The 111,166-nt window shown below is 32.1% G+C and overlaps 15 protein-coding genes, 1 non-coding gene and 1 pseudogene across 24 annotated transcripts; 9 read left to right on the top strand and 8 right to left on the bottom strand.

Moving 5' to 3' along the window:
- The first annotated feature begins 3,263 nt into the window (after positions 1–3,263).
- Positions 3,264–4,859, top strand: LOC105129659 (uncharacterized). The gene is made up of 2 exons (XM_011031814.1): positions 3,264–3,484; positions 4,631–4,859. The coding sequence occupies exons 1-2, from the start codon at positions 3,332–3,334 to the stop codon at positions 4,823–4,825; spliced, it is 348 nt and encodes a 115-aa protein (XP_011030116.1). The 5' UTR covers positions 3,264–3,331; the 3' UTR covers positions 4,826–4,859.
- Positions 4,860–15,450: 10,591 nt separating this feature from the next.
- On the top strand, positions 15,451–16,730 carry LOC105129658 (uncharacterized). The gene is made up of 3 exons (XM_011031812.1): positions 15,451–15,623; positions 15,746–16,072; positions 16,185–16,730. The coding sequence occupies exons 1-3, from the start codon at positions 15,554–15,556 to the stop codon at positions 16,361–16,363; spliced, it is 576 nt and encodes a 191-aa protein (XP_011030114.1). The 5' UTR covers positions 15,451–15,553; the 3' UTR covers positions 16,364–16,730.
- Positions 16,731–19,679: 2,949 nt separating this feature from the next.
- Positions 19,680–25,262, top strand: LOC105129717 (uncharacterized). Its single transcript, XM_011031899.1, has 5 exons — positions 19,680–20,120; positions 20,515–20,656; positions 21,155–21,201; positions 24,545–24,804; positions 24,995–25,262. Exons 1-5 carry the CDS (start codon positions 19,830–19,832, stop codon positions 25,143–25,145), a joined length of 891 nt encoding a protein of 296 aa, XP_011030201.1. The 5' UTR covers positions 19,680–19,829; the 3' UTR covers positions 25,146–25,262.
- Positions 25,263–29,760: 4,498 nt separating this feature from the next.
- LOC105129657 (Copper transport protein family) lies at positions 29,761–30,758 on the top strand. 2 transcript variants are annotated; one of them, XM_011031810.1, is made up of 3 exons: positions 29,761–29,890; positions 29,983–30,064; positions 30,163–30,758. In XM_011031810.1, exons 1-3 carry the CDS (start codon positions 29,882–29,884, stop codon positions 30,366–30,368), a joined length of 297 nt encoding a protein of 98 aa, XP_011030112.1. In that variant the 5' UTR covers positions 29,761–29,881; the 3' UTR covers positions 30,369–30,758. The 2 variants fall into 2 exon arrangements, with proteins under 2 accessions (XP_011030112.1, XP_011030113.1); XM_011031811.1 differs by having other exon boundaries at positions 29,762–29,890; positions 29,986–30,064.
- Positions 30,759–32,728: 1,970 nt separating this feature from the next.
- Positions 32,729–34,968, bottom strand: LOC105129656 (pentatricopeptide repeat-containing protein At1g55630-like; annotated as a pseudogene).
- A 5,041-nt stretch (positions 34,969–40,009) lies between these two features.
- Positions 40,010–42,449, bottom strand: LOC105129655 (low-temperature-induced 65 kDa protein-like). The gene is made up of 5 exons (XM_011031809.1): positions 42,333–42,449; positions 41,992–42,207; positions 41,445–41,861; positions 40,392–41,345; positions 40,010–40,272 (listed from the first exon to the last, which is right to left on the bottom strand). The coding sequence occupies exons 1-5, from the start codon at positions 42,406–42,408 to the stop codon at positions 40,196–40,198; spliced, it is 1,740 nt and encodes a 579-aa protein (XP_011030111.1). The 5' UTR covers positions 42,409–42,449; the 3' UTR covers positions 40,010–40,195.
- Positions 42,450–43,282: 833 nt separating this feature from the next.
- TRNAD-GUC (transfer RNA aspartic acid (anticodon GUC)) lies at positions 43,283–43,354 on the bottom strand. Its single transcript has one exon. It is a non-coding gene; the product is annotated as a tRNA-Asp (tRNA).
- Positions 43,355–44,243: 889 nt separating this feature from the next.
- LOC105129654 (uncharacterized) lies at positions 44,244–51,146 on the top strand. The gene is made up of 9 exons (XM_011031808.1): positions 44,244–44,559; positions 45,082–45,129; positions 45,247–45,324; positions 45,438–45,506; positions 46,248–47,477; positions 47,803–47,906; positions 48,075–48,489; positions 49,145–50,818; positions 50,899–51,146. Exons 1-9 carry the CDS (start codon positions 44,278–44,280, stop codon positions 50,992–50,994), a joined length of 3,996 nt encoding a protein of 1,331 aa, XP_011030110.1. The 5' UTR covers positions 44,244–44,277; the 3' UTR covers positions 50,995–51,146.
- A 322-nt stretch (positions 51,147–51,468) lies between these two features.
- On the bottom strand, positions 51,469–56,282 carry LOC105129653 (Myosin heavy chain-related protein). The gene is given in 10 exon segments (XM_011031807.1): positions 51,469–52,021; positions 52,206–53,958; positions 54,076–54,240; positions 54,297–54,330; positions 54,332–54,466; positions 54,605–54,707; positions 54,839–54,876; positions 55,106–55,228; positions 55,327–55,527; positions 55,710–56,282. Coding segments are annotated over 10 exon segments (2,871 nt in total). The 5' UTR covers positions 55,782–56,282; the 3' UTR covers positions 51,469–51,774.
- A 3,936-nt stretch (positions 56,283–60,218) lies between these two features.
- Positions 60,219–67,270, top strand: LOC105129652 (transmembrane ascorbate ferrireductase 1-like). Of its 3 annotated transcripts, XM_011031803.1 has the most exons (9): positions 60,219–60,233; positions 61,702–61,710; positions 62,500–62,663; positions 64,104–64,152; positions 64,277–64,476; positions 66,146–66,218; positions 66,682–66,763; positions 66,855–66,936; positions 67,059–67,270. In XM_011031803.1, exons 3-9 carry the CDS (start codon positions 62,520–62,522, stop codon positions 67,257–67,259), a joined length of 831 nt encoding a protein of 276 aa, XP_011030105.1. In that variant the 5' UTR covers positions 60,219–60,233; positions 61,702–61,710; positions 62,500–62,519; the 3' UTR covers positions 67,260–67,270. The 3 variants fall into 3 exon arrangements, with proteins under 3 accessions (XP_011030105.1, XP_011030107.1, XP_011030106.1); XM_011031805.1 differs by lacking the exons at positions 60,219–60,233; positions 61,702–61,710; positions 66,146–66,218; positions 66,682–66,763; positions 66,855–66,936 and having other exon boundaries at positions 62,447–62,663; XM_011031804.1 differs by lacking the exons at positions 60,219–60,233; positions 61,702–61,710; positions 66,146–66,218; ... (1 more) ...; positions 66,855–66,936; positions 67,059–67,270 and adding an exon at positions 64,754–65,189 and having other exon boundaries at positions 62,447–62,663.
- Positions 67,271–73,662: 6,392 nt separating this feature from the next.
- LOC105129650 (remorin-like) lies at positions 73,663–75,506 on the top strand. 2 transcript variants are annotated; one of them, XM_011031801.1, is made up of 5 exons: positions 73,663–74,036; positions 74,330–74,374; positions 74,485–74,572; positions 74,807–74,888; positions 75,105–75,506. In XM_011031801.1, exons 1-5 carry the CDS (start codon positions 73,838–73,840, stop codon positions 75,303–75,305), a joined length of 615 nt encoding a protein of 204 aa, XP_011030103.1. In that variant the 5' UTR covers positions 73,663–73,837; the 3' UTR covers positions 75,306–75,506. The 2 variants fall into 2 exon arrangements, with proteins under 2 accessions (XP_011030103.1, XP_011030102.1); XM_011031800.1 differs by having other exon boundaries at positions 73,668–74,036; positions 74,327–74,374.
- Positions 75,428–79,080, bottom strand: LOC105129651 (transcription repressor MYB6-like). The gene is made up of 4 exons (XM_011031802.1): positions 78,982–79,080; positions 78,364–78,505; positions 77,587–77,716; positions 75,428–76,951 (listed from the first exon to the last, which is right to left on the bottom strand). The coding sequence occupies exons 2-4, from the start codon at positions 78,494–78,496 to the stop codon at positions 76,318–76,320; spliced, it is 897 nt and encodes a 298-aa protein (XP_011030104.1). The 5' UTR covers positions 78,497–78,505; positions 78,982–79,080; the 3' UTR covers positions 75,428–76,317.
- A 4,343-nt stretch (positions 79,081–83,423) lies between these two features.
- Positions 83,424–85,667, top strand: LOC105129645 (SNARE-like superfamily protein). Of its 3 annotated transcripts, none has more exons than XM_011031791.1 (5): positions 83,424–83,780; positions 84,012–84,172; positions 84,323–84,466; positions 84,551–84,621; positions 85,597–85,667. In XM_011031791.1, the coding sequence occupies exons 1-5, from the start codon at positions 83,590–83,592 to the stop codon at positions 85,648–85,650; spliced, it is 621 nt and encodes a 206-aa protein (XP_011030093.1). In that variant the 5' UTR covers positions 83,424–83,589; the 3' UTR covers positions 85,651–85,667. The 3 variants fall into 3 exon arrangements, with proteins under 3 accessions (XP_011030093.1, XP_011030094.1, XP_011030092.1); XM_011031792.1 differs by lacking the exon at positions 85,597–85,667 and adding an exon at positions 84,753–84,842 and having other exon boundaries at positions 83,425–83,780; XM_011031790.1 differs by lacking the exon at positions 85,597–85,667 and adding an exon at positions 84,784–85,102 and having other exon boundaries at positions 83,427–83,780.
- A 140-nt stretch (positions 85,668–85,807) lies between these two features.
- Positions 85,808–88,036, bottom strand: LOC105129646 (transcription factor LAF1-like). Its single transcript, XM_011031793.1, has 3 exons — positions 87,808–88,036; positions 86,908–87,037; positions 85,808–86,435 (listed from the first exon to the last, which is right to left on the bottom strand). Exons 1-3 carry the CDS (start codon positions 87,947–87,949, stop codon positions 85,826–85,828), a joined length of 882 nt encoding a protein of 293 aa, XP_011030095.1. The 5' UTR covers positions 87,950–88,036; the 3' UTR covers positions 85,808–85,825.
- Positions 88,037–97,552: 9,516 nt separating this feature from the next.
- LOC105129647 (pentatricopeptide repeat-containing protein At3g29230-like) lies at positions 97,553–99,391 on the top strand. Its single transcript, XM_011031794.1, has one exon. The coding sequence runs from the start codon at positions 97,652–97,654 to the stop codon at positions 99,311–99,313; it is 1,662 nt and encodes a 553-aa protein (XP_011030096.1). The 5' UTR covers positions 97,553–97,651; the 3' UTR covers positions 99,314–99,391.
- Positions 99,154–102,669, bottom strand: LOC105129648 (pre-mRNA cleavage factor Im 25 kDa subunit 2-like). Of its 3 annotated transcripts, none has more exons than XM_011031798.1 (9): positions 102,369–102,669; positions 102,156–102,201; positions 101,249–101,342; positions 101,033–101,106; positions 100,492–100,578; positions 100,278–100,388; positions 99,767–99,805; positions 99,450–99,496; positions 99,154–99,245 (listed from the first exon to the last, which is right to left on the bottom strand). In XM_011031798.1, the coding sequence occupies exons 1-8, from the start codon at positions 102,491–102,493 to the stop codon at positions 99,461–99,463; spliced, it is 612 nt and encodes a 203-aa protein (XP_011030100.1). In that variant the 5' UTR covers positions 102,494–102,669; the 3' UTR covers positions 99,154–99,245; positions 99,450–99,460. The 3 variants fall into 3 exon arrangements, with proteins under 3 accessions (XP_011030100.1, XP_011030098.1, XP_011030097.1); XM_011031796.1 differs by having other exon boundaries at positions 99,450–99,500; positions 99,771–99,805; XM_011031795.1 differs by lacking the exons at positions 99,154–99,245; positions 99,450–99,496 and having other exon boundaries at positions 99,536–99,805; positions 102,369–102,668.
- Positions 102,670–104,534: 1,865 nt separating this feature from the next.
- LOC105129649 (WD repeat-containing protein RUP2) lies at positions 104,535–106,257 on the bottom strand. The gene has a single exon (XM_011031799.1). The coding sequence runs from the start codon at positions 106,117–106,119 to the stop codon at positions 104,947–104,949; it is 1,173 nt and encodes a 390-aa protein (XP_011030101.1). The 5' UTR covers positions 106,120–106,257; the 3' UTR covers positions 104,535–104,946.
- Between the last annotated feature and the right edge of the window lie 4,909 nt (positions 106,258–111,166).

The raw sequence follows: 111,166 nt of genomic DNA, 5'->3' as shown, positions 1-111,166 counted from the left end.
ATACTAACCCCTTTAGCTGTGTGATTGCAACTTATTTTCTTATTTGAAAATGTAATACATGATATATTTTAAAATGTATAAAATAATTTTTTTTAATTTTTAATATTAGTATATTAAAATCATTTTAAAATATTAAAAAATAAATTTTATATTTTTTAAATTAAAACTACTTTTAAAAAACACATAAAACCAAAAACAGAAAGTATGACAGACACTTTTTTATTTGCCTTAAAGCCATGTATACTTTTTTGATTTTATTGATTAAATTGAACAGTTTATATTCATTATCTCATTGTTTCAATCATTAAAGCAGATCAAATATCCAAAGTTACAGAAGAAAAAGTTTTTACTTTTTTTATATTACAATATTTGCAACCTTTACTTGTCACTCTCTTCTTTTTTTGGTTAGTGTGTGTTTGTGTACGTTGCCAACCGTGTTTTAAACTATGATAAGTTAAAAAAACATCAAATATATAGTTGACCGTCATGGATGGATAAAGAGGCTCTAAAAACTTTAATATTATTATCCAAATAAATTTGTTTTCTTAAATAAAGATTGATTCCATGTGTGCATAAAGAATATCTTTTACCATGAAGTGTGTCATAATGCATTTTTAGGTTATTCCCCCATTTACATATTTTCTCTCTTCAAAAAAATATAAGAAAATAAAAAATATTATCACAAAATATAACAGTAAAAAAAAAATCAGAGTGCCTAAAAAATAACTAAAAATTAGTTGAGAAGGTTCAAAAATATAAAAACTAAAATTTAATAGTATTTTATGGACTGATGAGAGTCATGTTAACAAATAAAATTCAATTAAAGAAAGAAAAGTCTAAAATTAGATATTTATGAGCTTAATTAAATTTTATTAAAGATTTAATTAAATTGATGGAGGGTTTGATTACAAGAAAAATTAATTTTTGAAGTCAATTTAGGCTTTAATTAAAAGAAATTAAAGTTCTGGAGTCAAATTATAATTTTTGAGAGTTAATTTGATCAAATCAAGGGCTTAATTGCATAAATATTAAAGTTTTATGACTAATTAGAAATTTAATTAAAGAAATCCAAAATCAAGAATCAAAATAAAAAACATATGTAAATAGAAAGGTTGTAATTAAAACTGAATCAGGGGCTAAATTGAAGAAATTAGAAATTTATTCTTAATTGAGGGTCAGATTGTATAAATTCAAGAGTAAGAATCAAAGTGAAAAAAAGAACCAACTTCAAAGCCATTGTTTTTTTTACAGGGATGCAATTTCTTTGATTTTTAAATCAAAATTGCAATTTAAAACTTGATTCGAAAAATTAGAAATTAAAGACTGATTTGGATTTTGACATAAGTTTTTGTTGTCTTTTCCTTTTAAATGGTATCGTTTCATCCACTGTTTAAAAAAAAAAATTCAAATGGTACTGTTTGAACAACATTGTGGGTCTTCTTCTTTCCTTGGACGTGCAGGGTAAGGGAAGAAAAATATTTTTCCTTCCCTGCTTTTCTCCTCTCCTTCTCTCTCCTAAATCTCAAAAAGACGCTGACACAACATCTCAACTTGCTTACCACATGGTGGAAGAAAGAAGGGGACGTACCCCTTGGGCAGTTTGGTGTGAATGTACGGTGGTTGCCCTTGCCATGTACCCCTTGGACAGGGGTAGTAAGGTGTCTTCCCCCCTCTGTTTTACTTATAACTATAAAGGGGGTCAGCAAAAAACGGGGGCCTTAGAACAAAAAAAAAAAGGAAAAAAAGAGAGAGAGAAGAAGAAAAACAGAGTAGAAAAGAAAGAGAAAAACAAAGAAAGAAAAGGAAAGGAAAACACAAAAAGAGAAGAAAAAAGAGACGAAGAAGGGAGAGAATAGGGGCAGAATAGAAGAGAGAGGATAGAAGAGAAACGAGAGAAAAGAGAAGGAGAAAAGGAAAGAGAAAACAAAGGAAGGAGAGGGACAAGAGAGAAGCACCACCAGCCATCGTACCCCCAGCCACCACTAGCAGCACCATTGCAACCACCATTGCTAGTAGTCGTTAGCTTCACCACCGTTCCAAGTAACTGCACCTCCTTCTTCCCTGTTTGTTGCCTCGCCTATATTTACTTGCAGAACATGAATAAATCATACACTGTAGCAAATGCAATAACGGTTGGTTACTATGCTCATGCACAGTAACTAGCTTATTCAATTGGGTCGGATTTGGTCCAGCCCATGTATTTAAGTCGGCTCCGGTCCATTTCAAAAAAAATAAAAAAATATTTTTCAATATTTATAATTTCCCCATGTTTTGATTTATGCTTCTTTTTTTACTAGTATCAGAATATATTTTTATATCATAAAAATATAAATCTAGCATTAAAATAACTGGTTTTTATCAAAAACTTCCAAAAATACAAAAAAAAAATAGAAAACAAAAAAATATATTTTTTGTGCATACATCTAAGTGTTTCAAAGCTAAAAATCATATTGTGTTTTTTCATACACTAAAAAATAATATTTTTAGCATATATTTTAACTTTAATAACTAGTTTTTAAAATCAAGAGAACATTGGTTAAAATTTCAAAAACGACAAAAAATTTATTTTATTTTATTTTAGTATCAGGAACTATGAATTTATACGTAAAATGTATTCTCAATATTAAAATGGTATTTTTTTGTTGACAACATAGAACAATTAGGTTTTTACCTATTAAGATAAGAACTTCCTTACAGATGAAGGCTTTTCTTAAATTTTAGGTAGACGAGACCAACAATTAAAAACCACAACAAGATCTTAGATTTTATCAGACAATAAAATAATATAATTTACCTTAAGTATGACGTATTTGGGGTCCTAATATATTTTTTTTATGCAACCAGTCTCCGTACCCAATTTTTTAGATCAGTTAAAGTTTCTAATGACTAGAATACTAGGTGGTGTCTCTCATTCTATTTTACTAATAAGAGACAAGAATTCTTTATCTCTCCACATTTATCAGATAGACCCTTATATTATATTTTATTTTTTTTAAAGAATAAATGATCATTGTGATGCCATATACATACGACAAAATGAATTCATATGTGAATATGACACACAGGCACCAGGAAGCCTAATTTTCATTTCATTGCTAGGTTAAACTGTAAAATCCAATTAAAAAAATGTATGATTGGATAGAGATATTTTAGTAATTTAACATATCAAGAGTCATAGTTCATGAAACTGTGAGGTAGCAGAAGAGGACAATATTTCTTATCTCTTTCTATAAAACAAGAACTAACCCAACCCTAGTTTTTTGTATTTCCGTGTGCTGCTCCAAGAGCTATTTACATTGAAAACCTACAACAGCTCTTCAATTGTTATCAAATGCTTAGTGCAGTTGGAGTGTTCCAAAGGGATCGCATTGATCTAATGACTTTTGATGTCTATAAGGTGTTAATGTTCAGTCATTTCATTGGATCATGCGATCCCTTAGGAATTTTCCAGCATACAGCTCTAAATTTTCACCACCCTTCAAAGGTAAGCTAACACGAGATCTTATATGGACATGTTTTTCTTCTGAATTGCATGAACTTTTTAGGATTACACTGCTTTATAGTACCGTACTCTTGTGGCTTTGGTTTTTTTTCTATCTAAATATGTTTGAGCCCAGTGTCAATTCTTCATCAGTCTTTTTGCAAAACTCAGGTAACTGGTCCCCTGTAAAGTAGGTGATCTCTTTAGAGGCGGTAATGTGTAGCTGGACCCTTTAAGAGAAAATAGTAATTAACACAGTAGAATAGAGACTCCCCTCTTTCCATCAATGATTTCTTGGCTGTTAACTGTGTTTGCCAATGATTTCTTCCCTGCTGAACTCCATAGCTAGCAGTACTACTTATCCATGATCATAGCTATGATCACTTGTAAGGGTACTAGCTAGCTAGTTGCGTCCCTTGATGAAATAAAAGATGGGTTTATGATATCTCTGTGATCATTTTCGTTTAACCATGATATACAGCACTAGCTGGGATAGATTAAATTAGTAGAATTAATTAGTAAAATATCACTGTAATTAGCAGAAAGTTTAGTATTTGATTTTCCTCCTTTTACTTTTCTCCCGCTCCATGATCAATTTCCTAAAACAAAGTTAATCTGAAGTAAATTTTTTTAATCCTGCTTTCCTAATTAACAGATTACAGAATTCAATTAGTCATATAAAATCATTTAAATTCTCCTGGCTTAATTAAAGGCTCAACATTAACTTATAAATTCCAGTAATGATTTTGGTTCAGACTTTTTGTGCTCATTCCCTGCTAGGAAGATATTGGATTGAGATTTTCTTGCACCCCGTCAGACAAGAACCAAGCATCAATGTCCTCACGGACAAACAATGGCCTACCATGTCTTAGATTCATGTCGGATTTTCGTTTCCTATGGGCCTATGGTTGTGCAATTGATTTGTTGCTGGTCCTGTCTTTATTGATGCTTGCACGAGCAAGCATTGTCAGTATATAATGCAAACCCAATGCTTGAATGACTCATAAAGAATCATCTGCAGTCATTATAGAATTTAGCTTATTGAAAGCCGTACCAGGGAATTAAACTGTCCTTGCTTCATCTTTTACAGAATATACACATGATGTAAATGTCCGTGCCTTTGATTGTTGATGGATTTTTCTTCTTCAGAATATGTACGTTCTCATCGACAGCTTTGGCCGTCGGCAATCAGTTGATTCAGTTTCTATGCAACAAATGGATAAGTTTGCTTCCCTTCTTCCAGTCAATGTGAAAGTATTTCACACACCAGCAATTAAGGTCCTTATCTTTCAATTGCAGTATATAGTTTATTTCTCAAGGGAAATTATGAATGTCAACTGTTAAGTTCTCCATGTTAAGCTTGTATATTTGACAGAAATGTTATTTTCTAGGTTTAATGAATCCTTTTCTTCTGTTTATGTTTATTTTCTTTTCAACTGTATTTGATGTACACCTATATCCACTATGATAAATAGATAGAGATTTGAAATTCATGAGTACTAAAATCTGAAATGTTAATGAATAAAGTTGATATATTGAATAATTATCTTATATCTTAGTTTAAATCATCTGATTTATTCTCCTAATTAAGGTGTACGGTGGCTTAATATAGAAAACTCAAGGGGTTGGTAACTAGTAAGGGGCAATGCTTGGTAAGCTAGATGACCGGTAGTTATGGTTGTAGTAGGTGTTATCTAGCAAGTCAGGTAATCTAGTAAAGTCAATAACTTTATAGAGAGAGAAAGTGCAATGATATTTTAAAGAAATGGACTCTAAGAATATTATGTTGAAAATGTTAAGAATGAAAAGATTATGAACATTTAGTTGGAAGGATTATTTATAACTCATGAATCTTTTTTTTTATATATATAGAGAGGAGAGACTGAAGTATAATTTTATATTTGTGATATTTTGAGTTGTATTTTGCTTAAAATAATATGGATGAAAACACTATAAATTATTGAGGGAATTGTATGGGGTCCTAGAAAAATTTCATAGTAAGTGTTAGGCTTGAGGCACATGCTCGAACACATGAGGGTGTTGGGCTCGAGATGCATGGCAAAGCCCATGTGGTTTTTCGTGTCTATTTTATTTGGATCCCTCAATAGACCTCTAAGTCTTTGTAGTATTAATATGAAAATACTTGTAAAAATGTCTGATTACCATGACGATTTTGTTAAAAAAATTTCGTATAAGAAAACATGTTGAAACCTTGGGTAATAAACCGAAGAGACCATATGTAAAGGGTGTGCATCATGTTTGAAAAAATTTCTAAATATGTAAAGGGTGAGGTGAGATATAAAAGATTTCATACTTAGAAATTTTTTTAAAAGATTAGAGGAAACTTATGAAGAAGAAGCTCTTTCTTAGAAAAAAAATTCTAAATGGCTGGTAGAAATCCATAAAAGGTGAGCCAGTACTTAGAAAATATTCTAAAAGGCTAAAGAAAACCCAATGACGGTGATCAATGACGCTTATATGTAAAAAAATTTAAAGGGCGAAGGAGATAGATCCATAGAGAGTGGTTTTATTACACTAGAGAAACCAAATCCATTCCTTGAAAAGTGGTTGCACTGAAGTGTGGGGGGATATGTGACCTCCCTAAGATGAAATGGAGGCTCGGGAGCCCTGAGAGGTCGGTAGCCTTACTGATGATGGCATGGGGGCTTAGGAGCCCCCAATTAAAGAATGGTATTAATCTAATACTATATTGAATAAGCAGAATATCGAAGATAAACTCCTAATAAATTGGTGAGGGGCCTTTAGGCATCACCTAGATAATGAGGGGTCTTAGATTAACCTATGGTGAATTGATGATGGGTCTTTTGACATCACCTATAGAATGTGGTATCTAAGGTTAACTCCTAGCGAATTGATAAGAGACCCCTATACATCACCCGGAGAATAGAGGATCTCATATTAACCCCTAACGAATTAGTGAGAGGCCTTTAGGCATGATATAGAGAATGTGTCAGTCTATAATTGTACTATGAAATAAGGGATTTGAGATCAATCCCTAACGAATTGGTGAAAGGCCTTTTGACATCACCTAAAGAATGTGTTAGTCCAAAACTGCATTGGAAAGTAGGGGATTTGAGATCAATCCCTAATAATTATAGGGATAATGCTCTAAGAATACCAAGTAAATTCTCTTCAAGAAAAGTGGCCGGAAGACCCTTACTTGAGATTTGTAGTTAGGAAATGTGTATCAGAAATACATTATTATTATTATTATTATTATAAAAATAAACTTTCATTCCCATTAAAGAACATGCATCACGAGGTGATTTATTAGGCTTCAGGAAGCCTAGAGATTTAGTGTGAAATAACAAGATTAGTAACTAAGGTCCATCCCATGGTAGATAGAGGAAGCATGTGTAGAGTAACAATTATATGCAAGCTGGGTATTAGAATGGTGTGAGTGACCCCTAAAAGGATTTGACAAATATGGAGGCAAGATACTTTTCTGGATGTCATTTTGTTCAAGCTCTTCTTGGTAATGCAATGAGCTATTGACTGTTGGCGGTGATGGTGATGAAGTCAAGCATGCTACCATAACTACTAGGACTTTCTTGGATGGCAATGTTTGATTTTGACCTTGGGTTGCCAATATAATTTGAGTGAGGAATTGCATCTGACTGGTAAGTTGTTGAAGGTCTGGTTGGGTGGAAGTGTTTGTGGTAACGAGTAGATTTGTCTTGCATCTTGTCCTATATATATCTTGGTTGTGTGTCATTTATAGTATGGAAATGTCAAAAATAAGTTTTATAAACTGATGGATTTTTTATGGGTTTTTTATAGACAACATTAATTGATGAGTTATAAAATCAAATATGCTTAGGAATAAGGTTAATGTGTTAGATAATTGGTTGATCTTTTAGTTCAAGCAATCTTGTCAGGCCTGGCCCACTCCTCCTTGCATAATATTGTCTACTTTGGCTCAGCCTAATCTGGCTTCAACGCCTCACGATTTTGTTTCTTGCAGCCCACAGGCCCTAAAACGCGTTTTATAAGGTTAGATACGACTTGTCTTATATATCCTGGTTCTGGACACTCTTCTCTCGATATGGGATGTTACAATCCCCCCATCTTAAGAATGAGTTGTCCTTAGCTCTGATACCATATGTAAGCCCAACCTACTCTCCTTTGTAAAATATTGTTCGCTTTAGCTCAGCTTAACCCGGCTTCCATGTCTCATGGTTTTGTTTCTTGTAGCCTACAAACCATAAAATGCATTCTATAAAGTTAGGTACCACTTGTCTTATATGTCTTGGCTCTAGACACTCTTCTCTCAATGTGGGATGTTACAAATCTAATCAATTATCACTAGTCAAGGTGTTTGGTGGCTTGATATAAAAAGTCTAAAGGGTCGGTAACTAGTAGCAGGTAATGCCTAAAAAGTCAAGTGACCAATAGTTACGGTTGTAGTAGGCAGTGGTTGGTAAGCCAGGTAACCGATAGTTATGATAAAAGCAAGTGGTGGTTAATGCTTGAAAAATATTCTTTTGAATAAACGTGAGGACTTTTCGATAGTAAAGTCTGTAATTTTATAGAGAGAGAAAATACAATGATATTTTAAAGAGATAGACTCTAAAAATATATATGCTGAAAATATTAAGAATGAAGAGATTGTGAACATTGGACTTGAAAGATTCATGATGTATTATGAATCTTTTTATTTTTTTTATGGAGAGTACGAGCTAAAGTATAATTTAATTTTTATGCTATTTTGAGTTATATTCTACTTAAAATAATACATATTGGACTAATATAAAATACAAAAAGACTCGAGTAGGGTCCCAGAAAAATTCTATAGTGAGTTGGGCTCGAGATGTGTGCCCGAGCCCATTAAGGTGTTTGGCTTGAGATGTGTGGTCGAGCCTATGGGGTTTTTTTGGAGCCATTTTGGGTTTTTTTGTCCTTTTTATGCCGATAAACAAGCAATATTTCTTTTCTATTCAGGATTTACTCACAACTAGTTTCACCTTCATGAAGTTATTTAGCTTTAGATTTCAAACAATGAAATCTAACACCATTATATCCAAAATGGCTAACTGCTATAAGAATTAATCCATCCAAGTGATCCAAGCTTAGATCTTGCATGGGATGATGATCATATTTTTGATAAAACAACAAACCATGATGCACTTAAAACTTAAGATTTGAGTTAAATTTAAAAAGGTTGTCATGGCAAGTTTTTGGGTCGCCGCATAAAAAGAAAAAAATTGAAAAGAAAAATAAATACAAAAAATAAAAAAATATTATCAAAAAAATAAGTTAAAAAAAGATGCCAAAGCGCCCTAAAATAGTTAAAAATTAGTTGAGGAGGTTTAAAAATATAAAGATTAAAATTTAACAATATTTTATTGACTGATAAGAGCCCTGTTGATAAAAAAAAAATCAATTTAAGAAAGAAAAGTCCAAAATTAAATGGTCTTAATTAAATTTTATTAAAAGTTTAATTGAATTTATGGAGGGTTTGATTAAAAGAAAAAATAATTTTTAAAGTCAAGTTGGGTTTTAATTGGAAGAAATTAAAATTCTGTGGTCAAATTATAATTTTTAAAAGTTAATTTGATCAAATCAATGACTTGATTGTACAAATTAAAAATGAGGACTAATGTAAACTTTGACACGTTTTTTCCATCTTTTTTTTTTAAATGAAACGATGTGTTTTGTCCAAAACGACGTCATTTCATGCATTGTTCACCTAAAACAAAAGGAAGAAGGCTTGAAATTGTGCTGTTTTGAATGGCACTGTAGCCTTTCTTCTTTGCCTCTACATGTAAAAAATAGGGGAAGAAGAAATTTTTGTTCCCCTGTTTTTATCAACCTCCCCTTAAAAAAAGCACGAAAAAGACACCAAAAAGACACCCCACTTGCCTGGATACTAACCAATGGCCTACCACGGATGAAAAATAGAAGGGATAAGCCCCTAGGTGGCACCATCGTCCACCTTGCCCTATCTCTTGACCGGATAAAGGCAGGACATTTTCACCGCCCTTCTCTGCCTATAAATATAGAGGTAGAGAATAGGCATAAGGGAGAGGCTCTAGAGATCGAAGGAAAAAAAAAAAGTATTAAAGACTAAAAGGAAAGGAAAGGGGAAGAGGGTAGTAAAGAAAAAAAAAAAAACAAAGAAGAAGAGAAGGAAAATAGAGGAGAGAAGAGAGAAAGACCGTCATCTGGAGCCACCACCATTTCGCAGCCAGCATCACTGCCACCAGCTAGCACCACCATGGGCCTTCACAACAACCACTGCGAGCCTCCACAACAACCACCGTGTTCCCCCGCCTCTCTCTTCTTCCTTCTTCCCCTTCTCTACTCTGTCTCCCTTAGCTTTCATTTGCATACAAAACGTGAGCAATTCACATTTTGCAACAAATGAAAATAATTAGTTGTTTATTGTGTTGTGCATAGTAACCAGTTAATTATAACTTTTAGGCTGGTCTAGCCCATTTCTTTATATTGAGTCGATGTTGGCCCATTCCAATTATAAAAATTATTTTCTTATATTTTTTTATTTTATCCATTTTGGTTAATATCAATTTATATTTTTACACTGTAAAAATACAATTTTGGTATTAAAAATACTTGGTTTTCGTCGAAACTTTTAAAAATAAAAAAAAATATTTTTATGCATACGGTCAAGTATCTCAAATCCAGACAATCATATTGTATTTTTTCATATACCAAAAAACAATATTTTAGCATGCATTTTAACTTTAATAACCAGTTTATTACAGTTAATTGAATATTGACCAAAATTTCAAAAAAAATAAAAATTTTATTTTGTTTGTCTTTTAGTACCTTGGGTATGACATTACATGTAATACGTATTCTGAATATTAAATTTTTTTTATGCTAGAACAGTTAGTTTTACCTCATTAAGATAAAAACCCCCTTACAAAGGAAAGTTTTTCTTAAACTATAGACAAACTGACAATTAGAAACCACAACCATACCTTATATTTTATCAGAAAATAAAATAATATAACTTACCTTAAGTAAGGTATAGTTGGGGTAATAGTATATTTTCTTTACGCAACCAGTCTTCGTACTCCATCTTTGAGATCAGTTAGGGTTCCTAGTAACCAGAATACTAGGTGGCAACTCCTATTTAAATTTTCTACTTTTTTCTTGAGGGTGAACGATCACCGCAACGCTGCACAAGTGTGATAAAGATAAAAGTTAAGATTTCACATCTCTTGTTATACAAAGTAGGAGTACCAAATTAATGATTGGGTAAGTGTGAGTTTATTTATAAGAATAAATTGAAAAAAAATATTGATTGAGATGATAAACTAATGCATGTTGATTTGGAGTACAAAATTAAATGCTTTTTATGAGGGAGTTTATTATATATTTATTTTATCATGAAGAAATATCCATATAATTTCCATGATGATACATGAGAAAAATGCCTCAATGCTCAACATATTCATTGTTTGAAGTTTTATTTAACTATTAAAATTTTTAGATTAAATTGGTTATTTAATATGATATTAGAATCTTAATAACCATAATAAAATTATTCTTAGAATTTCATCTAATAGTTAGGATTGACTTTTGTGTTTAGTATTTATAATTTTTAATTTATGTGTAACTTAATTTCTTTCATCACTTTGGTGTTTTTTTAATTTATTTTGATTTTTTATTTTACAGAATATAAAAAGATAAAAAAAAGTTAGTTAGGATTGAATGATTGACTTGATAAAAAAAATATGGAAATTTGATAAGAAAAAAAAATATTTTTTGAAATAATATACTACTATTTTAAACATGATAAAAAGAGAGAGAGGAAGAGAGAGACAGGTACAAGTAGGAGAGAAATCTTAGGTCGAAATATTTTATCACTTTTGATTAGGGGTGAGGGAAAAATCTAAAAAATTGATTAAATAGAGAAAAATAGAAAAAAAAAACTGAAAAAACCAAACTGTAAAAAATAAAATAAATAAACCTAGTCTTATTTTAATAAAAAGCACCATAATAAAATACCATCACTTATTTTCTATATATCCACCATAAATAGTTTTCTGTTTTGATACAAAGGGAAGAATAAATTATAATCAATCCTAGCCTGATTCAGGCTTGCATGCTTTTAAGCATCCATAATTAATTCTTCTATTCATCGCTTAGCCTGATTCCTAAGCGCTCGGATGCTTCTAAGCTTCCTTTTATTGGTTTTGCTAATGGTAGTATTGAAAAACAAGAACAAAGACAAGAGTTCCTTTAAGTTTGATGAAATTTAGTTTAGTTGATCATCTGTAGATCGATTGGTGAAAATTAAGAAAATAAAAAAATTGAACACCTCTCGCGCACGGTAAAATGCACAAAATTACCGTAACTGTTATTTTTTTTTAATGATCTATATAGCTACTTTTATCTACCTGAAAGAAGATTTGAATTCGTGGTAACAAAGAGAGAATAAGAGGCATCTGTTTGTCTATTCTTGCCATGAGTGCATTGCTGATTCTTCTTCAAAAACCATCAAGAAGAAAGAAATTCAAAGCAGTAGAAAAAACTTTGCCATGGTAAAGCAAGAAGTCTCTAGAATGAGAAAGTTCAACTATATTATGTAATATAACGAGACCCAGCAAGCCAGCAAGCCCTCAATCAACTAATAAAACAAAACCCAGAAATCTTCCATAGGAGCATTCTCTGTCGTAGTTCAAACATCTTAGCTACCTAATCATGACTTGTATCTTCTCTTTTGAGTTGCGTGGAAAAATCCCACCAAACATAAGAATCAAAAGGCCAAAACGTTAGTCATAAGCTAGCCTGCTAGCAGGAGAAGTGCATTTGACAAGTTTTATCACACTCGCACGTAACATTGGATACTTGCAGCATAGGGAGGGGAGAAATAAATATAAAGAGGAGGGAAATTAAAACAAGAGAAAGGAAATTAATATATTTAATATGTGAGGGAATTCTTATGATTTTTTGTGAGATGGTATGCAATTTAACTTCCCTGCTTCTTCTTCTTCTTCTTCTTTTAATGTATTCTTACATCTTATATTAGTTATAAGATTTATCGAGTTAATTTGCATCTCTTTCAATGATCTCATCCTAGAAAAGGTAAGCATGTAATGATATCAACAGCATAAATCGAGCAATAATGAGCATGACTTACCATTCTTGGCTTTAATTTTTTTCTTACAAGACAAATCAAGAGAAGTAAAGCTGTCTTCTCTCTCTTACCAGGACGTTGAACGGGACCACGTCATTTCCAAAAGTTTAGGCCCAGAAAAAGAAAGTAAGTTATTAAATTACGAACATAAACCCAAGATTTTCTCCCTAATCATGGGAGCTGCCCATCTTGACCAGTAACTACCCCTCCGTGAGTGACGGGGAAGACAGGTCAACGTCTTGTTTAATCTTCCGACGAAAATGTTCTCTTTCACATTGTTATTAGCATTTATATATATATATATATATATAGTAATCGGCCACAGTGTGAAAAGTCAAGTAAATTGCACTCATGGCGTTGAATCCACGAGCAAGGCTTGTGTTGTTTTTCTCCTCATTTTTGGTATTTCTTCTTTTAACTGAAACGTGGGTTTTATTCATGAGGTTGAATCACAATCAAATTAAGAGAATCAGCTCCACGTGTATTTGTCACAATCTTAATTTTAAATTTAATTAATGGTTGAAATACACAAGCATAACGTACGTAATAATTAACTCAAAACTTCAGATGTTAATTTGGTCCGTGATTAATTAATAAAGGTGGTAACTTAATTGTTATTCCTTCAACCCTAATTCCGAGAAGTTATTATGATGGTTGAACATTTTAAAAAATAAAATAAAATTAGATTTAAATCTTGGATACAACATTCAGAGAAATTTCAGATGAATGAAAAAAAAAAAACTTAGCCTTAATTCATACACAAATTAACTGGAATCTATTAAGTTTTTTTAAAAAAAAAACTCACTGGAAGATTTTACAAACTTGATTCATTAAGATATTATAATTTTTTTTATTTCTTTCTCTCTCCCTATCCTATTAAAATATGCTCATTTAACTATAATTAGTTAGTTATTAAGTTTGTTGTATAATAATTATGAATTTGAGTTCTTTTAAAATTATTAAAGATTTATATTATCATTAATTTTAGGATTATTAAAAAAAATTATAATTATTAATTTTAAAATATATAAAATTAATTAAAATATATACAAGCTAATTTTATTTATTAAAAAAATGTAAGCTAATTTAATTTTGCTCTATAAAATTATGGAGAGAAATGGATCGGCAGTCAGTCAACTCATCGTGAAGAACCTCCATTCAAAGAAAAGATTAAAAAAAATGATTTGATAACTCATCAGCCACCTAGCTAGCTGGTCCATTCTTTATGCGTTCTCTTGAATGTTTTTGTCCTCAGCTAGCTGGTCCATTCTTTATGCGTTCTCGATGAAAGTTCTTGCCCTCTTTCCATGCAGCTCACAATCGGAGGAGCTATGAAAGTTCTTGCCCTCTTTCCCTGCAGCTCACAATCGGAGGAGCTATGGAAGTTCTTGCCCTCTTTCCATGCAACTCATAACTCTAGCTGTGACACCTGACATGCTCTTTCCACGGTGTAAAACATCACAGCGTACCTTACGGGTCACGAAGAAAATCCAAGAGAATGGTGTTTTTCTTAAAAAGAGTTTTTGAAAAGAATAAAAAAATATATTTTATTTTAAATTAAATTTTTATATTTTAATGTATTGATAATAAAAATAAATTTTAAAAATAAAAAATTTATTACTTTAATATATTTCTAAAAAAATACTATAAAAATAATAATTATTATAATATCAAATAAGCTAAATTTGTTTTCACTAATCATAAGACATAAATTGAAACCCTTATATAGTTAGGAGAATCATTTTATTGTTATTAGTTGTGTTTAATTAATGTTTTATGGTAAAAAAATATAAAATAGATAAAAACATGAAGATATAAATATAAAATAGAAACAATTTTACAATGAATTCGTTTTTTTTTAATAAAAAGAAAAGGAAACATGCTCATTCTGATTGGATTTTTGCAATGTCAAAATAGTAATCTAACACTACTTTACGAGTACGATGTGAATCTCAAGTACAAATTTTAAATTTGAACTGTTTAAGCTAATTAATCAGCTGCTTTGATCAAGTTTTTAGCATCATGATAGTATACTGATATCTATACATCGAGAAAGAACAAATTGGACTTTATATATATATATATATATATATATATTGCTTTGGTTTTTAATTAGTCAAATCGGTAATTAACCCTTACGTCAGATCGTTAACATACCATACCAAAGATTTTTATGCAATCAACCGGACCAGCACCCCTAAAAGTTTGACAAATTTGTAATTATAGTCCTAAGAATTTTAATATCCTTCAAATATACCCTTAAATTTAATTAAGGTTTCCTTCATTAAAAAAAAATGCATTATTTTATTCCCTCCAAAGCTTAATTTAATACATTATTCTATAATCACTTTATATTCATTGTATTTTCCAATGTATACCAATCCTAATATATCTTCTATTAATTAGCACATAGCAGCCCCCCATGCATAAAATCATAATTCCGTCCCTGCAGCAGCCCTCAGCTCTCACTATCTCGACAGTTAGCAGCATGATCAGCAGTTCTCGAACCGGCGGCTACCACTGATACAGCCAAAGTTAGAACTTATACTTCCAAAATCATCGATCATGTTCATGGTAAGAGTCACACACCCGCCTTTGATTTCGGCCATCTTTGACTGGTAAATACAACTTCTTTTCGGAACAGTGAAATTAACGACCTTTGCGGCACGAAACCCCATTATTGTGGGGTCAACACCAATGACCAAAATCTTCATTAACACATTCTTTAACAGTGACAGTACCGTTACAGCAACATTCCTGACACTGCTTTCCAATATTCCACAGTGCCCTTGAGCAAGTATAAATGCCCCCACATCCATCTCTTCATTCCTTACAACTGACTCCTCCTTGGACAAACACAAAAGTTCTCGCCAACTTTTTGAAGCCTTATTAACAAATATCGGGCACCAGCTTCCTGTTTTTAACCAAAACTGTGCTTAAATATGGCTTCTAGCTTCGGAATTCTGTCAGTCCTGGCTATTGTCCTTGCCATCTGTGTGCAAGGTACTCTAGGTAAGCAAGGTTTCGTTCTCTCTTTCTCTGGCAATATTGCTAGAAGCTAGCTAGCAGCCCTTCTTGATGTTCTTGGATTTTCTTTAGCAAATTACTTGATCATAATGGTGTTATTGTTGCAGGAGAAATAGCATGTGAACATCTTGACCAAGACACATGTGCCTATGCAATCTCATCGGCCGGCAAGCGTTGCGTGCTCGAGAAACGCGTGAAAAGGACCGGGGAAGAAGCATACACTTGTCGCACATCTGAAATTGAGGCTGATAGATTAAGGAACTGGATTGAGACAGACCAATGCATCAAAGCATGTGGTCTTGACAGAAAATCCCTTGGAATCTCAACAGATTCTCTCCTCGAGTCTAGCTTTGCACAACAACTTTGCTCCCCTCAGTGCTACGATAGCTGCCCTAACGTTATCGATCTTTACTTCAACCTTGCTGCTGCTGAAGGTAAATAACAAACATGTCCATCGTCCGTCATATTTCAATAAACTAATCGTAACGGAGCACAGGTAATCAGGACTGCATGCCACTTACACCATTCTTTTCTCTGTTTTGTCAGGAGTGTTTCTCCCCAAATTATGCGAGGCACAAGAAGGAAATGCAAGAAGAGGATTGATGGCTGATATCAAAAGTTCTGGTTTTGTTGCACCAGGACCAGTGAAGTACTCAGTTGCCCCAGCACCAGTGGAACCTGTAAAGTACACAGTTGCCCCAGCAATGTCACCTTCTTATAATTAAACCTTTTGAAAGGGAAGTTAGGAAAGGAATCAAGAGTATACATGTTGTGTGTGGCCCTAGATATATACTAGCTAGGCAGCAAACAAGTACAATAAGGGAGTGCACCAATTCAGTAGCCGGCCGGCCTGAGTAGTCCACCATTTGTAGTATTTCGTGTGCATATATATATATATATACACTAGTGTGTGCTGTGCCAGTTATTTGAATCACATCAAGGTGCTGCCCAGATGTTCTTAATTATAGGTAGATTTGGGTGTGTTTTTTGTATTATTTTTATATGATTGAATTTGCCTATGAGCAACGCATACAGATATAAGAATATTGTATCCAATATATAATTAATAAACTTGTTTTGATTATACATCCATTTTCCAATTGAATTATTAATTAATTTATTATTAATTAGTTCAAGCCAACCTCTTGCTTCTAGTTAATTATATTGAAATGTCTGACTACAAATTAAATATATGAAGTCAAAACAAATCATAATTAGACTAGATATTGATATTATTCAGTTTGCACATATCTATCTACCAAACGCAACCAGTCGCCCATATCAACAGAGTTTTGCATGGCTAGCTTCTGACAAGTGACGGCCGTGGTTGTCATCAGCATGTCATGGCTCTTTAAACCGTGAATGGAGCCGGTGATGGCTCTTGGAGCCATGACGCATGTCTTGGGATCTCCTGATGAACACTGATGCCTGATGCTATCATGCTATATTCGATCATACAAGGTTAAGCCTAACAGGTTGTTTGTAGACTTGCTAACTTGAAATCCAGATGAGACTGGGTTAGTGAAAGAAATTTCAATTTTCTTTAAAATAATAATGTTATTTCAAGTTTTTTAGTTTGAGTTGACTTAAATTAACGTATTTTACCCACAATTCATACTCAAAATCTTAAAATGACATCTTTTAGTTTTTTTTTTTAAATCTAAATTAATTATGTTAACTCGATAATTACAATGAAACTGACAGTATTGTTGTATGCTGATCAGATGGGGTCGTCACCACAAATGGGCTTGTAGTTGTATAGGTGTTCATTAACCTTTTTGATTGTTTTTAAAATCACGCACAATTTCTTCGGGTTTTGTTTTTATTTTTATTAATGTAGGTGTGTGGATTAGTTTATGTATATTTAGACTAATATTATAGGTTGTAAAATTAATAATTATATAAATCTTTAATGATTCTTAAATTTATAAGACTTAAATTTATAATGATTAGAAAATAAATCTAAAACCTAAAAGGTAAACTAATTATGATTCACAATTTCTTTAGTGTGTATTTAGACTAATATTATAAGTTTTAAAATTAATAATTATATAAATCTTTAATGATTCTTAAATTTATAAGACTTAAATTTATAATGATTAGAAAATAAATCTAAAACCTAAAAGGTAAACTAATTAATTACGATACACAATTTCTTTAGTGTCACCAGGAAAGCTTAGCAAGCATTATTGAGCATTGCATGAAGACAAAGTAGCATGGATCGTGTTTTTTAAAAGGGTTTAAATGGGAAATTGTTTTTATATTTGGATGTATCCACAAGAATTATTTTTCTATAATCTACTTTAAATTGAAAATCGAATAATAACTATAGCAAGACTATATACAATCGACCAACGGTTTTATAAACAAGAAAGCTCAAGATGATCAAGAGGCATTTGATAATGACACTCTCGTTTAATAGAGTATTTTATCAGCCCCATAAAATTTATAATATTAAGGATAACTGACACTACAACCAAAAGATTAGCGTTGTCAATATATACCCCATATATATATATATATATATTAGTGCTTTCCATATAACAAGCTATGAATTGCAGTACCTGATGATACATTGAATTTTTGTCTCAATAATATGTATATTTACAGGTCCTTAAGAATATTAAAATCACTCTTCATTGGTTTCAGTTATGCTCAAAATTTAAAATAAATTTCCATAAGAATATACTAACTCAAGTACTATAGCTGATGCTTTGAGATGCAAATACAGTGGTTTGCTGGCTTCACTTGGAAACTAGTTGTAGAGAAGATCAAGTCAAAGGAAGGATGCTATATGTAGGTATATAGAAGACTTTGTTTACTAAAATTAATATTGTGTAATCTTCCTCTCTGTTATATATCCAATTTTGTTGCAAAGAAAATTGTCTATTTGCAAAGATAATTCCAAAAAATTCTATGAGATGAGTTGGGATTTTCTATCTAGCAGGCTGAAAGCTAGAGGAGGTCTGGGAATGAGTTTTATTATGGCAAAAAATAGTCACGTTGTTTGGTTATAAAGATATGTCAATGAGAATTCAATTACTCGGAGTTCCTTCATGAATGTGAAATATCAGTCTTGTAATAATCCAATTTTTAAACTTGTGAAATATCAAATGGTAATTAATGGTGGCCTGTTGCTTCAATGCAAAAATATAGCTTGTACAAAAATACAGCTTGTACGTACCTTAAACTTAGAAAAATATAGAAAATAATATAAATTTTATTTTAAAATTTTATTTAATAATTTAAATTTTTAGGTTAAAATGGTTATTTGACATGGTATTAGGGCTTTAATGATCAAATGATCAAATGGTTATTTATTTAATAAAAATTAAATATAAAATAATGTAGATTTATATAAGTTTCAAGTTTAAAGAGCTTTTATTTGAGAGATTATATTAAAGAATAATATAAATTATATTATAAAATCTTACTTAATAGTTTAAGTTTTTAAATTAAAATGGTTATCAGAAAATTTAAAAGTTATAATTGGGTAATTTTTATTTTGTGGTAAAATAATAAGAAGGTTCATAGTTTCGTGGCATTGGTATCCTTATTTTATTATCAGGGATGGCAATGAATATTTATTAAATAAGTTTTTTTATTTCATGAAAGTCTCGGAATCTCTCTACATGTCTCAATTCATATAAGACTAGAAAAAAAATACTAAGATAATAAAATTATAAATATAAGAAATTATTTATATATATATATTAGGATATTAAGGTCTATTGAATCGAAATATTTTACCTCCAGTACCCCATGAATAAATCTTGATATTTTTATCTTGTTTTTAAATGATAAAACATCATAGTTTAATAGTTCACTGACTTATATATCTACGTTTATATACGGAAAAATACAAACCTAATTTGGATGTAAGCAATTCTAGACTTTGGGCCATTTTCTGCACCGAAGGAATTTTGATTCAATCTTGTGAGTTGTGACCCATAATCTGGGCCCAACAATTGACTGATCCATTGGACTTGGGAGCTAGAACAAAATAAATAAAAATAAAATCTGCTGCAAAGCGCAAAAGCCCCTCCTCCATCTCCCACCAGTCACCAGCAAAAAAGAACACGTAGCCACTGTAAAACCCTGCACGAAGACGCAGCACAGCTTCCTCGTAGTTCAAGTTCCTCTGAAAACATCCTCTTTGGTTCTGCTTAAAATCTACACTTTGAAGACAAGATGGTGAGCAAAATACAGAAACTAGCACGAAAGAGATTCAAAGGGGAACATCCTGATTTGTATCCAAAACCAGAACCAACACTACTCAAGGATCCCAACAAGAAGAAGAAGAAGAAAAAGAGCTTGCTCAAGAGAAAAAATTCTGACCCAAAGGAGCCTTATAAAAAAGGGTTTAGACGACACCCACTTAGAGTTCCTGGTATGAAGCCTGGTGATAGTTGTTTTATTTGTAAAGCTAAAGACCATATTGCCAAACTTTTCCCTAAAAAATCTGAGTGGGAAAGGAATAAGGTTTGTTCTTTTTATTGCTTTTGGTTTATAGTTCTCTGAAAGTTTGAGTCTTGTGAATTTTTTTAGAGAAAAAAACATTACCTCTTTTTTTTTACTGGGCTTGATAGATAATTCTTATAAAGTTTTGAGTCTTTGTTACCTGGTAGGTATTGGATTGGTTAGAGAAAAGTGCTTTTTTATTGAGTTTGATATGGGTTCTTGCTCTTAATAGTGATATAGGTGTGGGTTTTAAAGAAAAGTAGGTTTGGAATTGGATATTGGGTGTGGAATATGTTTATAATTGAAGATTTTTTGCTTATTGAAATTTTGATTTTGTGGTTGAATGTGAGGTGTTGTTTATTTAAATGAAGAAAATGATGGTGGTGTTTTTGTGTGTTAATGATGATTGCTGCAGATATGTTTGCTTTGTCGGCACCGTGGGCATAGCCTCAAGCATTGTCCTAACAAGAATGACGAGACTATGGATCAGAAATTGTGTTACAGTTGTGGGGAAAAAGGGCATTCGCTTTCTCAATGTCCTCAGCCAAGAGAAGATGGTACATCATCTTTCAATGGATTTTAAATAGCTCTAGCTTGGCTGACTTGTTGAATGATTTCTTTATGCGATTAATTTCAATGGAAATAAGACATTTCTTGGTGTAAGATATTGTGTTATCAGTTTGTTTAGTTCCTACATTTTTTTTATTGTTTGTTTGTCGGTGAGGGCAACATGACTGCTGGTAAATCAGAACCATTCTTTCTGGTCTATGGAAAAGTGGTGGTCCATTTATTTATTTTTATTGCATAATGAAAATGACTCTGAATTGGAATTATTATATAAATATTTTTAGGTTTTGGAATCAGCTGTTTCATAGATTAATTATGTACAGACCTTTTCAATTACTAGTGGTAGGACTTGTTAAGTGGGGGTGAATTCAAAATTGAGCACGGGAATCACTGATTTTGTTAAGAGAATTGGACCTTCATGGTAACTCATTTGTTGTTGACAATGCTGTTGTTATTACGGAAGTGATTTATTTCTTTTTATAATGCAGGGGGGACAAATTTGCCAATTGCTTTATTTGTAATGAACGTGGACATTTGAGCAAGGACTGCCCTAAAAATACTCGTGGTATATACCCGAAGCTATGTGGAAATTCACTATTTTAATGTTTGCTGTTGCCATAATGCAGTCTGCTATGCTCTTTTTTTTGTTTTTTTTATGGTGGTGCTACTTGCCTGGTACCTAGATGCTCAATCGACTTCCATCTTCAGCCATCTAGGCATACTATACATTCATTAATTTCCAACATCTTAGAAATACACGGGTTCTTACAAGGGTGGTTGAAGTGAAGTATGTGGTGGTGTAACACATTTGGCTAGAGATTGTCCTGATAAGGGTTTGAGAGGTTCTGCAGCCACTGGCAAAGAAGGTAAGCATAAAACATGCCAGCTTTTAACTGTCTTTATTTAAATCTTCTGCTTATAAGTTCGTTACCTAAAATTTGACAAACAGAAGACACTTGTTTTTTTTTTTTTTATTGGCATAGAGCCTGTCTCCTTGCAGTGTATATTGCTGATGTTGTTTTAAGTTCTGGAGTATTTGGATGGTGAATGAAATAGTTTGAATACAGGTGTATCTATAACTCTCGACCATAATGAGATAGTAAAACATTATTAGACAAACAAGAGAAAATAGGAAACAGGAAAATAGGTAGTGCTAGATCAAGAATGGTAGCTGCTTTGACTGTACAATCTGATACACGCCACCGGAGCTGGCACAAATCACCGTGCTCTATTGAAATGGTTGATAACAGTAATTCATCAAAAATGCTTTGTTCTGCTGGTTGAAGCCATGAATTGTGTGGCCTTACTGTAATAAGATAGAGGCTGAAATAACATGATAAAGAGTCGTATGCAAATCGTAGTATGATGTGTCAACCCACAGTTTGGGTCACAGAGCGAAACATGAGCTCCATGGAAAGGAGACTTGATATGGGAATTGTCAAAAATATGGTATGGGTTGCAGACCAGTACGATCTTGTACAATTTTTGAAAATGAATCTTGTCTGCATATATATTCCTTACAAGACCATATGTGTTCTTTCTTTCCTTTCTTATTCTTCTTTTCTATATAATTTGCCATGTTTTACTTACCCCATTATTTATCTCCGAATTTCAGCTACTGGAAGGGAAGTAAGGCCTACCAGGCGGGTGACTAAGTTTGTAAGTGGAGACGAGCTTGATGATGATTTTATGACAGGAAACATGCATAGCATTCCAGAAGACAAGTCATCTGATTCAAAAATTGGTCCTTCTGATTAAATGATGTTCATGTAAGATCAAAAAAAGAAACAAGGTCCTAAAGTAGTGAACTTTGTCGGGTAGAAACTGTCTTGAGATGAATAATAGATGAATATCTTGTCTGAAATTATAGTGGAGATTGTTTTTTAAAATAATTTTACTAAGAAATATTTTAAAAATATTTTTATTTTCTATATTAATACATTAAAATAATTAAAAAATAATTAATTTAAAGTTTAAAAAGACTCTAATCTTCTTAAATGCATGGTGCAATTGTAATTCCAAACACTGCTAAAATAAGGAGGTTTTATTTTTAATATCCTATTTTCATATTATCTTTTATGTTCTGTGTTAGAGCATCTCCCTTGGGATCCTAAATGGAAAGTTGAAAATAAAAATATTATTTCAGCTTTTTAATATGTACTTTACATGCTTTAAGGAATGTATTAAATAAAATGTTTTTTTATTATTTCTTTTATCAAAATGTTATTTTTATTTGTAAAATATTAAAATATTATTTATTATAATAATATTTTTCACGAGATTTTTTTTAATTTATTTTTTTTTAAATTATTTTAGTTTCATGAATATATTTTCAGTTTGACAAGGTTTTTTAGTTAATTTAATTTTTTTGTTTTTTTATTGTCAGTTTGACAAGGTTTTTTAGTTAATTTAGTTTTTTTATTTTTTTATTGTTTTTCATTTTATTATTTAATATTGAATTAATTTAAAATTATTAAAATTATTTTTAAATTATTAAATTAATCGGGTTTTATTGAATTATTAAAATAATTATTTTTTATTTTATTATTTAATATTGAATTGATTTAAAATTATTAAAATTATTATTAAATTAATCGGGTCTTATTGAATTATTAAAATAATTATGTATTAAATATATTAAAATATAATTAGTTTTTTGAAATAATTTTTTATTATTAGGGTGTACATAAGCCAAAAATAATATATATATATATATATTATTAAAAAAATCTATATTATCAATTTGACTTTTCTAAATAGCATTTTTTTCTTGAGAATGATCGTACCTTTAAAAAGGCTTATGTTGAATCAATATTATTTTTATTTTTATTGCTGTGTTCAATAGCTTGTACTTAATAAATTTATTAATTTTTGTTTCTTTCCTTTTTTAATGATCATTTTTTGCAGTGTTAAATAAATTTGTATATCTTTTTTTTCTTTTTTTCTAATAGCAGCTTGATTTCCACCAACTCTATGGAACCCTGCCTTGCCATTCTCTGTTAAATAATTTACCAGCAAAATTACTCCCATTAGAAAACCTTTAAATGATCATTGACCAATGCCCTGATAAAAATTACTATATTTATATGCAAACCCTTAAAAATAGAGCACACTATTTTTATTTATTTTTTTCTCAGAAACAAAAGGGGGCGGCAAGTTGAAACGTGATAGAGGGGTTGTGAAGACAGGCATAACGTGGCAACGTTAATCTGTTTAGAGCTTACTATTTTTGCTGTCTTTGATGCATGGAACCGTTGTTGTGGACACGATGAGCCTAGGAATATTAGACGACTGTCAACCCATGTTTTGTCCCTCAAATTTCTCACCTTCCCCGTATTTGTCTGACCTCATTGTATACCCCGAATCAAGGATCTGATCTTTACCCCCTTCTCCTCTCCTCTCCTCTCCTCTCCTCTCCTCTTCTGCACGCCCATCTTTCCATTTCCCTTTTCCTTCCTGAGTTTTCACGAGGTTTTTGCTCTCATTGGAAGTCAACATGGTATGCTCCTTGTCTCCTACGTTCTTATGATATTCTGAAAAGCATGAGTCATTAATCTTCTAAGTTCTACATTGCTAGCTTTCATTAATTTGTATGGAAGCCTAGCATGATGCGATGTTGGATCAAATATGTGGATATTCAGCAGGAATTGTCGTTTCATCAAATTTTTATTCGAGGCCATTTCTATTTCTTAAAAATCGATTTCATTTCTGTTCATTCATTGAATCCAGCAGCTCAAATGATTCATGCCTTGTAATTTCAATCCACCGTGCGTGTTTATCGAGCAGGATGGTTCATATGTTTTCTTGGAAATTGTTTGATCCATACATGTCTGTTTTCTTCTCTTTATATTTTCCAATTAAACATTTGGATTAATTAGGCGAACGCGGCGTCTGGAATGGCTGTTGATGATGAATGTAAGCTGAAGTTCTTGGAACTAAAGGCGAAGAGGAACTACCGATTCATCATTTTCAAGATCGAGTCTCAGCAGGTGGTGGTAGAGAAACTTGGGAGCCCTGAAGAAACTTACGAGGAATTCGCTGCATCTCTCCCTGCTGATGAGTGTCGCTACGCTGTCTTTGATTATGATTTCACAACTAATGAGAATTGCCAGAAAAGTAAAATCTTCTTCATTGCATGGTAATTGCATAGTTGCTCAAATTGCTTAACATTTTCTTTCCTATATTTGCCTAGCTCAAACCAAAAATATATAGCAAACTATGCATGATACTCTGGCTAATGCTTCCCTGCTTGTTGGAGTCACTTTTTTGAACAAGACATGTGAAACGCTTACCAGACACAGAATTACTAGATTGTTTTGCCTTTGTAGGTCACCTGATACATCAAGGATCCGAAGTAAGATGGTCTATGCAAGCTCCAAAGACAGATTCAAGAGGGAACTAGATGGCATTCAAGTGGAGTTGCAAGCAACAGATCCTAGCGAAATGAGCTTCGACATTATTAAGTCTCGAGCTCTTTAGACATTGTTGTTTCTCTTCCTTCAACTGCCAGCCTTTCTTGACGAATTTCATTTCTCGGGTGTTGTTTATTTATTTACTTTTTTATGTTTATTCTTCTAATTTAGTCCTAATTTTTGTTGCATGGATTTATGTTAAGCTTGTTTGATATAATATTATGCATTATTTCTTCATGTTCAATACTTGTTAAGATATGTGCTCTGCGTTACGTTTTGATATGCATTATTATTCCTGCTGCTAAAACACAATGAGATATCACTATAATATGATGCCTTGATGAAATAAACTAGCATTCTCATATTGAAATGAGGATTGATCTTATAACAAGCATATGATACAGTAGATTAAGTACTGCAACTGTCAAGAAAAGAAATAGAAACTAATCTACAACACGACACTTCAAGGAAACAGATAATATCTAGCAGAGCTTACGTAGAACATCCTCGAATTTGTACCTCACGTAATCCAAAAATTGATAGTTCAAAGTAGATATGCCTCCATCTCCTGTTAGTAATCAAGAAGTCAAAAAGGGTCTAAAAGCTAACCACAAATCCAAGTGCCATGCTCACATTGTAAAACCAATACACTTTCTTGTGCGCCCATGCTCAAACACTTCAGTTCTATTGATCATGAACTCACCTGCAAGTTTTCAGCTGTGCCTGTGCTGCACGTAAACAAGTGATTGTGTGCAGTGACGTGAAAAAGATGAACATTGAACTTCGTTGCTAGTGCTTGTAGTCTTTATTCGTAGTGATAACCAAAAGCAAATTAAGAGCGCTTCTAGACTGAAAGAGATTAAATTGTTAAGTCCAACTCCAACAAACAAATTAGGAACCAAAAAGTTACCAACAAAAGGTAGGAGGAAGGATCGAACATGGTCGGAGATGAGAGATTTACATTAACTAATACTCTAAAACATGTGGGAAATTACATGTTTTTTTTGTTCAATTTTTTATTTATTTTTCTTTTTTGTGTTTTGTCTTTCTTCTTCTTTTTCCCCATATTTTTTAACTCATATTTTTTCCTTTTTTGTTGGGTTTTACATGTTTTTTTTATAAGATTGTTTTTTTTTTCAAAATTATCTTTCTTAATTTTTTTTTAATATTGAATTGGTTGAGAATTTAGTTATGCAATTTTTTTCTTTAAAACATTATGGATTACTACAGTATTTCACTACATGTTTTTTTATGAATTTTTTTTCAAATAGTCTTTGTTAATTTTATTTTTTTTATATTGAGCTAATTAAAAATTTTGCTTCGTAATTTTTTGTTTAGAACATTGTGGATTGTTATAATGTTTTTCCATATAGTTTTTGTTTTGCTACCGTATTTCCCTACATGTTTTTTTTTAAATTATCTTTATTAATTTTTTAAAATATTGAGCTGATTGATAATTTAACTTTAACTTTCCCCACATGTTTATTTTTCTATTTTTTTATAATTATTTTTATTGATTTTATTTTGTTAATATGGAACTGATTGAGAATTTATCTTTGTAGTTTTTTCTTTAAAACACTGTGGGTTTCTACAGTATTTCTTCATATAGCTTTTTTTCCTTTTTAATGATTTTTTTATTTTTTTAGAATTATCTTTGTTGATTTTTTTTTTCATATTGAGTTAGTTGAGAATTTAGCTTCGTAGTTTTTTCTTTAAAACACTGTAGATTATTACAGTGTTCTCTCATATTATTTTTTTATTATGATTTTTTTTTAAATTATCTTTATTAATTTTATTATTTTTAATATTGAATTGATTGAGAATTACAGCTATAGATTTTCTCATGAAACACTTTAGCTTGCTACAGTGTTTCCAGGTTTTTTTTGTTATGATTTTTTTCAAAAAAAAAAATTTTGATTTTATTATTTTTAATATTAAACTAGTTGAGAATTACAATTATAGATTTTTCTTATGAAACACTTTAACTTGTTATAATATTTTTATACATGATTTTTTTTGTTTTTTTTGTTATGATTTTTAAAAAACTAGATTTTTCTTATGAAACACTTTAACTTGCTATAATGTTTTTATACATGATTTTTTTTGTTTTTTTTGTTATGATTTTTAAAAAACAATTATTAATTTTATTTTTTAATATTAAACTAGTTAAAAATATAGATTAACACTAGTTTGTTTTATATTTTTTTTGTTTTTATAAACCCATAATAATATATAAATATATCACAACCCAAAAGATCGTGCAGGCACTGCATCTACTAGGATACTAGAAGACGATAATTTAAATGCTGATAAAGAAGGGAGGGTGCTTGCCTTAATCATGTCCGTCTCATTTCAGGTATGTGTAAGGAAATACAAGGTGGGCCTTACGGATGTGACTTGTTCTGCTATGGCAGACATCCTGAGCCCACTCGCGATAATCTCTTTTACCAGGCCGAGAAGCTAGCAAGTTTTTTAAGGATTTATAATAACTTGTTTGAGCCTCAAAAGTGCCTTTTCTCTCTCACTCTGACCACACGCCATGCTGGAAATGCATCACAAAAACTAATCTTAGTGGTTACAGTGACCAGAAACAAGAGGAAGAGAATTGCAACAGAACACGTTGAATTTTTCATTACCATGTAGCCTTTTGGTGTTCTTCGCATTCTTCTTTAGTTCATGCTGCAGTTTCTGGCTTCTTTTTTTTTTTTTTTGTTCTAAACTTGGTTTTGGCTTTGATTGCCCGACTTTCTCAACCCCTTTTGGATGATTGTTTGTCTCAATGGCTGTCTCTTTGGCTAGCTCCAAGGTGTCTATCAATATGTCCGGTGCTGTCACAAGAAAAAGCTCCATTCTTTCTGTTTGAAATACCTGACAATTTGCAATATTGAACACCATTTGCAAGAGAAAATTAGATACAATATCGGCATGTACCCTCACTACTACATTCTAATAACTGCAAGTAAACGGATGCTTTAGTAATGATAATTGGGTATGAAAAAGGAAAAGTCTTTCAGTGTTCAGAAGAAAGAAAAGAGGAGGGGCCATTTTAACCATGTAGATGTAGGGTACCCAATCCTTCGTTTCAACCCCTTGAAAGAAGAGAGAATCTACAGAACCGAAAGAGTAAATCAATTATGGAGAAACCAGTTTGGTCACAACTCTCAACTTGTCAACCCAGTTTTCATGTCACTCTACTTTTCTTCCTTCTCTCCATCTCCAACTCTCTCTCTCTCTCTCTCTCTCTATATATATATATATATATATATATGATGGCAGACAAGGTGACGGTTTCAAGGTCTCCGTCGCCGTTGCCATAACGCATTTCATTTGTAAATCCCACATAAGCCATGATGAAAATTGTTAGTTGACTACCAAGGAGTCTAATAGCCTTTTGGTTTTTATTTGGAGGTGTAATTGTTTATGCTTTAGGAAAAATATGTTTTTATTATTATAGTCAAGATTAATTTCCTATTGAACTCTAATGATTAACCTTTATATGTATTGAATTGTAAAAAAAAACAGAAAAAAAAAAAGAGTGAGTTATTGTTCAAACCCAAGTTAAGGGAGGGACAATCAATTAATAAACCTCATACGATTTTCAATTTCATTCCCATATATCAAATATTTTTCAATCAATGAGATTCTTCCATATAAAATATATCACCATAATTTTTTAATCGAAAAGATCAAATTGATATGAGTTTAATACATGTTTAAATCCTAGAACCAGACAGAACACAACTAAAGCTGTAAATGTTTGTATTTTTTAAAAAAAACACAACTAAAGCTGTAAATGTTTGTATTTTTTTTAATTTGTTTTTTAGCAAAAGTCCCATAAGATTTGAAAAGATAGGTTTAAATAGTACTTCAAACATAAAAAATGACTAGAAAACAACAGAGAAGGAAACACAATTAAGCTAAAATCTAAAATCAACAAGCAAAGGCCTAGATTACGGGTCAAAGTTAATTTCGAATGCATTCTTTAGAGCTTTGGAATGGAGTCCGACGAATCTGAGCAATCTGGATTCACTAAGCATGAATAGGATTTGAAGAATAGTTCCATTTTCTTTAGGAATCCACCTATATAAAATTTGAGTTGAATTCAACCATTAGATTAAAAATTATATTGTTTTGAGTTAAATTACCTATTCGGATAACTTCTTAGACTATTTTTTTTTATCTATATGATCCATAAAATTCTGAGTAATTGTTCCACATCAAGTTCCTTATAGAAAATAATCATTTTATTGGATAAAATAATTCAAAAACATTAAAGCAAAAATATGCATAAAAGGAATCAAATAAGAAATATATTAAATAATCTAGAGGCGGGTTGAAAAATGTTTTAGTTTGGAGATCCAATTGTAAATTAATTAATGAGTAGATTGGGGATCGATTGACACGAGGTTGCTCTAAAATAAATATAAGTATATTTTATCAAATTGAAAAATAAGATAAATTTTCTTAAGAACCCTAGACATAACATGATCGGTCGTATGCCTGCTCTATAAATTAAAAAATAAACGAGAGAATATTTTTTTAAAAAAAGAAGGAAAATAACATGTAATGACAAATCCAATCAATCAAGTGGCTCAAACTTGTCCATCATGCTAACTTTTTCACTTTTGTCAAAAACTGCCAGGGATCTCCACAAATATATCTGCATGAAGTCACCCACCACCTTCACCTGTAGAGTACAAACAAATAATAGCACCACTGTTCACATCTTCAAACCCTTTATATACAAAGCTCAGCGCAAATTATTGAAGTATTCATACTTCTCTTCTTCAATCCTCTCTTCTAATGGCTCAGGTACCTTGTAGTTCTTCTTTATTTTCATGTCCAATACATGTTGATATTGTCCTTATTTTTAAAAAAGCTCTCTTTAATATCCTATTTGGTAGCAGAAGGTGGTGTTGAAGGTATTGACCATGACTGATGTAAAGACAAAGCAGAAAGCTATAGAAGCTGCTGCTGATATTTATGGTATTTCATTTCTCTTTTTTTTCCCGTCTGTATTTATTTTTTGGAGTTGGTGAGATAGATTAAAGCAGAGCTTAACAAGTTTTTTTGAACATAAACAGGAGTTGATTCCATAGCAGCAGATCTAAAAGATCAGAAGCTAACAGTGATAGGTCAGATGGATACCGTGGCAGTGGTGAGAAGGCTGAAGAAAGTAGCGAAAGTGGACATAATCTCAGTTGGACCTGCAAAAGAAGAGAAGAAAGAAGTGAAAAAAGAGGAGAAGAAAGAAGAAAAGAAGGGAGAAAAGAAAGAGGAGAAGAAGTAATTAACTAAACCAGGAATATTCCATTCCCTTTCTTCTTCTTCTTGTTTTCTATTTTTCTTTTTTCTCTTAATTTATAAGCTTAATTATTACAAGCTAAATCATACTGTAATAAGTTTTTAAGAGAAGTTTTGCCCATGAAAAAACCCTATTTTCTCTATCTTTTCTGTTTTGTTCCAAAACAGTCAAAAAAACATGGTAGAAGCCGAGCAGAAAGGGTTTTTTTTTTTTTTCTCTCTGTATGTCCCTATTGTTTTAGCATTTTGTATTATGCTAGCCCGAATCAATTTTTGGCTTCTCTTCGATATTAATTAGTAATGTTGAGTGTAATTTGGGCATCTTAGAGATGTAACTTATGCAAATGGGTTATGGATGTAAGTGTCCAGATGATGAAAGTCTGGTCTAATGATCGAATTTCCTCTACCTATTAGTTAAAGGGTCATTGTCCATCAAAAATGAAAGCTTAACTTCATCTTCTGCAATGCATGCTCCATACGATACCTTCACCAGGAAAAAAAAGTAACAAAAGGACAGGCGAAAAGCACAACTTTTTCAAAGGTCATAAAAAGAGGTGGAGAATTCATCGTTCTTCTTTCATAGTTTACGAGGGAGACGCATCGTGCTTGAGAGTGACATGTATGTATGTATGTATATATGCATGCACGCGTATTTTGTAGTTATATATAAGTAGACATGAAAATTAGAAAGCATCAAGAGACATTTGATTAGCCATGCCTATAAATCAAGGTGGAATAAAGGTTATGGATTATCAATGTTATTGGTGTCGTGAGAAGACTAGGTTATGCTATGTGCTCTCGGATTTCTGTGCAATATTAATATTTCATATCAATTCTTAACATGTTCAATGGTAGTGTTATTAAACACCGTCCGATGGAACTTATATCAGGTGGGGTGCCATGGAGGAGTTACCCAGCTCTCCCAATTTCTTAACCATTAAGCAAACCAATATATCGAAATGACCACAATCTTTGACGACCTAGAGAAAAAGATGAAAAGTACTAAACAGTAGCTGCACAATAAGACGCAGGAAGCATTTGCTGGATCCATAAATCAGAAAATACCAGACGAAAAAGAGATACCTGAGGCACCAAGTGGGAGTATTTTCATTGTAAATGAAGGAGAATTGAATCTGTTTTTGTCTTGTCAGGCTCTAAACGATATAATTAATGGGGGTGGTAACGTCACTGAGCATGCTAGTTGACTAGAAACAAAGCTTTGGCCTTCATAACTATTAAAATGGCAATAGATAGGCAAGAACAGGTGTGCTGCCCCCCACCCCACTGTTTCATATACGAGTCCAGCAAGATTATGAATGCCGATACACACATCTATATGTGCTATTTCTGGATTCCCAGTCCCATCTTATAACATGGCAAACATGCATGATAACAATAGCAATAGGAGTGAATGGAGATAGTTTTCTGCTGTGCTGTTATAGGCAGCAAAAAAGACGAGACTCAAGCTCTAGAAGGTTGGAGAGCCAATTTTCTGCTGTGCTGTTATAGCAGAGATATGATTGTATGCTAATATGACCCTACATTCTTAAATATTTCAATTCTTAACTCTTCTCTCGCACTTATCCAATCTGAAGGTGATAAAGTGAAATGTTAGCCAGACAAGAGAAGTCGATGAAAATCAAGAACTGTCAAATAATCAGAATGTGATCTTTCATAGAGAGTTGGACACAAAGCCAGTGAGTGCAAACTCTGCAGGCACCTAACTTCAGGTTGCTATTAGAAAAAAACTACCTAATAAGAAACCAAAAAAAAAAAAAAAAGGAAAGGAAAGGAAAAGGAAACAATAACTGATATTTGATAGAAATCTTCAAGATCCACTCTTAAACTAGTACAAAAGTGGGTACTCAGCATTCAAGAGCAGATCCACTTGAAAACTTTAAGAAGAAATGGCAACACCAACAAAGTCAGAAAGGTTTCTCATGTAACTGCATTACCCCAACTCTTACGCAACTGCATTACCCAAATTTATTTGTTCCGTCGTCGTCGTCGTCATTATTCTTTTAACGCAAAGAAAAGCCAGAAGAATTTTGCATTGATTAGACAAACTTAGCAGGAGCTTGACATCCATTCCTATTCTTTAAAACTTCCAAGGTCTATATTTTTATGCTGTTCCCTTATCAAAAAAGGGCATGGTCATCTTCCAGCCACAAAATGATCAATGGTTCACAGTATAGACATCAGATTTCAAAACACAGATTGAGTGACAAAAGAGCTTTTTATCACCAGCTCCTGGTAGATATGATAACAATATATATATATATATATATATATATATATGTATATGTATATATATCATACTGCATCGTCATAATGATAAGATGCACATAAATGAAATGATAACTTAAAAATTATTATATGAATACAACTAGAACACGTCAAATTTATGATAAGGAAAAGCATCGCAAGAAGCTGATGATTCTCAGAAGTTTTTCAAAACTAGGCTTTCCATTATATCTCAATTATGCTGTGGAGTAAGTATGACAAGGGAGAAAAGATAAGCATACTTTACCCTCCTAATTTCCATGAAATCTATTACTGCAAGCAGGTAAAGGGCATCAATTGAGCTAAATCGTGCGAATCTTCCCAGAAAGTTATGATTGAAAATTATCCATGGTACAGAATGTGCCACTTCAGCATCCCTTGTATCCTTTGATCTTTGCGACTAGATGGCTGTATTTCCCTTTCTCTATCATCTGCTTTATCACTTCATGAGCTTCAGAAAGCTTTCCAGCATTCCACAAATTTCTTACTAGGGTTCTGTAAACATGAAAATCAGGATTGCATCCTCTAGATTCCATTTAGTTGAGCATGGAACATGCCTACTCAAACTTCCCAGCCATACAGTTCAAATCATAGAATTATAAGTAAATACATTGGTGATTAGCCATTGAATATCATGTCTTCAAACATTTCCTGAGCCTTTTCAAGCTCACCTGCCATTATATATCCTGTGATCATTACAGTATAACAAACAACATCTAGCATGCATCCAGTTTTTATCATTTCATCAAAAAAATACTGGCAGCCGAGTAAATTCCCAGCCCAACTCAGTCCATCTATCATCGTAGTGTAACGAAGAACGGTAGGGTCAATACCTGACTCCTTCATAGCATTCAAGTGCAGCAAGTGGATTGTCTGTCTTTCCATAAACATGTAGAAGGATGTTATGGGTATGAAAATCTGGAAAAATTCCATGACCAAAGCATTTCATCAAGCAATCTACATTTTGCATAAAAAAATAACATTAGAAGTAAGAACATCTGGGGAATGATGCTCATCCAACATATACAGACATAACCACTCAATCAACTTCTACAGACGCAAAACAAGCAGTGAATGCAGAATTGCATTATAAGAACTCTTGTACAGCCTAAAATTGAATGTTTTTGACTTAATGAACCTTTCCAAGACATTCATAGCCAAACCAGCCTCACCGCAAGTACAAATTAATCTATTAAATGTCTGTGCTGTAGTGTGAAACCCCTTCTCAATCATCTCATCTGCTAGTCTCCACATTGCCCTAAACTCCTCACACTGTGCAAATATCTTCATTAACAAATGATACGTATTCCCGGTGTGCTTGTAATTTCCCTGCTGATCAGACCACATGAAAAACCCAATTTAGCACACCTGGTTTTATTCTCCTCATTAATGTTCCTCAAAAATCCTGTAAGAACTTCCCTCACAAGAAGCCACGAAACCCTTATCTTTAACTCACTTAAAGCCCTTTTTGCATCAAATCCAGGGCCATCTCGACTTAGAATATCAAGAACTCTATAAGCATCAATTCTTGTGCTCTCAAAATAACTACGTCCAACCAAGAAATACTCCTCAACACAACTTCCACTCTCAAAAAAGAATCAAAATCTGAACTTTAATACATTCTCTTTAAAGGTTCCTCTACGTATTGAAACCAATTATCATTCTTATCACAACCATCAAAACTACAATCACATAACTTTCTCGAAATGAAAAGAAAGCATGATGATTTATGAACTACCCTCGTACCAAATAAAGCTACAGAGTTCATTGTTTGACCTTGTTAGACCCGTTCTTTCACCAACCTCACAACACTCAACAAGTCCAAGAAACCAACCAAAAGACTGGAACTTTCCAACTGATAGAGCTCGAATCTCCTTCTATAATCCAATAGAGAAAAACCCATCAAACTGAAACAACTCAATTGAACAAGCAAAGGGTCTTTATCTTTATAGCCAATGCTCATGAAACAGATGGAGCCAAGGCAAGTTCAATCAAAATAACCCAAAGAGGACTTAGAAGAATGAGCAAAACCTGAGGACTCACCTGGGTCTAACTTATTTGTTGAAAAGATCAAGTCTTTTGAGTCCTTTAGCAAGTTGTTTGCGTTATTGCAACAGTGAGGACGGCGGTGAACTGAGGAGAGCTTTTTCCCAGAAAAACAGGTCACTTCAAGAGACTGATCATAGCAAGCCACGAACGGAGACCAGGAGTTTGATCTGGTTACTACTTGAGAACGGAAAATCCGACTCCTTCATGTATATTTTTTGGACAATTAATATATTTCTTTCCCTTTTTTTGGATTTTTTTTTTCTCACTTAATGATATTTTTATGTGTTTAATAATAACTTTTTAGTTATTAATATTTTTTTTATTTTTTTATTTATTGAATTTAAATTTATTTGTCTCCCATTTATGGAATTTTTATATTTTTTATTGTATTAATAATTTAAAAAATAATAGTATTTTATATACTATTTTTATTCAATGAAACCTATCACATGTTCTCCTTTGGAAAGTGGTTTAACCTAATTTTATGTTTTTTAACTATTTTTTACTTTGAAAAATCATGATTTTTAATAATTTAATTTATATATTAATGTTAAAAATAAAAATATATATTTTAATATATTTTTAATTTAAAATCATTTTTATAAAAGCACTTCATGTTATCAAATACACATTAATTATAATTAATGAGATCCATCTTTCTTGATAATCAAGTTATGATTTTATTATTTATATTAAATATTTAATTAATTTTAAATTAAAATTATTCTAATTTAGCTATTATATATTTGGATTTAAAAAAAAAAAGTTTGGTTTGATCCAAAACTCAACCCATTCAATTCACAGCACACGCTTTGTATTTGATAGATTCTAAATCAGTTTTTTACAAAAAAAAAAAAAATATTAAAAATTGTTTTTAGAATTAAAATATGTATAAAAACATAGTAGTTCTTTTAAAATTTAATTTTTTTATTTAAAATTAGTTTTTTATTAGTTTTTTAAATAGTTTTGATTAACTGGTTTAAAAAAATAATTTTTTAAAAATAATTAAATATTATTTTAATATATTTTTAAATAAAAAATACTTTAAACAACTACTATATTTCTAATAACACCCTTAAACTTTTACAAGATTTTATAGTTTGGACATGGATTAATTAGTTCGATTATTCCTATATTTTCATAATTTTTTTTAATATAGTTTCTCATCAAGAAAATTAAATAAATGATTTAATTTGTGGGTTTCCATAACGGCACAGCCTAGAACAATTTTTTTTATTATTATTATTAAAAAAAAAGTTGCTTAAACAATGCACATATTATTTTTTAAAAAAAACAACTTAGTATAATTGACTGAGAAAAAAATATTATTATAATTTAATTAGATAATAAAAGAATACATAACAAAAATAAATAGATAAATTTAAAAAAATAATCACAGGAACATTTTAAAAAATAATTACCAAAACAAAAAAATAATGAAACTAAGATTTTATTCAATCGAACGGAGAAGAGAAAACTACAAAAAAGAAAAAGAAAAAAAAATTAAGCTAACCTAAATAAATATGCCAAATACACAAATCATATCATGAGATTATAATAAACAAATAAAAAAAAAATCTTCTTCCTTGAGCGGCTGCTGCTAGGAATGAGAGAGGGATATTATTTTCGGTCTGGAGGGGGCAACCTGAATGGTTGTGGATTGTTGTGATGGAGTGGAGGTGATGGGCAGGTCTCGGTTGAAAAAGAAGGCTGCGTGCGGGGTGTTGGGAAATGCACGGTTGGATCAAAATGTGTAGTGATTTCAATCGCTGGATCTCCAGAAGGACACCGCTGCTGGGAAGAGGGGACGATGTTGCTGCGACTGGTGGTGAAGGAATCAGCTGGCGAGGGGGCTGTTGGTTTGATTCTCGGCTGAATGGAGATCTGTCGGCAGAAAGGGTTATGAGTGAAGGAATGCAAGGCTGAAAATAATGGTTTGAGTAGGATAAAATGACAATTATATGGTTACTGGAAAAATGAGAGGAGTGGTCGTTGCAGAGGAAAACCATAAGAGAAGGCTAAAAAGTGAAAAAGAAATAATTCGAGGCATAAATTTAATTGAGAAAAAAATTATTATAATTTAATTAGATAATAAGAAAATAATGATAATAAATGCATCAATTTTAAAACATCATGGAAACATGTAAAAAAATTAATAATAAAATTAAGATTCTAGCCAATCAAATGTAGAAGAAAAAAAACTTCAAAAAAAAAGAACAAAAAATGACTTAGACCAACATACATGAGTGTATCAAAGATGTAAGGTATGTTATAAGATTATGATAAACTAATAAAAATAAAATTTTAAAAAAAATTAAAGTTCAATTCCAAACAAATTCAATGTATAATGATGAAATTAAAAAAAAAATAAAAAACAATTAAAATATATCCAGCAAACTAGACAAGCCAGCCAAATTTTGCGTCCTAGGCTATACGAATAAAATAACCCAATATAATGCAAATTAAAAAAAAAATATTACGAAACTTAATTCTAAAACAACATAATACTGAAAGACAAAACATAAAAAAAAATATTAAAATCTACAAAAAACAACCCTAAAAAAATCAAAGTCAACTCAGGTCAGTCTGCCAAACTCACAATTTAATTGAAGGACAGGAATAAACAAATAGAAAGAAAATCATTAAACCCAATATAAAAACACCTCAAACCTTAAAGGATTGAACTAAAAAAAAATTAATTTCTAATTAATATAATATTAAAGATGAAATTGAAAAGAAATATCAATCTAAAAAATTTACCAAAGTAAATTCAATAAAAGAATAACAAATAAAAAGATCTGACTCTAATTTATAATCATATAAATATTCAATGATAAAACTAAAAAAATACAAGTTTAAAAAAACTAAATAAATTCAAGTGAATTTCTTAAATTTAGACTAATCTCTCAAACTAATAATTCATTAAATTCTAAATTCAAACTAAATTAAAAAGCTCAATTCCTTAACTTTTTCTACTTGAAAAAAAAAAAGTTGCTAAGGTGATGGTAGCATTTTAAAATAAATAAGAGAAATATGAAAGTCAGGTCATTAACTTAATTGAATCTAATAAGGTCATTTTATTTAATGATATGATAATAAAAAAATACAATAATAGCAAATAAATCAAACAAAATAAAATTAGGTTGAGTTAATTTGGGTTAACCCTTCAAACCCACGACCTGATATATGAAATTGAGATAACCTCACAAAGAAGAAGAAAAAAATAAGCCTAATATCTAACAAATCTAACATCTAAAAATAAAATTGAAAAAAAAATCAATAGTAAAAAAGGACCTTAAAAAATACCAAAGTCAACATGATCTCATATTTCAAATTCATAACTCTAGTCTTAGGATTGAAATTACCCCATAGAGAAAAAACATGAAAAAATTATGAAGTTAAATTTCTAATTAATAAAATATTAAGGGATAAAATTAAAAAAGAAAGTTCTAATAAAAAAAATCTAAATAAATAGAAATTAATGGAATAAGGATAAAATTTACATAAAAATTAAGTAAAATCATATGTTGAGGGGTGTAATTAAAAAAAATAATTAAAAAATAAATAGCAATCAAAAGAACATGATTTAATATGACATATGATAAAATCAAAGAACGGTGAAATTAAAAAGAAATTTTAATTTTATGAATTATTTAAAATAAAAAATAATAATAAAAAGAACATGGACCAAATCCAAAGAAAAAAAAATGAAGGATTGTTTTAAAACTTTATAAGTCAAAAGCATAAATCAAGAAAGAAAAGAGAAGAAAAGAAAAAAAAAGAAAAGATTGTCGATATCAGATTGGAGGTATTTGCCATATACCCTGGAGGAGAATTCATGAAGATTCAATTAATTTTATGGAAGCTAATTAATGTGTACAGTGTCGCAGTGAACCGTCCATTTAACATCAACATTTAACCGTCAAGAAATACTGTATGTGTCGCTCAAAAAGCTCGGGCGAAGCAACACATTTTCATGCGATAAACATGTACTAATCACTTTTCTTTATGAATTATTTAAAATAAAAAATAATAATAAAAAGAACATGGACCAAATCCAAAGAAAAAAAAATGAAGGATTGTTTTAAAACTTTATAAGTCAAAAGCATAAATCAAGAAAGAAAAGAGAAGAAAAGAAAAGAAAAGAGAAGAATTCATGAAGATTCAATTAATTTTATGGAAGCTAATTAATATGTACAGTGTCGTAGTGAACCGTCCACTCAACATCAACATTTGACCGTCAAGAAATACTGTACGTGTCGCTCAAAAAGCTCAGGCGAAGCAACACATTTCCATGCGATAAACATGTGCTAATCACTTTTTGAGAACGAATCATTACCAAATTTACAAAGGCTCCATGACTTTACGTGGCCATATAATTAGGTGTGCTGTAGAAGCTGAAAACTTGCTTTCAAATCGCACCCTCTTCTTCAATGCTAGTGCTTGTGCAAGCACCAGTAGTGCCACTGCCATGGACTTAATTTTGCCATCACAGTACAGCCTACAGAAGAAACTCCACACGGTGTCTTGTCCTTGCATGTCTTGTTTCTTAGTTTGGTCCTTCTCTCAATGTCCAAGCTTGATGAAAGTAACAATATTTTCTGCAGATTTTGTTTTATCAGCGATTACAGACGTGGCAGCAGAGATTTTTGCTGTGTACGTACGTAGCTGCTATAGATTGATAGTTTAACAGGAATCTCACTATGCCTGTGTTCTCGGTGTCTTGACTTTGAAGGGTATGGAGTCAAGGTATAGGAGGAGTAGGTTCTGGAGAGAATTTTCCATGGCTTCTAATTAATCATGCTGTCCAGCAAGTTTGTTTCGTTTTCTTCTGGTTATGATACAACACAGTTGTTCAATAAGCGATGATAATGAGACTGATCCACTCAAGATAGCTGTGCTCTTGCTTCTTTCTTCAAACTTCACCAATCTAATCTCACGCACAGCCTAGGTGTTAGTGTATATTGTGAGGGAAAAAGCTTATATAGATGAGTTGCTTGGGAGGGCAAGCAGTCAGCAAACAGAATCCCAAATTCAAGGGGATGAAGGAAGGAGGCCACCGATTTTTTCTTGGAAAGGTCCCTTAAGAAACTTACCACATATTACTCCACGTTAGAACTAGGATTTCGGGTTTAATTGTTGACCTTGTAAGGTTGGAAACTATAGCTAGAAATCCAAACTCAAAATCTCATTTTTTTTCATCCCTAATTTGAGTAATCTGTGTTCAGCTGTCTCAAAGTCTAAAAGAAATTGGATTTTTCTACCTAACTCCAGCATGTTAACGATCTTGAAAGCTAATAAACATCAAATTCCATATTTTTCACAGACCACAACAATTTATACATCCATGCAGTGCCTGCCATTACCGTTTCATTACAGTTCTATCAACACAACACCAAAGAAAAACAACATTTTCCCAACTAGTAGAAACCATGTAAAACGCACAGAGTCTCTCTAAGATTACTAGCCATTGCATGTTCCTCAGTTCCCTGTCTCTTGAAGTCTCCTCTCTCCTATTTCTTCACCACTAGCATAGGTAGAAGAAAACCCTTCAGCACCTGCAAACCCCAAAACACCAAAAAGCATCATCACAAACAACCAGTTAAGTCTTAATTTTCAGATTTTATCCCGAAAGCTGAATTTTCAAACCCAATTCAAGATAGTATTTAATTCTTACCAGCATTGGTGGAACAAAGTGGATGCTGCTGAGATTCCCTAGATTCTTCACTATTGACAAACAAAGAACCAACAGCACCTTTGAGCTTATCAGCCACAGCCTTGGCAGGAATATGCACAGAAACCGAATCCGTTATTTCGTCAGAATTCTCTTCTTCACTACCTAAACTTTTCTCCACCTCCTCTGAGTCTGTCACTTTTCCCATTGGCCTACCGTTCTTCCACATCCCTGTCTCAGTCTTTCCCTTGTTCAAAGTCTCCGAAATAACTTCAGAAAGCGCCCTATCTTCTTCTCCTGGCCTCAGCTTCTCCGCGAAATAGTCCTTCACTGACACCCCTTTATCTTTCCCTTCAATCCTGCTTTCTGCTTCATTGCTGGTATTAGTGCTAGCATTTGTATTGCCATGGAGTTTTGACATTACAGTACTGCCTACACCAGCGACTTTTTCATACAGTGGAGTGAGTTTCTCAGTCACAGTTGCAATTTTCTTTCCATATTCAACTGTCGATGCTGGCTTCGCAGCATTTTGTACTTGTCCTTCATGTGTCATTGTATGTTCTTTACTATTATTGTCTCTCTCTCCATATCCAAGATTGGAGGCCATGACATTTGTGGCAGCTTTTGCTTTGTCAACAATTGCAGAAGTGGCAGAGGAGATTTTTTCAGTGTACCCACTCTGATTTGATGGTTTACCACCAATGCCACTAAGTGTGTGCTCCTTGGCTTTCAAGGTGACAAAAGACTTCGAACGTGATACAGGGTTCTCTTGGGAACTAATGGATATTGGGGGAGTTGGTTCTGCAGAAAATTGGTCATGGCTTCCGGTGGGAAGCAAGGAGAGCTGTCCATCACGCGATCCAGTCGATAAGTTCTGTTTTTCTCCTCTTGATTCATCATAGATATTCATTTTGTCGAAAGAGTGAAGAATTGGCGTTATTCCTGCTTCTTTCCCACCTGAAAAGTGCAAGAATTAGACCCTCTGGAAGACTAAAATTTGCTCAATCATCAATACCAAAAAGCATTGCTTGCATGCCTATATTGAACAGAACTTACCAGAACCAGTTGGATCAGTGACTTTAGTCTGATAATTCGAAGGAGCATGATCACCAAGTCTACCTTTTGGAGCATAAGGATCCTCCTCCAATCCTACTGGCATTTTCAAATTAATTTCAGGTTGCCCTCGTATCCTTTCTTGTTCATGAACAAAACCCTTAACAGGATAAGCATCTCTTCTTTGTTCAACAGTTGCTGGAGAAACAGATGCTGGTGAATTAACTGGGGCATGGGGTACTTCTTTTAAGGCAGTTGTCCTTCCAACAAGAACCTCTTGCCCAGGAAGAGAGCTCTTCATTGGATCAGTGCCTGTATGTTCCTTTTGCATTGTTGTTGGGTTTCCATAAGATGTCCTAGGGTTACCTAGCCTCCGACCTTGTCCTTGCACAGAGCTCCTAATAGCAGCAGAATCGTAGGCTGCAGATCTGATTCACAATTAAAACATAAAAAGATTCCAAAAATTTATTGACACACGAATCTAAGCCTGTCTTTCTCAAGCAAGGCCATTACCAGCTGTCGATCGACATTGAAGCAAGTAACAACAAACCTGATGCGCCATGAACTTGTGGGTCCTCAACTATTTCTTCATCCTCATCATCATCTTCCTCGTACAAGTCATGATCATCAGGCACATGACCCTCGTCATGATAGTCATGGCCATGACCATGTAATTTGACTTTGTCCTTCAATTTCTTGGCTTTATCCATCACCTTCTTCAACACTGACTTCTTCTCATGCTGATATCCATCTTCACCCTTTACCACTAAAAATTAACACAAAAACATGAGCCACATTTACAAGAACAAAATCAGCCTACAAGTAATTAACCAAATATTTTCAGCCTGCATGATCTTTACAAGAACATTGCAAGTTAAATAAGGTTCATACCAGGATGCAGTCCAACATTGTTGGGGTCATGCTCATAGTCATGAACACCATGCGGGCGTGCCATCTGTGATTCCATGATGAAAACAGTAGATTGCCAAAGAATAAACAGTTACTTACTGAAAGAAAAAGATAACCATGCAGTGGTGGAAGAATTTGAATAATTTTATAGAGGGACAAGACAGTAACGTGGCCACATTTGCATGGAGGTGGCCTTGAAGGGCAATTGACACGTGTACAATATGCAAGACATGTCCGTTTCCAGACACGTAACTGTAAGTGCTTGTACACGCGGTGGCAATGCCGGAGAGAGTGATGGGAGTGGATAAACTTTACCAAAAAAATATCAATTTGTATGGCATGGACAGGGACAGGATCAGTACACGCAGAGTAGAGTGTTAACTAATAATATCCGTACTTTTAGGTTGGGCTCTCAAGTTAACAAAAATGTTTTTGTTTTTTCTTGTAAAAAATATTTATTTTATTATTTTATTATTTTTAATTAATATATTTTTAGGATTTTTAATTATTTTGATGAATAATTTTTAAAAATAAAAAAAAATATTTTTAATATTTTTCTAAATAAAACATATTATAAAAAACTTAATATAATTATATTTTTAAACACACTCAAAAAAGAGCTGACAAAACTTTTTATTTAAAAAAATTAAAATGGTCAATTTCTTTTTTAAATTATTAATGAGTTTATGGGCGGGGTTTGACCATCTGGTCAATTTAATTTTTTAACGAAACCACATGAGTTCTTCAACATCAAATTATATTTTTTCTCGAAAAAAGTAGTGTCAAGCGAGTTGTAATATAAAGTCCATATTGAGTCTGTCCTCTAATAAGACCATGCTATGATGGCCTGTGCCTTTGCCTCTGCTTCCCGTTACTTGTGGTCAAAACTCTAAACAATGACCTGAAATCTCAACAAAAAACCAAAAGGATATCGCCGTTGCCGGGGATCGAACCCGGGTCACCCGCGTGACAGGCGGGAATACTTACCACTATACTACAACGACATTACTGGTCGAGGATCCACTAGATATTAATTTAATAAAATACATATGGATTGGCTATTCCTTTTTCACCTTTGTGCTTCCGTTTTTGGTCTTGGGCTCAAAGCCTCAAACATATTACATGTTGATCTTTCAAGAATTAACTTTTCTTTTTTTTTTTGGATTTTAATTTCGATTTTCTTTAGAATGAATTTGTATTTTAAATCGAGTGTCTAAATTGTAAATTGTTTAAAACTTTCTTCACTTTTCGGCAATTAGAAATGCAATCCAGAAAGTTCCAATTAAGCATCTTGGATTGTCTTTTATCTATATAGTTAGCTACAAAAAATAGTTTAAGGAAGGCAGGCCACACCCCATCTATACATACATACATACATACATATATTTATTTTTAAGACAACGTATAACCAAAATTTAATAGGTTCTAATTTTGTATACTACCACGATTATGAAAATCAAGTCGATTTGTTTAAGTTTAATAGACTCATACTCAACTTATATTAGCAGAGATGTGGAAATGAATTTTTCAAAAAGGCCAACCTATTAAATTGATTTGGTATATTTTTTATATTTTTAAAAACCATTAAATATGCTTTAATTTTGATTTAACTAGTCTTTAATTTATAGTGATTTTTTTTATCATGTTTATTCGGTTTTCAGATTCTGAAATTAAATCCGAATCAAATAATTCTTCTTAACTGTTTCTAACTAAGATTATGAAAAAATAAATGAAAAAACTATTCAGTTCGATTAATTTGAAGTCAGTTTTCACATATAATTCGATTAATTCACTCACCTCTTATATAGCAGGAGGATAGCAAAGACCATCCCGTTGGAGAATTTAAATACTCAGGCGCCAATTTCAATTTCAGCTTCGAAAAAGTAGTAGTCCGTTACCTCTCCTTCTCCTTCTGTATCGGAACAAAATGCGAACTCGCTTTCTAAACACAGACTACTTTTCTTCTTCTCCGGTCGAAACCCTAAGCTTCCTAAATCTTCCAGTCCCTCACTTAGCTCCTGCTCCTGCTCCTCCTCCTCCGGAGCAAGAACTGCATCGTCTCCTTCGCTTCTTCCATCCTCTTGAAACGCTCTCTCTCCCGATTGAAAGACCTCCTATCGATTCCGCTCTCTCCAAATTCATCTCCTCAGTCCTTCCTCATTTCATCGACTTTGATTTTCGCGATTTCTTACCTGATCGGTTTCATCAGGTCTGTTTCCAAAATATCGTGTTTATTTTAGTTTTTTTTGTTGTTGTTTAGTTTCTGTCGATTATGATGCGTTATCCTTAATTTATTTGATAACTTTCAAATTCGTGGATTCTTTTCTCTTTTTTATCGAAACTGGAGCTTTTATATTTTACATCATTTTTTCTTGTTTTGTTTCTGTTTTTCTCCCTTAATATTTTTTTTTCGGCTTCTATTTTTCTATCAGTATTTAGAAAATTATATTAAGTTATAGTTTAATTTAATTTTATTTCAGTTCTTTTTTCTTAATTAATTTTTTTTACTATGCTTCGATCAAGTTAAAGAACATCAGAGTTGGAAATAGAAGAGAACTAAATTATCATTTTTTGAATTAACAGCCTCTGTTTTTTGCCTTTTTTTAATTGATGATGTTAAATTTGGCTTATTCTGCGCTGTTTTTTAAAATGATTTCAAGGTGAAACAGTGATTTTAGATTACATTTGTATTTACCTAATGTGATATTCACAGTTGGTGTTCAATTTGCAGAAGGAAGAGGAGACAGAGAGAGGCTTTGGAACTGATTCAGCTCAAGAGGTTGAGTTTCGAAATGAGTGAAATAGGAATTCTGTTTGAACTTTTTTTTAAAAGTTTTTTTTTTTAAATTAATTTGGTTTGATTTGTCTGATGTATAAAGGACATTTGCTCTTGCAGAAAGATAATGGGAACAATAAACATTCGGAGAGGCTTGAAGTTATACAATTGGAAGCACCAGAGATTGATACATTCTTGGTAAAGATCAATATTTTAGAGAGTTAGTTAGATATGCGGGTACAGATACATTTTCCTTGTGCACGTGCCAGGAGATTTTGTGCTTATGTGCTGTGTTTTGTGTGCTTTTGAAGGAGAATGTGTGCTTCTCTGACGAAGGGATGCAACTCCTCTCTGAAGTTTCTGAGATTGAGAATGATTTGGTAAGTGTCTGAGCCATGCTATATAACTCAGAGTCTTTGTATAATGTGCTTGCATGTGATTTTGCACTAGTCTCCTTAGAACCAGTTGTGTTATGTAAAGTGATAAAGGGTAAGTGACTCATGAGGATTGGAATATTTAAAGGGTAAGTGACTCCATGAGGATTGGAATATTTAAATCTTTGGGACAATTCTGTTTCTTAAAATATTGTTGACTCGTTTGTGCCATTTTGCTTGTAATTTTGAGATATATATTATTTGTTTTAAAAGATTTGGATGGAAATACAAGAAGCATTTTATGGTGACTAGTACAAATTCATCAAGTGATGGTCTCGTTGTTTCTCTTATCTGATCCATTCCGGAAAATGGTGTAATACAGTAATGAATGTATGAAAAGAATATGATGTGCTGATTGCAGTCACCTGTTTCACTCATTTACCTTTGTTTGTTTGTTTGTTTTTTCGGAAGTAAATGAACAAATACTAATGAGTTGTTTCATTCACTTCAGTTTTGGAAAGTTGGTTATAATTTTTTACTTTGTTATATGTACTACGATAACTTGCTTTTCATTGCTTACCCTTATTGTCCGATGCTTAGACAAAGATTTTGCTGCTCAAAGTTGTCTGGTCTAGACGTTTTTTAAATAGTTATATGTACTAAGATTTTGCTCAGGTTTTTATGATTATGGCATTCATAAATCATCATGTGGTTTTATTTATTTGTTGATTTTTTCTACACTTGCAGGATCTGCTCAGGCCTAAGATTGAAATGCAATATCCTGACAAAGTTCAGGAATCAGTTTATTCAGTTGAAGATGTCACTTTAGAGTTTGACATGGATGAAAAAGCTTGTGTGCTGGAATATGATGGTTCTGTTCAGGAGCAAGCACATTTTCATCATAACACATTCCCTCTTTTAGAAGTTGAAGAGATGAGTCTTCGAACTTTCACAAACCCATCCATGGAAGATGAGTTTCTTTTATTTCTTGAGCATGTTGAGTCCAAATGGGGTCAAGAAAATATCCTGCATATTGACGGGAAAGAGCTATTGGGTTCGATGCAGTTTAATATCTTAGAATTTCTTTCAAAGCATTGTCCAGAAGAGCAATGCCTTGAACCTGAGCTGGCTTCTCGAGATACATCCTTGGGAATGGACATTATAAGCATGGTGGAAATTCCACAGGGTCGTGAAGACTCTGCAGATTGTCTTTCACCAATGAACGCAGTTATTTTCCAGGAATTCAAATTCCTTGAGACGGATTCATCTCAACTTTATGAAGTCTTCTTTGAAATGCAGTCAACAGATGAACCACAAACATGTGACTCGATGTTCAGAGAAGATATGAATTTTAAGAATTTTGATGAATTGATTGTTAGTTGTGAACTGACACTGGAAGATGACACATTCAAATCTCTGCCTATACCTATTTTTTCTGATCCTGACAAGAGAAGTTCGATCAATGCCATTATGGAGGAAAAACTAGCTGAACTCAAGCCACAACCCCTATCTGCATCCCATGGGATTTATTTGGATTGGCATCTCTTGGAGGAGGATAATTACAACGGTAAAAATTCATCCATAAATCAAAAAATGTTGGAGGAGTTGTATTCACACAACATTGATTTTGATAGGGAATCCTTTGATGGTGGAAAGTTGGTGATTGACCTTGTTTTCTCTGATAATGGTTTGAGTGGGGCACACATGGAAGAACATAAGGAACTGTTGAATGTGATTTCTGAAACTCCCAACAGTGGACATGTGGAAGGTTCTTCAAGTGAGTCTTTGGATAGAGGTCAAGAAACAGGAAATAGAGAAACATTAATTGGAGAAAATGCCAGGAAGGCTTCATTGTTGTTCAATTCTATGTCACAATTCAATGATCTTGATTATTTCTTGAATCCTGGGAAAGCTACTGCTAGGGGAAAAAATGAATCTACAGTCAAGATTCCTGATACAAGGGCTTCATTTCCCAAGGTAAATTTCTTAAATAAGTGAAACAAATCTTTCCAGTTTGGGCCTGTTGCCTTCTTACTATATGAAGAAATTTTCTTTTTTTCCTTAATCATTGCAGTAACAGTTTTTTGCTTTGAGTGTGAACAGAATTAAGGTAAATATAGGATTATTTATCTCCTGAGATTTATCATACTGACATTCTACTGAGATTTATCTCCTCCCATAAACTGCCTCTCTCTTCCTAATGATGTTTTTGCAAACTATATTCTCAATTACAATTTTAACTTATTCTGCAAACATAATTCTACTACTAAATATCACTAACCTAGCATTAACTTCATCCTAGGGAAGCAAATCTCATTCAGTTCCTGGTATGAATGAGAATATCGATGACAAGAAATTGGAGGAACTGCTAAATCTTGCACCTATTGAGGACAAGTTTAATATGACATCTTCAGAAGCTGCAGATAAAGCAGAAAAGTTTCATATGACATCTTCAGAAGCTGCAGATAAAGCAGAAAAGTTTCATATGACATCTTCAGAAGCTGCAGATAAAGCAGAAAAGTTTCATATGACATCTTCAGAAGCTGCAGATAAAGCAGAAAAGTTTCATATGACATCTTCAGAAGCTGCAGATAAAGCAGAAGCTTGCAGCGTCCCTTTTCAAGTTCCTTATGCACCCTATGCAACAAAAACTGAAGAGACTCCGGGGGACATGATTTATTTCCCTGACATCGTCCTTATTGTGAATACTCAAAATTTTGACAAGGAAATGATAGTATCCAGAAGAAGTACATACCAAAGAATTCTTGCGATGGAGAAAGAAGGAGCACAAGTTGTGGAGCGTGACTTGAATCTGCCTGTTGACGTGATTATTAGTTCTTCCATTTGCTTAGTGTGGTATGATTGTGGAAATATTGGAAAGAAAGCAACTGCTGCAGATGAAGCTTCTTCATGCTTACCTCTGTGCATTGAGAATATTGCTGCAAATGTTTTGACATTGCTGAGTTTTGCTTTCAGTGGCTGCATTCTGGTAATTCCTGTATATTATGATGTTATAATTCACATATTTTCCTTTGTTTTTTTCCTACTCCAGTTCTATGTAGAGTAGTCCAGTCTTTAGAAGAATGAAACTTGTGCATTTTTCTGGAGTTCTTGTGATATGGTGAAGCAGCAATCCACTTATGAATGAAAAAGCTCTAGGTTGAATACAATACTATGCTGGATAGGGTCTATCATCTAATTGTTGAATTACTGAATCACTGTACGTGCAGGTTTTCTTCCTAGCAGTAGGAAACATTAACTTTTGTCGTAGCACAAAAATGTCTAACAGGAACTCTGAAAGCATTTTCTCCAGCATATTCATAATTAATGGCATCTTAGTGGTGTACATTAAATTATGATCATTTTGATAGGTTAGCTTCATCAGATATTACTTTCTTGACATTAATTATGTGCATATGTTACGCAATTTTGATCTTTTCTTGCAAGGGATTTTGGAAAAAATTCAAATCCGTTGGTGCATAAATTATAATGTGCATGTATTAGTATTTTACTTTGGCCATAATAAGGTTGACTGATATATGAAGGTTTCTTCTTTAGGATATTCTTCTCAATTACCTCTCCTTCATGAATAATTTGCTATTTTGGAACTTTGTTTCTTACCTTTCATATTACATTTTCTGCAGGTCTTTGAAGGAGAAACCAGATTCCTCTCTACTGTAATGGAATTCTCTGATGGACTCTACGCAGCTGCAGCAAGCCTGGGAATTGACCTACAGCTCTTTTCTTCCTATTCAGCTGAATTGACCGATGAAATTATATTAAACAGTATTTTGTATGCCACTAAGTCTTCCAGGGGCAGATATCCTAAAATGCCTGAATCAGAAACTCTTGCAGAATCCTTCCTTACCAAATTTCCATCAATTAATCCACTGACAGCACATGCAATTCTGTCTTCTGGAGGCATGCTTATTGAGTTTCTTGAATGGTCACATGAACGCAGGATCCTTGCAGTCCAACAGTATCATGTTCCAGTTGAAAGTGTAGCTCTATTTAGTGCTTTGTGCAAATATGGTGAGCGGGAGGATTCTAGATCCATAATGACAGACTGTTCCTCCTCTGCATCTTCTTGTCCTGACTCAGATAAACTTCATCTTCTTATTGATTCTGAAAGAAAACGAAGAAAATGCATAAATAGCCTTCAAAAAATTGACATTCAAGTGGATGACATGTGGAAATCTGAATCACTGAACCAATTCACTGATGGTATGCTGGATCCTGGAATGTTTAAGCAATATGATTGTTGGACTTCAACAGATCCCGAGATGCTTGGTGAGTTGAACCAACATAGTTCATCTTTGAAAGATTTGTTTGGTCAAAAGCAGGTACCGGATATTGCTCCGGTGATGGATTTTCCTACTTCCATGAAACCACTTTATTCTGGAAACTTCAAAGATCCTCTGATTCGGGATGACATAAGACAGCCCAGGTTACCACTGAACGATATATTTCTGGGTCAAAATCGGGCATCCGAAATAAATATCAAGGAGTTGAAGTTAGACAGCGGCAATCCTTGTAAATCTAACGCTAACAACCTGCATGAGTACTTTAGAGGTGAAGTCATAGACCTCACTGATGATCCCGTCTCGTTGGAGAAAGACGTTGCTTCTATTGCTAACTCTACATATTTCTCACCTTGGATGCCTGATATCGAACAAGATTCTGCAAGAAAGTCGAAAGCTGCAAGACGACTGTCATTTGGTAAGAATAGTCACCCTAATAATCCAACGGCTGCTGAGAAAAACTCTTGTCCAGATTTATGGACCCCTATAGAAAATGATAGACAAAGGTTACCACAAAATCGTGGTGACCCAATTATGGATGATAAGCATGAAAAAGTGCCTGTAAAACCCAGGAAAAATCTCTTAGAAGAGGCTTTTACACTGAGAGCTGCAGGAAAATCTACCAGGTTTCCATTTGAAGAGGAGATATCACATTGCGGTGGAAGTGGAACACCACTTTCTAAAGCCATCCATTCTGCTCATCCACAACCAGGTTCACCCTGGACAATAGAGTTTCTTAACAGAGTAAGGGAAAAGAGCAGATTGCGGCAGCAGTCCCTTCCACCTGATACATGTACTCCAGATTATTGGAATTCAGGATATATATCAAAGGCTACTGAGAGAAGAAGCCTGTCTATTCTTGATTTTTTCAAGTACCAGGGAGGAAGCACTCCTAGAAAAGTATATGAGCAGAAGAAGCAGAAACAACCTATTCAATTGTCAAGTTCATCCCAGAAGGAAAGAACTTCCGCATCCCTAATTCCAACATGGACACCCAAGGATAAGAGATCAAAACAGGTATGGTACGTGAACCCTTTTGTATGAGACATTTTTCTGTATTAAATTGTCATCGTAATAAGAAGCTTCATCAAATGTAGACTTTATCCTTTGCAATGGATGGTGGAAACCAAACTAGGCTGGTATGGAGTGATGGAAGTGCCCACCGTATGAGCAAAAAGCTCAGGAGAAATTGAAGGGAAAGAAAGGTATAGATGTTTGGGTTTATGTTGATAAAGTTAGATTTTGGTCCTTAAACATCTGTACCAATGCTATGCTTTTCTTTAAATCCTGTAACAATGCCACCCTTTCCTGTGCTTTCTATAATTTTGGAATATCATAACCTTTGTGTTCTGTAAAAAAGTAATTAATTTTTTTACTTAACGGACATAGCTATGATAGGTTGATTTCTTTCAACACGGTTAACATAGATATCATTGTCACATCCATGGTTGTATCATACAACAAAGTTCGACAAATTTATGAAACAAAGAATCTTAGATATAAGTGGATTTCTAAAACACGTTCAGTTCAGGCAGAAATAACGTGAAAGGTATGAATGAAGTCATGAACATAAAACTGTTTCCATTGTTTAACCTAAATTCTAGACAGTGATGTCTGCAATTTGGAAACTCATTGGAATATCTTAAAATTCTAATGCTTTTAATTTCTGCAATACAGCCACAATTCAGGTTAGGCACCAATACTTCAACTAGATTAGCTACATGAACATCACAAATAAGGAATACACAAAATCTGTATAAAGCAAAGGAGTGTGCAATTACTATATTTTTAAGGAAACATCTATTCCTTTCTGAACTCTGGACCTGCTTCTCGAGCATCCCTAGACTTCCATTTACAATATGCATAAAGAATAGTCAAGCAACAATCTTGCTCATCAGAGGCTTGCTTTAGCAGCTGCATTACCAATGCTTCATTGCTGTGTCTGACATCCGATATCTTAGAGAGCTAGAATGCTAGTGCCTCTTACCATTCTTGAGGTTGCGTACAGTCATGACAAGCTGTTGCCTTTCACCTACTACTTCTGCAAGTTTGAGGCTTATCTCTAAATATCTCTCTTGCATTTCTTTTAACTCAGTTTCCATACATTTGTTCCTTTCTTTTAGCTGTGCCATTTCTGTCAACAGTTCAATCAGGTAACCCTCATCCATTGAGTGGAAAGTGCCAACTCTCAGTTCTTCCTTCGAGCAAGTTTTTGCTTCTCTGTCATAAAAAATATTGAAGAATGAAACTAATTTCAGTGACAGCTATGATCACGAACTAAAACATATCTGGATGCACAATGCATGCTTCGATTTATCTCCATGTTGGAAATTAATTACTCAGAAAAAGGTGGTAGATATATGAGAAAGCACAATAATCATTATAAACAAACTTCAAATTGTACCTTTCAATACCCTTGCATCCTGCAGTGTGCATCTCAGAATTCAGCAAGTCTTCCCCAATATTTCTTTTTTGGAAGTCATTGACATTTGCAGTATTAGTTGCAGCACATTTGATCTGCATTCTGCCATCCATTGGCACTGAGTTCTTTTCATCTGAAAATGTGAGTTTCTTCATGAAACTAGTATTTTCCTGTTCCTTCTTCTGCAGCTTACCTTTTAATTCGAGTACTTGTTGCTGAAGTTTTTCTTTCTCCTGTTCTTCTGCGGACAGGCTATTTTTTAGCTCAATCTGCAGATCTCTGAGGCTTTGAAGTTCCAATGAAAGGTTCTTGATCATTGCCTCCTTTTCATCCTTTAAGGACTTCAAATTGAATAATTCTTGCCTCGTGTTTTCTGCCTCGTTCTTTGTCAATGCAAATATTTCTTCTATTTCATCTCTTTCACTTTTTTGTATTTCTGTTTGTATCTTTGTTTCTTCAGACGATGTCTTCAATTTTTCAGTTTCATCTCTTAATTTCACTTCTTTTTCCACTTCAGAGATGTCATTCTTCTCTTTTTTTAGGGTCTCTATCTCACTTTTCAGCATTCGAACATCTGCTAGAAAAGCCTCTTGCATTTCTCCTCCATGCTTCAGTTTGTTGGAAGCATCTTCTAGTTCCACTGACATCTGCTCCATATGTTTTGTTTTCAAATCTAGTTGCATTGACAATTCTTCGATTTTTACTCTGTTCTGGTCTGTCATCATTGCAAGCTCTTCGTTAGATTTCTTAAGATTCTCTTCTAGAACTCTATTCTGTATTCGGAGCTCGTTTGCTTCAACTACTGATTCCATTGTCAGCTTCTCATTCTCATCGAACTTTCCTGCCATTTCCACTGAAAGTTTTCTGAATTCCTCCTGTAGCTGCTCTGCTGTAGCAGCATTTTTCCACTTTGTCTTCCTCAAGGCCTCTTCTGCACGGATAGCTCTCTGTTCCTGCTCAACTCTGGCATGTGTCATGGCATCGAGGTCATTTTCGTATCCTTGTGCCTGTTTTTCCCGTTCTTTCTCCAACCCTTTGACCTGACTTTCCAGTTCGTTGATGAAAAGCAAAGATTCTGATAATTCTTTCGTTTGCATCTTCAATTTTTCCTCTAATCTTTGTACCTGTGATTCAAGTTCTTTAATAGTAGCTGAACATTCTGAGGTTTTGTGTTCTTGTAGCTTGCCCTGCTCTAACTTGGAAGAGATATCATGGTTTTCTCTCTTTAGATCTTCAGAGTCTTGTGTGAGTTGTTCGATATAATTCTCCAGCTTTTCTCTAGTTTCCCTGTAGACATCAAGTTCATCAGATAGGTCTATCACCCTTTGCTTCAGTAGACATAATTCATTATCTTCCCTAGTATTTTCTTCCAGTGCAAGCACTGCTTGTTGGTCTGTGTCCTCTTTCTTGCTGCATTTGCAATTTTTCTCCTGAACCTCATCAAGCTTGCTAGACAGAGAAGATATTTCCACATTTTTTCGATCCAGCATTTCATCAAGGTCTCCCACAGCAAGAATCAACTCAGCATTTGAATCTTGTGTTTTCTGGAGTTGCGACTTAAGATTGGTGTTCAATTCCTTTTGATGACTAAGTTCTCGCCTGACTTCTTCTAGCTGAACCCTAGAATCCTCATTCTCAGCTCGCAATTGATTCAGGGATTCTCCTTCATTTGAGCGCTTGAGTTGTTCACATTCTGTTTTGAGTGCATCTCTCTCCTCTTCAAGTTCCTTAACATGTCTTGACAAATCCTGCCCCCTTCTGCTCTCCTTTGTCATCTGTTTCCGAAGAGACTGTAATTCCAGTTCTGATTCTGTTTTGAGTGCATCTCTCTCCTCTTCAAGGTCCTTAACATGTCTTGACAAATCCTGCCCCCTTCTGCTCTCCTTTGTCATCTGTCTCCGAAGAGTCTGTAATTCCAGTTCTGATAATTCTGACTGCCTCATTAGATTAGATAATTCAGTTTTCAGTTTTTCAATGGATTCATCTGAGGTTTCTTGTAATTCTCTTGGAAGGTTCTCTTCAGGGCTGTTTGTTGAGTCAACTAACCTTCCGTTTGACATTGAACCCATTGACCAATCAGTGCTTGTCCTACAATGCAAGTGGTTTTTCGGTGTGATAGCATCAACTGCTCCCTTTGGAGGCATTGAATCTTGTCTGAGTGTTGATTTGAAGCTAGAATTTCCACCAATGGAAGTTCTGAAGCTGCTGTCTTGTTCAGATAAAACAATGTCCGAGTCCTGGTCCTGTGAGATTTGTCAAGGAATAGATCAATTATAACCTTGAAAAACAGCACATCTATCTCTAAGATATGACAAAAGGAACTTGTTCAGTCCAGCCCTTCCTGAACTGTGTTAAAACAAAATAGATAATTTAGACCTTACTTCATTAAAACTTCCATCGTTTTTGTCTGTGTAGCCATTGCTCAGCTGGTTCTTCAAGTTTCTGTCTTTAGAAAGTATGGGATCTTCATTGTCTTCAATTTTTCTGAGATTACAAAGTCCAGTAAGTAAATTAGCAGCAGAGGAGATGGGAAAAACAAAACTTTAGACTAGAAAGTAAAATGAAAGAAAAAAGAGAAATAAATGCATAAATGAATTGTTAATGCTCGTGTTCACCTTGGATCAAAATCTCCATGCATCTTCTGAATGGTCACCTGTTTCACAAATTACTTGATACATGAGAAACAATGGAAGGTTTTTGATAACGAAATGACATGGTCTTATTTACTTCTTGAAAATACTTATTTACTTCTTGAAAATAGACATTGCTCTAGCTCTAGGAGTGAATCAAACATAGGAAAAGGGTCAAATCAAGAGAATTACAGGTGTGTGTGTGTGTGAGTGAGAGAGAGAGAGAGAGAGAGAGAGAGAGAGAGAACTAACATGTAGAACTGCACCAGAGTTGGCAAATTTAAGGGGCAGGGAGACAGACAACGGTTCAGTTTCATCAGCAAAATCTGCAAAGTCAATCGAAGCTTCTCCCAGATAACCTGATTTGGATGACCCCTGCAGGAATTCATAGGAATCAGAAAACAAACACATGCGTACACAAAACACTATGCCTTAGAGAATCAGTAAAGATTTTAACTGTGAGTATAACGTACACTTGAAACAATGAAATGGTATATTTTCTCATGCAGCTTTCCTGATTTTGGCTCCTTGATGAGTATCACTGTCACATAAACTGGATTGTCCCATGAACAGATTCCATCCTGAACTGCAGCTTTCTCTAGTTTGAATGTTGTCTTTCCAACATCCTCTGGCACCAAGGATATTATCAAGGCAGGTTTCTTTTGGCGTGGCACCTAAAATGGAGACGCGAAATAAGGTAAGCGTTTTGTTAGTATCCTGAATTACTCAATCACATTGCCTACATTATATCACCACACACCTTATCATACACTCACAATGTAATTATTGATTCCAGATAAACAAAACCCTTTTCGAATCAGTAACAGGGAATACTTAGTATCTGTTAGATTAGTACCTGAGTTGCCTGAAATTGCAGTTTGAATGTAGCTTTGATCTTTTTCTTTACGTTCCTCCATGACTTGAACATGATGTGACCTTATTGTAGATTCTTTAGAGAATCTTCACCAAAAGAGTCACTCAGTTTTCAGTACTTCTAACCTTGATCTTCTCTGAAACAAGTGTGACTTTGTTATGAGCAGGACAAAACAATTTATGCTTCGGTTTCTTCTCAACTGTGAAACCCAGAAGAAACCAGATAGCGACAAAGAGGGCTGCAGTGAGTAGTGGTGTTTTATATTGGTGTCCTTTAAGTAAAATTTAGATGCAGCAGAAAGTTTGGAAATTAGAGCTGAAAATGACTAAAACGTGATTAGAAAATGAATCAGTCACAGAGCAAAAAAACTAGAATACGTGCCTAGCTTGATCAGACCATGTGGTATTGCTGTGACAGGGGTACCCTAGCAAAAGTTTTCTTTTGAATGCAGGAAGGCATGAGATGCTGTCGTGCAGAAAGCTTTAAATGACACTACCGATGACCCTGCACTTTTGGGGGTATGTCTTGTACCACACAGATAGTCTTTTAATTTTAGGTTAAAGTTCCGATGTTGTCCTGAACATCAATTATACGATAGGAATATCAAATTGTCAGAGGCAAACGATTTTGAGAAAGGGTTGCCCCAGAGAAGGTGCTGGATTGATCAAGGTAACAATGGAAGAATTTCTTGCACCTACCTTGTTGACTAGAAGCAACTAATTTTCGTACTGTGCAATCAATACACCCGTCTCTGAATTTTGTCAATACTGAACTCCGACTCCGGTGTCATATTAGTGGCTCCTTGAGCTTTTTTAGAAAGTTGGTCAGAGTACAGGAAATAAAGTTTGAATTAGTTCCTGTTACTTCACGGTAACAACCTTGATGCAATGGAAAAATGAGATTTAGCTGTGGACCAAGAAAAAATTGGGTAAGCTTTTATTTACTATCTTTTTTATGACCACCACTACAGCTATGCATATTATCATTTATTCCATGAATATGGGATTTTTTTTTCCTATAGCATCATAGTCGTAATTTTTCTAAAGTTTTCAATTAATCTTGATAGGAGCTGGTGAAGATTTGCAATTGTATAAGGACTTGGTTTAGTGTGTGTGTCCAGATTTTAAATGATCATGGGACTAGGAGTTCTGAATTTGTGTGAACAAGACCCTAGAGGTTTCGATTTTTTTTTAGTGCTTAGGAAATGAAGTTTACTCCCATTTGAAAATTCGAACCCACAACCTTTTTCTTATGCAGGCTTCGAGGAGGCGTTTGGATTAAGAGGTAAATGAACTCGTCTTCTTCGTCTTTTTCAATCCTTTCTTTCTTTTAAGAGGGACCTTCGCTTCTAAAGTTTTAGTATGCTTTGAAATCTCCTCTGTTTTTTTAATATATTTATAAATAAAAAAACTACGGAATAGCCTTCCCAAATAAAAAATTATACAATTTTGCCCCCTTGCCACGACCTAGATTCGGCCCTTGCAATCATACTTGCATTACTGAGATTGCTAAACTGAAACTATCATGGGATCACATCTATTATATAGATCACGATTATTGGAAGTGTTAGTTAAGATGCAAAATAAGGGTTTTGTGCTTTCCCTTGGACGATGGTGGGGCATAACTTTGGGGCCATGGACTAAAATAGTATTTGTTAGTATGTTAGCGTTGTTTTTAAAAAGAAAATTATTAAAAAATATATTTTTATTTTATTTTTTTAAATTTATTTTTAACAACAAGATATAAATTTTTTTATTATTTTTTAAAATTTATTTTTAACAACAAGATATAATTTTTTTTAAAAAAAAAATTCAACTTTTTAATACCGGCAGCCGGCCATTCTGCCAAACAGTTTCTATTAGCTAGCTACAACGAAGCTGTCCCAGAAAGATTCATTCATTCTTATCGTAATATCATGTCTTTCTGGTTCCTTGTTCGCATAGCTATAGAACCTGAATTGAGGGTTGACTTGGCTTAAGACGTAGATTACTTGTTTTGTGAGTTGATCGGTAAACCCAAAACTTCAGAGAAATCTTAAAATGAAGTGGTTTTGAGAAAACAGTACCTGAGTTTTTTCACAAATCTAGCATGGATTAAGTCGTAAATCGCACAAATTTTCTTGTACTTGTAGTAGATCGAAATGGATAAAGCTTGTGCTTCCACTGAGACACAATGATTAACTCAGGGTCAACCTCAAATTTGAACCATGAATAATACCTTAAATTTCAATTGAGTTCCCAAAAGAATTTCGTTTCGATTGAGTCTCTTTTAAGTACTCAAAATTTCTCAATTAATTTTTATGCCTAAACTCTGAGCACATTTTTCATTACTCTAACTTAAAAAAGGCATCATTTTTTATGGGAAAATGATGGGATTTGATAGAATCACTGTTAGAGTTATATGAAAAAGAAGACTCGTTACAGAATCTTATGAAACTTTTCAAATCTAATTGAAATGAAAGGGAAAAACAACTTAAGGTATCCGATTGAGGATCCCTATATATGTAGTTGGTGTGTTAGGAAGATGATTTCCTTTCCTTTCCTTTTCATGTCGTTATAAGTTAGTAAAGGAGACCTCTCCTCCCCTGCTTAGTCAAGAAAACGACTCATTAATATCATAATGCACAAATAGGAGAAGCACTCTAAGATTTGTCAACAGATAGAACCATATATGATGTCTGTGTGCAATTTGGTTTTGTCATCAAGAACGGCGGATAATACCAATATTAATAATAGTGTGAGTATTTGACACGTATTGTAAACTAGATGCTACCGAGGCTTGTTTAATATCCCAATTCAACTGCATCGAGGCTTGTTTAATATCCCAATTCAACTGTATTTTTTTTTAAAAAAAATTTAGTTTTAAAATATGTGCATTTTTTAAAAAAAATTAATTTTTTTTAGTTTTAAAATATATTTTTTTATTTTTTGGATTGTCTTGATATGTTGAAGTGAAAAATAAAATTTTAAAAATATACTATTTTAATGGTTACTAAAGAGATTAAAACAGGTGTACTACAAGACGAGCAGAAATCTGGATCTTATAGACATGGATTTAAATTAAATGTTCTTTTGAGAATGAATCTAATGAAGGCCCTGTTTCGTGGTCCTTGCAAGGTGTTCTCATGAAGGAAATTAACTTTAGACGTGAACAAGAGTAAAAGAAGAGAGGACCGTAGGCTTGGTTCTTTGAATTTTGAAAGCTGTTGGATTTTCTGGCCGAGCCTTCTCTGCATGCCCTTTCATGAGGGCTTTTAGCTGCTCGTCTAAATAATCTCTAGCTAGATGGGCTTACCACAGCATTGACCCAAGATCCCATGCCACTAGTCGATTCTCTATTTTTAATGTGGAAAAATAACATATGTGAAAAGAAAAAAAGATTATTTGGGGGAAAGGAATTACATATGAAAAGGTGTTTATTATTATTATTATTATTTGTTAAATTCAGCTCCACTTAGGTAGTTCATTCAGAAAATTTGAGATTTAAAACTTTACCTAATTAAATTTTAAATTGAAACATATAAAATCTTAATTTGATTGATTGAAATTACACATAACTAAAAAAATATTTTTTTTCTGAATTATTCCTCCTATCAAATCTAACAATAAATATTATACATTTAATTACTCTTATTCATGTTCTAATTATACTTATTTTTAAAAAAGTACTTTTTAATATAGATTTAAACACTTTTGTTAATCACATAACTTTTTTCCAAATGTTGTCTGGTTGTCTGGTTTTGTCTTGAGGTGGATTTCATTGGGTTTGATTTTTATCAAACCATTTTATAAAGCAAAGTTTGATTTTAAAAAAAGAAAAAAGAAGAAGAAGCATTCTCAAACACATAATACTATGTTATTTAGCATGATAAGAACTATTACAATTGGCAAGTTGGAGCGTTGATCAAATCAGTGCATCCTTCATAAGCTACCTGCAACTCATAATTACTCGCTAAAAAAATTCATTATTATGGTGCTTCACTGTTATTTTTCAAACTTTCCTTTCCTTTTATACGAATCTATTATGATGGATTGTGAGTTTTTGTAAGTTAAGAAGTGAAGTTTAAGTTTATCTAATATATTATTATTTTAAAATAAAAAAAATATTATTTTAAATTTTTAAAAATAAAATTATAATTTTACTTGTTATTTGAGTTGTCTTTAAATCATTCAAGTTAACTAAATCATGTAATGTCAACTTTCATACATATTAATTTTAAATTCAAACTAGGTAAGAAGTTATGTTGGGAAGTTTCAAGGTTTACTTATTAAGTCTGGTTTAATAATAATGTTAAATAATTTTATTTTTTTAAAAAATTCTAGCTTCTATTTTTTTATTGAATCCTTAATATATTTTTTTTTGTAGTAATTTTATCATTTAATATGTAGTTAATTTTGAATTGGTTTTCTTTATAATTTATTTTAATTTTTTTATATGAGATTATCTTAGTTTCAAACAAACATTCTGGTACTTAATTGAAAAAGAAAAAAGAAGAAGAAGAAGAAGCATTCTCAACACACATAATACTATGTTATTTAGCATGATAAGAACTATTACAATTGGCAAGTTGGAGCGTTGATCAAATCAGTGCATCCTTCATAAGCTACCTGCAACTCATAATTACTCGCTAAAAAAATTCATTATTATGGTGCTTCACTGTTATTTTTCAAACTTTCCTTTCCTTTTATATGAATATATGATGGATTGTGAGTTTTTGTAAGTTATGAAGTGAAGTTTAAGTTTATGTAATATATTATTATTTTAAAATTAAAAAAAAATATTATTTTAAATTTTTTAAAAATAAAACTATAATTTTACTTGTTATTTGAATTGTCTTTAAACCATTCAAGCTAACTAAATCATGTAATGTCAACTCTCATAAATATTAATTTTAAATTCTAAATTTAAAATAGATAAGGAGTTATGTTGGGAAGTTTCAAAGTTTACTTGTTAAGTTTGGTTTAATAATAATATCAAATAATTTTATTTTTTTTAAAAATTCTAGCTTCTATTTTTTTATTGAATCTTTAATTTTTTTTATAGTAATTTTATCATTTAATATGTAATTAATTTTGAATTGTTTTCTTCATAATTTATTTTAATTTTTTATATGAGATTATCTCAGTTTCAAACAAACATCCTAGTACTTAACTGGTGCTCAATTAATATATAAATATATATTTTTATTATTATATTATTAAGTAAAACATAATTTAAAAAAGATTATTAAATTTTATATAATTCATGATCTGGTTGTTAGTTTGTTGGATTAATTTATAAAAAATAAATCATTTTGATATGTCATCGTCTCAATATATATATATATATATATATATATATAAAAGAAAGATAATTTGTAGTTTTTTTAAACCCAAAAATATTTTTTTATTATTCAAATTGTTTTAGATCATTAAACTAATTAAATCATCTTAGGGTAATTTTTATGGGTTAATTTTAAATCAAGGTTAGATAATAAACTAAGTTGAGAGAATTGAAGTTGCATGAAATAACTGGAGTTTAATAATAATAATAATAATAATGTAAAATAGTTAATTGGAGCATGGATATTGAATTTTAAGATTAAAGCGGCTAAAAAAAGTAGTTATCTCTGAGCTTAAGAAGAAGTCTCGCAATTGAACGGAATCATTGAAATGATAAGGTCCTGACTTCAACTTAATGTCACACATGACTTCAGCTTTATATCTCTCTGTCTAATATGCTATGAAGACCTCTTAGCAACGTCATGTCTACTTGCATTATGCTATGAAGACCTCTTAGCAACGTCATGCACATCATGTCTACTTGCATCTCGATCATAAATACCCATCAAAATCAAGCAGCTAAAGCAGCAATGGCTGGGTGCTCCTTTCAGCGGTCATTCATCGCCGTGGAAAAGCAAGCCTCAGTGCCCTTCTTTTCAAACACTAACTCGACAAGTTCTCGGTCTTAGGTCTAAACATATCCATTTTTCTACAAGACGAAGGTCATGACTCTCTTAGAATGTTAAAGATTTTTTCTTAAATTCAATGATAGTTCTTTTTTTTTTTAAATAATATTTCTTATTCTTTTGATAGTTCTTTTTTTTTAAAAAAAAAAATAATATTTCTTATTCTTAATATATAATTTCTTACAATAGAAAAACTTACAATATTATACAAGTTCTCGATTTATTCTTAGTGTTTGATTTTAAATGACTGCGCGCTTGATATTAGCATATCCATTAATCCCTCAAAGTAAATTTTATATCTTTTCCCTTGACTAGGTGCATTTTTTAGCCAGTGCTTCCCAAAATTAAATGAACCCACAAATAAAAAATTATTTCTACTTTATTATTACGTTACCATGTTGACATATAGAATTAAAACATTAATTAGAGGCTCTGAAATATATATATTTTTTATTTAAATACATGAATCTAAACTTCAATGATTGATTTAAACATAACTGGAATTGGTATAATTTACTCTCAGTATAAAAAAAAAAAAGTCCCAAAAAACCCGAACCCATTAAATTAAAATAAGGAATTATTTTTGCGACTAAAACACGAAGAATCCAGAGGGATTGAATAAATAAAGCTCATCCTCCAAATCAAGTCCACGTGGCACAATCATATCATGAACAAGATCTCCATCCAACGGTCATAATCGCATGAGGTATCTGGTGGAAACAACATTTAAAAGACGTGACTAGCGTCAACAATCAAAGGAGAAAGGCTCTCTCCCTTTTTCTTTTTTTCCCAGTTTTGAACTATCAAGATTTAAGATTTTAGAAGAAGAAGAAGAAGACTCAAGCATGGCTATAGGGGTGGAAGCACTGCCATTAACGTTTGTTGCGCATGCGCTTGCTGCTGCTGCTGCTGTTATGGTCTTGGTTTGGAATCTATATTATAGAGGTGGCTTAGCATGGGAAGCCACTAACAAGAGTCTCATCTTCAATGTAAGTCTCTCCCTCATGTTATCTTCTTTCTACTTTGGTTCCATGGATTCTTTCTTGGGTGTTTTTCTTTTGTGTTTGTGTCTTCATTTTAGTGTTCAGATTAATTAAGCTTTTTTTGTTTGAGCTTATCGACTAGGTTTGTATTTATCATCAGAATTTAAGGTTTTCTTGTTCGATTGTGTCATTTCTTATTTTAGTACTGTACAGAAGCGTTTTTGTTTGAGCTTATCAACTAGGTTTGCATTTATCAGAAGAATTTAAGGTTTTCTGGTATGAACGTGTCCTTTCTTAAAGGCTTGGCAGAAGGCTATTGGTTTGGAATTTGATGATCTGTCTCTTTTAATCAATATCACTGTTACAAGACTGGTTTGGAGAGTCTAACTCGTTAACTTACTGACTTGAGTCCTTGTTCCTGGTTCGAGTGAGATAAGTGAAAGGCTTTTTTTTTTTTTTTGTAGTTTTGATGGTAAATCTTGTTTAAATCGAGTCAAATTTTTAGATTTATTAAGTACTATATTGTATGATTTTTTTTCAATTTACTTTTTATATCATTATTATTCTAGTTTTATATATGATTTGGATCGTAAGTTTAATGAATTAGCTCAATTTTTTTTTCTCTTTTCTTTTCTAGTTGATATTTTCCCTCAATTCGATCAACAGCCTTAAGCGGGCATTGGTTATTTTGAAAATTGGCCTTTTGTTTTATTCTTGCGGTTATCTCTCATGGATATTAATATGGCTATAAGCCAGTAAGTCAAGGACACTTCCCTACAGAAGTCTATCAAATTAATATCTTCAATAGCATTAATATTAAGAGGTTGAGTAGGTGCCCGTTCGTGACGTGGCACAACCCATCTTCCTGAAAAATCAAAAGATCGAACAAAAAGTTGATTTACTTTAGCTACTTTTTATTCTTGGAATTGGAGGCGCTTATCATTTTTAATCTCTTAAGTTCAAATTTTAGAATTTTCTCTAAATACACTAAATTAAATGATGAGGAAAGAAATCAAGATTTATAAAATATACATATTGTCATTGGAATTTTTATGCTCCAAATATTATTGTTAATTACCCGAGAGAGAAGCAAAAGTATTTTGATAAAGACGATGTAAGCCTATATTAATTTAAACATGTACTGCTAATATTCAAGTAGCCAGAGACTGAGTTCAGCTATATCAATTGAGCTTGACCAAGCAAGAGACTGAGTTCATACTTTTCCATGGTTACATGCATGCGAGTGTTCTTAATTAATTAGCATTGAGCACGCTCCTGGGCCCCTGCGCGCTCTCAAGGGTCACCCCTTCCACCATGGATGGTTAGCAAGATAAGCCGCAAGGGGGCTTTGAATTTATTTCTCAACCTATTCAGGCTAATTTAGAATATATTGTTTTATTATTAAAAAATTATTTTGAAGAAATTTTATGTATATTTTTGTGACAGCTTCATCCTGTTCTAATGCTAATTGGCTTGATCATCATAGGAGGTGAAGGTAATTCAACATCCTTTTGAATTCTTAGAACAACTAATTGCTAAAGCTTTGCCTTTTTTATATTAATATTCTTACTCGTACTTTCTTTTCCTCCCAAAAAAAAAAAACGCAAACACAAACACAGCCATTATGAGTTACAAATCTCTTCCTTTGAAGAAAGAAGTGAAGAAAGTAATACATCTTGTACTCCATGCCATTGCTATAATACTTGGTAGCGTTGGCATTGCTGCCGCATTCAAGAATCATAATGAGAGTAACATTGCCAACCTATACAGCTTGCATTCATGGCTTGGCATATCCATCATTTCCCTTTATGGTTTTCAGGTAAGCCACTCATTTCACTCTGTTTTTATCTCATTTTATAGTGACTTTCTTTGCCCTAATCTATCGATCTTTCACCAGCATGCAAGTTGATGGAAATTCTCGACAATTTCACCCGAAGCAAAATCAATTAACAAATATTAATTAAAATTATTAAAACATAGGTGAGGTTGAGAAACTTTAGCTAGCTAACACTTGATGAAATGATGAGTGGCTAGACCGACCTCTTATTTTATTTTATTTTAAGACTCTATTTTAAAAATGGGAAATTAATTTGCAGTGGATATATGGGTTTATTGTGTTCTTCTACCCCGGAGGGTCTACAATAATAAGGAGTGAGTCTCTCCCCTGGCATGTGCTATTTGGGATTTTTGTATATATTTTGGCTGTTGGCAATGCTGCCTTAGGGTGTTTGGAGAAGCTTACTTTCCTTGAAATCTCTGGAATTGACAAGTATGGTCCTGAGGCTTTGCTTGTCAACTTCACTGCTGTGGTTACAGTATTATATGGTGCCTTTGTTATATTATCAGTTCTTGGCCAGGCTCCCGTAGAAAACGACGATAAATAAGGCCTGTTTGTGTGTACATGTATATATTCCATTAGCTGAATTTTTATTGAAGCTATGACATCTAGTTTTTGTATCTGTACATGTAAGATTATGAGCATCATCATTAAATAATAATAATAATAATAATAATGGAGCTTATGGTACTAAATTACCAATGTTCTCATTCCGATTTAAAATCTTAGAACCTATTCCAAAAGTTTCAAAATTGAAATAAATGAATTATCCTTTCTTTGATTAAAAATTTATTCATTTATTAATAATTTTCAAAACCAATCATGCAAAGTTTGCAATTATTTCATAGCATGATTTAAACAATGGCATTGGAACCTCATATATCATATGACCTAGCTACTTAATTTTAACAGAATAATTGGAACCCAATTAATGTTTTTGTCTGGATATCATATGACCTATCTCCATAGGGATGTCAATTTAATATAAATTTGATGGATATTTATTCGAATATATAGGTGAGGTTTTTTCTTTATATTTAATTTATTTGATGGGTAATAGATATTATATATTGTCAAATTCAATATGAAACTTAATCCAAACCTGATATGAGATATATATTTGTTTATATGTAGAAATTTTATATTTTCTGAATTTAATATAATATATACATATTTTAGTATTGATATAATACTCATATATATATATATATATATATATATTTGAAACCTAATGAATAGTTTATTAATATTTAAAATTTTTACTTGATGAATAATAAATATGATATGAAATCATAAATATTAAAAAACTCAACTCATGACATTGGTGGAGTTACACAGATGGGAAGGGAAAAAATAAACATGACAAAAATTAATCAATGTTTGGCTCAACATTTAATTCCACATGCTTGCAATAAATCTAAAATAAGTTTTAGATATTTCAAGATCCATGCAGCATTAGAGATGCAGAAGCTGTGAATCTTTAGATATCTGACCATTTACAATTCCTGTAAATACAAATAAATCCCAAATTTAGTAGAGCAGTAAAAGTATGCCACACCATAAGATTCACCATATTTATTATATGCTTGGTGGCAGAATGTTTAATTAGGTTAGCTTCCATAACCCAAAATCCTTTCCTATAAATAGGTAGGTGGCTGAGCTAGGAGAAAGATCAGCAAAGTCGAGCATCATATTTGTCTTGAAGACAGTTGAAATGGGTGAAGGTATAGAAATTTGATGTTAATTACATTGCATTCACATCATGCTGATTGCTGGGCCTCTTGTTCACTTGTGCTCCTTGATGGAGACCCTCTTTTTTAATCACTCATGCATGCATTAAATCCTCTTCTCAGACGATTTTAAAGATGTAATCTGATCATCATATCGGTACGATATATTTGAGAAATTAGTAAATTACTAATGTCAAGATTTGAGATTAGAAAGCTAAGAAAAATAACATGTTTTCTTGATAGCCACACCGATCTCTTGGATTTATTTTTCTTGTCATGGCGTAGCTAGAAAAATTATATTAATTACAATTGAAGTTACGTAATTGCATAAAACTGATACTCATCATAAAGATAATTCATGAACCCCATTTATATGAGAAAAAAATATTATAATTCAACTATATATATTGAATATTACACTTGTAACAATAGTTCATTGTCTTCCTGTTCATTGCAGCTCTTAAACAAATGAACAAAGTGCTAAATGAGAGAAATATCAAGGCATGGGAAGACAAAGAAAAAGCAAAATCAGCTAATAAGTATAAGAAATTAACACCCACATGCATGAAACCTTTTTTCTTTTCTTGTTTTAAATATTTTTGTTTACTGAAATTAAATATATAATCAAAGGGCTCGGAGAATGTTATCAGACATCAAAACATGGGAGGAAAAAATGAAGATATCTCATGAGGCTCAGACCATGAAGATTGAGGTAATGATTGTCATATCCATCTAGTGGATATATTGATAAAGAAAATAATATAGACTTTGTGGATAATTTATTTTGATATTTGTTCCTCACTGACACAAATATTATATTGGTTCACTTTTCAGGCAGAATTAGAGAGCATAAGGCAACATAAACATGAGAAAATCAAGAATGAGGAAGCTCAGATGCAAAAGGCAATGGAACAAAAGAAGGCAGCCATTGATGCTCAAAACCAAAAGAAAGTTCTGGAGATAACTGAGAAGGCTGACAAACATCGATCAAACAATACACTTCCAATGAAGTGCTTTGGTATATGTACGGACTAAAATTCATGTTTAATGGAATAAAGAAAGATGTAAATATTTATTTAATGCATAAATGAATTCAATAAGTAGCATATGCTTTGAGTTGTTATTTAATAACACTTGTAGTGTATATGCTTTTTTATTTGATTTAATAACACTTGTAGTGTATATGCTTTGTTTATTTAATACATAAATAAATAAGTAGCATATTATTTTTTATTTGAAATCTCATCAACCTAGTAGGGAGTGTTTGTTTTTTGGTTTAACATATTTTTTTAAAATTTTTTGCAAACTATATTTCACCTAAAAATTATTAAATTGATATTTTTAAAGTATTTTTTTCATGTTTTTGATGTGTTTATCAAAAATAAAAAATAATATATTTTTAATGTATTTTCAATTGAAAAACATCTTACATCACATTATTAAACACAAATTAAGTCTCATTTAATTATAAATATAGTAATTAAATATAGATATAAAATTCGATCCTAATCATGACTCAATTCAAGATTTGAGTTGTAGGATAAATATCAAACATATAGATCAGCACCTTAAGCCAAGTTTATTGAATTTTTTAATGAAAAAATAACATTTTGAGTATTTAAAGAAAAACTAAAACAATGTGATATTAAACCAAAAAAATTAAAAAAAAATCAATACTTGAGTCTTTATCAAGTTATCCAAATTATAAGTTAACACAAAAATCATATTAATTTTAATAACTTTGATTATAAATCTAGTTGACTTAAACAACACTAATTATGCCACTTTATACAATTATGTTTAAATTTTTTGGAATTTTAGAGGTATTATTTTTTTCATTTTATTGGAGACAGTAAATCTAAGTTTACAAAACTAAATTTAGGTTAAATAACAAGACTACCTCTTCTTATATTTATCTTATTATTATTGTTGTTATTATTTCATCTTGCAAATAAATTCATTAATTGGTGAAATCCAATTATATCTCATGGGCTTAAAGGCCATGACAAGGCTTAAGATGAGTTTATTAATTGTTTTTTATTCTGGCAATCTGATTTATTTTTTTTAGTCAAGGTAGTTGGAAATGGATGTTTGATACCTGCAAAAAATATTTCTTGATGAACTTGAAGACTCTTCAATAATTAAAATAACTTTTTAAGAAAAAATATAATAATATTATAAAAAAATACTCTATAATATTGGATATGCAAAGAGAATGAAGATTTCAAATATTTTATTTAAATAATTTATGATTATTTATAGCACATGAGTCTTTTTGATTAAGAAGAGTTAAAATATAATATTATCCTGATAATATAAAATATAAAAAATATCACTAGTATATATATTAATATTGATATGAAATATTTCTAATACATGTATTAATGAGAGAAAATATCAATGATATATGTATTAATATGGATAACAATATGGTAGGCACTTGAGGATTTTTATATACCTAATGGATATAGCGAGGATAGAATCTAAAATGTATTTATGATTTTAAAAAATGAGTCTTTTTCTTAATTGAGAAAAAAAATAAGTTTTATGAGTTCTTTTTTCTTATCCTTTAAATTTAGATTTATCATTGATGACATAAATTTTTTTTTTAGTATGAATAAAGTTTTTTCACGTGTGGTACTTCATTGCAAGCAATGCAATTTTATTAATCAAAGACTATCCAACATCTATTTATTTACTTGTCAAATTTTAATAATAATTGCAATGATTATTTTATTTTTTTTAATACATTATTATGATAAATTTAAATTTAACATGAAAAAATATAAATCTAAAAAACTATTTTTTTAATTGCTATTGCATGTTTGGATTTGAACATGATAGCCCAAGCCTAGGCTACAGGCATGCTCAACAAGAATTGTGGTGGTGAGTATACTAGCATCTTATATTGGGTCCTGCACATTATATTTTAACCCAATTAGTTAAGGTGTTGAGCATGCTAGCACCTATTATTGGGTCTAGATGCTATGTTTAGGCCACATTACTTGGAGTGCTAGATGTACACCCATCATCTATTGGGTACAGGTGTAATGCTCAAACACAATTGTTTTTTTGGATATTGGTTGTATTTTAACACTATTTTAAACCTAACTTGTATAACTTTAACACTTAATTGAAATTCTTTCATACAAGTCTTTTAATATTTAATGTTGATCTAATGTTTTTGGATATTGGTTGTATTTTAACACTACTTTAAACCTAACTTGTATAACCTTAACACTCAATTGAAATTCTTTCATACAAGTATTTTAATATTTAATGTTGATCTAATATGTATTATTTTGAGTAGAATATAGCTTAAAATATTAAAATAATAAAATTATATTTTAGTTCAAGGTTATTAAAATCATAATTTTAATATGGCACAAAAAATATAAAATAAACTTGGATCATAAAATTATAAGGTCGTAAAGAATATTAAAATTATGCTATTTATTTTATTTTAATTTAATTTTTATTGATAAAATAGTTATTTGTGTGTATGTACTTAGGATTAAGGTTGAGATTTTTTAAAATTGTATTAATTTCAACTACAATGAATTTTTTCTTTTCACCTATAACCAACAATATATCTTTGTGTAAATTGGAATGATTCTTTTATAAGGTATAAATAAAAAAATTAGAGTTATTTAAAAAAAATTATATATCCAATTCAATCTTTGATGAAAAATTATTATGTTTTGCTTTTTATTCTATCATTCAGTGATTATAAATAACTAAATTTTTAAACAAATAAAAAAAGATTAACACAACTAAATCAAATACAAAAAATACTAGGTTTTATAGTTATTGTTATATTTTAATTAATCTAATTAAGCAGTACTTTTAAAATTTTAAAAACAAACATAACATAATAATAATTGTTATATTTCCTATCGTACAATGGATCTCTTAACTAAAGATTCTCAAAAATTCGGTAGAGTTTTATATCTACCATGAAGCTAGAAAACAACTCCTTTCACAATATATATATATATAGTCTTCTTGATGTCCAATGCCACGCATGAAGTAATTACCAACCCAAAGTTACGAGAAAGTTAACTAATAAGTTGACATTTTTAATTCTTATAGAAACTATTTTTTCAAGGAGAAAGTTAGCGGTTGGTTTTGTCCTTATTTTACTTCTTTAAGTAATCATGATTTTGAGCTCAACAAATTTTTGTACGGCCGCAGAACCGATGGATAAATATAGCAGTATTTTTTTGCAATTTTTGCTTTTGTTCTGGCCAAATGCCAATATTCGGTTGACAACCAATGCAATTTTATCTTCTGCGAGTAAAATCATGAAATTGGCGGTGGAATCACGATTTTACATTATTTTACTTGATTTTAATGATTTTATTTGATTTTATTAATTTTCAAGTTTTATATAATTTAGTATGTAAAACTTAGTTGACTTATAAACTTATATAATTTTATAAATTAAATTATGATTTTAACAACCTTACTTTAACCATTCATCTCTTTAAAAAAAGATTTATATATTATAAATACATAATAAATTCTTTAAACTCAATGAATCTATTTATTCTTAATATTTTCAATATATATATTTTTAAAATTTATCACTCTATAATATCAGCATATATATTTTTTTTATAATATTACTCACTTAAACATCTAAAAATTTCTACTTTTATCAAAAAAGATATTTTGCACATATAAGCTACCTATGACTTTAACCATATATTAATAGTTATCAATTACCTAAACTTTTTATATCAAACAATTAGATACTTTAACTAGAAAAAGAATGAAATTAGTTATCTAACATATGAATTTTATTCCTAAACATCATAGAATTTTTTATAATTCATAACATTATATTATTAAAGAATACAATATTTTTTTTCTTTTCATGGTTACTTAAACATTGCCTGATTTTCACATGTAAGAATTAAGAATCATTTTCATATAAAATGTTTATTCATTGAGTTCCTTTATTTATTTATTTTTGTACGATTGGAGTATTTTAGAGTAAGTTTTGGTACCTGAATTAAATCTTTTTTTCATCACATTTTAGACATACCATTCACATGTTAACTAATACATTAATATAGAAATTATTTTATGGTGATTTATCTTAAAATTATAAACAATAAAATTGCAGTTATATAAAGTCAAATTAACAGTATCAAACATATATCTTCGTTATAATACTTGTAGGCAGGCATCTCAGAATATTAGTTGACGGGCATGTGATAGGGAGACTTAAATTTTATGGTATAAGAGAGACGGCACCCAGCAAGATCTATGCAATTGTTGTCTTTGCAAGCAATGGAATTTAAGAGTCGTTTTTAAGCTTCTGCAACTGTTTTCTCATGTTTTTTTTCTTTTCTTTTTTACTTTGCAAAACAGAGGCTTCAAATGTGAAATCTTTGAAGATATTCTGCATATTATTAATTTCTTTCATGCAAGAACGTGTCTGCACTGTTCACAAATTAATTTACTTTTGTGCTTATGGTTGTAAAGGGCTTGCTCTGGTCAAAAGCATGGTAAATTAATTTAAAATTTATAAAATTATTTAAGATATGTATAAATTTATCTGAATATCAACATTAAAAAAAAAATTCCGAGGAATCTGTTGATGTTGGTGTACAGTGTTTTAATCAGCCAACAACTAGGAAAAGACAGCCAACAACTAGTTAAAGATGGCACACAAACAAGCTAAACTTTTCAGCAACACCGCTGTTTCTCTATCAAGAGAATTTGTTTTTTATATTTTTATTTTTAAGACGGGGAGCTACCTAGCCTCCCTCCTCCCATCATAATGTTTACGGGGAAAAAACAAAACACACCCATTTCCCTAATTTTTTCTCTCTCAAAACTTTCTTATTTTATCTACATTAATCTATGTTTTTCTAAGTTCGTCTTGAGTGTTTTCTTGACAGGTGGTGACCGGTATGAGCTAGTTTTATCACTGACTAATTCACAAGATTTAATCGAGAGAAGGTGGCTTCGAATGAGTGACTTTCAAGCTGTCTGGCTACATGCTCATCATATGATAATATTATGCTTGGACTGAAGTGTCCATGTCTACCAAATGGTTGATGAATAGAAGGAGTAGCTTCGGCCACTTGGGTGCTTTTTTAAACATGGAATCATAGTAATGAAGACAACTTGTAAAGCTGTATCATCATTCATCCGTTTGATTCATCCAGGGTGTTTCAGCCAGATAACTAGGCCCGCCATTGCTCATCACTAATTGGTATATAAGCTGGCAAAACCAGCGAACCACCTCGCTCTATATGCATGAGCCCTTGCTTGTCTACATTCAATAATCCAGGCATACTTCTTTAATACAATTCTAATATTTTCGTGACCTCACAATTAATCCCCGTTGCTCAATCATAGAGATTTATGGGAAATTAAATACAAGTAGTACCACAAGTTTTAAAGCTGGTTTTGGGATTAACTCGGGGTAAGTCCCCGATTACGAGTTTACTCGGGGTCAGTCCCCGTTGCTCAATCACCTTTATTACCTAAATTGACTGGGTTCTTGAGACCCGGCCCGCCCTCCATCCTATATCACAAGTTAACCTGTCCAACCGGTCGGGTTTTGAAAGAGCAAAGAGTGCATAAGATAAATTGAAGGACTGGATATATTCATGGAGCAAGAGTTGAGCCCATGATTTTTGGACATTAGAGGGATCAAACGGTCATGGTCCCATGTTGGTTTCAGATCATATCGAGGCCTATGACAACCAAAGCCATCTGCTTTCTGCTTCATGTAGCCATTAATCCAAGCTGGCACCTTTCTGTAGGTGGGATTTCTTTTTTTTCAAGGAATAATTATTGAGGTTGAAGAAATATTTGGTGCTTGCTTCCACGACTTAAAGACAGCACCGCAGATGACTTCAATATTTTTTTATTCTTTTTAAGGAAATATATCATCATAACTACAATAGTTATTGAAAATAGGTAATCTCATAATGTGTTTGTCCTGCTTTTTCAAAAAAATAATAATAAAATGAGCCAATTTTAACATTTAACCAAACCTATTTTTTATTCTAATTTTATCTTTAGTGTTTTTAATTGTAAAAATTATTTTTGATATTAATAATTTAAAATAATCTAAAAATATAAAAAAAAATATTAATTTTAAACCAAGAGAAAAATAAAATATACTAAATTAAAGGAATGGAAATATAAAAATAATTTCTAAAGTCAGATAATGCGGAAAGAAGAGGAGAGAAAAGAAATGCAAATGGGTCTCAAGTGGATCGATTAAAAATATAATTTTTTATTTGGGCACTTTACAGCCTGGTCCACAAGATTCCGTGGCTAATACGGAATACAAAGAATCTTTGGACCTCGCGCGATTGAATCTTTTCAAGGCAACAAATCGACACCGTTTCATATCAGGCTGGCATGTATGAAGCTGATTTGGAATTTTAGATACAGTTACCCTCTTCCAACTATAATATCTCAACCACCACCACCCCCGCCCTCTTATTTCTCTCCTTCACATCTCTCTCTCACTGTCACTGTTACTGGCTAGCCACCTCTAGTATATATCTCCATAGCTATCTTCTTGTGGGTTTTTTCTTTGTTTTACCCTATAACTTTCCTTGTACCTTGTGTTGAAGGACATGGCAGAAGAGGAGCCAAAGAAGGTGGAAACTGAAACCCCATCAGAAACTACTCCTCCTCCACCACTAGCCGAACCTGAACCGGAAGTTAAGGCTCCAAAAGATGTATCTGAGGAGAACACTGTAATCTCTCCTCCTCCTCTCGTTGAAGAGAAGGTGGAGAAGGTTGAGGAGTCAAAAGCGGTTGCTGTTGTTGAGAGTAAAATATTCGTTCCTTCTTCTTTCTTTTATCCACTTTCTTCATAAGCAAAAAACCCACTTTGAATTCTTTGTTGTGATTCAATATTTTTTTATCTGTATAGATTTTAATTTTCTAGGGTTCGGTAATTCTGTAAGAATATGTTTGTCTTTCTTGTTTCTTTATAGACTATCACTTGATGAATCCTTTTAGATTCTTATAACATAAAATAAATAAATTTCATGTTTGCCTTTGTTGTTTGATACGTGTTATCACCTTGAATTTTGAATTTTTTTGTTTTCTTGGGGCAGAAGCATCTGAATCTGCCGAGGAGAAAACAGAGGGCTCTGTCAATAGAGGTATCCATTGTTAGATTTTAAGATTGTTCTTTTCTTTGATTATGGGTTCTTCTTGTTATTGATTAATTAATATCAGCTTAAGTAATCAATTTTTTTTTTTGTTTGTGTAGATGCTGTTCTTGCAAGGGTTGTTACAGAGAAGAGGATATCTCTTATCAAAGCATGGGAAGAGAGTGAGAAATCCAAAGCAGAAAACAAGTATGGGCTTTCTTTCCAGTAGCAATTTATTAGTAATTTTCAGTTCATTTCTAGATACCCAACTTGTTGATTCCTCTCTTTGATACCTCAGAATGATCTTAAAACACTACTGAGCTATGATTTTTAAATCTCAAGAGTTCTTTCAATACGATGACGTCTCCTGTCTGCTCTACAATTTTCATATTCTGATATAGTCATATTCTTATTTTACTATATTGAATTTGCTGAATGCAGAGCTCACAAAAAACTCTCTTCCATTGCATCGTGGGAGAACAGCAAGAAAGCATCTGTGGAGGCTGAGTTGAAGAAGATTGAGGTAACAGCAACTCTTATGAGAGAATTGCAAAACGTTGGCTTGATTTCCCATATGTTCCCCTGAATGTTTAGTTGATGAATTACCGTAGTGTGAAACAATTCTCCATATTTTAAATGCTAAACAAATTATTCAGGTTGTTTAAAGGGTTCTAGTTGGTAAAATTTGTTTGACTTTCATATTGGTTTGACATCATTGAAAATAATTGCATGTGAGCAGGAAAAACTTGAGAAGAAAAAGGCAGAATATGTGGAGAAAATGAAGAACAAAATAGCAGTAATTCACAAGGAAGCAGAAGAAAAGAAAGCCATAGTCGAAGCCAAACGTGGGGAAGATCTTCTCAAGGCTGAAGAGATAGCTGCTAAATATCGTGCCTCTGGAACTACTCCAAAGAAGCTTTTTAAGATGTTTTTAGGCTAAGATTTCTCAGTTTTGATTGAAAATTGTATTATTTGTATAGTTGTTAAGCCTTCATTTGTTACCGTTTGTTTGTTTCTTTGCTGTTTCAATAGGGGAGAATTGGCAAGTGTTCGTTTATTCTGTGTGTCCACCATGTTGATGTATTTTCGTGTATAAAACATTTCAAGATATTGTTTGGAAATTAACTTCTTGAATTTGTGAGAAGCTTATGTGAATTATGAAGCAAATGGAAACTGTAGTATACGAGCAAATCACAGAGACAGAAGATGTGTGGTTCTGCTGTGTGCTTATGTTTATGGAGGAGAAAACCCTCAATTTATCAGAAAACTAAAGATCATGATTTATGTGACTGGGACCCAAATGAATAGAAAGTCTTGTTTTCTTGATAATTTCAGATTAGAGGAGTGGACCATGTTAGTTATGGCTCATCCAGAAGATGTTGCAGGTATGCTCCGCAGGCTGAGGGAAAATATCACATAATGATGATAAGAAAATCAAACAGAACTTCTACCACATGCACGAAATTACGGGTTCGAATCGCAGTCTATCCACAAGATCAAATATATCTAAAGATGAAAACTAGAAATAAAACTTATATTTAAGCTAATATGTTGTTCTATATACAAAAAAAAAAAAAAAACCCTTCATGTTCACCATAGAACTATCAGGATCACTTGGTAGCGTAGCAGAGCAGAGAAAAACATTCTCCGGTACTCCTTTGAAGAACTTTAGACCGCAAAAATTATTCTTCTATCCAACATTGTTTTGCATTGGACCCTATTTAAATTCTGAAAGGAGGGCACAGAGATGAAAACTAGAAACACGGTCACCTCTATTGCCTCTACTTTTTCAGAGATCAAGCAGAGAATTGTCAAACCAACCTGGTAACCTAGATAACCTATATACCAGAAATCAAGAGGCTAGAGAAGAGGTGCCCAAAAATCACCATCATCTCCTTTGAGTGATACCACAGTATGCAAAAGGCGAGAAGCAGTTTCAGTGGCAGCTAAAATCAAGGAAGTTGAAAAAACTCTGATTCTTCCCCTATGAATTCCATATCATTGCCTCCTGGGAAATCTAACAGTAGTTTCAATGCTGTATCTGTAGAATCAGCAAATTCATTGGAACCAATGGAATCTGAAACAGTCATCACATCTTCATTTGGCTTGCAAGTATCTTCTTGTTCCTGCGTGGTGTCGATGAAGGTAGTTGTTTTGAAAGGCTTTGGTGAAACCGTGTCATCGAGGAAAACAGATTCATTTTTAATCGATGGAGGTGTGTCAGATACAAGACTTTCACATGTTTTTCCATCTTTTTCCTCAATAATGCGAAATGTTTCTCCAACTTCAGATTTCCATAATTGGAGAAAGATATCAGGATGGCTCTTAGCTGTTGATGTTGGTTTAATAAGCAATGACTGCTTTGACAAACGGGCCTCAGCCTCAACTCTAGCACTCTCCCATTGTACCATGTGGCGTGCTGAAGGAGATTTACTCTTGATATTGATAGGTTCAGAAGAGGAGGATGACTGGTTGATCTGCAACTTTGGACCAATAGAAGTTAGGCGCTTCTTCAGGTGAGTGTTCCAGAAGTTTTTTATCTCATTGTCTGTTCTTCCTGGTAATTGAGATGCCATGTATGCCCACCTGAGAAGTAGTGCATTGAGTTTTTTTTTTTAAAAAAAAAAAACTTAGAAAGACCAAAAGATGTGGCATGGTTTATGTAAAACACGGAAAGCATACCTGATAAGAAAAGGATAAAAAAGCAATCCTAAACATTTGATCATCTTTTTATAATACTTTACTTTTGTGAGATGCTTATCAGAATCCAGCACTTTTTATCACTAAGAGAAAAAAGGTTGAACCATTCATACAAAATCCATAGATCAGTAACTCATCTTCTAAACAATTCGTGAATATCGGGAAGAATGAGAAGAAATCTTTGGTATCCCAAATCTGGCTTATCCCCGTATAAAGACCTTTCAACTGATACAGTTTTAGAGGGACTATAAAACAGAAAGCAAAATCTATGCAAAGATTAATTTCTTCATCCTAATGAACGTACTGACATGGGATACAAAAGTTCCTCTTCATGAAACAAAGTCCAAATTGAAGTTCAACAAATGAAAAGAAGTGCGTTAGAAAAAAAGCAGCAATTCAACAGACTGAGAGAAGTGTACTAGAAATATAGCAGGTGCAGCAGGACAATCTACGTGTAGCTATCCTCCAATGTCCAAACAAAAGATAATGCACAGGAAACATGAGAGCAAACTGCACATTACTTGTTACCGAGCATGCCATGAAGATGAACAACAGTAGCCTCTTCTGCAGGAGAGAAGGGACCACGTTTAATGTCAGGGCGAAGATAGTTAGTCCACCGAAGCCGACAGCTCTTCCCACATCGAAGGAGGCCTGATCATAATATTTTGTTCATGTTTAACACTTCAGGACATCAATGTCCAGAAACTTCGAGGAACTCAAAATCAGAAATTAAGAAGGAATTCCTAGTAGCAAAGCCAACTGGCATTTGATTATTATTAGATTTGTTTTTCACGTAATTAAGGTTCAACTATAAACTTATCTAAGTTGGGGCAGCTTATCCTCAAATATCTAACTTTGATTCATCAAAATTGTTTTGTGTTGAAGGCTAGCTAGTGGCTTTTGTACAATCGCAGGTCTTTTCACAACATACTTAAAGAGTTCCCAAGGAGATGCAAGGGTTAGAAAACTAGAGTGCAACACGTTTGACAAGAAAAAAATAAAAGAATAAAACCCCACATAAAAGATGGCAGGCAAGCCCAAAATCATTTCAAGGGTGATCACAATCCTCTTCTTTAACAAGTTGAAATAGCAGAAACACCCCAAGCATGATTCCAATCAACCAATAAACAGCAAGGCATAAACAACATGGCCTTTTGAATAATAGAGCATCGAGAAGGGCCATTTGCCTTCCAAAATCCAAGCCAAAGCCATTAAACATGTTCTTTTCTTCAAATTTTAACTTGGGTTCAATGAATTTTGAAACTATAAAGCTGGACATGCCAAAAAGAAAAAGAAACCTGCGTTCTTAGGGAGGCTACGCCAGCAACCAAGACCATGTTTTTGAATGTACTGAACCAAGAGTTGGTCTTCTTCAGGAGTCCAAGGTCCTTTCTTTACTCCATCTTTATCACAACAAGGTACCCTCCCCATCTTCTCTACAGTCAGGCTGAAAAACCCACAAAGCTCTCTTAGTTATAAGAGATATGATATGACACCATGACAGTCCTCCTTAAAGGTTGAGCCTTTAATGAGAAAAAAATCAACTGATGGGATTTGTCATCTGGGGTTTTTAATGCTTGAAACAAGCAATAGGGTCAGCCAGCATTTACTTTTACTAGACTCAATAAAAAGAGCTGACTGTCAAGTGCCAGGTTTCATCAAAGAGTTAAAGTATCTTCAGAACCTAAATTTGGAGAGAATAATGAGTCCCATACAAAGACATAGACACAGCTTTGCTGGTGGTCAACTTATTGACATGTAATGAGCTTTGCTGTAATTAACAACGAAAAGGGGCAAAGAAAACTTCACTTTGTGTGTGTTTTATTAAAAAAAAGAAACATTTTGACAACAAATGACTAATGGTTAAAGATTGAGGAGTGCAAGAAGAAATTGGTGAAGAAGTGAAAGGACATGCCTTTGCTATGATTCTGGACTGAAATGATAGCTTCTGAAAATGCTAAAACAAGACTTAAAGTAGCATTGTTTTACTCCAAGTTACTCTCTCATGCTCTTTCTGTGAGTCTTCTTCGACGGAAAGATTTTACAAGTTGATGAAAAAAAAATTATGTTTTTTCCCCTGTTAAATTAAATTAAAAATAGATAAAGTTTATAGTATAATTGAAGTTATATCTCATTTGATTTATTTATTTGGTAACACATTATCGATGATGGTGGTGGTGACCCAAATCTGTTATATTTATTGTTATGTAAATCTATGTAGTTTAAGTTATTTTTCATTACATTTATTTATTTATCAACACATTATCATTGATGATGGTGATCCAAATCTACATTATTGTGCCTAGGGCTTGAAATCCATAAAATCTAAGTTATTTTCATTTGGTTTATTCATTATCAACATATTATTACGATGATGGTGACCCAAATCCACTATCCACTATATGCATTGATGTGGCCAGGGTTTAAAATCCTTGATCAAATGGGTTTTTTTTAATCTTACAAGAGTTCATCGTTAGTGAGAGAGATGGAATTACCTTCGATAAACAATTCGATCCATTAATTTACAAAAAAATCTTAAGTTTGCTTATTTAAAATGGAAATGAATGGACTTTTTAAGTCAGTTTATGCTTGAATTAATATTAAATTGCTTTCTAAAACCATTTTAAGTATATATTTTCATATTAATATTTTAATTTAATAAACTAAAAAGACTCTAACCTTCATGATCACATCGTGAATACATCAGATCTTTTTATGATGTATGACATTTGTACACTTAATTTTACATTATCAAGTCTGTAAAATTGTATTTGATATAATATATCTATGTTATGAACAATTTAAATTTCACATGTGTTTATGTTTTTAGTGCATCACTCGTTGCTTTCGTTTAATCAAAATATCATTCATTTACACGAAATAATTTGTGAATTGAAACGTTAAATAACAAGAGTGCTGATGCTCTCATTTTTCTCTTCTTCTTCCTCTTGTTCTTCTTCTTTTTTTGGTTAATATATCTGGTGGCACATCTCAATCAATCTGCAGACATCAAGATCGTTAACAACAAGAATAGGAAGATTCACAAGAAATTACCATGGAAATCCCCCCCCCCTAAAAAAAAAAAGAAAAGAAGAAAAAAGAGTGAAGTATTCCTAAGGTTTTGTTTGATAATAGATCAATGGAGGTTGAAATCTGTACTTGTGAAATTTAAATTGGCTTGCTTTCATTTTTTGGAAAAGTTTATTCCTAAGGCGTCCATGTGATTTTGATTTTTCAGTAGTTTTGATTTTTTAAAATGAAAAATAAATAATAAATAATTTTTACATATTATTTAATAATTTTAATATACTAATATTAAAAATAAAAATATATTTTTCATTCTCAAACACATATAAAATAAAAATATATGAATCTCTTTGCTTGTAATGGACTTGCACGCATTGTAAATATATTTTTGAGACAAAATTCATGTTGAAAAGGTATTTTTAACCGCATTATTAAATACAAACAGTGAGTTTTATTTTAATGGGAGATCCATCTATATATATATATATATATATATATATATATTGCAGGCCAAATGTATTGTATCATAAGAATAGAATATTTAATCTGCCTCACGTTTTACGTGAAAAAATAAAAAATAAAATAAAATAATGGCCCAATGGACAGGGCCAGCTTCACATAATCATTGCCGAAAGGACTAAAATCATGGGCAATGGCGAACAAGATAAGGGACTCGTAGATGACTAACTGACAATTAAGGTAAAGAATTATTGTTAGAAAACAGTACATGTCTCGTGAAACCGAAAGCTTTTGACTTTTGTTAATAAGCTTGTGATTATCTCTGGAGATCAAGGTTTGTATATTAATCATGTCTTAGCCCCAGTTTAGTATCTCGTCTTAAATGAAGGTTGGGTAAATTTAAAAAAAATAATAATTTTTACATATTTTTAGGATAAGTGTTAATATAAAAAATAATTTTTAAAATATAAAAAATATTATTTTAATATATTTCTAAATAAAAAACATTTTAAAAAATAACTGTTATTATATTTTCAAATACTAATTTTTTACCCTTCATTGCTTAAATCTACTTTATTAATTTGTTGTTATTGTTAGTATGTATTTGCATTAATTAGTATGCAAGTGTATATTTAATTTCAGAATAGTTTTTAGGGTTGTAGTTTGAAAAATAAAAAAATAAAATTATATTTTCTCATCTTGAACTCAAGTTTTTGTCATAATAAAAAATAAAAAATAGGTATAAGTAATGAAAACAAATAACTCTTCATTTTATTTATTATTTTGAAATGTTAAAATTTTTTTAATTTTAAGAAAAAAAATTATTTTATATTTTTATTTTTATATCTTATTTACGCAGTTACGACTGCGTTTTAATTAAATCATAGATTTAAGTTGTTTGGTAAAGATAAAAATAAAATTTACTGTTCATGAGTCCCCTTACTGTATTTTTGGGTCGGAAACACAGGAAAAAAAGTATGTAATTCCTGTTTTTTGTGCAATTTTTATACTAATTGCATTGTTTATTGAACAGTGCAATTAACATGAACAATATAATATGTTATACTATTTTGGTAGGACTAGGTTCAGTTCAATACTCAACATGCATGAAAAAAATATTAATTTGAAGCAAAAAATAAAAATTATTTTAAATTTTTTAATTGTATTTTATTTAAAAAAATTAGTATTTAATATTATTAAATGACACTACATAAATTAAACAAAGATCTCTTGATAACGTAGCATTAGGAGAACTTGATCACAATTCCAATTTTGTTACTAATTATATTTTACCTGATATTGTTGTGAGCTTAAGAAACCAAAAAAATTATAGTTTTTATCAGATGTATTTCATATATGATGGAATTATAGATAGTTTAATATAAAAATAAAAAATATTTTATATGAAGTATTATTTATTTCATGATATAATAACAATAGTTAAATCTATAATATTTAAATTAAAAACCATCAACATTAATATATATTTTTAAAAAATATTTTATAACCTCAATTTTAAAAGTATTATTAATCAAACACATTAAACAACTTTTTTGTTTAATCTGAATTTCAACTATAATTTTAACTAAACATACAAAAATACTAAATTAATCTCAATTAAAAATATTTTTTATAAAATATTTTTTTTCAAATCACAATCACAACAGCTACTATAATACTAAACGCAAACATAAACTTACCTTTTAATTCTATTGAAAATCAATTAGGTACTATACTAGAGAAGAATCAAATGCTAGATCTTTTCTGTTATAAAAAAATAAATCACGTTTTTATTTTTATTTTTATTTCTTGAGACATCTCTTGATAAAAATAAAAAATAAAAATGCCTCTCGAATTGGCATGGCCATGGGGTCAAGGATGCTGCATTAGCAGAGAGGCTAAGCAAAAATCAGAGGGCCTCTTGCCATACGATACAAGCACGGAATCAAATTAAGTGACCATTGGGTTCTACAGCTCCTCCATTAATGAGCCTGCTTTGTGGAACGATTCATAAGTTAATGCCACTGTACTAGGGTTCATTTACAATTTATAATTTATTGGAATTCTTACAAGAGCTGCTGGATTCAGTAATTGGACTCCCAAGACACGTCAGATGCACTTATTTCCGGTCTCCTCCCCGGACTTGGGATGTGCTTGTTTAGTTTACTCGGTCAAATTATGTTTTTTTTTTATATAATTATTTTATAAAAAAGTTAGTTTTTAAATAAATTTAAAAATATATATTGTTTTGATATATTTTTAAATAAAAAATAAATTTTTTTAAAAAACATCAGTATAATACTAAGCACCATCTTAATAGCAATTCAAAATAGTGTTATAAAATCTAATCCAACTACAACTTAATAATTCATTATACAATCATGTTTTGTTTAAAATGATTTTTTTATTATATAATTAATTTTTGATGATCTTACTGCACGTGCTTCAATAAAAGAATGGTAGAAGAACCAATATCTAATTAAAATCTTATAGAAGATAGGAATTAATTTTGATGTCAATGACCATTTTAAAAGAGAATTCCATTATATGTGAATATGGGTAATGCAAATCTAATTTCTCCTATTTTAGCATTTGATTATTATTTTAAAATAAAAAAATAAACACTAAGATGGTGGAAAGACGTCACCGTTTTGAAATTATAAAAATTTATTTTAAAATTATGAAATAAATGAAAACGCTAACTAGAAAAGACTTCTATAGTGAGAAAAATACAATGGGTCGTAGGCATCTTCCACTCTTAAAAGTTGAAAATCTAAACATATCCAACATAAAAGCAATAAAGCAGAGAAAGAAATGAAAGATGTCGAAGAAAGGAAATGAATATTCTCTATATTTCCTAAAAAAAACCTTTCCCATCATCCCCATGTTTGCTTTTGCACGTCCAAAGGGAATAACTTCAACACCAAGTCTCACTGATCTACTTGCGGCCCTATAAAGGATCAGCTTAATTCATGTTCAGCCTCAACCCACAAAACCTGGTCTGCATACAAACCTAATTCGGTTCTTAATTTCTTGGGATGGTTAAGATAACAATAGTTGGAAGGGTGATTGATGGGCTGCCTCTTGCGCTAGGGCCTAGGTATGTGAATGAAGAGAATGATAATTTCTCATGTTACAAGCAGCAAGCTGAGTTCATACTCAAAGAAATCTCGAGAGGAGCCTTGATACCTTCCATGATGACCATTCGCATTGATCATCACTCTCTCAAGTATCCTTTTCCTTATCTTTATTTTTTAAAACAATAGTAATAATTAATAATTGCTTGATGATTAATTTCTTATAGATTTGTGCACATATGAGATTAATATAAGCATCGAGTGCATTTAATTGCTTCTTTAGAAAAATGGAAAGGATAACGTGAAAAAAACAGGGTTGGTTTTTTTTTTTTTATATATATATACATATTTGGGTTTTGAACTTTTTATGCTTGGAAATTAAGCTACTTGATTGGGAATGGTGTCTGCTTCATGACATTGTGCGATTCTTCATATCCAAGAAAGCTAGCTTTCCATTATCTACAAGACTTGCAACAGGAGTTTGAGAAATTGGACAATAGCCTAGTTGAGAAAATTACAAGACCATATAGTTTTATTAAATTCGGTAATCTCTGCAACCATACTCTCTTAGTTTGATGCTATATTTGCATGGAAAATTGGTGGATGGTGTTCTTGGTATGCACAGAAATTGCTTGCTATTATGCCGGCACTTCTTTATTTTTGCTTAGCAATCTCTATTCAAATTGGCTTGCAGATGGTGTTATTGGGAGTATTAGGAAGCAGTATATAGACACGAGAACTCAGGCTAATCTATCGAAGCTAAATGCGAATAGAAAAAAAGATTCAGAAATCATTACAGAGCACATATCAGAAATTCTGCAAAGAAAAAGAAATTCAGGTAAATTATTCTTATTTTATGTTACATTGATCATAAACCATGTTCACAAAAATAATCTTATGTATTCTGCTCTTCAATTGTCAGAAATCTCCGAAAGACTACCGGCAACGACTCCAAGAACAGCCTCTCCTGTCTGGGGTTCTCCCTTGCTAGAGGTGTGTTCGATTAATGAAGAGAAAATGTAGAATTAATAACTAAGAAAAATGGATTATGTTCTTCTCTTATATTTTCTTTTTATCCTATTTTTTCAGCAAAAAAACTTAAGGTTACCATTTTCTTTTATCAGAATCGTAACATATAATATGCTACCCCATCAGGTGATTGCACTGAAATGGACACCAATTACAACCATTGTTGCAGTTGCTGCTATCCTGTTATGGGCAAGCCTAGTTCTCACAGATAATTTTATCATCTAGAACTCATGAAAGAGTTCAAGCTATACCATGAAAAAAATAATCATCATCAGAAATCTTAGAGGACAGTGTCCGTTTATAAAATGATCCGTCAATGTCTGTAAATATTTTTTTTGCGGACAGAAAATTGTCTTGTGCTTGATTATGTAATGCTATGAATCATCATCTTCTATGTGAACTTGAACACTAATCAATGCGAGTCAGTACCTACTGAGGAATATTATATTCGTTCTAATCTCCAATGCACATTAATAAATCCCAGGATTAGGCGGAAAAACTTTGATTCCTCCTTTTACAGCCCTGCGCCTGTGCTGGCATAAGTGCCGGTATTGAATTTTTAGTTCTGAATTTATCAAAAGTCAACGGATATAAACCCTTTCAATAACATGGATTATTCTCTTCTTGCACGTTTTTGTTCATCTAATTTATTACTTGCATCAGCCCTAAACCCTTTTGAGTTTTTACTTTGTATCAAATGTTCAAGGTAAGGTTTTGTTACTGTTTAGAGACAGAAGAAACGAAGATAGAGGAGACATATCCATGTACCTCTTGGAACAGGGAGATCCAGAGGGATAGCTTGAGAAGTTTATGTCTTCTAACCAAACAGTTTTGTGTCTTTTTGTATATATACCTTCTATCTCGAGACACCAACTAAACAGAACTTGCATCATCAAGAGACAAGAAATTGACATATTCTTTATTCTTGAAACAATCAAGGTGCCTCCAAAAGCAACTCCATGGAAGAATAACCACAAACTCAACAATTGCTAAAGCCTATTACATTATCTACACGCCTGGTTTTGAGGAAAGAACTGGAAGGGGCCTTGCTAGTTACAAATTCATTTCCTGCAGGCTTCTTATTTGAGTATCAATCTTCTTCTTTTTTCTTCTTTTTTGTATAATCAGAAGTTATTCTTCCTTGCAGTTGCTTTTGGGAAGTAAGCCCTCATATGTACATCACATCACCAATATTACTCGAGTTGAATACCCTACATAAATCCTCTCCAGAGCTAAAATCAAACTCATTTCCTGGACTCTGGCTTTCAAATTTGAATTCTGAACTAAAAATGTCGCCGCTTGAACCATCGCTTGGAGAATTTTGATAGTCGCCACCAAATGCTCCTTCTTCCAGTAAGTAATCATGCATGAAACTAGTGTCTTGGAAGCTTGGATTATGATCGAATGTAATCTTTGAAACCACAGGCTCGCCTGAACTTGCAAAGCTGTCAAGTGAGAGCCACTCAGCAAACATAACCTTTGGTAATAATGAGCTTCTGTTAGGTTCTTTAAGAGAGTCAAACATCCATGGAAATACCGGCCGGTCAATATCAGTTGATGGTTTTTCCATATTCATTGATGATTCAGGACTTTGCATTTTAAGCCTTTTGGGACAGGGTGAAAGATCCATATCGTCTGAGTTTGAGCTGGCAGATTGAGTCTTATTAGGAGATTCCATTCCTTCAGTTTTGAACAGCTTTTTCTTCAAGTAGGAATGCCAATGGTTCTTTATCTCGTTGTCAGTTCTTCCAGGCAAATGCTGTGCAATTTGAGACCACCTAGTCATTCCAAAACAGATTGTCTCCATATATCAGTTCCTCTCTATGAATACAAAGAAAGGTAATAATGCAGTGGTTATGACAAATTCAGAAACACAAATCCTATGGTGCTTCAGCGCATTGAATTCAAGGATTTTATATGGAATCATATTCTAGTTTCCTTGCATCATTGTAAAGGTTTCAAACTACAAATTGACCTACAATGGTACGTTATCTGGTTATAAAAAAATCCCTGTCGAGTATCATCAAAACAAAACGTGGCTTGATTTGGTGGAGGCACTTGCCAGACAATTGAAAGAATACATGCTAGGCTCGCATCTTAGCAATAATCTATATTATCAGAATTTCTTGTAAATTTTTATTATTTGACCTAAAATGTCCATGATCATCCAAATCCTACTCTCCTACTTATTAATTCTCATTGATGGGGCATCCCACCTAATAGCAGAAAGGTGTTAAGAGTGGTCCTTACTTGTTGCCTAACATGCGATGAAGGGTCAGGATTGTCTCTTCTTCTTCTGTAGAAAACGCCCCTCTTTTCAGTCCTGGTCTCAAGTAATTAATCCATCTTAATCTGCAGCTCTTCCCAGTCCTCTGCAAGCCTGCATTAGTGCAATAATTACTTAACACTATCGCTTCATGATCAGGACCTTAAGAAAGTAAACTGACAAATGGCTTTTTAGTTATTTTAACGGTAGTTCATCATCATTCTTTTTCCCTTGAAACTTAGAGATTCTGCTACAAATGATGTTTTGATGATGCATGCAGTCATCTAAATTTATAAATAATTAACCAAAGTATGATCAGCCAACAGAATCAGCCAGTTGATGAGAAGCAGGTAACTCTTAAGCTTGGCTTTACTCAAGAACCGTGGAGACTTGTCATCAGTAACTCTGATGACTCTTCACTTACGGCTTGGCCATTTGTTTTAACAGAGAAAATTATTAAAAAATTAACTGTCAACAATCATCTTAAAATAACTCATCACAGAAACCATAACACAGACTCAACAATAAATTAAATTACTCCCACCAAAATGAAAATTCTGTCCAGCCCTTGAAAAGTTCTTGGTAATAATTCATCTAAGTTGGATAGCTCACGCTCAAGAAAAACGCAATGTTTCTGGAAATATAAGAACACATGAAACCTTTTTAGCAATGCTATCGGATACAACATAGCACACCTGTTTCTATGAAAAAAATCTTGAAAACTAATATTATTGCTATATATGAGAATAGCTAGGTGCTTAAAATCATCACAAAATTAAAAAAAAAATTATTACTAATTCCCATTCAAATTGAAGTACATTAGCAAAATGGCATGTTGGTTTGCAATGCACGAAACTGGTGAATAATGAGTGGAGGAAAATTACCAGCATTAATGGGGACGGAGCTCCAACATCCATGGCCATGTTGAAAGACATGGCTTCTAAGCCTTTGATCTTCTTCAGGTGACCACAAGCCTTTCCTGTGCCTTAGCTTTGGCTTTGGCTTGTCTGATGATTTGCACCCCATTTTGCCAAGAACACCGATGATGAGAAGGACTGGTGATTTGTACAAGAGAAAGAGAGTATTGGACTTTGTGATGGATGCAATGAATGCTTTGGCATATAAAGCAAAAGGATTAGTTGCAGTTTACTATATTAAAAATAGATTATAAACTATAAGCATGATTTGACGGGCCAGAGTTCTTAAAATATTTTATTTTTGTTTTGTTGGCTTTAATATTAGATACAAGTACGAATAAGTAATAAGGTACAAAATATTTCTAAAATAAAGAAGAAGTTATATATAAGATATTAAATGAGTATTTTAGGCCAATGATACAAAATGTCAAGGTATTATTCTTTTGAATTCTCTAATTTTATTATAGATACCGAATCAGAAAAATAAATTTAATCTCAATTCATAAAATTAATTCCATAATTACTTGAACAAGCTAAAATGGGCAAAGCATGTCTTCAATTGCGTGTAATGTTATTTTTAATTAAAAAAATAGCAGGTTGTGTAATTCACTTTTTAATTAAATAATTTTAAGAAGTTGTGATTTAAATATTTCTCGGATACTTGCATGAATGTTTATTTTTACATTACATGCAACCTGATTTTTAAATTAGTTCTTTGATATTTTTAAAATAATTTTTAATAATTTTGATGGGATAATATTAAAAATATATTATTTTAATATTTTTAATTGAAAAGCATGGCAGATGGGCCAGTACTTAATAATTAGATGGGGATGTCAGGTTTCCTGCGTCCTCCTATGCGACTGGTAATCAATTTAAAATAAATTACTGCTACTATTTTTTACCACCAGCAGTAAGCATAACCAGTAAGTAACTAAATCATAATTAATAGAGTTGAATTTTGAGAGATTGGCCAGACTGTCTATAATTAATCTCCTTCCTAACTCCTTGAATTCAAACATTAGGAATATGGAATGATGTATCCTTTTAACATTGTTTAAGAAGAGAACTTAGTCTAATCAGACACGTGAACTGCTTTTAAAATATCAAATACAAACAAACAGAGCACTGTAATAGGAATTCAAATTCTATATTGACTTCTAAAGAAAGGTAAATATTGGTCATTCTTGAGGCCATGGTATGAATTTTTGTTCTACATGTACATATATATAAAGATATACGAATCAATATTTAATATAAATTTATATTGTATATATCAATTTGTTGACGTAATATAAACTTGAACGTTTATGGTTATTGTAATGTTATTTTTTAGATTTACTTGATCTTTTATTTTTTGGTATTATGAATGAAAATAAACAAAGGAGAAAAGTTTTATTTTGTACGTATAATACTTTTTAAAATTATCTATATACACAGAGAGAGGAGAGAGGAAGAGACAATTATTATAGTTTATTATTATCTTTTATTTTAAACAGGAACAACTCTATCTTAAACATAATTCTTAGATCACTCTACCATCATAATATTATCCAAGCAAATTTAATATATGAATTTGATTCATCACATTCACATGTCTTAAAATTAATAACTATATAAATTTTTAATAATTCTGAAATTTATAAAATTTAAATTAATAATTTTTAAAAAACAAATTTAGGATCTAATTAATTGAACTAACCTCATTCTTAATTGGATTGGATTGAATTGCAATCAATTTAGCAATCCCTATTCATTGTATGAGTTTGTTTTACTATTTTAATCAGGTTCAATTGGCAAAATGAGCCAATTATACGGCAAATTTGCTAAAAGAAAAATTTCACAAAGGTTTGTCTGCGGAATTAAAACAAACAAAAGGAGTAAATTGGTTTGTTTCTCTGTGAAAAATGAAATATTGGCCTAATTCTAATTGGTGTGTTTGGGAAACCTTTTACTTTGGTTTTTTTGTGCTTCTCAGAATTTACTTGAAAAAACTTCAATTTTTTTAGTGTTTTTAATGATTTTATTGTGAAAACAATCTGAAAAAAAATATTTTATTGAATTTTCAAATAAAAAATTATTTTAAAAAGCACCCTACAATAAATCTCGAACACACATTTAGTTATAAAGAAAAAGAGAAGAAATTCACATTTAGTTTTTTTTTTAAAAAAAAAAAAGAGAGAAGAAAGTCTGAAGTCATTTTATGGCAGCTCACGCGAACTATCTCAGAATCTGAGAAATTGCATGCGAGCAGTAATACATAAGGTGACTGTGTTGTACAAGACAACAGTTAGATTAGTATCTATAAGTGAGGTTAAAGCATAGTTAAGAAAGTAGGCATGCACGCTAAATTAACTGTTTTAAGATACGGGACATGGATCAATCAGGTTGTTTTAAATAGATGTTTTTGTTTAAAAAAATCTCTCAAACAAATATTATTTTAGCTGTTTTTTAATAAAAAAATTCATGTTAAACAGTGATCTAGATCTTAGGGGCTTGAATCAATGAATTACCTCGTTAATTTAAAAAAATATTAAAATATTTTTTTAAATATTAAAATATTTCTTAAAAAATATTTCTTTTATATTTGACATCACACGTCTAAATTGTATAATAATAGTACCAAAAAAATAATTCATTTAATAGTTTTTGAAGCAAAATATTTTATTAAAACATATCCAAACATAATTTCAACCATAGCGGGGTCAGGTTACATAAAAGTGGGCTAAACTCACAAAAATGTCAAGATTAAAATCGTTTTCTAAGAGCCCACTTTATTAATAACGAATTGGAAGCCGCCATATTTGCTAACCTGCTGTGAAGAAGAGAAAAATAAACTATGTTTACTGTTCTTCAGTTCTTCTTTATATATATATATATATATATATATAAACGAGAGGGATATTATCAATCGAAGAAATTTAGCCACCAAGATGGTGACTAACAAGATGAAGTACAAGGGAAGTTTACTGTTCATGTATAGACTTGGAAGCAGCCATGTTTACTGTAAACATGGTGGTCTATTTTGACTGCAAACATGGCTGCTTCCAAGCAATTGTTAAGCAAGTGGGTTCTTTAAAAGCGATTTTAATCTGGATATTTTTATGAATTTAACTATATATATATAATGATAGATTCAACCAGATTTGGTAAAACACGTGACATCTTTTATGTTCTTGAACAATTGAGAGTATCTGTTCAATTTATATTGGAACCAAAACTCAAGGATATTTTTAATTTGTTGATTAAACTAATCATATAAGATTTATTCTATAAAACACATGGTGCAGCGGTTTTGACAAATATGGTTATAGATCTGCCACAACTATACAACGTAGATAGCCCAGCAAAGTTATTTATAAACCGATAAAACATGATTTAAGTTCAAGAAAAGGCTTGGATTGCGTTCAGTAACCAGCCTGATTTATAAAAAAAACCCGTGCTGGTTATGTTTCTTGTCTAGGTTCAGCCATGTCAAGAACTAAAAACCAAAAGCATAAACTATGTTTAATCCTATTATTCTTTCCACCTAGTAGCTGTAAACAAAGTTTTTAGACTTTTTTAATCTGTGTCCCCGAAGATTGATGGCCATAGGCTACAATGGGATACCTAGCATCACTGATGCAAAAGTATAATGACACTTGCATTTGTTCGTATACTTAGCAGCAAGGGGACACCATAAAAAAAATGTGCAAGCCAAGTCATCAAACTAGTAAGGAGCCAGGAGACAATTTCCCATGAAGCGAAAGGAAAAATAATTCTTACACATTACTATTTTTCTTACAATAAACTCAGGAAATTATATTTTAACTTAGTATTGAAAATTAGAGTTAAACTAATTTCCAGTATTTTGTAGTCAAATCTATTTTTTTAATATAATATAAAAATTCAAGTTATAAAAAATTATTTAATATTATTATCAAGCTTTATCTAGCCAACTTTAAAATTTTTTAATTCAATTAAAATTAAACTATGTAAAAATTATTAGTTATTACGTAATCTAATTAACTTAAATAGTTTAAAAATAACCCGATTAACATGTAAATAGAGTTTGAGAATAAAGTTAATAAAAAAAATATAATATTGACAAAAAAAAATTCAATTTATTATCTAACTTATATTTAAAACTAAATAATATGAGAGTTTTTCTAATATAATTTAATTTACTTGACTTGACTTGTTAAAAATATAAATAATTATTAAAAGAATGATGAGAAGCTTCCCTGTTATTATTTAGTATAGTATAGAAGGTAATTAATTACAACAATTATTCCAACCTTTTAATTTCATAATCCAATGAATAATATATACGTTTACCAAATAGAATTTCGGAACAAAACAATATTTTATTTAATAAAAGAGAGAGAGAGAACATGACCTAATCACCGACAGGTTTAACATCAACATTGATTAGGAGTCTATTGAAGAACCATGATATTTATTAAGAATAAACAAAAAGAGCAAATCCATGTGCAATCTTGGTAGCTAAAACCTTGACTCTTCAAATCAAAATCGGCATAAACCTTTGGCCTGCCAAAGAGAAAGAACGTAGAAAACCAAATGCTAGTGGGATTGGGGACAGCAATAAACAAACACTAACGTGCCTTGTAATTACATGTTACATTATTGATATGGGAAAAGTTCTTTGAGGAGCTGAGTCAATAATTTTCTTATAATGAAAATAATCGATAACTTGTTGAGATTGCCAAAGAAGATCATTGGTTTATCATATGTTAATAGTTGGCCTTCTCTCGACGTTCATCACTAATTATTTTATGAGACTTAATTAATTAGAGCTAAAAAAATCGAAAAACACTGTCTTAATTGGATGCATTTACAGATTTTATGTTTTTACTAATTAAAAAAATTGGATGCATGGAATATTATTCACAAATATAAAATAAATGGATCAAAATTCGACATCTTATTAAGCTTCTGTCTGGATAATTAATTGTGCTATATAGTTATGTCAACCTATAATCCTATTGGTCTTTGAGGAATTCTTTTTAAAACGAGACTTCCTACCAATTACAGATTGATTGATAATATTGTAAAATATAGCTTGAGTTAGGAATCTCTTACGTGTAGGGATCTCCTATTTGATAAATGGCCATGAGAATTTGAGATGTTTTATAAAGTTTTCTGATTGCTCGTGCCAAAATATATGAACAGTTAAATAACTCCAACATCCTTCTCCTTCCTCTTCTTATGAATTTTGTTTTTTTTTTTTTTATCCTTCTCCTTCCTCTTCTTATGAATTTTTTTTTTTTTTTAAAATGTAGAAGATGAGTGAGATTAATATATAAAATGAATTAATGAGATTATTTTGCTGTTAAATTTTATTGCCATGTGGGTTATTGAGAAAAAAAATGATGAAATCATTTATTAATTAATGGTGTCGATTACACTGGATTAATGTTAAGAGAGATCGGCTTCACTTGTACAAGAACATGAAATTATGGGTGATTTACCAATGTTACATCTTGTACGAATCTTTAACTCTACTATTTGGATCAAAACGAATCATCTTTCACTAGGAGGATTAGTTAATTTGACAGAATTTTAATTTTAAAAGTATCAATTGCTTTTTAAATTTTGTTATTAACGCTCACAATAGCTAACATCTCTAGGGAAAAAAAGGCCATTCGTCGGATAATATATATATATATATATCTATGTTATATACGAGAATTTCCCTTAAGAGAGTTGTCTTGTACACGTATAAATATGCATGTAAAATCCTACCTATGTATATAACGACATATACCATTTTGTTATTTTTTTATTTATTTCAATCTAAAAACAGCTACGTCTTTTCATTTCTCAAGTCCCGGTTTAAATATTCCATGATTTGTGCAAACATTATAAAGTTTTTTAATTGAAATAAATAACTTTTTTTAAAAAAAATTCCCATCTTTTTCCATCACCCCATTTATTAACAATTAATTATATGATTTGTCTGCTAATATGTCCTCCGCAGCCAAACTGGCTTGCTGCCGTGTGTTCTTTCTTTCTACAGAAAGAAAAATATATTTACCAAAACAAAATATAAAGGCATTCTTTTCACAAACTACGTACTTTGTATCAAAACCTCCAAGAATATCTACATTAATCATCAGAAACCATAAATAATTTATTTGTATCAATAAACGTACAAAAGGTATATATTTTAATTAGTTTTTCCAGTCGTACACTACGTATACACATTTATGCCCTCTAAGATTAAGAATTAATTTAAAGATTAGACTTTAATTACGTATAGCTTGCAACAACGTACAATCATATTCTCTTTGGTGACACTTCTTAATTATATATCAATCCTTCTTCCAGACCATCGGCATGCTTCTCTTCCACATAACATGTACGTACGTACGTATATATCCTTTTAAGTGATGCTGCTAATTAAGACTTGTCTTTCAATTTCTTAAATCCAAATCAATATAACGATGGTTAAAGTATAATCATAAGATGATAGTGGGACTAATGAACTATTAAAATACTTGTATGAAAAGCCGTCTGCTCAATAGAGAGGTACAATGTGTTAGGATCTCATTTGATTAATTTTGGATTACTTAATTAACACTAATAAATCATACGTCGGTCGTCTTGATTAACCAATGACCCTTTAATTTTATATTTAAACAAGAAAAACACATTAATTTAGACATGAGGTGTGAGGCAACGAGTAGGAAATTAAAACCGTTAGGCAATTTGACATTTAAAATTGTACGTAGTCACTGATTTGAAGTCAGCACAATGTTAAGTAATCAAGCTGATGATGCAATAACCTCAGTTGTCTTTGATTGTTCGTCTTTATTCTCTGAGATAAAAAGTTGTATATTAACTTTAAAAGGATGGTTTAACGGTGTATAAATTTAATAACTTTTTCTGATATAAGTTGATTTGATAATATTTTTTATTATGTAATAGAAATATTTGAAATTAGATATCAAATTTAAAAACACACAACAACAACAATAATAATAAAAAAAAAAGAAGAAGAAGAAGAAAACCCTACCTAGCCACAACAACAACAATAATAATAAAGAAAAACCCTACCTAGCAGCCTCCTCCTCCCCACTGTCTCTCGTGCTCACAACGACCTTCACCTTTCTTCGGTTTTCTAGACGGCTGCCGGTGAGAATCATTTGCGGCAGCTCTTCTTGATTATTTATTGATCTTTTGTAGTAGGAGGAACTCCACATTTTTTGGAGCACTACCAAGATTTTAGCTCAAGATTAATAAGGTGAAAATCTGATGCCCTTAATTTCACCTATGGGATGCTCAGCTCAAAGTGGTTGGTACGTATCCTTTTAAATATTGAGAGGAAGAGAGGTATTGGTTCAAGTTCAACTCTTATCCTTAAATTTTATATCTATTGAGAGTTTTTTTCTTCTAATTATTAATGACTTTCTAGCCATGAATTAATTAGGTGGTGATGATCATTGATGCGATTATGTAAAGAATAATCTCTAATTTTACTCAAAAATAACTTACTTAAAAGAAAAAAAAATCTCATTTTAGATACATGCATTGCAATACTGGGGATCACATGAGTATTTTTTTTCTTTACTATTAATTACTCTTATTTTTTATTAAAAACAAAAAAAAAATGTTCACACTAAAATGAATTGATGATCAAATTAACAAGCTGAAACACACAATCTAATTATGAAGTCAAGATCTAGAATGTCAACTTCTGTGATATCATATATAAAGTTAAAGGCCAGCAATCATTATATATGTTATAATCACATTTTAAGCTCCTAAGCCTAAGAATGATTATAATTAAGCATCTTTCCGAATTGGCTGCATTGTGTGTTCTACTTAATTAAATCTTTAAGCAGCCATCCATGTTTTAATTGGCTGCACTGTGTGTTTTACTCAATTTCCCATCGCTGAATATCTCAATGGCATTCATTCATCAAAGAAAAAAACTAATTAATTAATTAATCAATAAAGGCCTCCAATCAATGTTGCATCAACTATATTGATTAATAGACTTTGAATTCTAAATTGTCGAATCTGAAGCTACAGTGCTGGCAAATCTACCTGTTCTTGGCCAAGTGTATGCTTACAATATATATATATATATATATAGTTGCTGTAAAAAACAAAAGGTATATATATGTATGACATATACATATGATTGAATTGATCACTAGGATCCCTTGAAACTTTCGAAAGCATGATGTTGATAGACAGAGATGAGCCAAACGTCCTTCCCAATTATCAAGTTGCCATGTTGATGTTGATAGCAATTTATTTCACAATTATAATTAGCATAGTAATTAACATGTTGTTATCAAGTTGGGGGAGGAGATGTAGTAAATCCCTGCAAAAAGAAAACTGCGCGTAGAACCTCCTGAAAAAATTTGAGTCTCATCCAAGAATTCAATCTTTTGTTATCATGATTTTTGACAGCTTGATATATAATAGCCTTGATATATGACGTGTCATCCAAAAAACAGATCTATTTTTGTATTATTTTTAGAGATTAAATTTTATTTGGGGGTTCAATTCTGAACACTAAAAATGACTTTGAATATGAGATTTAATTAAAATATATAAATTTAATTTAATTTAGAGGATTCCAAAAATGCTGTAAATTAAGGAGAATGTTAAATTTGAAAAATTAATTGTTAACTAGTCGAATATTATAGAGAGAGTTTGTAACTAATTATGGTCAATGAATTGATGGAATAACTTAAGAAAAATAATCCCACTCCTTTAATGACAATAATTAATTAATCAATCACTAATTAAAGACTTGCAAGCAATACATCAACAAATATTTATTTAATAGACCTTTTGATTTTTCATCGTCGATGGCTGGTATGCTCTCATGCCGACAAAATTAACTAACCTCTTCCAACCATTGCTTCTTCAGACCTTAGACTAAAAATATTTTATGCCAATATATATATATTCTTATACATTAATAGCATTGACTAGGATCCCTGTGCCCTGGAACATTAGGTTAGAATGATGTTTCATTGCAAGTGTCACTGTGGAGTTGAATTTTTTATGTTTTATTTTAAAAAAGGAATAATCTTGAGCCAAACATTCACATTGTAATTCGTAGCTGTTCAAGTTGGGATGGAAGATTTTGCTATAAATCTCTGAGGACTTTGATAAATTCTATTCCTTTTTTGAGGCAGGTTTGGACTTTGGGGTTGGATTTTTGGAACAAGAATATTATTGTGATTCCTGATAATATTTGTTTCAATACCTTTTTTTCGTGATTAATTGGTTGTGTTCTCAAGAATAATTCAATTAATATTGTTTTATTATATTGAGATTATGATTATTTAAATCTTAGTAGTTATTTTTTTTATTATTGTGGAAAATGAAATTTAAAATATTATATGAACTATTAATTATTTTTTATCATGCTTTGATTTTTATGCTTTATTGTTAATATACCATCATTGTAAAACAAAATTATATTCTATTAATAAACAAAATTGCATTCTCAACTCACATTAATATCAATGAATAAAATAGAATTGCAATCTTAAATTAATTTTTTTTATTTAATATACTATCTCGAATTGAAATTAATTTTTTTATATAGTTTTAAAATTTAATTTAGAATTTAATTCAAAATAAATCTTAAATTACAAGTCAGGAAAGTTGATAAAAAAATTAAAACAAAATTGTGTTGATAAAAAAAAATTCTTAAAAACCAATGCCCATCATATCGAATAATTGGAAGATAAGTAATAACTCGCAAGTAATAAAATCACAGACCCCACGATCAAAGCTCCCGCCTTCTTAAGAATTCAAAAATCTGTGACTTACAGCATTTATGCCTTGTAACTTAGAACTAAAAATCTCAAAAACACTGCCAAAATGCACATTCCAACATCTGAAACAAATCCATGCCTTGATAATCACTTGTTCTCTCTCCAAAAACATCAAAATATTCTCCAAATTTCTTCGTCGAACCACCGAGTTCGGCAGAATGGATTATTCCAATCTAATATTCTCTCAAATGGGTCATGATTCCAGTGCAGAAATCGTGATTTGGAATGCCATGATCAGAGGGTATGCGTTCAATGGTCCTTTTCAGGAATGTATACAGATGTTCGACGAAATGCCTCAGAGAGGACTAAAGCCGCACAACTTCACGTATCCTTATGTAATCAACTCTTGTTGTGAATTGGAGTGGTATGGAAGGGGAAAGAGGGTGCATTGCGAGATTGTAAAGTCTGGATTTGAGTCGAGCTACGCGGTTGCCAATTCTCTATTTAACATGTATTTGAAAATGCCGGCGTCTTTTGACGTGGGTTTGGCTAGTAATTGCAAGTTAGATGATGCTCGTAAGATTTTTGATGATATATGTGTAAGACCGGTAGAATTATGGAATCAAATGATAGGTAAGTACGTAAACATTGGTGATGTCAAGTCAGCAAGAGAGTTGTTTGATAGTATGCCTGAAAGAGATGTTGTTTCTTGGAATTCTATGATTTTAGGTTATGCCAAAGCTGGAAAAGTCGCAAACGCGAGAGGTTTGTTTGAGAAAATGCCAGAGAAGAATGTTATTTCATGGACTTCGATGATTGGAGCATATGCCGGTACAGACGATCTTGAAACAGCTAGAAGCTTTTTTGAGACAATGCCACAGAGGAATGTGGTTTCGTGGAATTCAATGATTTCAAGTTATGCTAAACACGGGAAATTCGTAGAAAGTTTGAATCTTTTTCTCCAAATGCAATCAGAAGGAGTGACCCCAGATGGCTATACTTTCGTTTCTGTTCTGTCAGCGTGTTCTCATTTAGGTGATTTGGAGTTTGGGAAATATATACACTATCTAATTGGAGATTTGTCTCAATCGGAAGTCATGGTAGGGACTGCTCTTACAGAAATGTATGCTCAATGTGGAGATGTAGATAAAGCTTTTGCAGTTTTTATCAAGATAGGAAAGAGGGATGTTTTTTGCTGGAATGTCATTATCAAGGCATTAGCTCTACATGGAAGATCAGAGGAGGCTATCAAAATCTTCTTACTGATGGGAAAGACCAGACTGAAGCCAAACGATTTCACGTTTACTAGCGCTTTGTTTGCTTGCAGCCATGGAGGTTTGGTGGAAGAAGGCCACATAATCTTTAATAGCATGGAGAAAGATTACAAGATAATTCCAAAGATTACACATTACGGTTGCTTAATTGACATGCTTTGCCGGAATGGCCAGCTTGAGGAAGCGATGCATTTGGTGGAAGATATGCCCTTTAAACCTGATGTTGCTATATGGGGAGCCTTGCTTGGGGGTTGTAGACTTACAGGTGACTTGAAGTTGGCAGAAAAGGTGTTAGAGAAAGCTACTGAGATGGAAACAAATGAATCGGGAGTCTATGTGCTGTTGTCAAATATCCATGCCTCCGCAGGTCAGTGGATAGAGGCTGCAGATGCAAGAAAAACGATGGATGAGAAGAAAATATCGAAGAAGGCAGGTAGCAGTGTTGTTTAGGATATAAGATGTATCCATGTATATTGAGAAATCACAAACAAAATATACAGGTGTCTTAGAACACAAACTTTTAAAAAATACTACCTTTTCCCATTCTAATAAAATATTTACATTGTCCGCATTTTGGAACCACTACCTTTTCCCATTCTAATAAAATATTTGCATTGTCCGCATTTTGGAACCAAGCAACCCCATAAGATTGCAAATCACATGCAAGATTTGTAATACAAAGTTTTCTACGGAAGAAAATTAAGATCTCCCATTCTTCCTTGATCCAATAAACCCCCCCCCCCCCGGCTTACAAGTTACAGTTACAATCATGTATGAGAAAATCACAAATATTACACCAAAATGTTATGTTGCCAATAGCCTCCACTAATTGCGGACTATCATAAAGGTGTATCCTGTGAGCAAATTTCAAGTAGTAGTAATCATGTTGAACTGGAATCTTGAAAGCTGTTGAGGAATGGTCGAAATGACTGGCCCATATCTCTGCACCAAGTAAGTAACACATTGTAAGAAGAAATACCAGAAAATCATTGGTCTACAAAGCATAGTAGAATCTTGAGTGGTTTTCAAGAAACCTGACTAGGGAAATGCGAGGAGGAAATCAGTTTTGCCAATCTTAAAAGCAGCAGATTATAGGGGTTTACAGTAGGGAAGGTTGGTGGACAAAATAAAAGCAAGAAATAAAAATCAGACAGTCTGCCCTTGGTGTATCTTCATGATGTATCCACCAAACTAGCAGTTTATATATACATACAACTCATTGAAGCTAATGCCTCAGTTTTCCCAATCAGTTGAACCACTACCTCTTCATTCAGGAATAGTTCAGCTTTCATGCATAACAAAGTTAAAGCTAAGAAAATATAGCATCCAAAACCATAAATACATCTCAGGCAATTGCAAAATCAGATCAAACTCCAAACGTAATCGATCAACAGAAAACTAAATGTGATCATACCTGCACATTATCATAGAGCTCAAACAATGGCACAGCAAGCAATTTCAGATTTTTCGGCACTGCAAAGTACTCTCTTTCAGATAAGTGAACAAGGTAAAGTTTCTTGCATTCCTGCATTACAAAGATTGGAGAAAGAAATGGATAATCATAGCCTGCCAGCTATATGACGGAAAAAGAAAAGGAAAGATCCACATAAGCAAAGAACACGAGTCACCTTGGGCTTTGTTATGTGTGGAGGGCAATATGGATACATAATGGTTTCAAAGTTTGGCCTCCACCAGATAGCCACACATTCACCAATCTGCAAGCAAATGACACATGGCCAAAATATGGACCAGAAAAGTCCTACAATCCAATGAACCCAAGAAGAAGGAAGACGATGCCCTCTGAGGCACCAACAACTTCTTCCAAAATATCCAGTTCCAACAAAAGTTCTAACCTCATGAAATTCAGGGAACAAAATGCAACTTATCACAAAAACATGCATTAAGCAGACCTCAGTTGCTAATAAACCTACAAAGGATTTATGGTATTAAGATGTGCTGTCACAAGATTGAAAATTTAGATACAGGAGAATCTGATGCTTTGTACATGGCCTTCATCTTTTCCACTCTATTCCAATCATATTCACCTTTTTTCTTTTTCTTTTTTGATAGAATCCAATAATATTCCCCTGAAAACACCTATAAATATCTGTTTCTTAAAATTGTCTTCATGAGTTCACACTACGTGAAGATAGCCAAAAAAGAGGTTACCTGCCAGTCTGGCACAAGAGCAGGTGAGTTAGCCCCAAGTTTGCTTGTCAGCTTTCTTTTCAAACCCTCAATTTCTGTTACATAAGCATGGGGAAAATAAGAAACAGAAAATCTCCCAAACAGTGATATAGAAAGAGCTGATTCCACTACAAACATAACGAAGAAAGATATATAATGAAATTGAAAGATAATACATAGAGAAGAGGAAAAATATACCATTCTCTCCAGGCTTCAAACGCCCACCAGGAAGTTTGCAGAATGTGTTTCCAATTTGCAGAAGAAGTATGTGAGGATGATTGTGTTCCTGTACCTATAAAATAACATATTGCACCAAGAGACAGATCATAAGAATGAGAAAAGAGATGTATGGAGATATCATGGACAAGACCATGGCCGTTAAGTCCAATAAGTACAAGATCACAGACCAGACATGGAGGAGTTACATGGAAGTTATGAAAAAATAAGTTGCTACAGCATACAGAACAGCTATATAAGACATGACTGAACACATGTTCTACGTAGATGAAATTCTTAAGGATATTGGATAGAAAACATTTTTCAAAATATAAACTTTCTCGAGTTGAATTACGAATCAACATCATCCACTGAAAATGAAGAGACTGAGGTATCCCAGAGGCAAATTATACTATCATGATTTACTCCACATGGTATGAAACAGACGTTTATCTATACAAACTGTTCCCAAGATTACCTTATTTTTCCAGAAGGCATTCAAGTTGTCAAGAACATGAGCATATTGTTCAGCAATCACATAGAGAGTGATCATTAAGAATACGTCATCATTCAAGTTCATCCTTGCATAAACAAAACCAAATATTAAAGAATACCACCTCTAAGACAGCCAACCATGTAATTCGAGATCTGTTTCAATGTACATCCCATGATCAATGTAAAACATGACGCCAAATACATACAACCCACAAGTTCTTTTTAGCTTAGAAAGCAATACTAAGCACTCCTATACTAAATTGCCAACCAGTGTCAATGTTAAATTTATTATCTCATAATCACAATCATCTTCATTTCGCAATAATTCAACAATTAAACACACATTTCAAGCACAAAAAGATAGTTAGAACAAAAGATAAAACAAAAGCATTACCAGCAAAATAGCTTCCACACTTGTCCTCATCCCCTCTTTCATATAACTGTCATTAAAAACCCACAAAATATCAACATAAGAGAACCAAACTTTCCATCTAGGGTTTCACTAAAGAATCTAGGATTAACTAGAGTTTTTTTGTTCATTCCCAGAAATTGAACCACCAAAACACATAGAGAAACAAAAAGAACAAAAGGGGTAGTGTATTTTTACTTTACTTTCATGCGAGCAAGTCGATCAGCAACAGAAGTGTCTTTCTCCATCTTGGGCTCTTTAGTACCAAATGTGTAGCTTGATAAAGGGTATGTATTCACCACAGCTGACCCTGCCCCTACCATCTCTCTCTTTCCCTCTGCTTATAACCCAATTTCTTCTTCCTTTTTACTGATAAAAGCTTTTGGCTTTGGTGTTTCTTTGTGAGTTGAAGCTGTGTTTTCTAGTGTTTCCCTTTCTAAACATCCTTTTCAGCTAGAAATGAAGAGCAGAGGAAGGGGAGGGAGATTAGAGAGGAACATTGATATTTAATTTGGTGTTAATTTTGGGTTAATTAGTATTATGGTTTGCTAATTACTGCTTAGATGGTATTGGGTTGGGTCCATGAATTGTTGCTCCAAATGCTTAGCCAAGACCAGTACTACTTTGAGAGTTTTTTTACTAGGCCCGTTGTTAATGGATGGAAAATAAAACAAAAGAAAAGGTAAAAAGAAAAAAAATATATGTCTCCAAATATTTGTCCCAATAGCATTTTTATATGAGAAACTAGAGTCAGAAAAAAGAAAAAGATACAACTTTTTGCTAAAACATAATATTTCTTCATCTAAAAATCAATTTTCCAAATTTACATCAATTTTTAAAAATATATTTTAGAGATTCTCCATAGTTTTTTAATACATGTTTTCTCTCTCTTTTTTTATTGAAGAATTACACGAATAATATAATTTTTTTTCTTTTATATAGAGTTTATATAACAATGTAAGAAATTAAAACTATATATATATATATATTTGATCTCTAGTTTAAAGAGAAGAGAAAAAGGATTGTTAGATTTTGACGTTAGAGAGAAACATGTTATTAACATCGACTTAGACCACTAAAATAAGAGATATTTATGTTAAATTATTCTATTTTATGAGGAGTTTATATTAGGTATTTTTATACCTTAAAAATACATGAAAAAATATATATGAGCTCAAGTTTATTTTTGGTTTCAAGTTGAATTTAGTTTTTAAGTGGTTTTTTGAGTTTTTTAGGTAATGCATAGATTTGTCATGGTTTCCAAGATGTTTTATAGATATTTTAGGTCAAAAACGAGTTAAAAATTAGATTTTTGAATCTTAAAAACATAGTCTTTGATTTTATAGCCACTACAATGGTTAGAATATGAAAAAAATAGGTGGAACACCGAATGTATTTTATTTTTAAAAGGAAACGGATAACATGTCGCTCATTTTTAGCGCAAATTACAAAAAAGAGCTTGGTCATATGGAGCCTGGTGAAAAGGGCTAGGCTCAGCAGCGCTTGAATTTTTTTTTTATTAAAAAAACGCTTGGTCATATGGAGCCTGGTGAAAAGGGTCAGGTTCAGCAGCGCTTGAATTTGTTTTTTATTAATGTCTTTTTATTAAAAAAATTTAATATATATTTAGATTAAAAGAATATAGATCTTCATTTTTCAGCCATCAAAATAATAAAAATCTAGATAAAACAAATAAGTGTCATCTATTTTTTTTTTTAAGGAGCAAACGACATGGTAAAATTTAAAAACAAGAGCCTTGCATATGAGTCCTGGTGAATAGGCCAGGTAAGCTGGCATGACTTGTCAAGTCCAATAATGCTTAATCTTTTTTTTTTAATTTTTTTAATTGACGTTTTGTTTTGAAAAAATAAACTTAATTATATTTACATTAATATTTTTTTTCTCTTTTATTTTGTTTAGAGAGCCCTCTTTTAAGTAATAATGATTTTTTAGTTATGTGTTTGATTGTCAATAAAGTTTTTCTAATTTATCTATTATTTCTTTTTTGTTTTATTTTTCGTATAGATAAACTATATTTTTAAAAATAACAAATATTTATTTTCAGATGATATTTTTTATACATGTATCTTTCCATGTTATTTTTTTCTTTTATTTTATCCAGTTAATTTAATATATATTTGTTTATTTTTATTATTGTTTAATTAATTAGCAAACATGATAAGATAAATGTTATATTTTTTAAGATTAAATGTCTGTATTCATATATTTTTCAAGTTTTGTTTGTTGTAGTTTATTTAATTACATTTGTGTATAAACCTATATAAATAGTTGATCAGCGGCAAATAAAGGTTATGTGTGTATCAACCTCTATAAATAGTTGGTTTGTGTGTGCGTGTGTGTTTGCAATATTTGTGACTGTCTTTTATTGCTTGAAATGTACTTTTTTTTCACCATGGATAAGAAACATGGGACAGAACTGATCACCAATGAGAAAAGGTGTGTAGTATCTGTAATGGCAGGACATTATCCATGCACGTCTAACTACAATTCAAGATAGAACATTTCTAATTTGAATGCTTATCTTCTTCCTTCCTTCTCAAAAACTCCTATCTCGAGGCACCATGTATCATCGCATGACTCGGTGCAAATTAAAATCGATTGGTGATGCATCATAGGATCATGGGTAAAACAATATTGATCAAAACTCGACAGAAATACTGTTTTAATTCTATGTGAGTTAATTCTCTAACCAAATGTCTAATGATCAGTAGACAGATCAGTACCAGAAGAACTCTTCTTGTCGACGTCTAGCTAGCTATGACTTCCTTTTGCCTTGAAAGACTTGCAAGTCCCCATTTGATCCTCCTGCCACAAGCGTGCACTGGTCTTCCTCCGCTTGCCTCCAGCACACACTGTTCACGAAACCACCGCCAAACCCATCCCTACCCAATGGGTTAGACTCGTGAACCCATATTGGCTCGCCCCATCTTCTGTCATACACAAAAACCTTATTGTTTTCTGATCCACACCCTAATAAGCCTCCATTCCTCCACACGGACAATCCGATGAAGCTCCGGCTGTTGACGTGCCCCTTATATGAGCGGATTAGGTTTGAATTATCCGAATCCCATAGCTTCAAGCATCCATCAATGCTAGCAGACACTAATGTAACATTATCGAGAAATTTAATATACGTCACGGTCTTCCTATGCCCATCAAGAACAAAGACCGGGTCCACCGTCATTCGAATGTCGTACCCGTATACCCTTCTGTCAGCGCATCCGACGGCTACTATTGGCCCACCAAATGGATTGAACTCCACGCAACACACGGCACTGCGACCCACACCAGGATGAACAGTAGCAACGCCTTCCCCACTATCGCAACGTGTGTCCCACATTTGCATGGTTCCATCATCCGACCCGGATGCACCCAAAACCGGATCCCAATGTGAGTAGTCCACACTCCAAACCCTTCGCCCGCCATGTTCATCTCGTTCGAAGATTGGTATTCTCCTCTCAAGATTATATTCCATCACCACCCCGTCGTAGTCTCCGGACCCTAGAACCCGCCCGTCCGACCTGGGTTTCCATCGGATGCTGCTAAGCTTAGCTGGGGTACAAATATAATAGTCACAAGCCCTAGCATGGTCTAAGCAAATAATTTCGTGCGCATTTTGGCTAGTATTTTCATGCGCAATCAAGGACTTGAAGTTGTAAATTCTTATCTTTCTTGCTATTCCACCCGTGGCAATGATGCTGTTCGTGTGGTCGAATTCGATCACCCCTAGAGCATCCGATATGGCTGGAGTACTACTGAAATTGTTGTTTCCTGATGAAACAATTGTTGTGAGACTGAAATCCCATTCACACCTAGCTTTTTCTTCTTGTTGTTCTTGTTCTTCCTCTATGGCTTCTTTTTCTTGGTTTTGAGATTCTTGAGTATGGTGGTGACTATGCCGATGGAATTTAGCGGAGAGGTTTTTCATTTCCCATTCAAGATACACAGCTAGTTGATGTATATTTGGAGCTTTTGTCTTTGGCTAATTTGGACCAATGAAAGGCTACCTCCATGGATAAATAGTGGCCCTTGATATCTTTCCTTCATTATTTCTCCTTCTGTCATACCTTCCCGTATATCGCCAAGAACCTCAGCAATGTCATGTAGGGAACTACGTGTCTTGTTTAGGATTACACGTACATTGCAATGCTTCAGAGGAAAAGGTTTCGGCAATGGTTTATGGTTGAGGCGATTTTAATGGACTTTAATTACACCATTAAGATCCCATTAAAAGCTTGTATAATAGATCCATATCTATCACCTTTCTCCACAAGTAAAATTAAAATTAGATATTAACTTCAAATAAGAAAATACTTAATTTTAATACGCCAAATTACGTTGATTAAGAATCTATTCGAACTCCTAAAATAAAAGAAAAATAAGTCAAATAGAACATTAAATAATACATCGATAGATCATCAAGATGGTTGGTTATTAACACAATTAGATTATTGTATAAAAAAGAACCTTGAGAAATACAATTCTATATATTTTTCATTCATGTAAGGAGGCGCAATGTGAACCTCACAAAATTCAGTTGCTTGTGCTTGTTTTTAATTTATTACCAAATATATATATATATATATATATATATATATATATATATATATATATATATATATATATATATATATATATATATATATATATATGTCCTCTCCTCTCATTATGGTAAAAACAAGAAAAATCACTCCTCCAAAGCTTCCAATAATACTGTCGAAGGTGCTGAGCTCAAACAATAAATAAAGTATTCTCATCTTGATAATTACTTCACGTAAGAGCACAGCATCAAAAACTAGCTACCACGAATGCCTTGAATTTGAAAGAAGGTGAGATTAATTAAGACTGAATTAATTTATTAATCTGCAATTTTGCTAAAGCGAGAACAGTTAATATCCTTGTAATTAATGACTCTGATTAACGGGATGGATCTGTGTCAACGATCGTTGCTCGTATTCCTACCATAACTTCATCTAGAACATGAGATGGGTGGTTTAATTTGTACATTTTTTCTTTAAGAGAATCGAAAAATACTAACTTGAATTTTGATTTTCAAAGCCTTAATTACATTCCATGGGGACCCTATGGACGCACGATCATTCAATATTGATCAAGTGGCTGTGGGAAAATTAAGAGAATCGCTAGCTGGTCGCTTATGTGCCTCAATTTTATGAAAGAATGCATGTGTGGATGCAGGCTGTCTCATGTCCCTCCACCTACGTGGTCTCAGCCAAACCTTTTGTGTGTCTGAACTTTTCCCAACTTTTATATGAACGAAAAGATATTGTCAACTTCTTAGTAATTAATGTGATTTATTGATTCTAGATTTGAAAAGGATTTCATGCATTTTTGAAAAGACAGTGATGATATTTTTGTACTTTAAATAAAAACCATTCTTTAAAAAAATAATAATTTAATGTGTTACCTAATTAATATATATGAAATAATTAAACATAAAAAATTTAAATCTTGTGTGAACACCATTGAAATTTCAAACGGTTAAATCAATAAAAAAATTATTAATTATAATTTTAAATCAAAATTCTAATATTTTCACCACTATGTAGTGATTTCTAGCCTGGAACTCTTAATACAAAAATATGTAGACGAGGTGTATGCCCAGTGCATAGCCGCCCAGCAGGTGGTTGCCGAGCTACCACGCCCAGCAGGTGGTTGCCGAGCTACCACCCAGGATACTGAAGCATAGCCGCCCAGCAGGTGGTTGCCGAGCTGCCTGCACCCAGGATACTGAACATGGCCACTACACAAGTTAGAAACTAAAACAATCTATTTTAAATGATATTTTAAATTTTTTTTATATATAATTATGACATAACAATTACATAAAGAACTATAGCTTTAAATGAATCTCACGATACCATTCAACTTTTATCAGCCGAAGCCATTAAAAAACACTTACAAAATAAATATATCAATTAAAATTAAATCTTTATATATCTCAAACCATATTCTTACAAATCACTGAATTTCCTTAGGTAGACACTTAACCTCTTCTTTACCAAGTCAATCATCAGCAAAGATCTAAAAGGCGTCAACTTTAACCCCAATATGCCACAACCTCTGTATAACCACGAACATCACATCAGAGGATACTGATAGAGTGATAAAGTTGTTTTTAAAAATATTTTTTATTTAAAAATATATTTATTTCAACTTTAACCCCAATATGCCACAACCTCTATATAACTACGAACATAATATCAGAGGATACTGATAGAATGATAAAGGTGTTTTTAAAAATATTTTTTATTTAAAAATATATTTATTTAAAAATATTTTTAATATCAACTTATTAAAATAATTTAAAAACATCAATATATCAAAATAATTTAAAAACACTAATAAAAATTTAATTTTAAAAAAAATAATATAATTTTTTAAAATATTTTTAAAATACAAAAACAAATATATTTTAAAATAATAAATATTATACGAGACTGCAACCAAGAAATAGCGGGCACTCCCGTTAGAACACGAACACCTTCTCCAAGGGAGTTCAAGCAGCCACACAGCACCTACAAAATCAAAACCTTTTCACAGAAAAACACAGAAAAACACTTTTCTCAAAACTTTTTCCCACATACATTCTCATACCAAGATTACAAACAAGCTTGTATAATACTCTATTCCTTGAGAATTCATCCCATTCATGGTTTTTCTTCAATGACAAAAACTGTCCGAAACTCTTCCACACTGGTTTTTACATTGTGGCAACATTTTGGTTTAGATGGGAGAACTTTTCCAACATCGGCAAAACAAGGCTTTGATCTATTCATGTCAAAAACTCAAAACCTCCCTTGTGAAGCTCCTTTAATGTTTGCACACTCTTTTAAAACTGCATGGATATTAGCCTGGGATTACTTCATCACTCAACCTGGACGACCATATCTTCCTCAACAACTATGTAGGAGAATTACGATCAAATGGCGGGACAAAGTCAACATCACACTGTGTTATCCTCAAACAGTTCAAGAATGGCTCTCTTAGAAGAACAGTAATATTTTTAGCGCAAAAAACTCAACTATTATCACAATTGGCATCGTGTTCGTCTCCTACAGAAATGGCTCAAATAGTCAATAAACTCACATCTCTACATGGGATCGATAAATCCTGATTATGATGAAACGGACGGCAAGCTCCACACCACAAGATGAAGATGACCGCTACGGAAATATTGAATACTCTCCATACCAACATTCTTGAAGGAGGTGATAACGTCATTACAGGTGACAAAAACTTATCCTTCCAGCTGGCAATGTTATCTTCAAAGCAAATAGCCGACAATACTTGGTGGAAATCTCTTTTCGAAAAAGAATCGAAGTGGCAGACAACAACCCCAGCGCACAATGTATTTAAAGCAGAATTGTGAATCCTGGGCTTAAAACTCTCAAGGTTTCGATATGGCCAAAAAGCGTCCCTACTAAAGTTCTATCTTCTTTTTTTCATTAACTATTCAGAATAGTTTATGTACTAACAACTTTTTATTTTGCTGTAATATAATCCTAATTCATCAAATATTTTGTATCTTTTATGAATATAAGATTGAGACTTCAAATCATTTTCTCCTATTATAGACCAACAGAAAAATTATAAATAAAATTCTTGGATTAATAAAGTAATAGTAGTTGCTTTCCTTCCTACATGGATCATCTTTTATATTAGTGGCCCAACCTAGTATTTTGAAAATTTCAGCATAAGGTTTGATTTATGTTTTTTTATCGTGTTAGTTGGAATATATGACATGTGAAAAATAAGGTAATTTTTAATGATATAATTTCTTTTTAATTTTTTATTGTTTATTGAATTAACTCAAATTTATAAATAAATTTTTTATGGTTATTGGCACTATTTTAATTATGAGACCTAAAGATATCATAGATTGGTTTAATACTAAATAAAAGCTTCATGTATAACATATAGTTCTTTCAATCCTAATGTTTTTTTTTAATTATATATTTGTTGGCTTTTTTTTTTTTTTGTTATTGTGATTGCGTTTTTTTTTTCTTTTGTATATTTTTTTTTTTACTACTTTAGCTCTTGACTTCTTATTTTTTTTTTTTTTAAAAGCAGATGATAGATGAAATATTAAATTTCTAAAATACCTTTATTGGAAGATAACGAGATTAAATGTTTTGATAAAGGAAATTAAAACTTGCAAAATCTTGGTAGGTAATCATCAAAGGAGAAGTCTTGGCTATTAATTTTGTAAGAAAGAAAATATTTGCTCATAAACTATTTTTCGATTTGAGAACTAGCTATTCCGCGGGCTTGAAAGCCTTTCGAATCCACGAACTAAAGATGGTCTGAAGTCCATGGATTCATGCATGCCTGTCATGAGGAGTCAGATTCTGCTGTCTTTTTTTCAACTTTTTACCAGTCATCTCAGAATGCCACGAAAGTTCTTGAACCCATACCATCCGCACTCTTTATTCGGGGAAACGCTTCATGAAAATGGATTTACATGCAATGTCGTTGCAATTGGAGTTCCCAGAAGAGGGTCAACACCCTTGTCACCCATGCCTCCTAACCCTCAGCACTCAAATTATAGATCACTACACTGTCTGTCTATGTTACAAATGCCAAAATCAAATTTGTTTACACTCCATGATTAGTGTTAACTTTTTATTTTTAATATGGTGATCAGATTAATACCCTGTCATAACAGATGTTATATATATTAATTTTTAATACTAATAATTACTAATCACCAATTTATACCAATTTCAATGAAATATTTTTATTTTTTCTTGATTTCACTTAGTCTCATTTATTTACTTAGGCTCATTTATTTGCTAAAAAGAAGTTGTTTTTTGGAAGGTGAATTGCAGAAAAGTAAATTATTTTCTGATATTTGGTAGTGTAATAAAAAATAAGTTGAAAAACACTTTCCAGTATTTAGTTATATCATAAAAAATAAGTTGAAAAATAACTTATTAATATTTTATTTTTTTCAA

Source organism: Populus euphratica, unplaced genomic scaffold (genome assembly GCF_000495115.2).
Source record: "Populus euphratica unplaced genomic scaffold, PopEup_1.0 scaffold16.1, whole genome shotgun sequence".
Lineage (NCBI taxonomy): Eukaryota > Viridiplantae > Streptophyta > Magnoliopsida > Malpighiales > Salicaceae > Populus > Populus euphratica.
Note: the sequence above shows the minus strand (reverse complement) of the source record. Positions and strands in the feature narration are given on the sequence as shown.

Coding starts and splice junctions, on each gene's coding strand:
- LOC105129659 (XM_011031814.1), top strand. CDS start 3,332: ATGCTTAGTGCAGTTGGAGTGTTCCAAAGGGATCGCATTGATCTAATG. Junction 3,485..4,630: donor ATTTTCACCACCCTTCAAAG/GTAAGCTAACAC, acceptor TTTCTTCTTCAG/AATATGTACGTTCTCATCGA.
- LOC105129658 (XM_011031812.1), top strand. CDS start 15,554: ATGGCTTCTAGCTTCGGAATTCTGTCAGTCCTGGCTATTGTCCTTGCC. Junction 15,624..15,745: donor CTGTGTGCAAGGTACTCTAG/GTAAGCAAGGTT, acceptor TTATTGTTGCAG/GAGAAATAGCATGTGAACAT. Junction 16,073..16,184: donor CAACCTTGCTGCTGCTGAAG/GTAAATAACAAA, acceptor CTGTTTTGTCAG/GAGTGTTTCTCCCCAAATTA.
- LOC105129717 (XM_011031899.1), top strand. CDS start 19,830: ATGGTGAGCAAAATACAGAAACTAGCACGAAAGAGATTCAAAGGGGAA. Junction 20,121..20,514: donor CTGAGTGGGAAAGGAATAAG/GTTTGTTCTTTT, acceptor TGATTGCTGCAG/ATATGTTTGCTTTGTCGGCA. Junction 24,805..24,994: donor AAAATCTTCTTCATTGCATG/GTAATTGCATAG, acceptor TTGCCTTTGTAG/GTCACCTGATACATCAAGGA.
- LOC105129657 (XM_011031810.1), top strand. Junction 30,065..30,162: donor AGCTGCTGCTGATATTTATG/GTATTTCATTTC, acceptor GAACATAAACAG/GAGTTGATTCCATAGCAGCA.
- LOC105129655 (XM_011031809.1), bottom strand. CDS start 42,408: ATGGAATCACAGATGGCACGCCCGCATGGTGTTCATGACTATGAGCAT. Junction 42,208..42,332: donor CAATGTTGGACTGCATCCTG/GTATGAACCTTA, acceptor GTTAATTTTTAG/TGGTAAAGGGTGAAGATGGA. Junction 41,346..41,444: donor CACTGATCCAACTGGTTCTG/GTAAGTTCTGTT, acceptor TGCACTTTTCAG/GTGGGAAAGAAGCAGGAATA.
- LOC105129654 (XM_011031808.1), top strand. CDS start 44,278: ATGCGAACTCGCTTTCTAAACACAGACTACTTTTCTTCTTCTCCGGTC. Junction 47,478..47,802: donor CAAGGGCTTCATTTCCCAAG/GTAAATTTCTTA, acceptor ACTTCATCCTAG/GGAAGCAAATCTCATTCAGT. Junction 50,819..50,898: donor AGGATAAGAGATCAAAACAG/GTATGGTACGTG, acceptor CATCAAATGTAG/ACTTTATCCTTTGCAATGGA.
- LOC105129652 (XM_011031803.1), top strand. CDS start 62,520: ATGGCTATAGGGGTGGAAGCACTGCCATTAACGTTTGTTGCGCATGCG. Junction 64,153..64,276: donor GATCATCATAGGAGGTGAAG/GTAATTCAACAT, acceptor ACACAAACACAG/CCATTATGAGTTACAAATCT. Junction 64,477..66,145: donor TTTCCCTTTATGGTTTTCAG/GTAAGCCACTCA, acceptor ATAAATAGGTAG/GTGGCTGAGCTAGGAGAAAG.
- LOC105129650 (XM_011031800.1), top strand. CDS start 73,838: ATGGCAGAAGAGGAGCCAAAGAAGGTGGAAACTGAAACCCCATCAGAA. Junction 74,037..74,326: donor AGCGGTTGCTGTTGTTGAGA/GTAAAATATTCG, acceptor TTCTTGGGGCAG/AAGCATCTGAATCTGCCGAG. Junction 74,889..75,104: donor CTGAGTTGAAGAAGATTGAG/GTAACAGCAACT, acceptor GCATGTGAGCAG/GAAAAACTTGAGAAGAAAAA.
- LOC105129651 (XM_011031802.1), bottom strand. CDS start 78,496: ATGGGGAGGGTACCTTGTTGTGATAAAGATGGAGTAAAGAAAGGACCT. Junction 77,717..78,363: donor TAGCCTCCCTAAGAACGCAG/GTTTCTTTTTCT, acceptor TATTATGATCAG/GCCTCCTTCGATGTGGGAAG. Junction 76,952..77,586: donor CATGGCATGCTCGGTAACAA/GTAATGTGCAGT, acceptor ACTACTTCTCAG/GTGGGCATACATGGCATCTC.
- LOC105129645 (XM_011031790.1), top strand. CDS start 83,590: ATGGTTAAGATAACAATAGTTGGAAGGGTGATTGATGGGCTGCCTCTT. Junction 84,173..84,322: donor ATATAGTTTTATTAAATTCG/GTAATCTCTGCA, acceptor ATTGGCTTGCAG/ATGGTGTTATTGGGAGTATT. Junction 84,467..84,550: donor GCAAAGAAAAAGAAATTCAG/GTAAATTATTCT, acceptor TTCAATTGTCAG/AAATCTCCGAAAGACTACCG.
- LOC105129646 (XM_011031793.1), bottom strand. CDS start 87,949: ATGGGGTGCAAATCATCAGACAAGCCAAAGCCAAAGCTAAGGCACAGG. Junction 87,038..87,807: donor CTCCGTCCCCATTAATGCTG/GTAATTTTCCTC, acceptor GCACTAATGCAG/GCTTGCAGAGGACTGGGAAG. Junction 86,436..86,907: donor CATCGCATGTTAGGCAACAA/GTAAGGACCACT, acceptor TGGAATGACTAG/GTGGTCTCAAATTGCACAGC.
- LOC105129647 (XM_011031794.1), top strand. CDS start 97,652: ATGCCTTGTAACTTAGAACTAAAAATCTCAAAAACACTGCCAAAATGC.
- LOC105129648 (XM_011031798.1), bottom strand. CDS start 102,493: ATGGTAGGGGCAGGGTCAGCTGTGGTGAATACATACCCTTTATCAAGC. Junction 102,202..102,368: donor CTTGCTCGCATGAAAGTAAA/GTAAAAATACAC, acceptor TTTTAATGACAG/TTATATGAAAGAGGGGATGA. Junction 99,806..100,277: donor AGCTCTATGATAATGTGCAG/GTATGATCACAT, acceptor TACTTGGTGCAG/AGATATGGGCCAGTCATTTC.
- LOC105129649 (XM_011031799.1), bottom strand. CDS start 106,119: ATGAAAAACCTCTCCGCTAAATTCCATCGGCATAGTCACCACCATACT.